Below are 144,179 nucleotides of genomic sequence, written 5' to 3' on the forward strand. Positions count from 1 at the left end.
AAGAGTAGATGTGGAAGGCCCAACCACATCAGCAGTCAAAATTGCTGAAGGACCTGTGTGTGGTTCTTCTCCTTGATGTGTATCTTTTGGCAACAACCTGTCTCATTTCAGAGAAGGTGTTGGATGAGAACCTGACCCAACTCCATGTATATGCATTGTTCCCCAGCTTCCATATAGTGCAGTAGACCTCTACTTATTGGGTTTCATCAATGACTATGACAATGTAACAATGTGTTTAGTGCCGACAAAGAAAGACTAACAAACACATGTAATGTGTTGTAATGTAATACATGAAAATTAAAGCCAAACAATGTAAGAGTCCTTACTGTATTAAAATGATAGATTTTAAACCTGAGGCCACAATTGGAACGGGGTTGAAGTACCCCATCCTTGTTATCATGCCATCTGTCCAATGGATGGAGTGTAGGTTTGTGTGCATTTGAAACAGACCCTGAGGGTTCTGGGCCTGGCATTCCATGGCAGCCTGTCCATGGAGGCTGACACGTAGTTGCATGATTCACTGTGCTGATACAACTTCTGGACTATGAGGGCCATTGCATCCCATATATGATCTCCCACTGCTGTTCTGTTTTGTGCATTTGGATTGGTGACACCAGCACCTGCTAGCCCCAGTCTGGGGCTAGCAGGTGCTGGTCTTCAGTAATCCTCTGAATGCCAACGGACTAAGTGTTTCTTCCTCAATCAGCTGCAAGGCTGTCACAGTGACGTGCTCACTGGCACGTGCTCCCACACTCCCTAAGCCTAATGTCTCTACCAAGATGTGAGCTGATTGGGCATTTAAGAAGCAGGCAGGATGCTTCCTGTGAGGCCTTGGTACTCTTGTCCTTCGGGCTTGAGGGTTGGCTTTTAGTGGAGCTGGGCATTTTTCCCCAGAGGATATGGGGAGGCTACCTTATTTGCAAGGTACAAGAGGGAGACTCCATTTTAGCCAATAGTTAGAAACGGTTGTGCAATGAATGAGACTGACAACACAGTCACTGGGAAAGTGCTGAAAAGGCATGCAGAGTGGCATTCACTCATTTGACTGGACATGGATATCCCTGCATCCCTGTCGGAGTGGTCCCAGACTTCTCCTGCAAGGGCAAAGGTTCTCTCTTCCTACTGGGTAATGATATTTATATTGATCTATATGTCCAATAGCGGGAGAAGAAGGAATAAGAATTTGTGACTAGAACCTAACTCACTTTCTCTGCCTGATCGCTCATCACCTTTGAAAACACTGGCCAGTGAAAAACCAATTTGAGAAAATAACCATTCACCAAGACTCAAAGATATCTATAGACCTTGATACTGCTGTGGCTGCACATCCACAAATTAGCCAATTGTGGCCTCAGGTTTAAAATCTATCATTTTAATACAGTAAGGACTCTTACATTGTTTGGCTTTAATTTTCATGTATCGCTTTTTTTGTTACAAAATGTATTACTTGTGTTTGATATCACAGTTTTGTTTTCTTGGTGGATTAGTAAGTAATAAAATTACCTTTCAATAAAACCTGGGTAATTGGCTCTTCCATTTTCTAGCTCATTACATTTTAATTGAAACATGATAGCTGTGTGCTAGGAAGTAAATAAAATGAAGAGTTACGACCAGATCCTCCTCCTCACCTGTTGGATCTACTTTGGGGCTCAGAGTATGGAATATTCACAGAAGTACAATACAGCACTGGAATTGGGGGAAACAAATGATTCATTTGAAAACAGTTTTTTTTAAAAAAACTGCAAAATGGTTTCTTGAATCTGTAAGATTAAAGGTGCTAAGATGTACATGTATGATATTAATCCTTTTGTAGAGCATAACAAAGTTACATACAGAAACTAAAAACCTTGTCCATTTAAGATTTTAAAGGTGTAGCTAGGCACTTAGAAGTGATGTTCTGTCCAAAAACCACAAAAACAGAAATTACAAAATAGTGATGAAATATCTAGAGGTAGAAACTGAAGATAATGAAACATATAAATTAAAACTGGAGCAGCAAATTAGAATTCCAGCAACAAAAAAAAGAGGAAAGAGAATTCTGGAGATGGAATTCCAATTGAAACAGCTCAAGTCAAGAAGGGAGAATGAATGCAGCTCTGGAGAGGGAACTACACCGAATTTCAATCTAAAACTTGCATCCTGGATTGTTGGAAGCAGAGACAACAGAGATAATTGATGCAATGGTAATAATTTCTCTAACTTCCATTGGTTGTTGAATTATTCCTGCAGATTGGAAGCTTGCAATGTCACCCCAGTAGTTAAAAATGTAGCAAAGGTAAAAAACAGGAAACTACAGACCCATCAGGCCTACATTAGTAATAAGCAAAATACATAGGATGTGGCTGTTGCTGGCTGGCCACCACTTATTGCCTGTCCCTAGTAGCACACGAGAAGATGGTGTGCTGCCTTTTTGAACCACTGCAGTCCACATGCTGTAGGTTGACCCATAGTGTCTTCATGGAGGGAATGCCAGGATTTTGACTCAGTTACAGTGAAGGAATGCAATATATTTTCAAGTCAGGATAATGAATAGGCTTGGAGAGGAATTTGAAGGTGGTTGTGTTCCCAGGTATCTGCTGCACCTACCCTTCTGGATGGAAGTGGTTGTGGGTACAGAAGATGCTTTCAAAAAGAGCCTTGGTGAATTTCTATCTCGTAGACAGTACACACTACTGCTCCTGACTGTCAGTGGTGAAAGGAGTGCATGCTTGTGAATGTGATGCCAATCAAGCAGGCTGCTTTGTTCTTGTCTATCTTAAAGGACGTAATAAGTGGCCACTTGAATAAAAATGATGTGATTGGGCATTGTCAGCATGGATTTGGAATAGAAAAATGGGTTTGAAAAACTTTTTGGAGTTTTTTAGGATGTTACTAACAAAATTGATAAAGAAAAGTCAATGGATATGGTATACTTGGATTTCCAGAAAGAATTTGTAATGATGCCACAAGAAGTTGCTTAGAAAAATTAAAACTCATGGGATAGGAGGTAGTGTACTGGCATGGATTAGTTATAGACTGACAGAGAACAGACTGCAGGAATAAATGAGCATATGTCAGGTATAGACAGGATAGATCAAGTGAATCCTTAGATGAGTATAAAGGAAGTAGGAGTATACTTAAGAGGGAAACCAGGAGGGCAAAAAGGGGACACGAGATAGCTTTGGCAAATAGAATTAAGGAGAATCCAAAGGATTTTTACAAATATATTAAGGACAAAAGGGTAACTAGGGAGAGAATAGGGTGTTTTTTAGATTAGATTAGATTATTTACAGTGTGGAAACAGGCCCTTCGGCCCAACAAGTCCACACCGACCTGCCGAAGTGTAACCCACCCAGACCCATTCCCCTACATTTACCCCTTCACCTAACACTACGGGCAATTTAGCATGGCCAATTTGCCTAACCTGCATATTTTTTGGATTGTGGGAGGAAACCGGAGCACCTGGAGGAAACCCACTCAGACACGGGGAGAATGTGCAAACTCCAAACAGTCAGTCGCCTGAGGCGGGAATTGAACCCGGGTCTCTGGCGCTGTGAGGCAACAGTGCTAACCACTGTTAGGAAGGTAAATCACACGTTCGCCTTTATTGCAATAAGATTTGAGTACAGGAGTAGTGAGGTTTTGCCTCAATTACATAGCAGCTTGAGAAGACAGCATCTGGAGTAGTGTGTGTAGTTTATCTTAGGATAGGTCTTTTAGCCATAAAGTGCAATGAACTTGCTTCTGGGGTGGCATGACTGTCCTTTGAAAGGAGAATGGACAAACTGGTCTGTGTTCCTAGAGTTTTGAAGAATGAGATATAATCTCATTGAAACCTATAAAATACTTAAAAGGTGTAGGCAGATTAGATGCAAGTAAGATGTTTCCCCTGGTTAGGGAGTCTAGTTCAAAGTGGCACAATTTAAAATTAAGAGGGATGCCATTTAGGATTGAAATAAGGAGATTTCTTTTCCCTTGGAGGGTGTTGAATCTTTGGAATTCTTTACTCAAAAGGCTATGGAAGGTCAGTCTTTGAGTATATTTAAACTAGAGCGTGATAAATTTTTGATTATCAATGGTGTAAATGATTATGGGAATTGTGTGGGTAAAAGACTTTGGCTTGTTCATTTGGCTATGACCCTATTAAATGGAGAAGCAGGCTGAAGGCCTACTCCTATTCCTATGTTTCAAAGAGCTGAAACGTTATCACAGTGGCCAGTAGAGCAATGGACATTGCAATTACAAAGCAGATTGACAGGGGAAGCTTATGAAGCTTATTCACTCTTACCTGAGGAAAGTATCTTCGACTATGAGACAGCAAATTTTTGAGTCATACTTTCACATGATCCTGCTGACAATGATGTGGTTGGACAGGTGACTAAAAATCAGATGTGAACATTGACAATTTAGGCTTAGCCAGTCTTATCATGCTGCCAATAGTTTGGCCTAATATCAAACCTAGTTGGCAAGGTTTGTGGAAAGCAAAACGTTTATAAAACAATACGTTGAGGTCTTTTGAAACTTGACCGATGTGGATGAGATTATACTCTCATGATAAGTTCTTATTTCAAATTGAACTTCTACACTTCCTTTATCAATGTGACTTAAGGCAGACCCAGCTTTTGTTTTTAATCTGGTTGACAGAGATAACAAATAACATAAATGTTTTTGGCAGTGCTCTAATGCAGTCATTCTCAACGGACCCCCTAGGGGCCCTGGTACAGTTGAAGGGGCCACAGACTGTTCAATAGTAAATGATTTTCTGTCTATCTGTTCATGTTGTATCCCTGATTGAAACAGTGGGGGCTCAGGAACCTGAAAAGAGCTCCTGGGGGAGGGGGGCGGGGAGGTGCTGTTGTGGCCAAAAAAAGGTTGAGAATCACTGCTCTAAAGGAACTGTATGGAGATTATCTAGCTCTGGTAATAATACAATAAATAAGTATTCTGACAAAGTGAGGATTGTTTTATGACCATTTATTAAGCGCATTAAAATAACGTGGTCAAAAAATTGGGAGATGAGTGACAGCATAGAAAACGGGAAAGCTGAGGGGGAGGAAATTATCCTTTGAAGGGGGATAATCTGATCTTTTATCGTTTGAAGCTGGGTCTGCCTTAAGTCTCATTGATAAAGGAAGTGTAGAAGTTCAATTTGAAATAAGAACTTATCATGAGAGTATAATTGTGTCCCCGAGGATAATAGAATAGAGAGCAATTGCAATAATAGTGTAAAAGTTCATTACCTGAGCATTTTAAATTTTAATCCACAACTAGTTGCCTCTCCACTACTAACTATTGGAACTTTACACTTTTCATGATGACATGCAATTGCATGATAGCGACCTTCCTTCCCGAACTCTTACATATAGCTATAATTTTCCTGATAAGAACATGTTAGGATAAACACTTTGGCACTAGCTGGTATGCACTGAAAGTGTTTAGGAAATATTCCAGAAATGGCCTGACCAGACTTACTTAGCTCGCTTTTGACCGGTCGATATGGACATGAAAACCTTCAGGAGGTAATTTTCCTCCAGATAATTTTCTTTCAGATGTTTAGAACTTCAATACTCTTTTCAATCCAGACACATAACAGAACAGAGGGTAGCAGGGTCCAGACAAACAGCAATTCTGGCTATCGGTTAATGCAAAGACCTATAAAGTCAGGGAATGTAGGCTCTGGGAACTATCACAAACTAGAGAGATAAGGATGAGGTGATAACTCCCGAGATAAGCTGGAGAAAAGAAAAGCCAGGCAGAGAAAACAGAATTGTCTTTGACTATGAACTGGGGAAATATAGATGAGAGGCTGGTGGGAAACCATCCCAAGCGTGCCTATTGTAGGAACCCAGTACATGTGAAGAAAAATTGTTGGCTCTAGATTCTTCAGAAAATCAAACTGCAAGACCAATGTCTGAAGCATAAAAGGTGGATATTATATGGTTAGGCTTGACTGTTGACCAGGCAAGATGTCTGGAGTTTGTGTCCAAATGAATGGTGACCATTGACTGTTTTCAAGAGCCAGAGAGAGAAATTAGTATTATTCAAAACAAGTGCTCACAGACTTTGCCAGCGTGTGAAATAACAGATTTTTCATTTGAGAAAAAAAACTAAATTGCAGTTTGTTGATCAAAGGTCAAGTGGAAAAGAGTATACAGAGGAACGGAGCAGCTCTCAGTCAGGACAGGAGAAAGTTAAGGTGAAGCTTCACCTATTGGAAGAGGGTAGCAAAAGCTGAACCTCCAAGTGATAGCAGTAGCACTCCAGGGAAAGTGGAACAGGTTAAGGGAAGACCCCTTCCCAAACCAAAGGGAAAAGGGAAGGGAGCATATCCTGCACCAGACACCACTGGCACTCAGAGATTAAAAAAAGGTACTTTCTGTGGTTCAAAGGAAAGAACCAAGGTTTGGTTGTCAACAAGTTCAATCGAGCTGATATAAAGTTAAGTGAGAGTAAGCTGCAATATGCATGTACAGACATCCTACAGCAGGCAAATATCAGATTGCCCATTGACAACCTTCTTTGGAATTCCCTGTCTCAGAAGACATTGGAGACAGGGACAGAAAATGATAGATTCTTTTTGGGCAGGGGAATTAAACAGATCAGACATGATCTCATCTAACGTGGAGCAGGCTCAAGGATCCAAAAAGTCCGCTTCTGCTTCTGTTCCATACGGTTGTAATAGAACATAGAATATTTATGTATTCTCATCTTTTAGGTATTTCATTCAACTATTTAACATTGACACATCAAAATTACCATCTGATCTAGTATGAATGCTCAAATAGTTCAACTAACCAATCAAGCTTCACACTTGCACTGATTCTTCTTCAATGCAACATAATATTTTTCTGAAGGCCCAGTTTACTTACTAGTGATGGGACTATCACTCTCCAAATGGGATTATTAATTAACAATAAATAGAAACTTTTAAGAAATAATAAACCTACACCTTGAAGATGTTTGTATACCTTTCTTTAGATGACCTGTATAATATTGCACAATCAATTTTCAGTAAACCTGATCTCACAAAAAAAACTTCACCCTGGAGAATCACTCAGATCATAAGTGCATTTGTTTAATTTCCACAGTTTTCCATTTCCATTTGTTGCCTGCAGAAATGAGGCTTTTTATGATGTAGTATCTATATTTCGCTGAATTTGTGGCTGGAAGAGCTGAAAAGATTTTAACATTTAGTTTTAAAGTTGTGGGAGAGTCACAGTAACATCTATATCACCCAGTCATTCTTCAAAGCCCTTAGCAATTAGCTGTGCTTTAGCATTATAAGTTCCACCTATAAGCACTTCCATACAAATCCACGAGTAACAGACAATGTTTCTTCTAAGCTACATGATTGTGAGCACTGAGAGGTTCTGCACATGCCAGCTGACCATTTTTTAGAACTGAAAATAACTGAAAAAGGGTAGTATTTGTACTACGATTTGGGGTTAGGGTGGGGAGGTGAATGGAATACATGACATAGTTCTCAGGGAGAGAATAAGAAAGGGATAGGCAGCCTTCTGGACTCAACATTGAGTTTAACATTTTCATAAAGTGTAAATTATCCTTCCTGTTGTTATCCTTCCTCCAGACCCCTAGGTCCTGTTTGGTATGGGTTGCTCCCAGAATAGCCATTTCTTGGAGCTCCCAGAACAGAACATTTTCAACCATTTACACTCCCCATTCACATCATGCTGAGCATATCTTTCTCTATCTTGCCTTATCATAAGCTATTTCTTTGCCTTTTTTTTTCTTCTCTCCCTGGGCATATCTCCATGTATTCTATTCACTCTCCACCACTGTCCCACCCTTTCCCAGCTATTTTCAGTTCTGATAAAAGGTCACTGGATTCAAAACATTAACTCTGTTTTTCTCTCTATAGATACAGCCAGACCTGCTGAATTTCTCTAGCACTTTCTAATTTTGCTTCTGCAGAATAGGTTCTCCAACAAGTCCAGGTAAATGCATCTTTGGTATTAGTTTCTACACCGAGGGTAAAACCTCCATAGCCTTCTTATTCTTTGTTTCTCTCACCTCTCCTCATATGCTCTACCTCTGCTGCTAAAGGTGTTACCTTTAATCATTATGAAAGCTAATATCTGAGAATTATTCTTCCACTACCAACAACTGACTGCTCTGCATTAAGCTGGATTCCCAATGTCTGGAAACCTAACCCCTTCTGTCCATGTGATGCCAAGTAAGTTACAATGCCAGTCTCAGACCCTACCCTACTCCATCTCGCTTGGCTAATCAGGAATTAGGTATTGTCCTATTGGATTTGCTGTAGTACTGACAGGAATAGCTGTGATTTTGATACAACTCAAGGGTCCTATCATCTGGATTTGATTCACTGGATTTCACTGTTGGGGTAGAGAATTGGAGGACATTGCAATAGTTACATTTTATTTAATTTTAAATTGTCCACATTAAATATAGCAATTTCAGAAAAATTGTTCCAATTTTTCATCATCTTCAGCTTCTCCAGATCCAAACTTTGCTTTGTATTCAATGATTAAATCTCTTTGCCTCAGACTATATTCCCTTTTGTCTTTAGTGGCACTTGCCCTCTACCCCATCGCAGATTTTCACCATTCTTCACTTCTAGACTTAAAACCTGTTACATATTTGTTTTTTTTTCCAGTTCAGATGAAGTGTTAACAATATTTCTATGCAGATACTTCATGTCTTGCTGACTATTTACAGCATTTTCAGTTTTAATACAAAATCACCAAATCCAAAGTCATTTCCTCTTGTAATTTGTTGTACTAGTGATGTTTGGGAAAGCCTTTTGCCTTTCTTCTAGTAGTGCCAGGGGATCTCCACATCCACTGAAAATGGTCCATGGATCATTAAATTAAAGTTTCACCCAAAATATTGTATCTTCAATGGGATGCCGTCATTCAGATAGAACATTTAAGATTCAAGCTCACAATCTTGATGAGTGCTTGTAAGCCCTAATACTTTAACAATTATGGATTAATCACTATATGTTTCATTATTCAAAATATACACCAAATAATTAGTAGAAAGCCATTCTATCTAATACTCCAAATATCCACTTATAACATCTTCGCTGCCAATACCAATGATTACTCAAATTCTCTTGATTTGGATTTACTTTTATTCAGAAAATTTCAATATATAAAGTGTATTTCCTATGTAAAGGGCATTTATGAAAATTTGCAAATCATGGAATTCAGTATGAGCAACAATGAGCATCCACTGTGATTTGAACACCTCCATACAGAGTTTTTTTCTCTGCAAACTTGCCTGAAAGAGTATGTCAAAAGTATTATAATTTAAATCAACAGGTTGTGCTAAAATCAGTTGAAATTGAATTTTCCCTAATTTATGTTCTCTTAATTATCTAGGTCTAATTGCCACAAGATCTGAATTTACTATACTTGTGCAATGTAATATTGTTTGACTTAAAAAAATAATTATTGTCACATTAATTTATTCTCTTCACACATTATGGTCCCTTGTATCTTCTGTAATGCACAAGGCTGGTGTTCTTTCAGGCCAATACAACTTAACTATGCTAATACGGTATTTTCCCAGAGAACTACTCCTGATACCTGGGGATATTTCTTTCCTCAAGGAGTGTGGGATACAGGTTATGAATTGTTTGAGGTAGTTCACTGACACCAATCCTTCAGTCTCTACTTTGTCTGGGCCTATCCAGTGATGAGTGCTGAAGGATACACCTCGGTAGTTTATTGACAGAAGAAGCATTTTCCTTAGATGACATTATCGCTTATTTTCTGCAAATGCAACTACATTTGGCCAGGCAAAATTACTAGGATCTTAGACAGTTAGTAAACACTGTAAACCTGCTTCCTTTGATTGCTCCACAATGTGCAGTTTATCCTATCTGTGACATCATTTGGATGGACGAGGCAATATAACATTAACCCTTCTTACTATAACATTATGCAACCATTAAAATTACAGAATGCATTCCTTTGAATGGTTTAAATAGTATTTATTGGCAGCTAAAATATTCGTTATTTGGATTTGGAGGTGGAACGAAGGCAGAGTGTCCCATCTTTCCTGAACGTATTTGCTTGTCGTCCACAAACAATGGATTTCCAACATGTTATTTTCTAATAAACTAGAGTTTAATATTAAAGGTAACCATTGCAATTAGAAACATACACGATGTTCCCAAGTGACGAACGTCATATAGCGTCTGTTATGACGAAACAGAGGGTTACCTTGGGAACACAGACCAGGGGCTGGAAAGCGGAACGTGAGAATGACAGGTGAGGAGTCAGCGACGCAGACGCCATGGAGGAGTTGGAGACTGCGGCAGTTCTGCGGAACTGAGCCGAACACAGGCTGTCTAGGTACACGGTGCATGGTGAAACCTCATTTAACTACGATGGAGTTCAGTGCAAATTACAAGCCCACTGTTTGTCTTTCGTGACGATGCGTCGAATTGATTACACTGTTGCCATATATATGTATGTATAGAAATTGTGCACCGTCAGTTTCTTTTTGTTCTTCTCTGCAACTGGAAGGAAAAGTATAAAACGGGATCCATCCTCTTCTGGTGGTTTCATCTTGCAATTGCCGGTCATCAGGGATGTTGGAATCAATCCGAGTAACCGGTACGTGTCACTTCCTGTTCTGCGGGGACATTGAGCAAAATATCCAGTTATTACTGTAGTGAGAGCGCGGGGAGGTTTGGTCCGCCTATTCACTGCTTGGAAAATTTAAGGCGAAAGTCTGACTTAACACCTGCCGCATTGCAGTTTTCGATGGTGTCAACTTTTTGTCATTGATCTCAATCATGTCCATTTTTGAGAACGTTTCTTTTTGCTTTTTTTTCAAGCAGAACACCTAGGAGTATTGTTTAATCAATGATTTATTTTCGTACAGCTTGAACATTGGAAGATATATTTTAAAAGAAGATTTAATGAGCCGTTTGTCTTTAAAACATTTCCGGTCATCACGTTTCCACTTGATTGACTAGGCTGTTCTGTTATTAGCCAAATAATAGTGCAGAGATTGGCATTTTAAAATGAATAGTTCTGATGATATTTATTTATATTATTTGCTATTTACTACGTGCTGCCATATTTAATCCCCAAACGAGTTTACCTCTAATCTATCGTCATAATATAGAATTCGTCGTGAAGATTGACGTAGTTGATTCTGAGACTAGGGCCTTTAACTTAAATAGAGGAAACTATCATGATATAAGAAGCTGATTGGCTGTGAAAAATTGGGAAACGTTATTTGAAGGGGTGCTGGTCGTTCGGCAACGACAAATGTTTAAAGAGTTTGGAGGCAGCATAATGATTATTCTCTCCATGATTGACACAAAACTAAAATGAGAAAGGTGGGCCGATCGAACATGGGAAATTCATGGTAATATTGGATCCAAAGAAAGGGGTTACAAGTTGGCCACAAAAAGCATCAGACCTGAGGATTGGGATCAGTTTAGATTTCAGCAAAGGAGGAAACAGGGATTGATTGAGAGGGAAAGTAGAGCATGAGAGTAAACTTGTGGGTTGTACAAACAGATTGTAAAACCATCCACAGGTATAAAGAGAGAAAAAGGTTAGGGAAGACAAATGTATATATCTTACAGTCAGAAACTGTTGAAGTTATAATGGGGAACAAAGAAATGACACACTAATTAAATATATACTTAGGTTCTGCCTTCACAAAGAAATGTACAAACAACGATGTCCCAAAAATGTTGGAGAACACAGGGTCTAGTGAGAGGGAGGAACTGAAGGAAATTAATATTAGTGGGGAAATGGTGTTGAGGAAATTAAAGGGCAATAAATCCCATAGCCTGATAATCTACATCCCAGAGTACTCAAAGAAGTGGCCCTTGAAATAATGGTTGGCTTCCAAGATTCTGTAGACTCTGGAGCAGTTCATGTGGATTTGAGAGTAGCTATTTAACCTCAACTGTTTTTTAAAAAAAGGAGGTAGAGAGAAACAGAAAATTATAGACCAGTCAGCCTGACATTGGTGGTGAGAAAATGCGAGAGTTCAATATAAAGTGTTTTCATAGCAGTTGGAAAATAGTGATAGGATCAGAAAGAGTCAGGAAGGATATACAAAAGAGAAATCATGTTTGACAAACCTACTGGAATCTTTGAAGGATGTAACTGATGGATTAATAAGGGGGTTCCATGCATATTATTTTGTCAGACTGTCAGAAGATTTTCAATAAAGTTGAAAACACAAAATTAAAGCACATGGAATTAGGATAAGTCCACTGACATAAATAGGGAACCTGCTGTGCTTTCCCAGTTTCCCATCTATGGATAGGGAACTGTTGGCAAATGGAAAATGAGGAGTAGGAATAAAAAAGTTCTTTTCCAAGTGGCTACCCACCAGGATCAGTGCTTGGATCAACCTGTTGATATTAATGATTTAGATGAGGGAACTAAATGTAATATCTCAAACTTTACAAACTTTAAAAAACTGGATAAGAAGTTGAACTGTGAGGAGGATACAGAGATGCTTCAGTGTAATTTGGACAGGTTGAGCAAACGGGCAAATGGATGGTGGGGGGAGGTGGATAAATGCGAGCTCATCCAGTTTGGTGGAAAAAACAGGAAGACAGATTAATTTAGGAATGATGATAGATTGTGAAAGGGGGAGATGTAATGAAATCTGGGTGACTTTGTATGCCAATCACTGAAACTAAGCGTGCAAGTGCAGCAGGTGGTGAAGAAACAATAGGTATGTTTGCCTTTATAATAACAGGATTTGAGTACAGGAACAGGGATGACGTGCTGGGCCTTGGCAAGACTGCAACTGGAATGTTCTTAATAGTTTTGGTCTCCTCATCTGAGGAAGGATGTTCTGGCTTTGGAGAGAGTGTATTCAATGTCTACTGTACTGATTCCTGGGATGGTAGGGCTGATATATGAAGGGAAACTGATTTGGTTAGGACTGTGTTCACTGGAGATTTGAAGAATGAGGGGGTAATCATATAGAAACCATCTTCTGAAAGGACAGTACAAAGTAAATGCAGGAAGGATATTCCTGATGAGTGAGGAGTCCAGAATCAGTGGCCATAGTCTAAGAATACAGGCTAGGCCATCAAGGACTGAGAAAAAGAGTTTTTTTTTCACCCAGAGAATGTTGAGCCTGTGGACATTTCTGCCACAGAAAGCGTACAAGGTCAAAGCGTTGAATGTTTTCAAGGAGTTACAGCTCTGAGACTGAAGGTATCAAGGGGTATGGAGTGAAAGCAGAAATGGGGTACCCAGTTGGATGATCAGCATGATCACAGTGAGTGGAAGAGCAGGCTCAAAGCGCCAAATGGTCTACTCTTATTCCTGTTTTCTATGTTTCTACCTCTAGGGCCGCCTATTTTTACCCCTATGACTGGCCATGCCATCAGTAATCTGTTATAGAATCAGATAACACAGAAACAGACCCTTTAGTCTAACCAGACCACGCCAGCCATAACTCCAAATTATACTAGTCCCACCTGCCTGCGCGCAGCCCATACCCTTCCAAACATTTTTTTATTCATGTACTTCTGTAAATGTCTTTTAAGTGTTATAGCTGTACCTGCATCCACCACTTCCTCCGAAAATTCATTCCACACATGAACCACACTGTGTAAGGAAAACAATGCACCTTATGTCTTTTTTGTCTGAATCTTTCTCCTCTCACCTCAAAAATATGCCCCCTTGTCTTGAAATCCACCACCCTAGGGAAAAAGACACCTGCCGCTTGCCTTTTTTATACCCCTCAAAATTTTATAAACCTATGTTAGGTGACCTCTCAACCTCCTACACGCCACTGAAAAAAGTCTCAGCATATCCAGTCTCTCCTTAACCATGTCTTTGTTATCTCTGGGTTTTCACTCAGAAATATTCACCCATATAGTCCTTTTAGTCCAAGTAGCATAATTGTAACTGTTTCATTTGTGTTCGTCATTATAATATTGGAATTAACTGTACTGCAGTCCTAACAAAATCATCTTTACGATATAAAAGACAGGTAAAAAAATCCTTCATTTAATTGATCATATATCCTTTAGTAAGTAGTACAAAGTACTGCTCCCTCTAATAGAGTACTTGCTTCTCTCGGGGTTTTTGGTAAGTCACGATAAAGCATTGTCCTTCTCTAAAATCTAGTTGGAGTTTATATTTTGCACATAACTTTAACCTTAACTTGATTACATCACGGTGCTACAAATTAGTAAATAAACTGTGTCGTGGCAGCGGCTATTCAGTTCATTTATAATCTGGTTAAACTTTTTATTTGATCAGCAAGGGCTGCTCCATGTCTTTTAAATCTTTGCAAGTATAAAACCAGAAGACTTGCACTAAAGAGCTAAGCACTATGAAGACTAACTTGACAGGATACAATTTCAGTAGGGTGTTTCACTTTGAAATTTAGTGGAAGAGAACATTTGGTGCAGAGATTTTCTGATTTTTTTTTACAACTTGCGGATTGGTCAAAGTGGAACAACAATCAGCAAAACCTGTGAATTGGGATATTAATTATGTAAGAAGCTGGTGATAGGTTGGTGAATTTTATAGTTTCTTTGAATTAGGACAGTAGCTTGCATAAAGTCTAGGAAGACATAAGCCCTTTGTTAAAGTTATAGTTTAATTAGTTAATCTAAATATAACTACAAATAATCTTTAAGTCATAGTTCAAAATATGAAACCCTGATCAGTTAAACAAAATATTACTGAGTTGGCAGAGTATGTAATGTATTTCAACTGTAGCACTACTGTGGGAGCTGCTGGACACATTGTGATGTACAGCAAATACGGTTATAGTGAGCATCTACAGCTTGAGAAACATTAGCTCAGAGTTGAAGAACTCTGTCCATTTATCAGACACTGCAAAGAATCAGGACGGGAAAAAAGTTCCCTGAACACATTGACCCCAGAAATTGTCAACCTTTCAGGATAAGTGCTTCAGTTTTTGTTCAGAAGATAGCACTGGAACGGACTCACTCATAGTACTTATCCATCTGATATCAAGTTTTTAAATCCTCTGTGAGCAGGGAGATTGAGCAAACTGACCACAGCACCATAGATTGGAAGTCATCCAAATTGGGAAAGAAGAAAGAATGTAGTCATTGTGGAGGATAGTACAGTTAGTGAGTAAATATTTTTCTCTGTAGCAAAAGTGAGTCTTGAAGCCTATAATGCTTGCTTGATGCTAGTGTTAAGAATGTCTTCTCATGGCTGGAAATGAACATGAAATGGAAGGGGAGGAATCCAGTTGTCTTGATTCACATGGGTACCAGTGACATAGTTCGAACTAAGATCAAGGTTCCAGTAAGGGAGTGTCAGCAGCTCGGGAGTGTCAGCAGCTCGGGACTAAATTAAAATGCTTAACCACAAAAGTAGTAATCTCTAGATTACTACTTGAGCCACGAACAAAATTAGCATAAGGTAATTAAGAAGAGAGAGTTAAACACATGCTTCAAATATTAATATGGGAGAAATTGGTTTCAATTCATTGGCAGTGGATGCATATCGTGAAAGAGCAAACTCTTCTGTTGAACCCTGCTCTGACCAGTGTCCTGACTGAAGGGAGGGCTTTAAATTAAATAACTAGGGACAGGTGGGTAGTTGGTGCTGCAAAAGATAGGGCAGATTTTAAGAAAGCAATAATGAAATCTCATGATATGGATGATGACAACCAAAGCATGACAGAAATGGAAACAGTGTACCACCAAATGAGAGTAGAGTTGGGAAATTATTAAAAATCTTTTATCTGAATACTTGCAGCATTTTAAATAAGATAAGAGCTATAGTCAGCACAACTAGAAATAAATGGGAAGGTGTAATTGTGATTACAGAGAGATAGTTGAAAACTGATCGAGGCTGGAAACTGAATGTTCAAGGGAATTTGACATCTTAGAAATGGTAGGAGGGAGTAGGAGCTTGGGTAGCTTTGTTAGTAAGGAGTGAGATCAGTACAGTAGGGGGGAATGATACTGGAAGATCAAATGCAGCTAAGACCTAGCAGAGAAAAGACTGCCTTAGTGGGATTAGTTTACAGGACGCTTACCAAGAGCTACACTGTAACACAGAGTATCCTGAAAAGCAGGAATCATAATTTGTAAAACAAAAAACAGAATAATTGTGGGTGATTCTAAAATTCATATAAATTATACAGATCAAATTGGCAATAGTGGCCTTGGGAATGAGCTGGAGAATTGACCACGCACCTTCCCCATCCCAATTATGTCCTGAACCCTTGGAATTATGCCCACACTCTCCCACCTGTCTCTTGTGCTTACCCACCCTTCCGTTAAGTTTCTCCATGCCCATCCTACCTACCATACCATGCTACCCTTTCACTAACATTGAAGTGCTTACTTATTCAGTAACACTAATTATCGTTTAAACTTGTACAACAGCTAATGAGATAAAGGGAAGGTCCTGGTTCCTTTCCCACCCCAACTCTACTCTATTGCAATGTTGGTCTCCAAGGAATGCTATGTACCATGATTCTGGAACAGCTGGGCTCAACTGAACCAACCTCTGCACTGAAGACAATTGTACATGGGGAGATAGTCAATATGTGTGCTTTTAGCTTGTTTTAAACAATTTATTATTCTGTGCAATTGTAGTTAAAGAGAAACTTGGCATTATCCTGCTTGCCTATTCCCTGTTGCATTCCTGTCAGTTTATCACTGAGATGTTTACTCTTGCTAATTACAGGGAACATATATGGAAATAGTCCACAAATGAGGGCCGATTCATGCAAAGTTACATTGACCCTTTCTGTTTTCCAATCTCTGCAGAAAAACTTCGTTGGCCAGAATTGGAATTAGCCAAAAAATCAGTTCTTTTGAATCCCTCTGAAAAATGTGACACAAGCCAAGCAGATCTCCAGCAAGTCTCTGTCAGCATTTTGAAGGAAATATTTACAGGAAACAATGGTTACAATGTCTTGTTGCCAGCAAAGGGAGAGAAGAAACGGTTATCATCCAGCCATCACAAAAAGCACCGAAAATCTGCCAAGCCTTCAGCTGTATTGCGGTACAAGGAACGCCGGACCCCTAGCTCCTCTGTGCCAATGGTTGACAAGGACTGGTGTCTTGGAAGTGGGCATACTGCATTACTCATGGGTAACTTGGTTGCAAGTGATTCAAAATTTCCACTTGGCATATCAGTAGTGGGAAGTGGAATCGGTCTGTCCCAAAGGCCAAAGGGTAAGATAAAAAGACTTTACTTTTCAAGCCTGCAGAGGTCCAGTTTATCGGTTGGACAAGGGAGAGACGGTGAAAGCAACACTCGTAGACTCTGCATCCTGACTGCTGTTAAACCATCAAATGTAGAAAAGGAGAAGATCAAGTTCTTCAAATCTGAGTTCACCTACAATCCACAGTTTGAATATGCTAATCCTGCTTTGCCCAATGTGTTAGCAAGACATAGTATCGCTTCAGATAAATTTCTTCCACAGGTACAGTCACGTTGAGTTCATCTGGTGATAAAGCTGTATTTGAAAAGCAGTATCCTTTGCTTTTGCCTTTATTAAATCTGATTTGTACACGGTTTTAGCATCAAGGACATTTTGCTGTTTGTGTTCTGATGAATGATTGCAGTCTCTGTAAGCTTTTGAACTACTACAATGAGTCAGAGCATTTGGTAGCAGTGGTTAAAAATTAGGAACAATATCTCATGAAATTCTATCTCTTACAAAGAAGAGATTTCCTCTTTGAAGTATAATGAGCTTATTTTTATTGTTCCTTCTATATTGACCTAAAAGGGCTTTACAAGCAATGAAGTACTTCTGAAATTTGATCACCGTTGTAATGAAATGAGCATAGTAGCTAATCTGTACACATCCGGAGGTTCAGTTCAGCATTTCATCTGAAGAACTGCACTTCCAATGATGCAGCACACCTTCAGTACTGTGCTGGAGTGTCAGCTTAGATGATATACTCAAATTTTTAGAATGGAACCTGGACTTGTATTATATGAAAGTGAAAAATTGTTTCTATCTTCAGAATAGAAAGTATGAAAGCATCTCAATAATAGTAAAAAAAAATACAAGAGGGACAACAAGGAAATATGAATTTAAAACAATTATGATTACTAGTGGAAAAAAAACCTGATAGCATATAACCTGGAAAGTGACGAAAGAAATCGTGGATGTAGTGGTGGTAATCTTTCAAAATTCTCCAGATTCAGATAGGCCCCAGTGAATTGGAAAGTTGCAAATGTAGCATCTCTAGAAAGAATTAGAAAGCTGGAAAGTATAAGTCAGTTAGTCTAATATCAATCATTGGGAAAATGCTACAATTATTAAGGAGGTAGTAGCAGCAGGAAATTTAGAAAATCATAATACAATCAAGTATTGTCAACATGGTTTTGTCAAAGACAAATTGTGTTTGACAAATTAACTAGTATATTTTTGAGTATATAGCAAGTAGAGTAGTTAAAAGGGAACTAGTAGATGTATTGTATATGAATCTTTCAAAGACATTCAGTAATGTGCCAAATAAGATTCGTGCAGAAAATAAGAGTTCATGATGTTGGAGGTAGTATATAAATAGTGCAAGATGACAGGAATCAATACTGGGGCTTCAACTATTTACAATCCATATTAATGATGGTGATGAAGTGACCAATTGTATTGTAGCAAATTTTGCTCATGATACTATAGTGATTATAATGAGGTCAGCCAGGTGGATGCCATTTGAAGATGAGTTCCTTGATTGGACCAGATTAATAGCCCCAATCAAGGAGCCCTGGCTGACAGAGAAGAATAGGAGTATTAGACATCCTGCTTACTCTAAGAGCTGGATCAGTGTCAAGGATTCTCCATGTCTAAGTAACAGGTGATGTGGTGACAGGCCTGTCTGGAGTTATTTTAGTGGCAACGAGAGAAAAGCAAACTCCTGAAGAAATTTACTCAACAGTCGTCTTTGATTGGGGGTAAGCATTTCTGGCTTCATGCATTGATATTTGGGAAGCTTGACTCATTTGATTCTGCTGTTGAAGACTGTGCCCAAGTGTGTGGAAAGAATGCATTATTTTTTCTGGGACAATGCGTTTCGTCTGCCCCAAAGTCAATGAGTAATTCTCCTGACGGCTTATGGAACTGCAGCTTTTTTGGTTATTAGGAGCCTAGTTTTCCCCGAAGTACTAGATTCTAAAACCTTTGAAGAGATGAAGGATTTAGTTAAGGAATATTACAACCACAAACCACCTCTAATTCTCAGGTACTATCAGTTTTACTCGGCAGTTTGAGAACCACGGAGTCTGTATCCGGATCTTTGACAAGGTTAAGGTGACTGACAGAGATATGTGATTTTGGTTTAACCCTTAATGAGATTCTGAGAGACCATTGTATGTGGGATTAATGATGTAACCATGCAAAAGCATTGACTAGCTGAAGCCCATCAAACAGGCACTCCAGCTGGCTTTATAAATTGAGAAGTGCGGCAAGCGGAGCATATGAGTTGCAGAGGGTAAAAACATTGACTGCAGGTGCTGGAAACCAGAGTATAGATTAGAACAGTACTGGAAAAGCACAGCAGTTCAGGCAGCATCCGAGAAGCAGTAAAATCGACGTTTCAGGCAAAAGCCTTTCATCAGGAATACAGGCAGAGAGGCTGAAGGGTGGAGAGATAAATGAGAGAAGGGTGGGGGGGGGGAGAAAGTAGCATAGAGTACAGTAGGTGAGTGGGGGAGGGGATGAAGGTGATAGGTCGGGGGGGTGGAGTGGATAGGTGGAAAAGAAGATAGGCAGGTAAGACAAGTCATGGGGACTGTGCTGAGCTGGAAGTTTGGAACTGGGATGAGGTGGGTGTAGGGGAAATAAGGAAACTGTTGAAGTCCACATTGATGCCCTGGGGTTGAAGTGTTCCGAGGCAGAAGATGAGGCGTTCTTTCTCCAGGCATCTGGTGGTGAGGGAGCGGTGGTGAAGGAGGCCCAGGACCTCCAAGTCCTCGGCAGAGTGGGAGGGGGAGTTGAAATGTTGGGCCACAGGGCGGTGTGGTTGATTGGTGCGGGTGTCCCGGAGATGTTCCCTAAAGCGCTCTGCTAGGAGGCGTCCAGTCTCCCCAATGTAGAGGAGTCTGCATCGGGAGAAACGGATACAATAAATGATATTGGTGGGTGTGCAGGTAAAACTTTGATGAATGTGGAAGGCTCCTTTAGGGCCTTGGATGGAGGTAAGGGAGGAGGTGTGGGCGCAGGTTTTGCAATGCCTGCGGTGGCAGGGGAAGGTGCCAGGATGGGAGGGTGGGTTGTAGGGAGGCGTGGACCTGACCAAGTAGTCACGGAGGGAATGGTCTTTGCGGAAAGGGGTGGGGAGGGAAATATATCCCTGGTGGTGGGGTCCGTTTGGAGGTGGCGGAAATGTCGGCGGATGATTTGGTTTATGCGAAGGTTGGTAGGGTGGAAGGTGAGCACCAGGGGCGTTCTGTCCTTGTTACGGTTGGAGGGGTGGGGTCTGAGGGCGGAGGTGTGGGATGTGGACGAGATGCGTTGGAGGGCATCTTTAACCACGTGGGAAGGGAAATTGCGGTCTCTAAAGAAGGAGGCCATCTGGTGTGTTCTGTGGTGGAACTGGTCCTCCTGGGAGCAGATACGGCGGAGGCGGAGGAATTGGGAATATGGGATGGCATTTTTGCAGGAGGTAGGGTGGGAAGAGGTGTAATCCAGGTAGCTGTGGGAGTCGGTGGTTTGTGAAAAAAATGTTGGTGTCAAGTCGGTCGTCATTAATGGAGATGGAGAGGTCCAGGAAAGGGAGGTAGGTGTCAGAGATGGTCCAGATAAATTTAAGGTCAGGGTGGAATGTGTTGGTGTAGTTGATGAATTGCTCAACCTCCTCTCGAGAGCATGAGGTGGCACCAATGCAGTCATCAATGTAGCGGAGAAAGAGGTGGGGAGTGGTGCCAGTGTGATTATGGAAGATGGACTGTTCTACGTAGCCAACAAAGAGTTGCAGAGTGTTCCGATGGAAGTGGACACCCTTGACACTCTGACTGTGTTTGGGATACACAACTTGGGTGAAGGCAATTGCATAGCCTCACTGCCATTGGGATATCATCAGCCTGTGCAGTTTTTCAGTGGACGATGGAGATTTTGCAAGGTCTACCCGAGGTCACCACTTATCTAGATGACATGCTAATAACAAGAAAGACCAAAAAGGAGAATTTAGGGAACTTAGACATTGCCCATAGACATTTCCAGGCTACTGTATGCCTTAGAAAGGAAAAGAAAATAGGCTTTCCAGGCACGCCAAATGATCTACTTCTGCTATTGCGTCAACAAGACCAGGGTACACTCAGAAGATAAAGTGAGGGCCTCGGCTTCTTTGTTCATACCAGAGTTTCAGTCTTTGTTTGGGCTGGTGAATTATTACAGAAGGTTCATACATAACCTGGCCTCCATCCTGGCACCTTTACATCAACTCTTTAAAAAGGGTCAGCCTTGGAAATGGTTGCCTAGCCAAGCCACAGCTTTCAGGGAAGATGAAACAGATGTCCTCCTCTGAGGTGTTGGCACACTATGATCCCAAGCGAGATTTGGTATTGACATGGAATGCCTTCCATACGGCTTCGGGTAGCATTAGCTCATGGGCAGTCCAGTGGAGAGAAATATCTAATAGCATGTGCATCTTGGACTTTGGCTAATGCAGACCAAAAATACACTCAGATAGAGAAGGAAGGTTTGGCAGTCATATCTGGAGTTGGGATGTTGCACCAATGGACATAAATTTGTAATAATAATGGACCATAAACCCCAGCTACAGCCACTCAGAGGACAAAACTATGCTGCCCATAGCTTCAGGCCAAACTTGGCAGTGTGCTATAACTCTAAGTTTGTATAATTATAAGTTGGAACATTGTCAGGGAGGCCAAGTAGTGAATGCAGATGCATTCAGCCACCACTCACTGGCAAATACATCAAAGGTGGTACCACCACTGGGAGAGTTCATACTTTGTTAAGTTTTCTGGACACATTTCCAGTCACAGCTGACAATGTCAGACTTTCGATGCAGGAAGATCCGATCTTGGAAAAACTGAAATACCTGGTGGTGATGAGGGAAACCAAAGGACTGTCACAACCAGAATCAAAACATTTTTGCACCCGAGAGACCAGATCACAGTAGAGGCTGGCATTTTATTATGGGGAATGAGTGATTGTCCCAAGCAAAGCTCGCTGCCAAATATTGGCTGAACTTCACCAGGGTCATCCAGGCATTTCCAAAATGAACATGTTGACAAGAAATTATATCGTGGCCAGGATTGGATGCAGACATAGCTGCGCTCAGGGGCAATGCCCAGACTGCCAATAAGGACAAATATAATTGCCAGTAGCTCCCCCATTTGTGGGAATAGCTGGGCAAACCTGCACTTGGTTACTTGTCGACTACACAGCTCCTTTCATGAGCTCAATGTTCCTCGTCATCGTGAATGCCTAGTCAAAATGGCTGGAAGTGTGCAGATTTCATTCATGTAACACTGGGATAATGATAGAAAAATTGCATGCATTTTTTTTGGTTGACATTGTCTCTGTGGACTTCAACAATGCATTCAACAAGATTTTGATTGTAGACTGGTTAGCAAGATTAAATCACATGGAATCCAGGGAGAGCTAGCCGTTTGGATATAAAATTGGCTTGAAGATGGGAGACAGAGTGGTGGCGGAAGGTTGTTTTTTGGACTGGAGTCCTGTGACTAGCAAGGTGCCACAAGAATTGGTGCTGGGTCCACACCTTTTTGTTATTTATGTAAATGATTTGGATATGAATATAAGAAGTGTGGTTAATAATTTTGTAGATGACACTAAAATAGGTGCTATTATGGACAATGAAGAAGATTATCTCTCAGTACAATGGGACCTTGATCAGATGGGCAAGAAGTGGCAGATGGTGTTTAATTTAGATAAATGTGAGGTGCTGTATTTTGGAAAAGCAAATTAGAGCAGGACTTGTACACTAACGGTAAGGTCCTGTGGAGTGTTGCTGAATAAAGAGTCCTTGGAGTGCAGGTTCATAGTTCTTGAAAATGGAGTTGCAGGTGAAGGAGCATTTGGTATAGAACATAGAACAATATAGCACAGAACAGGCCCTTCGGCCCTCGATGTTGCGCCAAACTGGTATGTTTTCCTTTATTGGTCAGTGCATTGAATATGAGTTGGGAGGTAAAGGATATTGGTTAGGCCACTTTTGGAATACTGTGTTCAATTCTGGTCTCGCTGCTATATGTAAGATGTTGTGAAACCTGAAAGGATCCAGAAAAAGTTTACAAGCATATTGCCATAGTTGGAGGGTTTGGGAGAGGCTGAATATACTGGGGCTATTTTAATTGGAGCATCAGAGGCTGAGCGGTGATCTTCTAGAGGTTTATGGACAGTGTGAGTAGCCAAGGTCTTTTTTCCAGGGTAAAGAGTCCAAAACTATAGGGTATAGGTTTAAAGTAAGAGAGAAAATTTAAGAGACCCTAACGGGTAGCATTTTCCCCACAGGATGGTACGTATGTGGAATGAACTACCAGAGGAAGTGATAGATGCAGGTACAGTTACAACATTTAAAAGATACTTGGACAGGTAACGAATAAACAAAAGGTTTGGAGGAATATGGGCTAAATCCAGGAAATTGGAACCAGTCTAGTTTAGTAAACCTGGTCGGCATGGATGAGTTGGACGAAAGGGTCTGTTTCAGTGTTGTACAACACTATGACTGTAAGTCAGTGGCTAAAAAGTTAATGGATGCTGTATAGTGTAGGAACCTATAATGTAAGGTTGCCCATTTTAGTGGTGAGAATAGAAAAGCAAAATATTTAAATGGTAAGAGAATGATGTAGTACAACGGGAGCTGGATATCTTGCACTTAAATTAGAAAGTTAGCAAGCAACTACAGTAAATAATTAGGAATGCATATGCATGTCCTTTTTATTATGGTATAAATTATGGAAGGCTTGCAATACACTTTAGATCACAACGCAAGTACTGTGTACAGTTCTGGTCTCCTTCCTTAAGAATTCCAAGGTTTAAAGGGAACTTTGATTTTAATTTTAACCTGGGAACATGGAATTGATAAATGCCTGAAGAAGGAACGTTTTCATGGCTACAGTAAAAGGGAACTAGCTGAACTGCTCTTGCAAGGAGCCAACACACGCACAGAGTGATGCACTTTTTTGGTGCTGTAACCATTCCATGATGGATGTAGCTTTTAAGGGGCATCTTAAGAATAGAGATTAGTGAAGAGAATGAGCAAAGGAAATCACATAGAAATGAAACGTGAGAATGAATACATATTAACGACATTGCAGTGAAACCAGTGTTATCCAAATTCTTTTTCCTTCTGATTCTGCATTAGACTTGACACAAAACAAGCATTCCATGAGGTGTTAACTCATTGCACAGATCTTTTTAAAGGAATATTTTCATACATATTGGCAAGAAAAATACTGTTTATTGCTACACAAAACATAGAAGGCTTAAACGGAGAGACATGCATAATGGAAATGTCACTGTATGGTACTGCAGTGCACTCAGCAATGCTCTGGGGATATGGATTTGAAGCCCACCATGATAGATGGTGAAATTTTAATTCAATAAAACCTGGATTTCTTTTTTTCAAAAAAAGGTCTATCTTAATAGTGACCATTAAACAATTGTCAATTGTCAAAAAAAACTACCTGGTTCATTTAAGTCCTTTTAGGGAAGACAATCTGTTGTCCTTACCTGGTCTGGCCTATATGTGAATCTCGATCCACTGAAAAATGGTTGATTTTTAACTATCCTTTGAAATGGCCTTTGCAAGTCACTCAGTTCAAGGGAATTAAGAATTAAGAATTAACAAACAAAGCTGTAAGTTTTTTAAAAAATCAGAGATTTAGTTTTATTTTTCTTTAGAGGTCTAAGGAATAGTTTTGTCTTTAAATGCAAATTAGATTCAGAAAACAACTTATTAGAATACAACATTAAATATAGTATTTTCTTAAATTAAACTGGAACAGGTGACTAGACCTATAGTTGCCAAAGCTGTGATTTTCCTTTGTGAACTACCTGATAGAGATGGATTAATTGCTTCATGATTGTATATTGACTACCTAGCACATTGCAATCAAGATTGAGCTTTATTGCTATCTAGCAATTCATATTTTTTTCTATTGCAGTAATTGTACTGAAACCTGTAATTAGATATGATCAAGTTCAAAATGACTACTGTTTTCCTGCTCACTAATCATCACTAGATGGGGCTGTTCTGACAAATGCTGTTCAGTTTCACCTCACTATGTTTGGAAAAGCTCCCATATAAATTCTAATTCGCAGAACCTCCTCTTGAGTGAGCCTGTGACTCTAAACAGTTATTCTTGGGTATGGACAGAGCCAGCAGGATTTACTAATTACTTAATTAAAATGTAATGTTACTTTCACAACTGAATTTTTTAAAGTTTAAATACATAGTCACATAGCATGAAAATAGACCCTTTGGTCTAACTTGTCTGCACTAGCCAGACATCCCCAATCTTATCTAGTCCCATTTGCCAGCATTTAGCCTATATCTCTCAAAAAATCTTGTTATCCATGTACCCAACCAGAAGCCTTTTAAATGTTCTAACAATATTTGCTTCCCCCGCTTCTGGCAGCTCGTTCCACACATGCACTACCCTTGCATGAAAAAGATGCCCCTCAGGTCCTTTTTAAATCTTCTCTTAGCTTAAACCTACACCCTCGAGTATTGGACTCCTCCGCCCTAGAATAAAGACCTTTGCCATTCACCCAATCTAAGCCTCCTATAATTCTCTAAAACTTTCTAACGTCGCCCTTCAACATCTAATGCTCCAGAGAAAATAACCCCAGCCTATCTAGCCTCTTAAGCCTCTCCCTACAGATCAAACCCTCCAGTCCTGGCAACATCCTTGTCAATCTTTTCTGAACCCTCTCAAGTTTAACAACATCTTTCCTATAAAAGGATGACAGGAATTGTATTCAGTATTCTGGAAGTGGCCTCACCAATGTCTCAACTCTTGACTAATGAAGCCAAGTGTGCCAAACACCACCTTCACAACCCTGTCTACCTGTGACTCCACTTTCAAGGAGTTAAGCACCTGCACCCCTAGGTCTCTTTGTTCAGCAACACTTCCCAGGGCCCAATAACTGTATACGTATTACCCTGGTTTGCCTTACCAAAATGCCTCCCATTTATCTCACAATGAAACTCCACCTGCCATCCATTGGCCCATCTTATCAAGGTTCTGTTGTACACTGAGATAATTGTCTTCACTGTCCACCAACCACCTATTTTGGGAGGTAACTGGAATCCTGTATAGTCTAAACCAAATTTGTCTGGCAGGCTCCCTTCCATTAAAGAACACTATGTTTGTACAATTTTATGGTAACTTGATTTCTCTGGTGCCAGTCTACAAAATGCCAGTGTTCAGTTTTATAGTTGGGATTTGACCTAATGACTGTTGCCATGTTGATAGCAGTGATTGAATGACATTACTATACTTTAGAGTCAAAGAGTCCTACAGGCCTTTTGGCATAAACTGTATGTGTACCTACTAGAGAAGTACAAAACTTGACCTACTCTTGGGAAATAAGGCAGGGCACTGAGGTGTCAGTGGGGGAGCATTTTGGGGCCAGCAACCATAATTCTATTAATTTTAATATAATGATAGAAAAGGATAGACTGGATCTAAAGGTTGAAGTTCTAAATTGGAGGAAGCCAATTTTGACATTATTAGGCAAGAATTTTCAAAAGTTGGCTGGGGGGGTGGGGGGGGAGAAAGATGTTCGCAGGTAAGGGAACAGCTGGAAAATGGGAAGCCTTCAAAAATGAGATAAAAAGAGTCCAGAGACAGTATATTCCTGTTAGGGTGAAAGGCTGGTAGGTGTAGGGAATGCTGGATGATGAGAGAAATTTAGGTTTTGGTTAAGAAAAAGAAGGAAGCATATGTCAGATATGGACAGCAAAGATCAAGTGAATCCTTAGAGTATAAAGGCAGTAGGAATATACTGAAGAGTAGGGCAGAAAGGGGACATGAGATAACTTTGGCAAGTAGGGTTAAGGAGCATTCAAAGGGATTTTATAAATACATTAATGACAAAGGGTAACTAGGGATAGAATAGGGCCTCTCAAAGTTCAGCAAGGTATTTGGAAAAGCAAATCAGGGCAGGACTTATACTCTTAATGGTAGGGTCCTGGGGAATGTGCTGAACAAAGACACCTTGGAGTGCAGGTTCATAGGTCCTTGAAAGTGGAGTAGCAGGTAGATAGAATAGTGAAGAAGGCATTTGGTATGCTTTCCTTTATTGGTCAGAGTATTGAGTACAGGAGTTGGGAGGTCATGTTGCAGCCATACAGGACATTGGTTAGGCAACTGTATATTGCGTGCATTACTGGTCTCCTTCCTATCGGAAAGATGTTGTGAAACTTGAAAGGGTTCAGAAAAGTATTACAAGGATGATGCCAGGGTTGGAGGATGTGAGCTATAGGGAGAGGCTGAACAGGCTGGGGCTGTTTTCCCTGGAGCATTGGAGGCTGAGGGGTGACCTTATAGAGGTTTACAAAATCATGAGGGGCATGGATAGGGTAAATAAGCAAAGTCTTTTCCCTGGTGTCGGGGAGTCTAGAACTAGAGAGCATCGGTTTAGAGTGAAAGAGGAAAGATTTTAACACAGAGTTGTGCGTGTGTGGAATGAGCTGCCAGAGGAAGTGTTGCTGGCTGGTATGGTTGGAGGGAAAAACTAATAAGGTAGTTAATGGTCTCTGTCTGAATTCACTGAAATTGCCAGGACTTGTTGCATCTCAATCACTTTTCTTCAGGTACTTTCACTTGCTTGCACAAAGTACAGACTGACTGGTTCACAACTTGTAAAGTCTCTGACTTTTTGGTTAAACCAACAGCTTTCAGCAATTGGTGATGGAAATGGGTATTCTTCAGGCTTTAGATATATTATATTGCAGAGAAAAGGACAACACCTCTGTTCCCAGAGGTCAGAAAGGTTCTACCCATTTTATTCACATCTATAACTGTTCACCTACCTGAGAACAAATCATATGGTGATTGGCCAGCAGAAAGCCTTTGTTGTCAAAACCTTGTTATTATTCCACAGACCAATTAGCTACTTGTTGCCAGACAAATCTCCTTTTAGTGCAAACCTCCTGGCACCAATCCCACCCAAAGTAACCTCCCCTGCTGCTTTAGCAAGCAGCAGTGTAAAAAGCACTTGCAGTGAGCATTGGTAGGTAGCTTGCTTCAAAAAACATAATATTTCATTTCACAATCCTTAATTTTTGAAATAGCACTTTTCCTATTAGAATCTACAGTGAAAAAGATGGAAAAATAAGATATGGTTTTCCCATTATAAATATCCTCTTTTGGCTGCAAGCAATCCATTAGGGCCCCTTAGAAATTATTATGTAGTGACTTAAAGTGCATAAAATATGAAAAATTTGAAATCTCTCTAATGAAATAGCTTTTATTTATATCACACTTTGCATCTCCTTGGGTTGCTCATTAATCAATGTTGCCAAAGGGCTGCCAACTGGTTATTTATCTCATTCCTGTTTGTAGGATCTTGATGAAAACAAGTTGATTGTGTTTCCCGATATTCAAACAATAATTGCAATTCAAAACTGAAACATTTTTGAATGTCGTGCAGAAATGAAAGAGGGTGGTTAATGTATCAACTTTGTTTTTACAGCCTTCAGTCTACATTGTTATTGCCTAGCTTGGGCATAAAGTGGTAATTGTTGAGTTAAAAAATTGAAACTCCGTGAAATGCTTTCTTGTCGGTATGCATGCTTCATTTACCAGGTAACTGTAAGATTTTGACATTTTGTCTCTGAGGGAGAAGAAACCATTTTCTTGCATATTCTGTTCCATTTTTGACAAATCTATGTCAAAGAATCTTCTTTCTTCAATAGGCAATAAAAATTATGAAAATGGCGCTGAAGAAATATGGCAGCTATGAGAAGTTTGAACAAGCAACAGGGGGAAACCTGCTCACCAAGAGCCGCATCTGGTTTTATGTGAAGAAATACATGGAAAGGGAAGACTGCCTTGGTGATGTAAGCAACAAGATCAAGGGCTGACATTTATAGATATAGTTATGCAATGCTAATTTGTGTGAATGTTGTTTTTCTGTACGGACCAAAAACTGTAAACTGAAAATAGTGTTGTCGAGGAATGGATTAAGTAAGCAGTAATGGGTATTGTATCTGAAGTGCAATGTCATTGATACAGGACTATTATAAACATAGAAAATAGATGTAGGAACAGGGCATTCATTGTCATTCATTTTGATCATGGCTAATTCTCTATCTTAATACCATACTTCTGCTCGCTCACTCATACTCCTTGACACCCCTAACCTCTAGAAATGTATTTATCTATTAAATATTTTTAGTATTTTGGCCTCCAATTCCTTTGGTGGCAGAAAGTTCTGCATGTTCGCCACCAGGTGAATGAAGAAATTTCTCCTTCCAGTCCAAAATGGCTCAAACGTATCATGAAATTGTAACTGTTGTTTTGGATTTCCTGGCCAGGGGAAATATCATCCAGCTCTAAAGAAAGTTTGAGACCCTTCTCATTTCTTCTAAACTCCTAATCTGTTTTCAGAAACAAACCATCTATCACAGGAATCAATCTGGTGAACCTTTGCTGCACTCCTTCTATGAAAAACTGCACACCATACTCCAGATGTGGTCTCACCAAGGTTCTGCTTGGCTGCAGTAAGACTTTCTCATGCCCTACTCAAGTCCTCTTGCAATGAACACTGACATACCATTTGTTTTCCTAACTGCTTCCTGCACCTCCATTTTTAAATTTGATTTGATTCATTATTGTCACATGTACAAGATACAGTGAAGAATATTGTTTTGTGTGCTAACCAGCCAAATCTTACATATGTAAACAGGGTGTTTTAAAAAATTCTCAAGGTCAGGTTCGTAGGAGAGTAGTCTGACACAGAACAAACGACCAAGAGGCGAGTCTGCTAGAATATGAGCATTTTATTCCCCGCAGCGTCGCCACAACCAGGTCTCACACTTACAACGGGTCTGGCTTATACTCACTCTACATGTTACCAGAACTGGGAGCCGTCAGTTCTCGTAGAGCGGTTGCCAACAACCCACGCTCGGCGGTTAAACGTAACCCCGGAGCAGACTCACCGAACTGGAGACTTTTCCAGCTGATATACTCTTTTCCAGATATAAACATTCATGTGAACAGCAGAGCAAGGCTAAAAAACACATTCCATTCTGGTTACATACAGATAAGAAGATTCACACGGGGAGGTGTGTAATAAGATTCACACGGGACTAAGCAACACCTCCATTCCGGTTAGATTCACACATGTATTGGGACATAATTTTTAACTGTTTCACCACATTCCACTGCTTGGCCCAATACATGTGTTACATTATGATTCACACATGTATTGGGACATAATTTTACACCACACAGGGTAATAGAGTAGATTGCAGAATATGGTGTTGCAGCTACAGAGAAGGTGTAGAGAAAGATGAATGCGAATGTATGAAGGGTCTGTTCATAAATCTGATGATAGTGGGGAAGAAGCTGTTCTTGAATCTGTTGGTACATGTTTTCAAACTTTTGTATTTTTTGCCAAATGGAAGAGAGACTAACCGGGGTTAGAGTGGTCTTTGATTATATTGGCTACTTTCCTGAGGAAGTGGGAAGTGTAGCAGAAGACGATGGAAGGCTCATTTTCATGACGTACTGGGCTGTGTTCACAAGTCTCTCTAATTTCTTGTATTCATGGGCAGAGCAGTTGCCATTACCAAGCTGTGATGCATCCAGATAGGATGCTTTCAATGATGCATCTATAAAAATTGTAAGAATCATTATGGACATGCTGAATTTTCTTAGCCTTCTGAGAAAGTGTACAGGAATACCCAGATCCCTTTGTACATCAACACTTCCCAGTCTACTACTATTTAAATAATATGCAGCCATTGAAATAGACAACATCACTCTTATCCACATCATTCTGTTTCTGCTGTTCATTTGCCCACTCACTCAACTTGTCTAAATTGCTGTAGGCTTTTTAAATCCCCACCACCACTCTCAATCCTACCTAGTTTTGTGTCATCAGCATATCCGGAAATATTACATTTGATTTCCTCATCCAATTCTCAGCTACTCACAACATGTTTATATCAAAGAGCCAAGCACTGATCCCTGCAGTATCACACTTGTACTAAGGAAAAAACTCTTCATTCCTTGACTTTGGTTGACTTTATCTCAAAATTCGGCTAAGCATTAATTTCACAGTGGGTGTCTCTCGATGAGCTCTAGTGAGTTTTCTAGTGCAGTTTTATGTTGCTCACCCCTTATGTATGGACCACACCTCCAAGGGGCTTTTCCCTCTACCTTGCATTCACCAGCAGCAGAAGTGCTCACTGTTGCTGGAACCTTCTGTGTTTGCTGCTGCTGGCAACTATTTAAATTCCAGCTGTGCACCAGTTCAAACATTTGGTTTTCAGGAGGAGCCAGTCAGAGTTGCATTATGTGAAGAATTTCCCCACAGATAGCCAATAGCACCTTGCTTTGCCAACAGGGATCTGGATGTCCTGGTAGATGGTTATTTCACAAGAAGATGGTCCTCTTTTGTCAGAACTGCCGGAGGTGACTAGAGCAACAGCCTTTATCATTGCCACATGTGTCAGTGTGGTGTCCATGGCCCCAAGAAATGTGCAGCAATGCTGCAGACAGCTCAGTGACCTTCTGCACTTCACAAAAACTTCACCACCACCACCATCTCTCTGGGACCTTACACTCACTCTAATTCTGCTCTTGCAATACCTCCTTTCATGCAACATCTTCTCGCAAATGCTCTTAACCACCTCATTACAAACCTTGTATGCCTCTGCACTTCCTTCTCACTCACTTGGGACACCTTTCCCGCATCAATGTTAATAGCTGTGCCAGCTACTCCAATCTCACTCACTCCCTCTTTTTGTTTCAATCCGGGACAGAATGGTCCACAATAAGTCAGAAAGGGCCAAGCCTAGTGATGAGGTGTCCACGTTCACCCCTCCAAGAGGATAAATACCTTGCCTTAATGGGAGAGAACCATGGCCACACATGCAGGGATGCTGAGACCTCCATGTTCCAGCCATCAAATAAGATTCATTGCTATATAATACGCTACTCTCCCATTGCAACCGCGGCAAATACATTCTCAACTTGCCTAATCTCCAGTCCTATTTTGTGACTCCCTTCCTTTCTGGATTATTTATGCATGGTGGCATTTATATAGTCTCCAGTATGGAGAGACCAGTCCCTCTGTCTTCCACCTCTGAGGAAGAGGTCACAGACCTCTCAGAGCAAGCACTGGCAAGAATGTTTCCTGCAGCCTCCACCAGCTCAGATACTGACACCTCGATTGGTACTTTATCTAGATTAGTGTCAGGAATACATTTGGTGAGCATTTCACTGGCACGTCTTCACAGGTGGCTGGCAATGATTGATTGCTCAGTCCCAAGCAGAGAGGACCCTATGGTGTTAGCTATTAACAACGTCATTAAAATTCACAAAAAGCTACAGGATCAACAAGAAGCTTAGTTGGAGAAGCTTACAAAACTGGATAAATGTTTAGAGTAGCAATGCAAACCATCCTGGCTCCAGCATGCGTATGTCAGCTATCTCTATGGCCAGGTTGGAGTTTTCATGCACAGCCAGGTCCAGCAGAATGCTCATTGGCTGGTGGAGATGCATGCAGACTCCATCACTTTAACCATTGGTAGTCCATATCAATGGTGAGACAGCAAGAGACATGGGACTACGACCTTCCTCGAGGTGTCCCTTCCTCATAAGGGTGATGCCAATAGTCACCCAGCTGGAGGAGGAACCACACACATGCTATCCAGAAACATCCTCTCAGGATGCTCCAGAGATCTGCAGTCCTTCAACCTCCATCCTGCCTGTGACCCTCAGCCCGATGGAGTTCAAGCTGAGGAGGGTGAGGCTACATCTGGCCAGTGCACAATCAGCATGTCTGGTACTTCTGGATGTGAATGGCACCTTGGAGTGGTCTGCCCACACCTTTCAATGCTGACAGGCTCCAAAGTGAGGCAGTCTACATCCACCCCAGCTGCAGACTCCTAGACAACTCATAAACACAGAAGAAAGGCAGGGAAAATGAAAGTCTTCTGAGGATACATTAGTGGCACATTTGCAAAGATAGTGGTATTTATGTTATTACTTGTCTGATTAACTGTCATTTTAGCTGCACGTACAAGAATGAAGCTACAGAAGATCCGCATCCTTAACATCATATAATGTTAGAAACCTGTGAAAGAATGCTACTCTTATCTTACATCTTATCATTGTTGAATGTGGGAGCATCAGAAGTAGTAAAGCCTTCAATCAGATGTTAATATTAACTTATATAAAACAGCAGGAAAAGTTGAAGTAAGAAGGAAAACACTTTTCATTGCTTTTGATACTAAATGGGCTACTTGCCTTTTGAACAGTCATAAATTTACAGTATATGAATACTGATTTCACTGAAATCAGATCTATTGGTTAAGAACCAGTTAAGTTCTTTTTGGCTTGTTGCACTGCTCTATGATAGTGAGAATGATGTTTCTCCTGGTTAGTGGTGTTGTCATTTTCATAAGATTACCATTCTCCCAGCTCTTCAGTGTTCATCACTTCCCTTCTTTGCCTGTTATAGTTGTGTGGAGCACTCATGCTAGGATTATGTGGCACACTGTCCAGCGTGGATACCAATTCCACTCCCAGATGATTCCACAGTTTGGAATCTTATCTCATGTATGCCTGTCATCTGCTCCCCAATGCCCCTGGTGAAAGAATGGGCTGCAATGTGTCTATGCTTGCAGGTTACCTCATGGTCTCAGAGCAGTCTTGTCTGCCACCAACATTCATGTAAGGCATCCAGCCCTTGAAATGAAGCAGGAACATGAGAGTTATCCTTGATTGTGGCATCTTCTAGGGTATCTAATGCAAACTTGTAAGATGTGGTTGCGAAGATTGCAGCTGATTTGGACATTGACCTAATGGAAAATCTTTCTATGATTAAAGTTAGTCTAAAATGGACTGTACTTGGGAGAAACTAGCTATGTTGATGAAATCTACTGCCTTGGCTGTAACACTGACCTTGTTACAGGAAAAAGGAGATGAAGTGGCTTGATGTTAAATTGCATTGATAATAACCTTTCATGTGTTTGTGTGTTGAGAGAGCTATACAGGTTCCAAATGGAGAGTTGGAAGTAGCCAGTCACAGACACAGTAAGTGTAGCTATCACCTTGACAACCACTGGGAAAGGATGGTCATTGAGACCCTTTCAGATCACATGTCCTGCTAAAGCAGATATTCCTAATCTCTGACAGTTCCTGGGATCTCCTCACTTAGTGACAGCACTGCACCACCCTTATTTGGAGAAATTGACATTGAGGACATAAGACTCTGGGCCTTTTGTACTCCCTCTACATCCTGAGGAGAGATCTCAATGTGGAGGCTGTTTGGCGGCTGCTGGCATGTTTGTTCCTCCTCAACTTCTCTGGGCCTTTGTGCATTGCCCACAGTGACAATAACACCTGCTGTGGCTGTATCCTTTGGTAACAGCTCCAGAAAGGAAATGTCAGAAACAAAACGTTTAATAACATGAGTAGTCATCACTCACAGCAGACATAAATTAGATCACCAAAGTCCTTGACACACTGGGACATGAAAGGCTCTGACAAGTAGTGCCATGGGATGCCTCTATGTGGACTTTTTAACTTAGGCCTTATTTTGATGTATACATCACAAGCCATTTCATGGAAGTATAGTTGGAGATTGTAAATGCACTAGCTTAAATGAAACCTTAACACCACCTCAACCCCATATCAACCAAGAAGGCAGCATTGAGTAAAAGAGCATATTGATTTAGTTCCAGTTCAAGCTGATAGGAAATCAGCTCTGCTACATTTTATGCAGTTAATGATAAATTTAGGAATGTCTTTGGAAACTGTGGACCTCGGGTGACTCTTTAAGGTTACCTGGGTAACTTGGATCCTCTAGGAGAAAGTGAGGACTGCAGATGCTGGAGATCAGAGCTTAAAAATGTATTGCTGGAAAAGCGCAGCAGGTCAGGCAGCATCAAAGGCTTAGGAGAATCGACGTTTCGGGCATAAGCCTTCTTCCAGCAACATATTTTTAAGCTCTAACTTGGATCCTCACAGATATTACTATGATTAGCATGTGACTAATGACATGATCAAGGTTGGTTGAGGCTGTGATTTTTATTCATCAAAGCCAGCGACTGCACAAGGACCAGGTGAAGAATTGTGTGATTACTGACAAAAATCACACAACACCAGGTTATAGTCCAACAGGTTTATTTGGAGGCAGCGGCTTTCGAAGCGTTGCTTCTTCGTCAGATGGTGGTGGAACAGAATCATAAGATACAGGATTTATAGCAACAGGATTGCAGTGTCATGGAATTTAATATTAAACAAATTTAGATTAAGTCTTTCATTTTTTAGAATGACCATGTTAGTTTTGGTTCTTTGTATGTAAATCCCAGAACTTTTTTAAAATTACTTTCTCAAGATATTTTTAACAATAGGTGCCATCTCAGCTCAGAAAATGCATTGATGGGGTAAGGTCTGCCTGTGTCCCAGTGTACAGAATCTTATATGGATTTATGCAGTTTTTTGAGCAAAATAAAATGTAATTCTGCAAGTACAAATTCACCCCACAAACTTTTATGTATGTGCATGCAGAGCAGACAGAGTGTGTGTGTGAATGTGGGGGTGTGAATGTTTGTGAGAGAGTGTGCAGATGTATTTGTGTGAGTGTAATGTGGTATATGTCTGAGAGAGGGTGAGTGTGGATTGTCTCTGTCTGAGCATATGAGAGAGGGTCTGCGTGAGTGTGTGTGTGTTTATGTGAAAGAGAGTATATAGTGCAGTAGGGTCACCTGCAGTGTCTCAAGAACCCAAGGTCCCGGTTGAGGCCATTCCCATGGATACTGAACTTGGCTATCAGCCTCTGCTCGGCTACTTTGCGTTGTTGCCTGTCCCAAAGTCCACCTTGAGGGATGGTCAGCTGAAGGTCCGAGGCTGAATGTCCTGGACTGCTGAAGTGTTCCCTGTCTGGGAACCTGTTGGACTATAACCTGATGTTGTCATTTTTAACTTTGTCCACCCCAGTCTAACACTGGCACCTCCGAATTGTGATTACTGATGTGTTTAACCAAAGTGCCTGGTTAGTGCAATTGTCCCCAGAAAAACATCACATCAATCATAGGTACAACCCCTTCCCTCAAAGAAGAAAAGTACACTTACTCTGCATAAAGGAGGTGGCAGTTATTATTTAAATACCTGAAATCCCTTGTGCAAGTAAGATGCTGATTAGTGTAGCTCCAAAGTGACTCCCAACAGTTCCATATAAGAAAAAGATTTTATGCATTGACAGTCAGTAAGGAGCATGATCATTGAGAGTACAGATTTCAACTGAGTGAGATAAGGGCAGAGTGAGCACATCTGGGAATTTGGGGTACTGAGCTTTCAGTAAAGCTCACTGTAAGTAGTCTCTCCAAATCAAGAGGTGAGTGAGAGAGGGTAAAAGGCATGAATCGTGAATCCTACATGCACTGAGTCAATCGATGTGGTGACATTAGAACCATGATGTAATGTCAGTGCAGGGTAAATATCTGTTTGGTGAGAGGAATTAGACAATATTTATTCTGGCATTTAAAGGGTAAGTAAGGTCTTTTCACTTAGTGTTTAGGTCTCTGATCTTTTTTTCTCTTTTCAAAATAGTTTGTTCAATATTGGATTAGTATTTACAGTATAAAGAGCAAGGATTTTACAATAATTAATAAATTAAATAAAATACAATGGTGATGGCAGGAAATGCTGCAGCATGTGGAAGCTGCTGGATACTAAGGTAATCGAGAGTGAACACCTCTGCAGAAAGTATTTACAGCTTCAGGAACTGGAGTTTGAGCTGTGGACATTGCACACATCAGAGATAGGGAAGACCGGGACAGTTGGTCGCACACAGAGAACATTACAGCGCAGTACAGGACTGTCGGCCCTTGATGTTGTGCCGACCTGTGGAACCAATCTGAAGCCCATCTATCCTACACAATTCCATTTTCATCCAATGACCATTTAAATGCCCTTCAAATTGGTGACACCACTACTATTGCAGGCAGTGCGTTCCACACCCCTACTACTCTCTGAATAAAGAAACTACCTCTGACATTGGTGGCATGGTGGCTCAGTGGTTAGCACAGCTGCTTCACAGCGCCAGGGACCCGGGTTCAATTCCCGCCTCGGGCAACTGTCTGTGTGGAGTTTGCACATTCTCCCATTGTCTGCATGGGTACCTTTGGGTGCTCCGGTTTCCTCCCACAGTCCAAAGATGTGCAGGTTAGGTGAATTGGCCATGCTAAGTTGCCTGTAGTGTTAGGTGCATTAGTCAGGGGCGAATGTAGGGGAATGGGTCTGGGTGGATTGCTTTTCGGAGGGTCGGTGTGGACTTGTTTGGCAGAAGGGCCTGTTTCCACACTGTAGGGAATCTAATCTTAAATCTAATCTAATCTGTTCTATATCTATTACGCCTCAATTTAAATCTATGTCCCCTCATGCTAGCCATCACCATCCGAGGAAAAAAGCTCTCACTGTCTACCCTATCGAACCTTCTGATTATCTTATATGTCTCAATTAAGTTACCTCTCAATCTTCTTCTCTCTAACGAAAACAACCTCAAGTCCCTCAACCTTTCCTCATAAGATCTTCTCTCCTGACCTGGCAACATCCGAGCAAAATTCCTCTGAATCCTTTCCAAAGCTTCCGATAATGCGGTGACCAGAACTGCACAGTACTCCCAAGTGTGGCCATGCCAGAGTTTTGTACACCTGCAGCATGACCTCGTGGCTCCAAATTCAATCCCTCTACCAATAAAAGTGAATATACCATATGCCTTCTTGACAACCTTGTCAACCTGGGTGGCAACTTTCAGGGATCGATGTGCATGGACACCGAGATCTCTCTGCTCATCTACACCACCAAGAATCTTATCATTAGCCCAGTAGCCTTTTTATTCCTGTTACTCCTTCCAAAGTGATTCACCTCACATTTTTCTGCATTAAACTTCATTTGCCACCTCTCAGCTCTGCTGTGCAGCTTATCAATGTCCTTCTAACCTGCAACATCCTTCAGCACTATCCACAACTCCACTGACCTTCGTGTCATCTGCAAATTTACTAACCCATCCTTCTATGCCTTCATCTCGGTCATTTATAAAAATGACAAACGGTAGTGGCCCCAAAACAGATCCTTGTGGTACACCACTAATAACTGAACTTCAGGATGAACATTTCACATCAACCACCATCCTCTGCCTTCTTTCAGCTAGCCAACTTCTGGTCCAAATCTCTAAATCCCCCTCAATCCCATGCCTCCATATTTTGTGCAGTAGCTTACCATGGGGAACCTTATGAAATACCTTACTGAAATCCATATACACCACATCAACCACTTTACCCTCATCCATCTGTTTGGTCACCATCTCAAAGAACTCAGTAAGGTTTGTGAGGCACAACCTACCCTTCTCAAAACCGTGCTGACTATCTCGAATCAACTTATTCCTCTCTCGATGATCATCAATCCTATCTCTTACAACCTTTTCCAACACTTTACCCACAACTGAAGTAAGGCTCACTGGTCTATAATTACCAGGGTCATCTCTACTCCCCTTGAACAAACAGACAACATTTACGATCCTCCAGTCTCCTGTCAATATTCCTGTAGACTAGATAATTTAAATTTGTTGTGTGATGTGGGACAGGTTGGTATGACTGCAGGGGAGGCTGCTATGAGGACAGAGGTAGTTTTTTTTTAAGGAGCTTTGGCCCCTGCAATTGTCCAACAGTTATGAGGTTCTTGCAAGCTATGAGAATGGGAACTACAGAGTGGATGTGCAATCTTGTCATGTGACAAGGTGCCATTCAATAATAATGTAGAAGTGGTAAGCACCAATATAGTTAGGGGAATAATTACTGATTTCTGCAGCCATGAAGGCTAGCCTTGAAGGCTGTATTCCTAATGAAGGGCTTTTGCCTGAAACGTTGATTTTCCTGCTTCTCAGATGATGCCTGACCTGTTTTGCTTTTCCAGCACTACTCTAATCTTGAAGACTGTATTGCCTACTCAGTACCAGAATTTGGACCTGGTGGAATGGAAGTTGAGAGATGCAGATGTCATCATCCAACATTAGTAATAATGTTGAAAATTTGAGAAAGGAGGTTCTGCTGAAAGAATTTGAATAGTTAGGAGCTAAGTTACAAAGCAGAACCTCCAAGATGATAATGCCTGGCTAATTTCCTGAGCGATGGGAAAACTGGAACAGAGTAAATAAAGTCAAGGAATTATATATGTGGCTCAATGATTATGTAGGTGGAATCAGTTTTAGTTGTTGTACCAGTACTGATGTGGAAGGGAGCTGTTCCAGTGTGGTGGGTTTCACTTAAGTTGTGCTGGGACCAGTGAGCTGGCAAATCAAATACGTAGGACTCTAGAGAAGCCTTTAAGTTAATAGGGTGGAGGGGAGGTTTGGGAGATGGGAAATTTAGGTTTACAAAAGGATTTGGAAATATTACAGGACAGCTATTTCGAAAATGATCCCCATTGTGGAATGGGAATGGACAGAATGTATGAACATAGAAAAGCATCAGCACAGAGGCTCAAAGAGGGGAAATATAGTAAACAAGTAAAATTAGTGACTCTTAAATGCAGTAGTATCTGGAACAAAGTTAATGACTCAGAATTTAAAGGGCATAATCTTATAGCCATTACAGAGATATGTCACAAAGAGCTCAAAGCTGGAAGCTAAATATTCAGGGATATGTGACTTTTCGAAAGGTTCGGGAAGAAGGAAAGGTTGGAATGGTAGCTTTGTTAGTATAAGATGGAATAGGTACGATATCAAGAAATGATCTTGATTGGAAAATGCAAAATCCATATTGGTGGAGGCAAGAAATAAGAAGGGTAAAATCACACTGTTGAAAGTAATCTAGCGGCCTCTAATAGTGACTATATTGTTGGACAGCAAATAAATTAGAAAATGGTGAGGGCATGTAAAAAGGCACGATACTTCATGGGTGACTTTAATCTTCATGTAAATTGGAAAAATCAAACTGGCAGAGGTAGCAATGAGGAAGAATTCAGAGAGTATATTCGGAGCAGTTTTCCAGAACAATATATTTTTTATTCAACCAGAGATCTGGGCAGGTTTAATAAATGACCCCAGTGTAAAAGGTCACCTGGAAAACAGTGACCATAACCTCTTTGACTGATAACTGAAGGATTTATCTAGACTAAACAGCAAGGCAAACATGTTTTGTGAGTCTGTAATTTCTGAATGAGGCAGCAATGTTCAAAAAAGTAATTCAAGGTAGAGATGCTGTCAGCAACAAAGTAGGCACAGACTGAGTGAGTGCTCAGAAAGCAATCTAATATGTCTGAAATGCACCCTGTTCCAACATATGAGATGGGTGTGCATTCCTACAAACAGGGCAGCCTGACAACAGCATTACAATAAACTTTGTTGGTGAGGTCCGATGTCCACTATTGAAGTACAGAACTGTAATATGTATGAGATGTGCGATGATGATATGAGGCTGGTACTTGACAAATACCAGCCTCCATGAATGGAAAGTGCAGATGGTCAATACTCAACGAGCTTGGCTTGGGATGTTTGTGAATGCTGGCCAAGATAGATGCCTTAAGAAGATGCAGAATAGTTGCAGCCACCAGGTAACTGCCCTGGTTTTTGAGCTGGGAATTGTCACCACCTAGTTTCTCTCTGCTGCCTTGAAAAATAGCAACCTGCATATCAATTATACAAGATTAATTCTATGTTACTGCATGCAAACAGACCCATCAACCACACACTAGCAAGATTCTCCTGTAGCCGTTAAAAACGTGTGTGCAAAATTTGGCCTTTTTTGACATTGGTAATCTCATTATTTATGTCTTCCTAAATTTACCAACTGCCTTGCTGTTGCTCATGTTATTTAGTGTTTGGGAAAATTTAGTCTCCTGTCTGCTAACTTCTGCCAGTATATTATTACCAATCCCATGTGTTTTGATTTTGCACACAAACATCTTCAATCAGACTTTTTCAAAAGTTTTCTGAAAATCCAAATATATCACATTCACTGATTGTCATTATTAATTCCAGTAATTACTCAAAAAAAAAAACTCAAGTCAGTTTGGCAAACGCTATTTCTCTTTCATAAATCCATGTTGACTTAGAAAACACCAATGGAATTACACTAAGTGTCCTGTTATTCCAGATCCTTTATAATAGACTCCAGCATGTTGGGCGAATCAATCCACAATTCCCAGTTTTCTCCTTCCCTCTATTTAAAAGGTGGCCTTGCATTTGCCACTCTCCAATCTGCAAGGATGGTTCCAGAAATTACATACCTCTGGAAGGTCACCACCAACACATCTGCTATTTTAATGACAACCTCCTTTTGCACTCTGGAATAGTGATTTATAAAGCCCTGGGGATTTAACAACTTCCAGTCTCATTAATTTCTCCAACTCTTTTAACCTAATCTCTTTTAATTCCTCGTGACCAATTGACCCTTGCTTCTCTTGCATTTTTGGGACGTTATGTGTGTTTTCTGTGAAGACAGCTGAAGTAGTTGTTTAATTGTTCTGCCATTTCCTTGATCTCCATTATCAGTCTCCTGTTTCAGATTGAAAGAGGTCTGCATTTGTCTTCAGTAATCTTTCTCTTTTTATACAGCCACAGAAGCTCTTGTAGTCTTCTTTTAAGTTCACTCTCATGCTCTACTTTTTCCCTCTTCAGCAACCATGTGGTTCACCTTTGTTGACCTTTTAAACTGATCCCAGTTCTCAGGCTTGTGACTTTTTCTAGTAGCTTTATATGATTCCCCTTTGGTTATAATATTATTGTTAACTATTTTGTCTGCCATGATAGGATTACTTTTCCTCTTGTGTTCTTTCACCTATATATACACACACACATATATGTTACGCTGTTCTTGGAACTATTAATTATTGTCTATCCACTGCCTTTTAATTTAGCTATGTAGTCTATTGCAGTAAATTCACACCTTCATAGATCTGTTTGGGATCCTTATTTTAAATTGGACCCCTTCACTTTCTATCCCAATGAAAATGTCTATCATGTAGTGGTCACTGTATTCCTAATGAACCTCTCAAAAAAAAATTAATTAATGCCTGCTTATCTCACAAAACCAAATCTAGAATACTCTGTTCCCCAGTTGGTCCCCAAGACTTCACAACAATCTAGGAATTCATCTGCCACAATATTATTGCTAAAATGGCTTGCCCTGTTCGTTTGTAAATTAAAATCATCAATTTTTACAGTTGCACCCTTGTGTGCATCTCTGATTTCCTATTTAATGCAAACCCCTTCCTTACTGGCGCCACTTTCCTTACTGGAAAGCCTTAGACTGCTTCCATCAATACGTTCCATCCCTTGTTGGGAGTTCTGACTCAACTGATTTTATGTTTAGATTTTCTGCACCTAATATTCTTTCTCACTATTGCACTGAATTTACTGTATTCAGTTCCCAGCCTTAGTCACCTGCTGTCATGACTTTGTATTCACAATCATATTGTACTGATTTACAACTTTGTGTGCTGTTAACTCTCTTGCCTTATATTGAATGATTGTGCATTTAGATGTAGTACGTTTCGATTATTTGACATTTTACACTTGTATTTATATTCCAGCCCTGTTTGCTCTAGCTCTTGTTTCTGTTTTGTTTTCTACCTTTCATTCCCCTCACTCTTGTCTCCCCACTCAGGTTCGTGATCCCTGCCATTCTAACACCCTCTTCCCCCACAGTACTAGTGAATGTCCCTGAAAACGTGTCAGTTCCAGGAACCCTACCTGATGTTTCTTTTTGTCTCACTGTTCTTGAGATCTGATATCAGTTCATTTACCAGTTCCAAAGATAGATCTCTTGTGGCAGGCGTTGAACCTGGGCACTCTTAGCTGTGCATGAATCATTTCCCTACAAGAAGAAATCTATTGTACTAGATTCCTCTGAAAATGCTTATATGAAACTCAAGAGTTAATGCTGAGTAAATGAAGTCCATGAGTTCAAGGGTACTTTTCATTTCATAGTTTTGTTTCATTAGATTTCATTGGAAGATTTCTGTATATTTTTCACATTATTCACTTTTCCTTAGTTACTGCAAGTTGTTGATGTTCCATATACATTCTAAGTACAATTTAGTTTTTGAACTCTACAGATTGCAGTCCATTTAACAGATGATCTGCTTTCTCGTGCCTCCATGACGATAGTGAATGGACGCCCAACTCTGACCATCAATGTTTCCACTGCTCGAGAGCACTGGCTGGAAGGGATGCTGAGACATGAGATAGGTGTGAGAATCTTCATTGATGTTTCAGAACTGAGACTCAAAATAGGGGAGTCAATGCTGAAATCAATAGGGGAGTCAATGTTGCCTTGAGGTGATAAACCAGAGCATTTGTTCCAACTTTAAAATTCAAGACTATTTTAGTAAGTTGAGAGTTTGTGCACTAACTTTCCAATACTAAACAAAATCTTGAAATATATTCCCATCTTCGATCCACCACAGTGTATATCTGTGAACATATATTAGAAAACAGGGCTGACATAAAGGTATTTATGGTGAACCTGCAGACTGCTATCACAGATTTGCATGCATTTTGTGAAAGTTATGTCTGGGTGGTTGTAATCCCAGTTCATTGCTCTTCAGAATCATGACCCCTGAGCTGCTCACAGGAATTACGGCACCACTCTTGAGACCTGAACACAAGCATCATCATCATCATCAGCTTTCTGATTGATTTCTTACAAAGAGGATCAAAGTTTCTCCAACTTAGACACCAATTTTTATCATTTGGATTCCATTTTACTTTTCTGTCTTCCAACTCATGATGTATCCACACACTGGGCTGTCATTCTTGGGTGATATCTCCATCTCAGTTGAAAGCAGCCTAAAATGTCACTAATCTTGTCCTCTTTGTGCTGACAGATACAATGTGGTATCTGTCTCCTTGTGTTAATGTAAGAAAACTTTGGTAGATGTAAATATCTATGGAGCATTCACTTTCACTAATTCAGTGGACAGCAGGGTGCTGATATTCCTGACAGAGCAATGCAGACAAACCAAGTAGATTTTCTGTGCTGCAATGTTCCTTAAAAGACTGGTTCAAATATTAAGCTTTCAAATAGTTTTTCTCTGTTGTGGCTTTAATTTAAAAAAAAAATCAATATGCTTCTTCTGTTATTCTGAGAATATGATTTGAACACTGTTTAACACAATTATGTTTGAATTGGTTCATCAGAATTGAGTGGAGAAATGATAATATCTATAAAGGATGGCACATCAATTTATTTCCAAGAATTTCTCCAGTCATTTCAAAATTTCAGCAATAGACCTTCGAATACAGTAGTGCACAAGTTTTCTCTGAAGATATATCTTGAGAGTAATATTTCCTTGATAGGTACACATTTGTAACAAACCTATCACTTCAAAATTATTTTTAATAATTGAGGTAGACTGAGCATGTGATATTAGTGAATGATTTGGGGAAAAAATGTTTAACTACAGGCGCCACCACACTCACTGACAGCAACAAATGGAAACTTGGGCAAACTTCTGCTTAACAGCATAAAAAGTTTTGATCCAGTGATGAGAGAAAAGAAACAGTTTTTTTCTCTTTAAATTAAACCAATCTGCAGTAGCATTTATGGGAATGCAAAAACAGTGTATTGTGTCGACAACTTTATTTGGGTCTAAGGATTGGTTAATATATCGACTATGTTCCTTTTACAGTCAGTTTTGTGAAATTAACATTGAATTCCTTGTGCAGGGACCCATTATCTTCGAGGTTTAAACAACAATCTACAGCCCTGGTGTAACTGGAATGGTCGTAAAAAATATGGACTTAAACCAATTAACCCAACTGAAGAGGGATTGGCCAGTATCCACAGTGTGCTGTTCCACAAAGACCCTTTTCTCTGGAGAGCAGCTTTGCTATACTACACAGTCTACCAAGCCAGCCACATGTCCTTTCGGGAACTCTTCCTCGACATTGGCAAATTTGTGGAAAACCCAAATACTCGGTGGGATTATTGTGTACGAGCCAAACGTGGTCAAACTGACACATCCCAACCAGGTAGAGAAACTTATTCTGGTGAAACATGGTTAGCAATCATACTCATGGAGTAAAAGCTTGAGATTTTTGTTTCTACAACTTTGACTGTTTGCAATCATGTAACCAGTCTTCAGCCTTCCTTTTGCAGGAAATTCAAAGGTGATCCTTATCTAATGCAAATAATTTTATGTGAATTATAGCACAGAAACAGGTCATTGGTCACAACTGGTTGATGTTGGTATTTATGCTTCATCTGAGCCGAGTTCTCATTCTACCATCATATTCTTCTATTGTTTTTCTCCCTTATGCACCTACTTAGCGTACGCTTAGCCTTCAGTATTTAATGATACGTTTATCTCCAAGAGATAAATGGGTATCTGAACAATGTAGACCAGGAAGGCCCCAAATTTGATCCTGATCTGTGCTGACATTTGCAGATCTCAGCTGTGAAACCCTGATGTCAAATAGGATTTGCCATTGTTCTTGTTCTACTGTCCAGGGACCTTTTGCAGACACATATGGACATTAAAGAGGATAGCATTGGACTTAGCCTTGATGTTATCAGAGATAGAATTCCACATCATTGTTTATTGGCTTGTGTTGAGACAAGCAATCAGCAAGTTGACAGTGTATATGGAACTGGATCCCAGAAAATTATTCATTCCTTCACAAAAAAGAGAAGGGAGAAAAATAACCAGAATTATCTAGCATTATATAGATGATTTCTAATTCCCTGCAGGTAGTAAGGCAGTGATGTTTCAGCATCCACTGGCTTGATATCCATCACATACAATTTGTAGGTTGATTCACAGTCCATCTTCACTGTACATGTGCTTGTTGGTAATGAGTAGAAATCTAGACAAAAACCGAAGCTGAATTCCTAGCAAGAACTCAACAGTGCTGAAGAGTACTCTCCTGGCTAAGACCAGCCTTACACTAAGTTCCGACAAATCTACCTACTTCCAATTTTAATGGATGTGCAACAGGAAGTGTTTGATTATACACTGTCAGGATGTGGATATCAGCTACTGATTTTATTGAGGTGATGTGCCTCCATTTTTACTTTATTTTTAGAAACCTTCTTGGAGATATGATGGGCAGTATCCATATGTTAAGTTCCTTAATAGCATTACTTGTGAGCCTTGAGTGAGAATGTTCCTCCCATATCCAAGCCACCAAGTGTAGCTACTTCTAGCTTCATGATTTCTGACTCTCTTATGACCTCCCGTATCTTCATGGTTTTTCCTCCATTCTATCCCTTTGACTTCTCAAAGTATCTATTCCCCTACCCATCAGTCTGATCAGGATCTGCCTTTGCACATAATCTTTTATTTTCTCTGCTATATTACCTGCTCTTTGGTCCTTGGATGTATCCATTTGCTGCATTTCCTACCTCATGGGCAGCCAGCTTGTCAATCAGGTGGGAAACTGTAGAAAAATACAAAAAATGTCCAGCTGTTATAATCTGTAAAGCATCCAGGAAAACAGTACTAGCAGATTTTCCAAGTCAGAAGATGAATGGTTTGGAGGGGAACTTGTAGGTGGCCATATTTCCATGTAACTGCTGCCCTTGTCATTCTGGATGGAAGTGGTCTTGGGTTTTGAAGGTGCTTTCTAAGGATATTTTGTGAATTTCTACAGTGCGTTTTGTAGATAGCACAAACTGCTAAGCATCTGTGGTGGAGGGAATGGATGCTTGTGGATGTGGTACCAGTCAATTGGGTTGCTTTGTCCTGGATGGTGACAAACTTCTTGAGTGTTTTTGGAGCTGCACACATTCAGACAAGTGGGGAGTATTCCATCTCATTCCTGACCTGTGACGAGTAGGTGGTAGACAAGCTTTGGCTAATCAGGATTTGAGTTACTTGCTGCAGTATGCTTTGTCTCTAACATGCAATTAAGTTTCTGGTCAATGGTAACCCCAAGTATGTTGCTTCTGGGGGATTCAGTCATGGTAACACCAATAAATGTCAAAGGGCTGTGGATTGTTTCTTGTTGGAGGTGGTCATTGGCATTTATTTGGAGCATGTTACTGCCCAATATTTAATTACAGCAAATTTTGATGAGTGCAAGATGAAAACCTTCAATAATATGCACCTCTTTCCCCCACACACTGTTTCTTTGTTTCTTTATTCTCCTTCCTCCCAACCCTAATGACAGATATAACAAAGAAGTTATTCTTGATCATTGAAAAATGATTAAGGAGAAATATTCACTTTTGTCTTATAGGTTGTTTCAGCAAAGACCAAGTCTATTTGGATGGCATTCTTAAAATTCTGAGACACAGAGGTAACATTGACTTTCAGCTTTTAACAGCATTGGGAAAGGTCAGTTGAATTGATGGACTAATTTACTGCTGTTGATACTATCTTTTCTGTTCTTGATACAACCATTCATAGTACTTTCAGCCCATTCTCAATTGATACAAATATAAACAACTGAAATGGTTAACTAACTAAAACTGATAAGGTAGCCCTGGACCTTTCCTAGGAGTCCATCGAGCTATCATCTCTTTAGCTCATTCTTTGCCAAGCTCAGACTCTCAAAATAGCAGCAAACTCTGGAATATAAAGCAGGACTATAAAAAGCTTCCAAATCCATATTTTCATGATTGATTTTAAGTTGCCTTGTTTAATTTTATGACTTGATTTTAAAAAAACCTAGAGATATTAAACTACTAAAGACCAGTGTCATGGATATAACAACAACTTTACATTATATTCAGACACTTGATATTCAAACATCTGTAGTGATTTTGTTCATTCTGATATCAGTGGTCCATAAGTATGCGATGGAAAACTGACAGAAGTTGCACCATTCCAAATTCAAACCAGTTATCAGTCAAATTCCTAAGTATCAATTTTAGCAGTTAGCATTTTGATTGAATGCTAAATTAGAACATGGTGTCCAAATTGAAAATCTCTTGAACATGCCACATGTACAGTTCACTGTGTAAATGACTGAATGCCCACCATGAAGCCAGTCTGAGCAAATACATATGTGATATTATAAATCATACAGCCACAGTGTAAAATGGTGCATAACTGCCATTCTTGTTTGGAAAGGTATCAAAAAAACTGAATGACTAGACAAAGTTTCACCCTGGTTAGTCAAACGTAGCGATTTGGTCTGTGCGCTAAACCCAGAGTAAGAAAGTTCTTGTTGAGGAAAATCTTATTGATAGAAAGGACAATCATTAATTACAATGTCAAATATTAACGTTTATTGAACAATAAAAATTGACATTTGACAAGTTAAAGCATGGTATAATACTTTTTTTTTGATGTACACTCCCTTCACCCCCTATTCCCATAAGCCTCCCAGCAACTGTCATATCACAAATACTACCCCTTGCAGTATCAATATTTTTAGACATTTTTTGCAGGCATCCTTTGCAATATTTAGCCTAAACACGTATGTCTATTTACATATTTGCAAATTTTTGACAATGAGAAGAGTTCTCCAAGGTTTCCTACAACAATCTTGCCTTGTATTCCATTTGACCAGAGGTTGTAATCAACTTGAATCCTCAGGTCATTCTACTACTCAGTATTGCAGTCTAGGCATCTACTAAGTAAGCTAATACCAGACTCATTGCAGCCCAAATGTGCAAATGCACCCTAGCTATAAATGCAGGTCTTCTTTCTCAAAGTTACATATGGAGGTACACATTTGGAGGTATGCCAAATTAAAATCTTCTGAACAACATCCCAATAACGCATACAAATTATTTTTTAAACTTTTGAATCGCTAAGTTTATATACAGTACAACTTGACATTATTAATTACATAAATGTGCCAACAAGAAAATACAAAGTAGTCTCAAGTTTCCTTGAGGTACATTGTTAATAGAGTAAATACATCCAGGGAAGTTATTTGGGTGGAACTGAGAAATAAGAAAGGGATGATCACCTTATTGGGATTGTATTATAGACCCCCTAAATAGTCAGAGGGAAATTGAGAAACAAACTTGTCAGGATAATAGAGTAGTTATGGTGGGGGATTTTAACTTTCCAAACATCGACTGGGACTGCCATAGTATTAAAGGTTTAGATGGAGAGGAATTTCTTAAGCATTACAAGACAATTTTCTGATTCAGTATGTGGATGTATCTACAAGAGAAGGTGCAAAACTTGACCTACTCTTGGGAAATAAGGCAGGGCAGGTGACTGAGGTGTCAATGGGGGAGCACTTTCGGGCCAGCGACCATAATTCTATTCGTTTTAAAATCATGATGGAAAAGGATAGACCAGATCTAAAAGTTGAAGTTCTAAATTGGAGAAAGGCCAATTTTGACGGTATTAGGCAAGAACTTTTGAAAGCTGATTGGAGGTGGATGTTCGCAGGTAAAGGGACGGCTGGAAAATGGGAAGCCTTCAGAAATGAGATAACAAGAATCCTGAGAAAGTATAGTCCTGTCAGGGTGAAAGGGAAGGCTGGTAGGTATAGGGAATGCTGGATGACTAAAGAAATTGAGGGTTTAGTTAAGAAAAAGAAGGAAGCATAGATCGAGTGAATCCTTAGAAGAGTTTAACGGAAGTAGGAGTATACTTAAGAGGGAAATCGGGACGGAAAAAAGGGGACATGAGATAGTGTTGGCAAATAGAATTAAGGAGAATCCAAAGGGTTTTTACAAATATATTAAGGACAAAAGGGTAACTAGGGAGGGAATAGGGCCTCAAAGATCAGCAAAGCAGCCTTTGTGTGGAGCCACAGAAAATGGGGGAGATACTAAATGAATATTTTGCAGCAGTATTTATTTTGGAAAAGAATATGGAAGATATAGACTGTAGGGAAATAGATGGTGACATTTTGAAAAATGTCCAGATTACAGAGGAGGAAGTGCTGGATGTCTTGAAATGGTTAAAGGCGGATAAATCCCCAGGACCTGATTAGTTGTACCTGAGAACTCTGTGGGAAGCTAGGGAAGTGGATTGCTGGGCCTCTTGCTGAGATATTTGTATCATCGATAGTCACAGGTGAGGTGCCAGAAGACTGGAGGTTGGCTAACCTGGTGCCACTGTTTAAGAAGGGCGGTAAAGTCAAACCAGTGAACTATAGATTGGTGAGCCTGACATCAGTGGTGGGCAAGTTGTTGGAGGGAATCCTGAGGGACAGGATGTACATGTATTTGGAAAGGCAAGGATTGATTAGGGATAGTCAACATGGCTTTGTGCATGGGAAATCATATCTCACAAACTTGATTTGAGTTTTTTGAAGAAGTAACAAAGAAGATTGATGAGGGCAGAGCAGTAGATTAGATTACTTACATGTGGAAACAGGCCCTTCGGCCCAACAAGTCCACACAAACCCACCGAAGCGAAACCCACCCACACCCATTCCCCTACATTTACCCCTTCGCCTAACACTACGGGCAATTTAGCTTGGCCAATTCACCTAACCTGCAAATCTTTGGACTGTGGGAGGAAACCGGAGCACCCGGAGGAAACCCAAGCAGACACTGGGAGAATGTGCAAACTCCACACAGTCAGTCGCCTGAGGCAGGATGTAGATGTGATCTATATGGACTTCAGTAAGGTGTTCGACAAGGTTCCCCCTGGGAGACTGATTAGCAAGGTTAGATCTCATGGAATACAGGGAGAACTAGCGAACAGGCTGGGGCTGTTTTCCCTGGAGCGTTGGAGGCTGAGGGGTGACCTTATAGACCTTATAAATTATGAGGGGCATGGATAGGATAAATAGGCAAAGTTTCTTCCCTGGGGTTGGGGAGTCCAGAACTAGAGGGCATAGGTTTAGGGTGAGAGAGGAACGATATAAAAGAGACCGAAGGGGCAACTTTTTCACGCAGAGGGTGGTACATGTATGGAATCAGCTGCCAGAGAATGTGGTGGAGGCTGGTACAATTGCAACATCAAGAGGCATTTGGATGGGTATATGAATAGGAAGGGTTTGGAGGGATATGGGCTGGGTGCTGGCAGGTTGGACTAGATTGGGTTGGGATATCTGGTTGGCGTGGACGAGTTGGACCAAAGGGTCTGATTCCAATCTGTACATCTCTGTGACTCTAGAGGTCTGTACTTAATTCTGTGCACGTCACCTGGAAGCACCTGATTTCGGTACTTGGTGCCCAATTTCTTTATTCCTTAAAATTCACCAGAGAACAAAGGTTGGTTATATTGTGAACTTTAACAACAACAGGATACATATTGTTTCCACTTTAATTCTGCAAATTGGGCATTTGAGCCTGAATAAAATTCAGTTTCATCTTAATAAAATGTGAGAATATATTCAATGAAAAAGGGCCATGAGGTCTTTAGTCTCAGTCCTTCTGTCTCAACAGGAGTATAACCAGTACACAACCAGAAACTATTCCATCCATCAGGTTGATCCAATAAACAGTCCCTTGTCCTTTAATCATTCACTTTTAAAAGCAATTCATATATGTGATATGGGTAACACTGGCTCAGCCAGCATTTATTGCTCATCTAGAATTGCCCAGAGGGTTATAATCACTATTCAATCACTTTTTTTTAATTCAAGATTTTTCATTAAATTAAGTTTCACCATTTCATCATTTGCCACAGTGAGATTTGAACTCATGTTGTCAGAATTCTGAACTTCCCCAAATATCTATTCAATTTTTCTTTAAAGTTTCCCACTCAGTCCTGCTTCCAGCATGTTTCCAGGCAAAATAAAAATATTTTATAAATAGAACATTGTGTTTCTGTTTCCAGACAAGTCCTGTCCACAAGTGTACCACCCACTTAGCAAGACTATTAAATATAAGCAACTTTGACATTATCCATTTTTAAAGTTTTGAGCTTGCATATACAGATTCTGAACTTTGTGCCAATCTCCCAGGAAAAGTTCTACAAAATTCTTATCTACTCCTCCAAAAGTTTAACATAGGTATAAAATTTTAAGGAAAGATTTTTTTTGATTGAGAGAGAATTATAGTAGGGAGGACATTGCTGCAGAAGAATTTGAAAACAAATGAGAATTTTGGAATCAAGTGAATGTAGCTCAGCAAGTATATGGGTGTTGTGAAAGGGCTGGACATATATTAGGATGCAGACATGAGTTTTGAATTACTTCAATTAATGGAAGGTAGACTTCTAGAAGTAACAAAGGGCATGGATGATGAAGCAGGGAGCAAGATACTGGTAATGAAAATTTATTGTTTTTGAAGATGTCTTGCTAATATCAGCAGGAGCATGGGTGTTCATTGCTATAGAAAAATAATCAATTATCAATACGCTATGTTAAAGTGCAGCATTCAATCTGCAAAGTGCAGACAGATCAGGTTGGTGTGGAGCTCTTTATGGGCTAGAAGTTGCTCTGATTGTGCAAGATTCTGCATAAGAGTGGGAGTCCTGCCTGGGATGCTTATGACAACACTCTGGACTATGGGATGGCAGTAGCTACTTGTGCTATTTTTTGCAAGAAAACTGACAGTGTTTCTCCTTATGCTTGGCGAAGAAACATGAACATAGTGGGAGGCAAAGAGCCAAGATCAGTGTAAAGGTTCCAGACCTTCATTTCTTGATCTTGATAGTAAAGGAGGCGGCCAATGGAACGAGTCACAACTTCATGTGATGATTCAGTTGCTGATGGTGAAAAACAGGTTTCATCAAGAAGCTTCAGATAATCAGCACTACACTGTGAGCCACTTGTGATTTTCCTTTCTTTCCATTGTTGCTGCAGGCTTCTCTTTAAGCTCCTTGGGTGTCTGCTGCAGTGAAAATGCAAAAGGGCCTGGAGGTTGATTGGGTTTGCAGGAATGATCAGCTTATGCCTCATTGTTATGTTGCTTTTTGTGGCTTTGCTCTTTAGTTAGACCAGCTCTGCTCCTCATAGTTGACTGGCTACAGCATGATGACTTTCAGCAGGTCACAAGGTACCATAGAGTCATAGAGAAGGAAGCAAGAGGAAGTATACACTCCACGTCTATTTTATCCAGACCTTTCATCATCTTGAATACCTCAATTTGATCTCCCCTCATTCTCGTAAATTCCAGAGAGTACGAGCCTAAACTGTTCAATCTCTCTTCATACAAAAAAACCCCTCATTTCTGGGATTAAATTAGTGAACCTCCTCTGAACCACCTCCAATGCCACGACATCTTTCTTAAATAAGGTGACCAAAACTGTGCACAGTAATCCAGGTGTGGTCTCACCAATGTTTGGTATAGTTGCAACAATACTTCCTTACCTTTTCATTCTATTCTATTCTGAAGTATTTATTTGAAACAGCCCCCTAACCACATACAAGAAAAAGTGAATGCCAGCAACTAATACAAAAGTTGAACTATGTTTCTATTTTCTCTTTCTTTCAGGTGTCTTATGAAGACGTAGACCGGCTAAAGGTTATTGCCTTATTGCAGAATGCCCAAATACCTTATTTCATGCAAGATCAGAGTCGGTATCTGGAGCAATTGGACAAGATCATGGAAGTGAATGGGTTGACTGACTGTGAACTCCAGATTTTGGTCTGACAGGAATTGACCCAGTTTGACACTTGAGATATTGCCATATTTATAAGAATGATGTACTAATCCTGGAACTGGAAACATGTTTAGCAGGCAATTTGTATTTGGTTATGTCTAATGTTTGTAGTTAATAAATCACTTTTAAGGCAGAAATAATTTCTCATTGAGGGTTAAAATATGAAGTACAGCAGATTGCATGAATGTATTTTATTATGTTTATGGTATTGAAATGAAATCTAATATTTTGTTTTTTAAAGCAAAATAAAAAAAAGGAACAAGCTGCCAGAGGAAGAGGTAAAGATTACAACTTTAAAAGACATTGGGACGTACATTGATAGGAAAGGTTTAGAGGGATATGGGCCAAACACAGGCAAATGGGACTAGTTCAGTTTAGGAAATTTGGTTATCATGGTTGAGTTGGGTTGAAGGGCCTGTTTCCGTGCTGTATGTCTTGATGACTTTTTATAATTGCCTGGTAAACATTTATTTGTGCAGCTCAGAATGAAAGAGGTGCTATGTGTAACTGGAATATTCTATCTGGAGTAATAGACCAAAACGATAAGCAGAACTGTGATCATCAGCATGATATTAAATTTGCCTGAATGTTTACACCCTGTAAAGCATTACTTAACATGTATAGCATTTCACTCTAGCTATGATGTGAGATGGATGCATTAGCTTACCTCTACAAGGAAGTTGTGTTCTAAGGAATGAACTATTGTGTGGCCTGCATTAAGAATAAACATCAGTGTTAAACAGAATTTCTGCTAAAGAAATTAATGACTAGTAATGCAAAATTTTTTTTTTAAATTGTGTTAAAATTGTCATGTTTATAATCTTTGAATATTATATCATTTAACATTGCCTACTCATGTAAGCTCTGGAACTGAAAAAACACAGTTGTCAAGTTCCATCAGTTGTTCTCTAAATTGATCTCTTTTACCTTCAAGATGACTGCTATCTGGGACCTCAGAACAAGAGATCACTAAAGATGCCTTCAGTTTACCACTGTATAGAGTGTACAGCGCAACTGCAGGTCATTTGGCCCTACTTATCCATGATCATGTTGATGCTCAACGTTAAACATCTTTCACCATTCTTCACCCAGGCCTACAACATTGTTCTATTATCTTTAAGTATGCATCATCTGGTTGCCCTTCAATACATTTACGCTATTTATTGCAACCACTCAAAGGAGTTCTACATTCCAATTGCTCTGTGGGTAAATATGTTTGTCCTGAATCGGATCTATTAGTGACCCTTAGTTTTGGTGTCCTTCTGTTTCTCCATGTCATAATGTGTGCAAAATATACCCTTAAAGAAGCTGAAGCACACTGGAATGCAACTTTTCAGAAGCAGCGTTTTGGCCCAATTAATTATTTTTATTCGAGGAGGGATGGGAAGTAGAGAATATTTTCTTTAGAGTAGAGAGTAAATTGAGGAGAGAATATTTGACCTCCAAGGGTTCTTGCATTGTCTGCTACTGCTAACAATTGATTGATTTTTCACATGCCATTCTTAGTGTTTACATCTTAGCAGAAATAAATACATGTAAGGAATATGCACTTGCTGTGCATTACTGAAGGAAAATGAGTGCTATTATTAAATTGTTGTAATGAGGAACATTGCGTACTACTGTGTTCCTTTGGTACTTTACCTTGTCAGGCCAGCAAGATAAGATTGTGGATCCCATCCTCTATGAATAAACCAAACACAGCTGATATGGTGAAAATCCAGTCCTGCTACTCTGACCAAAGAATGATTTCATATTTCATCCCTTTTTTCACGTTTGACAGATGAAGGCTAGCCCATGGAATGTTGCCATTCCTTGTGATGCAAGTTATTTATCAACCAACCAAAGAGGCCTGGACCTTTGTGTGACCATGATTCTAATTTATATTAACCTCTAACCAGGGTTGTTTATGTGATTTTTAATTCATAATCTGAACTACAAGTCAAGCATTTGCCATTAATAGAGCTCTGAAGATTCAAAACTTAAAAGAACTGCTGATGCTGGAAATCAGAAATAATAAAAACAGAAATTGCTGGAATAGGTCAGCAGGGGTGGCTGCATTTGTGGAGAGAAATCGGAATTAATGTTTTGGGACAGGTGACCCTTCAGAATAGGTTTTCTGTTTTGGCTTCTCTGATTTATCCTTTCAACACACAGCAAGGACTCTTTATTTTCCTATCAGTTAAACGCAGGTGGGAGGTTCATGGTTTTGTTTTGAGAATGACTTCCATTAAAAAAAAGCATTGCTATTTATAACTGGTACAGAGAGGTGTGTGTAAAACTAGATTGATTCATTTTAGCCAAGATGCAATAAATTCAGTTATAGAGTTTTTAAGTACATGTTTCTTAAACCGCCTCAGACTACTGCAGCTTTAGGAGAATCAATGGATAGCTCCATGTTTTGTTTTAATTTCAGATTTTCCTTAATCACTTCCATCCTTTGGAATACTTATTCCTCTTGCACTGAGCTCCCCCACCACTTCCATTTGTGACTCCTGTAAACCTGAGGAGAAAAAAGGAATCCTTACATTTTGGAAGAATTATTTCTAAAAATAAGGCAACCTCAATCTAGTTGATGTCCTCTTTCAACTTCACCCACATGTGCTCAGTATTTACTTAATTGTTTGGTTTAGTTGTGACTAATTTAATGGACAAAAATTACCTTGGCTCTGGGGAGCTTACCTGGATGTCCATATGTTTTGCTTCCCCTTCTGTTTTTTGTTTTGATTCATTGAAAACTCAATTCAAGCCAAGATAATTTGAATTGAATTTTCAGATCTTTCGTTTTCCTAACATTGTTGCTTTATGAACATTTAATTTGTTCGTTGTTACAAGTTTTTTTCTTATTGAATATTCAATGCTGTAAAATATTGTATTAAATATTACTTTTTGTATCACTTGCATTATTTGAATACTACTTTTTAAAATTCCTCAGAATAAATCTTTCAAATGCTCACCTTCCTCTGATAATCACCCTTGAGAATGGGCAGGACTGGTTTTTTAAAAATCACATTCTGGTGCTCAAGGCATTTAATTTGTGTATTTAAACTATAGGTTTATGAAAGCTCCTATTAAATGTACATTCCACACAGGACAGTCTGTAGGAATGAACTCCTGTGGTATTCACAAATTTATTGGTGCATGTTTCTTTGGGGGTATTTTAGTTTTCATCCATACTGCTACAACATTGCAATTCCACAACTATTGGTGTAAGTGTGGACATGTGTGCTAAATTCGATGTTCTCTAACTAGCAGAACCAAATGAATGGGAAGTGGGGGACTCCAAGTGCAGCAATATGTTCCTTACTGGGATTGATATCACATATTATTGTGGTAGTAAATTTACAAATGATGGTGCATGTGATTGTTTATTAAATACAGATGAATTCTTTCAGCTTGTTCTCTTTAACCAGCCACCTCTTTGTGCTTGCAGTTTTGTACATGTGCATTTGGAGTATTTGCATTCTGATTGTTCCATCAGTTCTAAGTACTTTTAGTCACTGTTTTAGTCATCAAGTGTATCATTGGAAAAAAATAAACAATTATTTAAATAAGAAGTCCTGGAAAGTGATCTTGTTTTAGTGAATGATAAACTTAGTTCATAATGTAATTCATAGTTTTAGATCTAAATCTACAAGTATAATAAATTGAATAAAACTTACCTTTGTTACAGTAACACAATGTTAAAGTCAATTAGACTGAAGCACAGAACAAATATGCTGCTCACAGCACAAGATGACAGTTTAGTTTTTCATACCAGAGCGTCTACAATAGCTGATCTGCCAATCTGGTGACGAGAAGGAAAACCTCAACCCACCTTTTCACTTCACCAGCATCTGCAGTCTGCACTTTCTCCAAGTTACAAATAAATGTCAATAAAAAGTAAAACACTTTAGCTAAACAGAACAAGATATTTGGCAGAATCCTATAATTGTTATGTCGCCAGTTACAGAAGTCGTTTTTGATGTAACATGCATTAGATATGTGCACCTTCTTCTAAATGCATTTACAAGACATTGGTAAGGCTACATCTGGTGTGCTACATACAATTCTGGTCGCCCTGCTATAGGAAGGACATTATTAAACTGGAAAGGGTGCAGAAAAGATTTACAAGGATGTTACTGAGACTGGAAGGTTTGAGTTATAAGGAAAGGCTTGATATTGTGGGACTTTTATACTGAAGCAGAGGAAGCTGAGGGATGACCTTAAAAAGTCACGAGGGGAAGAGATGAGGTACATAGCTAAGGTCTTTTCCTTAGGGCAGAGGAGTCCAATACTAGAGGGCATAAGTTTAAGGTGAGAGGGGAAAGATTTAAAAGGGACGTGAAGGGCAACGTTTTTACACAGAGTGGTGCAAATATGGAAAAAGATCAACAGGAAGTGGTAGGGGCAGGTACAATTACAACATTTAAAAGACATTTGGACAGGTACATGTCTGTGGAAGATTTAGATATGGGCCAAAGCAAGCATGCAGGACTTGTTCAGTTTAGGAAACCTGGTTGGTATGGACAAGTTGAGACAAAGGGCTTGTTTCCGTGCTGTATATCTCTAAGAATATAACTACTAAGTTCTTGGAAATTTTTCAAAGCAGGAGTGAATGTTTTTGAAAAGTCATTCCAAGCTCCTTCGCTTGCTTACAGCTTTGCAGATGAGCATTTGTGCAGTGGTGATTGTTATGTCTCTTGATCAGTATGTGTTAGAAGAAACATGCTTATGACATCATCACTGCATCATAGCTTGTGAGCTAAGGGTATAAAGATCTTAAAAATCCATCTTCCTTGGATCATTTAAAACATAACAACTCCTGTTGGAAGGGAGTTTATATATAATTACATTTCACTGTTTAGTTTCTGAATTGAATGTAATCTATTTTGATTAGCTTCCCTACAGTGTGGAAACAGGTCCTTCAGCTCAACGAGTCGACTCCGAACCTCTGAAGAGTTATCCACCCAGACCCACTCCCCACTAAGTAATGCACCTAACCCTACGGGCAATTTAGCATGACCAATTCACCTAACCTGCACATCTTTTAGTGAGGCTTCACTTCATTACAGATAGTAATATTAATACCCAATGCCAATTTTGATTCTTCTACGTCGACTAGGACAATACATCCATCCTAGGACTGGCAAAACAAAGACACACACAGTAATTCCTCAAGGCCTGGCATTCAAACTGGAAATCCATCAATTAACACAAGGATTTGGACCTCATTTATCAACCTCGAAGAAAAAGAAATGGAAATGACCAAGACACATCAATAGAAAACCGGACAGAACACTAGTGTTTCACTGGAAGCTCACTGATGATGTTACCAAGCATGGTGAAGAAATATCTGAGACCAAACCTACCAGCTCAGAGAGCAAATTTACAACCTAAACTAGGAACCTCCAAAGCAAATTCCATCTTTCATTCACACATACGTGCCAACTCTTGTAAAATGTCTTCACTGCATTACACGAAATACACACAGGCAGAAACAAGATTTTAAAAAATTATTATGAAGGTGCTATTGGATCTCATTCATGGGAGATGCTAATCATGATCATAGTTACATGTGTACAGATTTATGGGCTAATTAATGATGTAGATATTTTTGTAATCAACCTGTTCAGAGTTGTTATTACACACCTCTGGAACAAGTGGTACTTGAACCTGGACTTCCTGACTTAGAAGTAAGGCACAACCACTGCACCTCAAGAGCCAACAATGACATAGCTACAGTGTGAAATATGGTATGTGGTGTGACTAAATTAGGCAGGCTGTGAAATGTTTGATTAAACAATGACAGGTTGAGATACAAGTTACGTCAGTGGCATGTTTGCAGTGTCAGGCCTCATTCCAGTCTGTAGTGGTTGCATACTGTAATAGATTTTTATGTTATGGCTATTACTAGTTTGCAATTTTAGAGAAGATTTGTAGCTCCAATTGTAAATTTATTCACTGAGCTGATATTTTTGTTCTCAGACATTTCATCATCATGCTACGTAACAATCAGTGAGCCGCTGATTAAGTACTACTGTTCAGTCCCACTTGCTATTTGTGTGTCTTGATCTGTTGTGGGTTCTTTTTAAAAGACATTTTCTGAGAGGTTGGTAAATGGGGTCCAAATCGATATATTTGTTATTGGAGTCCCAGTTCGAATGCCAGGCCTCTCGGAATTCCCATTCATGTCATTGTTTAGCCTGTCCCAGGATGGATATATTATCGCAGGTGAAGTAGTGTGTACAGATAATAGTGATAGTTGGTCATGTCTTTTGGTAGCTAGCTGATGCTCATGTATCCTTGTGGCTAGTTTCCTGCCCATCTGTCCAATGTAATGTTTGTTGCATTCCTTGCAAGGTATTTTGAATATAATGTTCGTTCTGCTGGTTGTTGGTACGAGGTCCTTTAAATTCATTTGTGTGGTGTAGGTCTGCAGGCTACTATGAAGCCTAGCAGCCGCAGTAGTCTGGTCATCATCTCCGAGATGTCTTTACTATATGTCAGGGTGCCTAGAGTCTCTGGACATGTTGTGTCTTCTTGTTTACGTCTGTTGAGTAGGTGTTCTCATAATTCCTGGGTGCTGCAGTGTGTTGTGGCTTGTTTAACTAATATCCTGATGCAGCTCAGTTTGTGGGTGTTTGATGATTGCTCCTGTAGTTGAATATCTGGTCAATGTGTGTGGCTTTTCCGTAGATGCTGGTCTGCAGCTCTCCATTGGCTTTTCATTCTACTATGACATCTAGGAAGGGGAGTCTGTCATTCTTCTTGTCCTCTTTGGTGAACTTTATACCAGTAAGGATGCTGTTTTTGTGTTTCTTCTAATTTGTTGCGTTTCACGATGGAGAGCTGGTGCAGAGGTGCAAAGTGGGGAAGGAAGGGAACACAAAGGATGATGCTCTGCTTCAGAGAGGTGCATGGGAGAGAAAAGGTCACAGCACTTGGGCATGGTCGTTGTATGGCAACTTGAATGAAAAGCAATTCCAGTGGAAAGTAAAGCTGAATGAAGGACCTACATGGTGGGGTTGGTGCTGTCAATGTTGGGGTTCTGTGGTTCAACCCGAGAGTGCTGGTTCGCAGAATAAGCAGACAGTTACAACAATCAGATTATATAGTTGAGACAGTTACAGTGTCAGAGAGTCATATTTCTCACAGTTAAAAATCACACAACCAGGTTATGGTCCAGCAGGTTTATTTGGAAGTACTAGCTTTCAGAGAGCTGCTCCTTCGTCAGGTGGCTTGAGGAAGAAAATTTGACAAGATTTTATTCCCTAATAGAAATGTGTGTGGAAGCCATTTTGTCACAAAGCAATATTTGCAGTAAAATGTAGACTGCTAACAAAGTACTTTTAGAAACTCAGCTGAGGAATGTGTTTTGCCAAAATCACCTTGCAGCTGCAAGCTATCTCAGTTCCTCTGGCCCCTTAGACACAGTTCTGCTTCATAGATGATGCATTGTCCATTATGCTGCTTATTTGTTTATGTCTAGTTTAAACCGGCAGTATAACATTCAGTTGTGTAGACCTTGATAAATGTAGGTCTGTGCAATATATGTAGCAGCTGTATGAACTGACCATTTGCCTTACAACTGTCCCTAGCTTGTGTAATTAATGGTCAGTGGGCTTATGATATACTATATAACTTGTAACACTCTGTACTTCTTTGGACTACATTGGACTTCTCTGAAGGAAGATGTGCTTCCCCTGGTCATGAATAAAGTTTGTTAAGTACTCAAGGTCTTGACTCCCAGCGATTTTATTATGAATTATTCGGCATAAGATTTATTCTCTAACATTGATAGTGGGGCAGGATTATAAGACACAACTTAAAGCACAAGATCATAGTATCATGCAACTGATACGATAAATTGGACAAACTATGATTGCTGTAAAGTCTTTCATCTTTTAGAATGAGTTGCAGGTTTTGATTCATTAATATGTAAATCCCAGAGCTTCTTAAGGTTTTATAAAAATAAGGTGAATTAAAGATGTGAAGTTAGAGTCTGTCTATATTCCAATCTTGAGTCAGACTATTTTTATTTCCAAATGGAAATGTCACATGGATTGACTGCCTACATCATCTATCACCAAACACAAAATGGGGAGCAGAGCTTTCTCATACAAGCCTACTTATGTTTGCTAGTACCAAGGATGCCTTTGGGACATGTAAACATACATGTGGAACCTATCTTGCCCAATTATTATGATCCAGCACCATCTTTGCAATGAATGAAACTGCACCTGTTTCAGTTATACCTGTTTGCCAGTAGCAGCAGCGGGAGGAGCAACAGCGAGGCCAAGGGGCCAGCCGGGAAGGTAAATTTATATAAACTTACCTCGTGAATAGGCGGAGCACATGCTGAGCAGGAGCAGACTCGGGACTGCTGAGTAAGTGAAGTAATATATTTGGGTGGTTGCTTACCCGAAGCACTACTTAGGTAGTGTCTGCCAACCATCCTCCTGCTTTAACAAAAAAAAGGTTCGATGCACTGGATTGGTAAGGTAACTAGTTTATTTTAAATTCGTTTCTACAGACTCTTTGGGAATTTACAACAGTCGAGATGATGGTTAGGGTAGTTGGATGCTCCTCCTGCAGAATGTAGAAGGTAAGGGTCACCACTAGTTTCCCTGCTGACCTCATCTGTGTAAAGTGCACCCAACTCCACCTCCTCAAAAACTGCATTAGGGAACTGGAGCTGGATGAACTTCAGATCATTCAGGAGGCAGAGGGGGTTACTGAGAGGAGGTTATTACAGTCACACCTCAGGTACAAGAAAAAGGCAGATAGGTTACAGTCAGGAAGCGGAAAGGGAACTGGCAGACAGTTCAGGGAACCTTTGTGACCATTTCCCTTAGTAACAAGAATAACGTTTTGGATATTGCTGGCTTGGGGGGGTTGGGGTGACGACATGACTTACCAGGGGTAAGTCATGGGTGACAGGTCTTTGGCACAGAGTCTGTCAGTATTGCTCAGAAGGAAGGGGGGAGGTGAGCAGAGCATTAGTCATCGGGGATTCCATAGTTAGGGAAGAGGAAGGTGCTTCTGTGGGAACAAGGGAGACTTACAGTTGGCGTATTGCCTCCCAGGTGCCAGAGTTTGTGAGGTCTTGGATCATGTTTTCAGGATACTTGAGGGCGAGGGGGAGCAGGCCCAAGCCGTGGACCACATAGGTACTAACGACATAGATAGGAAAAGGGATGGGGATTTAAGGCAGAAATTCAGGGAGCTAGAACAAACAGTGTTATGAAACCTGCTTTGTTGCCTGTGCCACATGCTAGCGAGGCAAGGAATAGAGAGAGAGGAGTTGAACACGTGGCTACAGGGGTGGTTTCAGATACCCGGATAATTGGGGCTCATTCTGGGGAAGGTGGGACCTCTAGAATCAGAATGGTCTACATGTGCATCAGGGGCATACCAATATCTTGGGGAGGGTGTGGGTGGAGTTTGCTAATGCTCTTCAGGAGAGTTTAAATGAATTAGGCAGGGGGATGGGAACCCAAATTGTAGTTCCAGTGTCCAGGAGGTTGTGAGTAGTGAGGTCAGAAATATGGTTTCAAGGTTGCAAGAGTTCTCCAGCAAGCAGGAAGGTGATATGAAGTGTGTCTACTTCAATGCCAGGATCATCCAGAATAAGGTGGGCGAAATTGCAGCATGGGTTGGTATCTACGACTTAGATATTGTGGCCATTTTGGAAACATGGGTAGGACAGGGACAGGAATGGTTGTTGCAGGTTCACCCTGTTGGGAGTTTTCTAAGGCCTCTGAATAGTTCCAGAGAATTAGAGGAAAGAATAGCCCAAAATTAATTCTGGATAGGAGTGAGGGTAACATGGTAGTTGTTACGGGGTGCTTTAACTTTCCAAATACTGACTGGGAATACTATAGTTTGAGTATTTTAGATGGGTCAGGTTTTGTCCAATGTATACAGGATGGCTTTCTGACACAGCATGTAGACAAGCCAACAAGGGGCGATGACACATTGGATTTGGTACTGAGTAATGAACCTGGCTAGATGTTAGATTAGATTAGATTACTTAGTGTGGAAAAAGGCCCTTCGGCCCACTACAGACAATTTAGACAATAGGTGCAGGAGTAGGCCATTCTGCCCTTCGAGCCTGCACCACCATTCAATATTATCATTGCTGATCATCCTTAATTAGTATCCTGTTCCTGCCTTGTCTCCATAACCCTTGATTCCACAATCCTTGAGAGCTCTATCCAACTCTTTCTTAAGTGAATCCAGAGACTGGGCCTCCACTGTTCTCTGGGGCAGAGCATTCCACACAGCTACCACTCTCTGGGTGAAGAAGTTTCTCCTCGATTCTGTCCTAAATGGTCTACCCCGTATTTTTAAGCTGTGTCCTCTGTTCGGCACTCACCCATCAGTGGAAACATGTTTTCTGCCTCCAGAGTGTCCAATTCTTTAATAATCTTATATGTCTCAATCAGATCCCGTCTCAGTCTTCTAAACTCAAGGGTATACAAGCCCAGTCGCTCCAGTTTTTCAGCGTAAGGTAGTCCCGCCATTCCAGGAATTGACCTTTTACGCTACAATCCCTCAATAGCCAGAATGTCTTTCCTCAAATTTGGAGACCAGAACTGCACACAGTACTCCAGGTGTGGTCTCACCAGGGTCCTGTACAGCCACAGGAGAACCTCTTTGCTTCTATACTCAATGCCTCTTGTTATGAAGGCCAGCATGTTATTAGCCTTCTTCACTGCCTGCTGTACCTGCATGCTTACCTTCATTGACTGGTGTACAAGAACACCCAGATCTCTTTGTACTGCCCCTTTACCTAAATTGATTCCATTTAGGTAGTAATCTGCCTTCCTGTTCTTGCCACCAAAGTGGATAACCATACATTTATCCACATTAAACTGCATCTGCCATGCATCTGCCCACTCACCTAACTTGTCCAGGTCACCCTGTAATCTCCTAATATCCTTCTCACATTTCATCCTGCCACCCAGCTTAGTATCATCAGCAAATTTGTTAATGTTATTATTAATACCATCTTCTATATCATTAACATATATTGTAAAAAGCTGTGTTCCCAGCACTGATCCCTGTGGTACCCCACTGGTCACTGCCTGCCATTCCGAAATGGAGCCGTTTATCACTACTCTTTGTTTCCTGTCAGCCAACCAACCGTCAATCCAAGTTAGTACTTTGCCCCCAATACCATGCGCCCTAATTTTGCTCACTAACCTCCTATGTGGGACTTTATCAAAAGCTTTCTGAAAGTCCAGGTATACTACATCCACTGGATCTCCCTCGTCCATCTTCAGAGTTACATCCTCAAAAAACTCCAGAAGATTAGTCAAGCATGATTTCCCCTTCACAAATCCATGCTGACTCTGACCTATCCTGTTACTACTATCCAGATGTGTCGTAATTTAGCATGGCCAATTCACCTAACCTGCACATTTTTGGACTGTGGGAGGAAACCGGAGCACCCGGAAGAAACTCACGTAGACACGGGGAGAATGTGCAAACTCCACACAGTCAGTCGCCTGAGGCGGGAATTGTGAAGCAGCAGTGCTAACCACTGTGCCACCGTGCCACCCACGTTAGATTTGGAGGCAGGTGAGCACTTTGGTGATAGTGACCACAATTCAGTTATGTTTACTTTAGCAATGGAAAGGGATATGTATAAACCACAGGGCAAAAGTTATAGCTGGGGCAAAGTCAATTATGAGGCGATTAGGTAAGATTTAGGATGCATTGGATGGGGAAGGAAACTGCAGGGGATGGGCACAATTAAATTGTAGTACTTGTTCAAGTTACAGCTACTGCATGTTCTTGATAAGTGTGTGTACCTGTCACGCAGAGAGAAATGGTCGAGCGAGGGAGCCGTGGTTTACTAAGGAAGTTGAATCTCTTGTCAAGAGGAAGAAAAAGGCTTATATTTGGATGAGATGTGAAGGCTCAGTTAGGTGATTGAGAGTTACAAGACAGCAAAGAAAGCCCTAAAGAGAGAGCTCAGAAGTGCCAGGAGGGGACATGAAGAGATAGAATCAAAGAAAACCCTCAAGCTTTCTATAGGTATATCAGGAATAAATGAATGACGAGAGAAAGATTAGGGCCGATCAAGGATAGTAGTGGGCAGTTGTGCGTGGAGTCCAAGGAGATAGGAAAAGTGCTAAATGAATATTTTTCGTCAGTATTCACACTGGAAAAAGACAATATTGTCGGGAAGAATACTGAGATACAGGCTACTAGACTAGATGGAATTGACATTTGCAAGGAGAAGGTGTGAGCAATTCTGGAAAGTGTGAAAGTACGCAAGTCCCCTACGCTGGATGGGATTTATCTTAGGATTCTCTGGGAAGCCACAAGAAGATTGCAGAGTTTTGGCTTTGACCTTTGTGCCAGAAGACTGAAGGATAGCAAATGTTGTCCCCTTGTTCAAGAAGGGGAGTAGAGACAACCTTGGTAGTTACAGATCAGTGAGCCTTACTTTGGTTGTGGGTAAAGTGTTGGAAAAGGTTATAAGACATAGGTTTTATAATCATATAGAGAGGAATATGTTGATTAGGGATAGTCAACATGGTTTTATGAAGGGTAGTCATGATCCAAGTCAAGCTGGTGACTAAATAGTTGGAAAAGGGTAAAGCGATTGATGTGGTGTATATGGATTTCAGTAAGACGTTTGATAAGGTTCCCCATGGTATGCTTTTGCACTAAATATGGAGGCATGGGATTGAGGGTGATTTAGTGGTTTGGATCAGAAGACAGCTGAAAGAAGATAGAGGGTGGTGGAGTTCAGTTATTAGCAGAGTACGGCAAGGATCTATTTTGGATCCACTACTGTTTGGCATTTTTATAAATGACCTAGAAGGCCGTAGAAGGATGGGTTAGTACATTTATAGATGATACTAAGGTCAGTGGAGTTGTGGATAGTGCTGAAGGATGTTGTACGTTACAGAGAGACATAGATAACCTGCAGTGGTAGGCTGACAGGTAGCAAATCGAGTTTAGATCGGATTAGATTAGATTACTTACAGTGTAGAAACAGGCCCTTCGGCCCAACAAGTCCACACCGACCCGCCAAAGCGCAACTCACCCAGACCCATTCGCCAACATTTACCCCTTCACCTAACACTACGGGCAATTTAGCATGGCCAATTCACATAACCTGCACATTTTTGGACTGTGGGAGGAAACCGGAGCACCCGGATGGAACCCATGCAGACACAGGGAGAATGTGCAAACTCCACACAGTCAGTTGCCTGAGGCAGGAATTGAACCCGGGTCTCTGGCGCTGTGAGGCAGCAGTGCTAACCACTGTGCCACCATGCCGCCCACTGATGTGGAAAAGTGTGAGGTGATTCACTTTGGAAGGAGTAACAGGAATAAAAAGAGTACTGGGCTAATGGTAAGATTCTTGGTTGTGTGGATGAGCAGAGAGATGTCGGTGTCCATGTACATTGATCCCTGAAAGTTGCTCTCCAGGTTGACAGGGTTGTCAAGAAGGCATACGGTGTGTTAGCTTTTATTGGTAGAGATATTGAGTTTGGACCCACGAGGTCATGCTACAGATGTACAAAACTCTGGTGTGGCTGCACATGGAGTATTGCGTACAGTTCTGGAAGGCTGTGGAAGCTTTGGAAAGGGTTCGGAGGAGTTTTACTCGGATGTTGCCTGTTAAGGAGGGAAGGTCTTATGAAGAAAGGCTGAGGGACTTGAGGCTGTTTTCATCAGAGAGATGGGTGAGAGGTAACTTAATTGAGACATACAAGATAATCAGAGGGTTAGGTAGGGTCAACATTGAGAGCCTTTTTCCTCGGAAGGTGACGGCTAGCATGAGGGGACATAGCTTTAAATTGAGGGGTGATTAGATATAGAACACGTGTCAGAGGTAGGTTCTTTACTCAGAGAGTAGTGGGGCTTGAAATGCACTGTGTGCAACAATAGTAGACTCGCCAACGTTAAGGGCATTTAAATGGTCACTGGATAAACATATGGATGAAAGTGGAATAGTGTAGGATAGATGGGCTTCTATTTGGTTCCACAGGTCGATGCAACATTGAGGGCTGCAGGGTTTGTACTGCGCTGAAATGTTCTATGTTCTATACCCTGACAATAATGTAGAGTCAATAGATATTGGTTAGGGTGAAGGGGAAACACAGATAGTCATTCTGAGCTATATTCCACAGAAGAGAGATTGAATGTAAATATAACAAATCTCTTTCAGTAATACTGTAATATCCCTATTTCCACTATCAAGACGTATCAAACACGAGATTGCAAATGACTGCTACTTCCCATACTATGTCAGATTATCAAAAATTTTCAATAATGAAGTTTTAAATAATAATGCCTTATGGATATATTAACAAGTGCAAAACATGTCTCATCATCATACCATCCGTGTGCTTGTACCTTCTTAGTTGTAACAGCAAAATAAGAAAACCTAAGTGCAAGTCTGCCATCTCTAGCTAATGCAGAGTCAGTCTGCTTTTGACGCTGTCCCATTGCCATAGAAAATTATGGTTGTGTCCTCTGGAGTTGACAGTCCTTAAGGGATGCAGTCTATAGGAGTTATCCTGTCTTGGAATAGGTGCAGTGCTTTGGCCTTGAGTGCTATTAGGATCAACGCAGAGGGGAAGACAAGAGGCTGTTAATCTAAAGAGGGTTCTGAGGCAGCTGGCACACACTGCTTATCCATTTACATGTGAAAAGGCATCTCCCCATGTCCCGAAGAAGAAAGGCTTCTGATCTCTTTTTCACTGCTGCACTAAGCCCATGGTTAAAGCAATAGAATATATGTTTGAGACATTTAGACTGAATGCTCAAACAGGCTTCCCCACTACAGTCACTATTCTCATCACAGATGAAATCATGTGCTGAAATGCCTGAGACATGGGAGAACTCATGGACTCCAGTATATCTGTGATCATAATCCCTGGACTATCCAAATACTTCCCCTTAACACCTGCATGTCTGGTAGGTTTCTGATGGGTGGTGGGTGGCATGGTGGCTCAGTGGTTAGTAATGCTACTTCACAGCACCAGGGTCCCAGGTTCGATTCCAGCCTTGGGTGACTGTCCAAAGATGTGCAGGCCAGGTGAATTGGCCACACTAAATTGCCCATAGTATTAGGTGCATTAGTCAGAGGGAAATGAGTCTGGGTGGGTTACTCTTCGGAGGGTCGGTGTGGATTTGTTGGGCCAAAGGGCCTGATTCCACACCGTAGGGAATCTAATCTAATCTAATCTTTTCGCCACACCCAGAGATGTATCATCAGGATAAGACTCAACAGACACCTGGTTCCAGCAGTCCTCTAGGGCTGTATGCCCTCACCGGATTATGCTCCCAACATGAATTTCACAAGGACTTTGAGGGGAGAACTGTGCTGTTGGTGTTGGATGATGAGCAGATGATGGTGCATCCTCTGAGGCACTGGATTCTTTGTATCCAGAGCAGAGTTTTCAGAATCCTACTATATCTATTGTTTGATATTTGGATGCAAGTGACCTGTAGTGAAAATTAAAAGGAGTCACATTAAGAATCATCACAGGTTGACTGCTTCACATTTCATCACTTTCATCGTGTATGCCCAGTTGTCTGTCCAGCCTCCCTGTCTGCAATGGATCACCCCCACTATTTGCCAGCAATCTTTGATAGATGCAGGGTTTTCCTACTCCAGTGCATCTCCTCTCCTTGGTGTTGTCCTCTACCACATTATACCAAGCAGGTCCTGTAGTTTATGACACTAAAAGAGAATAATGGCAACATTTTTGATAAGCAGCAGATCATACAGTGTAGGGTAGGCATGGGGATGAATTTGATTTGACTACTCACACTACATGGCGACCAGCAATTCAAGACTTGCAGACTCAATCCTACGTCACCGGGTTATACCACACAGCAGCAGGGAAGACCTGAAGTTTTAAGGACCTCATAGAAGAAATCCTTGTGGCATTCTTTAACAAGTAAGAATACTCAAGCAGAGTGGAAAATTATTTCCGTTAAAAGATGAACTCCAACTGATGAGTTAGCAACTACCCGGAGAAAGAAAATTAGTAACTTCAAAGCAGATACAGGCTATACTGTGAGGTGATGATCTGTGGGAGTGGTCCTAAAATGGAATGAACAGCAATGAATGAACAGATATTGGCGACTCTGTGAATAAAGTTTAAAACCCTTGGTGGGTCAGAAGACAACTTGAAGCAGTGTCGTGAACCAGGCTGGTAAAATGAAAGTTTAAAACTTAATTACTTACAGATTAGATTAGATTACTTAGTGTGGAAACAGGCCCTTCGGCCCAACAAGTCCACACCGACCCGGCGAAGCGTAACCCACCCATTCCCCTACATTTACCTAAGATGTTTGACCACCTTTTCCAAAATTTGCTGAAAATGGAAGCTTAATATTTTTCATTCACAATTTTTGTGATAGAGCAGCCTCTCTTCCAAACATCTAAATATTACTTTTCTATTTTTTTTCATTAACCAGGCCACTAAGCTCCAATCAAGTATTGCTAGCTTAGCAATCAGCACTACAAGGCATGGCTACAGAATTTGAAGTAAAGTGCCATGAAAGAAAATATTAATCTGAGGTTGCAGATCTAGGGACATTACAAAGACAGTAATTAAAACAATAATGTTGGGCATATTAAAAAACTAAGCTAACCTGTTCTAACTAGGAAGCAAGTGGGAGAATTTAATCAGGCTGCAGTGAAGATGGGAGACCCTTTATAAGAGTTGCAATAAAAGTAAGAATAATTTATTTACAATGAGGAACATGAATTATTCCATAAAATAGTGATTAAAAAAGCTGTTTATTAAAGACATAGTCAGAAGGATTCATGGTGAAGTCATGAAAATGTTGCAATACTCCGTTTTATCAACAAAGGACAAGAATTCTCAATTGGAGCCATGAAAGGAAGGATTCCTCCATGGGAAACATGGTGAACCCCTCCAGAACAGCAATAAAGGACAACAGAACTGCTATTATAGCAAAATAAAAAAAATTAAGCAAGAAAAATGTATAACCACATTAGCAAGACACAGCATTAGAAAATAATATTTCCAGGAAAACAATTTCAGTGGTGAGCCAAATAGAACTGATAATTGGATATTTTAGAGAAACCATCCTGTACTGATCCCCTTTAGCTGAAATGGCAAATAGAGCCGTAGAGATAGACAGCACGGAAACAGACTCTTCGGTCCAACATGTCCATGCCAATCAGATATCCTAAATTAATCTAGTTCTATTTGCCAGCACTTGGCCCACATCCCTCCAAACCCTTCCTATTCATAAACCCATCCAGATACCTTTTAAATGCTGTAATTGTACCAGCCTCCACCACTTCCTCTGACAGCTCATTCCATGCAAGCACCATCCTCTATGTGAAAAAGTTGCCACTTAGGTCCCTTTTAAATCTTTCTCCTGTCACCTTACAGTCATGTCCTCCAGTTCTGGACTCGCCCACTCCAGGGAAAATACCTTGTCTGTTTACCCTACCTGTGCTCCTGAAGATTTTATTAACCTATGTAAGATCATCCACTCGGCTTCCAATGCTCCAGGGAATATGCTCAACAATCACAATCATCTTCCTTTGTGCTAAGTATTACTCAAAACAATGGAGTGTTTTCCTTGACTCCCACTGACTCTAGTTTTGCCAGGACTCTGTATGCCAGTCATGGTTAAATGCAGCAATAAAATGTCTCTGAAACAGAGTTGATCCCTGGCTAGATGGTGATAATAGAGTTGGGGATATGCCAGATTATGGGCTTGCAGATTGTGGTTGAGTACAATTTTGCTGTTGCTGATAGCCCACAACACCTGAGCTGGTGTTCAAAATCTATCCCATTTAGCCTGGTGGATATGTCACACAAATGATAGTAACCATCCTCAATATAAACTTGGGACTTTTACTCTGCAAGAAATGTGGTGTGGTCACTCTCACTAATGCTGGTGGAATCTGAATTCAACAAATTCAAAAAAGTGAAAAATCATGCAACCATGAAACTTTCCTCAAACACCATAACAACATACTTGGTTCACTAATCTCCTTTACAGAAGGATGTCTGGTGGGTAGCTTGGTGAATGTGAGATCCAGAATGCTTTTCATGTTGGCTCCTACACTATCTGCCACAGACCATTTTAATAGCTATGACCTTTAGCTCAATTAGTAGTGATGCTGCCAAGCAATTCTTCTCAATGGGCATTGAAGCATCCTGCAGTCTTATCACCTCAAAGTCTGTTCAAGATGGAAGAGTACCGAGTCATCAGCTGAGTTTAGAGTAACCCAGTTTCCTTGCCATGTTTCACCTGATTCTATGAGACTTCATGAGATCCAGAGTAAATGTTGAAGGCCAACTCCCTCCTGAATCTATACCACTGTACAACCCCCTTTGCTGGCTGTAGCCTGCTGATGGGACAGGATATACTAATGGAACATGACTGTGTTGTCTGGGAAATGTAAAATCCGAGTAGGATTATATCATGTTGTTGCTTGACTAGTGACAGAGTCAGCTCTCCCAATTTTGACACTATGCCCATAAAGGAGAAAGTGAGGGCTGCAGATGCTGGAGATCAGAGCTGAAAATGTGTTGCTGGAAAAGCGCAGCAGGTCAGGCAGCATCCAAGGAACAGGAGAATCGACGTTTCGGGCATAAGCCCATCTTCAGGAATGCCCATAAAGCCTGTTCTGCTATTTAATACAATCATGGTTGATAGAACACATCAATGCCTGTTAGTGAACATTCCTGAAGAAGGGATGGAAATGAGGAGACATTTCTTCAGCCAGAAAATGGTGGGCCAATGGAATTCGCCAATGAGCACAGTGGAGGCCAGGACGTTAAATGTCTTCAAGGCTGAGATTGATAAATTCTTGATCTTGCAAGGAATTAAGGGCTACATGACAGTGCGAGTAAGTGGAGTTGAAATGCCCATCGGCCATGATTGAATGGTGGAGAGGAGTCGATGGACCGAATTGCCTTACTTCCACTCTTATGTCTTATGGTCTTTAAATTAAACAATTACCGTCTGCTGCTGTTACAGGTTCAACTTCCACAACATATAAATAAACATTCAGTGTACTTTTTAATCAAATCTTACATCTACAAACACACTTTATAGAATACCATACCAATAAAACTGCTAATGTCTTTCACCTCTTAATCAGACACTGATGTAGTTCGCACAGAAATTGTGAATGCCAGAAAGTTTTTTTTCCCCGAGAGACATGCATTTGCTTGCCTAGCAGTTCCACAGACTCGGAGTGAGCACCATGAGAGCACAACCACCATTGCCACCTCAATCCTGCGGTTACTTATTGCCTCCCACCAGGACCAAGGCCCGCGCGCTCCAACCGCCTTCCCCGCAGCAACGGCTCAAACCTAGCACAGGCCCCGCCCCTTTCCCCAGGCACTGAACCGATGGTGACGGGAGCGCGCGGATTTGGGCGGGAAGGAGAGAAAACGGCTGTGATTTCCTTCCGAACGGGGGAAATAGAGCGTCGACGGCAAGACCATGTGGCTGGAAATGTTCATCGGTTTCGCCTGGATCAGTAAAGGTGAGTGAAGGGGAGGTGGGAGAGGACGGTAAAAAGAACGAGCCAGCTAGTGAAGACGTGGGGTGAGGAGAAAGGAAGTAGGACAGAGAAGGGAGAGAGGTAAACCTAAAAGTACAGAGGTGGGTTAAGAATGGGAAGGATGAGAAACAGAGTGTAGGAGAAGGGACAGAAGTTGATAAGAGTGATGAGATCATTGATGGTGAATACAAGCGCAACTTTGTCATTACTATTTGGAGGAAATTACTATTGTTTGCATCTTAGACCCTCCAGAAACTAATTAATTACTAGCTTTGCTCAATTTAGATTACTTTACATTGTGGAAACAGGCCCTTCAGCCCAACAAGTCCACACCGACCCGCCGAAGCGCAACCCACCCAGACCCATTCCCCTACATTTACTCCTTCACCTAATGCTATGGGCAATTTAGTATGGCCAATTCACCTAAGCTGCACATTTTTGGACTGTGGGAGGAAATCGGAGCACCCAGAGGAAAAAAAAGTCTACCATTAAGTCTCTGATGGTCAATCAGAGGGCCAGCAGTTTAGGCGTTCCAGCAACATCATTGGCCACATAGGCTGTTGGACTAGAGGGCTGTCATAGACCTTCATTGCTGATATGACGCCATGGCAGTGGGCTCCTCTCAGCCTGTTATAACGAGCTAATGTAGCTGAGTAGGAAGGTGCGAGTACAAGCAACTTGGATGAAAGAGACAGTGAGTGAATTTGGGAGAGGAGAAAAGAGATTGGAAGGATAGGGTGTGTGGGGGCTGAAGGGGAATTGAATTGAGAGTGAGGGGAAAAGAGTGTGAAAGAACCATGTGAGTGGAGAGAAGGGTAGATGGTTAGAGAGGGAGTGGAAGAGAGGAGCTGAAAATGTGTTGCTGGAAAAGCGCAGCAGGTCAGGCAGCATCCAGGGAACAGGAGAATCGACGTTTCAGGCATAAGCCCTTCTTCAGGAAGAGAGGAGTCTGGGAAAGAGGGAGGAGGGAGTGTGGAATCTTTACTAGACTCACAGAGGTGACTTTTGAAATGGAAACATGGGGGAAAGTAGGCAAGGCTAAACTGTGTTGGTGGACCAACACGTTTCTTCCTGCTGGTGGCCCAGCCGGATGTGGGCTAACAATGGAAGTGACTATCCATGCAGTCAAGTCTGGGAGTCATTAATTATCAATTAAGAAACTAATGAGATTTAAAGATGACTCTACCTCTAGGCATTGTCTCCCCATGGGTACAAAGCTGTGCAGTTCTTTGAGAGCTGGCCTACAGCTGGGTTAGTAGGTCAGGTGGCTATCAAAGCTGGAGGCCCATTCCCTCAGTCATGAGGCCATGGGTAGAAAAGGCTGCAGAAAGATCACGAAAAGATTAAGCGGAGGGGTTTCTCCTTTGTTTCAAGTGTGATACTGTCTTCAGCTCACAATACTTGTTTGATTTCATAGATGCTTCTAAGAGTGTCACCATTTTGTGTCTTCCAGATGTTCTCTCTACGTGAGCAGGGCTCACCTTATCTGAAGGGCTGTTGGCCTTCTAAAGGTCAGAGGGTCTGCATCCTCAGGAAATCCCCCTCCCCAGAGCAAACTTAATCACAGAAGTGTGGTGGTACATATGAAGGCAATTTTGGCTCATCATGCCTGCGCTGGCTCTTCAAACCAGCATCAGTGCCAATCACTTACTTTCTCCTCATATTCTTGTACACTACTTATATACAAATAATCATCCAATGCTCTGTGAATGTCTCAGTTAAACCTGCCTGTACACTTCAATGAGACACTATGATTTAGAAGCAGAAATAGGCCATTTGGCTCATTGAGTCTGCTCTACCACTCATATCTGAATTGATAATCCTCAGCTTCACTTACCTGCCTTTTCTTTATACCCTTGATTTCCTTCGTGATTTATTTATCTCAGCCTTGAATGTAAGAGTGCATTCCATAGCAGGTAATCCTGCCACAATGTGTTTTGTTAACACAAATTCGCTGTAATGCAATTGATGAATTGGGGGCACTGTTTCTAAAGCACAAACTTTTAAAATGTGTTGGGTGTAATATGATTACATCGCCAACACTTTAAGTGCTATTTCTAAAGCATGATTTTTCTATAATATGGGGTTGCACAAGAATGCAATAAATGCATTAGAGAAGAACTACCTGGACTTGCGTGTAAAAAAGTTTTACCTTTGCTCCTGAAAAGCACTTTGAATCTGTGCCCTTTTTGTCCCTTTTAATAGTTTCTCCCTTCGATTCTGTGTGCCGAGCTCATAATTTTGAAAAACTGTCAGATCATCTCTTAGCCTATTCCTTGATAAAGAGAACAGTCTCAAATTCTTCAATCTATCCTCTTAACTGAAGTTCCTCACCCCTGCTCCATTTATGTAAACCACTTTGAAACAGCATCTAATGTGTCCTTATCCTTCTTATATTGTGGCACCCAGAATTAAACACAATACCCATCCTACATCTAACAAATTCAGCATCATTTCCTTGCTTTTATACCGTAGTGATTGTAAGATGATCAGTCAGCTGGAATATAACTTTCTGGTTAGGGCTGTTAATCTGGTCCAATTAAGGAGCACTGGCTGACATAAAAAAGGTTGAGTTTCAGGGATACTGACATTCTGATGCCTGATTCTGTATGAGGCAGTACTATAGTTAAGGACTTTTCATGTGAAAATGAAGGGTGACTTGGTGATGGGATAGAGGCCAGTGTAGAGTTATTTCTGTGGCGAGGAGAGGAAGTACAATTCCAAAGAAACTTGCTCACAATAGTCTTTGAATTGGAGTAAACGTTTTCTTACATCATACCTTCCTGTAATTCTGAGATGCTACCTCTTTTATTTGACAATTCAAGAAGTAGAGAGATTTGTATTGGGGTTTTTGAATAGGTTAAGACTGGCAAAAGCCTGTGAATTTGATTTAACCCTTACTAAAATGCTTAGAGACCATCTTGTATGCAGGATAAATGATGTAGCTATGCAAAAATATCTGCTAGCTGAAGATCACCCGAAACAAGTGGCTTTATCATTGGAAAATGTGGTAACTGGAGCATTTGAGTTGCAAGATATTCTGACGGAGGTGGACATCCTTGCAAATTCAGCTGAGCTTGAGGATTACCACTTGAGTGCAGGCAATTGAGAGCCTCACTCAGGACCTATCCTTATCAGGTGACTCCGTGTCAGCCCACAGCCATTCATCAAAACAAAGCTAAGTCTCCGTCAAATGATTAAAATTTATTCTGGATCTTGGCCAGCAAGTCGTTGCAGTTATTGCTGGTAAGCGGTCTCAAGATAACAAAAGACTCCCATTAAATTGAGTAAGACAATTCATTGGCCAGCATCAGGAGGGTGTCCAGGAGAGTACATTGAAAGTCCACTTACATTTGGAACAGGTAAGTTGGTTAACAATATCTACATGAGAACCAATCAAGATAAACATTAGGTTAAACGGTCATCCAGTTGTAATGGATGTCAGTTTTGGTGTGGCCATATCAGTGATCATAGAATCAATTTTCAATAAAATTAACTTTTGACTCTGGCCCTTACATTTGCACAAGCCCTCAGTTAGATGAAACCTATACCAGGGAGCCTTTACAGATTAAGGGTACAACTTTGATTCTGGTCTCTTATGAAAGGCAGCTGGTTCGTTTACCAGTGATTGCAATAAAGGGTTTGGGACCAAGCTTGATGGGATGAAATAGGTTGCAAAAGATTCACCTACATTGGCTCAACATTTTCAGTTAGAAAATGGCTGCCTGAGTGACGTACTAATTAAATATCTGGACATCTTCCAGAAAGGTCTAAATACTGTCAGGGAGACAAAGCCACTTTGCATGATTTCCTTGTGGGAACAACTAGAAGCAGAAATTGGAAGGCTGGAAAACGAAGGAATCATCAAACCAGTCCAGTTCAAGGAATGGGCAGCACTAGTTGAACCAATTTTGAAGTCCGATGCATCAATTTGCCTTTGTAGGGATGTTAAACAAATGGTAAAGTCTTTTTCGCAACTGGATGAATACCCAATCTCTCATATAGAGGACTTGTATGCAAAGCTGGCAGGGCTATCCTTCATGAAGGTGGACATAAGCCACGTTTACTTGCAATTGTGTTTAGACCAGGAGTCCTAGAATTAATATCCATTAGGGCTTGTACTGATTACAGAATTGCCATTTAAAATATTATTAGCCTGTTCAGTTTATCAGTGGACATTTTACAAGGTCTATCTCATGTTGCTATTTACTTCAATAATGTCCTGATAACAGGAAAAACTAATAAGAAACACTAAGACAACTTGGATATAGTCCTAAGGCATTTTTCCAAGGCAGGTGTAGGCCTAAGAAAGGAAAAATGCCTTTCCATGTTGCCCTAAGTGACCTACTTGGGGTACAGAGTTGTCAAGACCGGGTTACACCTGTTGGAAAATAAACTGAGGGCAATCAAAGGTGTTCCCAGTTCCTGTGTCTATCCAGGAGTTTAGGTGATTTCTTGGTCTGTTAAATTATTATGGAAAGTTCATACAAAACTTAGCATCAATCTTGGTACCTTTGCATCAACTCTTAAAAAGAGTCAGCTTTGGAAATGGTCTCATTGACAAGCCTAGCTTTCAATAAAGTAAAGACACAGCTATCATCCTCTAAGGTGTTGGCACACTATGATCCCAAGAAAGATCTGGTATTGACATGCGATGTCAATACCATCAGGGTGGTATTACTTCATAGGTGATCCACCGGAGATGAACATCCAATGGCTTATTCTTTCCAGGACTTTGGCTAATGCAGAGCATAAATTTGCCCAAATAGAAAAAGGATTGATGGTCATATTTTGCATCAAAAAGTTCCATCAGTACCTTAATGGATGAAAATTTGTGATGTTGATGAACCACAAACCCCTTCTTGGTCTGTTGAAAGAGAAGTCAGTGCTGTCGTAGCTTTGGGCCAGCAGTGAGCACTAATACTAAGTGCTTATAATTATAAACTAGATCACTAGAAATAGTAAATGTGGTTGCATTGAGCAGCCTCCCATTAGCAGATACACCACCAGCAGTAACCCCAATGGAAAAATTTCTGGATGTGCTCTCAGTCACAGCTAACAATATCAGATATTGGATGCAGAAAGATCCTGTCCTTTCCAAACTAAAATATTTGGTAGTATTGGGGGAAACCAAAGGGCAGTCATGACTGGAATTACAACCTGTTTGGTCATGGAGAGACGAGCTCATGGTATATTATTTGGGAAGCGAGAATGATTATCTCAAGGAAAGGTCGCCTTCAAATGCTGGCTGAACTCCACCAAGGTCATCCAAAGATCTTGAAAATGAAGATTTTTGGCAAGAAGTTATGTCCGGTGACCAGTCTTGGAAACAGACATAGCCACGTTGGTGGGCAGTGCCCAGAATCATCAAGTCATATAGTGTAGAATGACGCCCTTTGGCCCGATTCATTCGAGCTGACCAGGCTCCCTAAACTGAATTAGTGCCAGTGGCAACAAGGGTAAAAATTACTACTAGCAGCTCCACACATCTGTGGGAATGGCCTGGTTCTTTCATAGGATCAGTGTTTTTAATCATTGTAGACTCCCGCTCAAAGTAGTTTGATATGCATTGGGCCCGTTCGCCAAATACTGGGATGGCAATAGAAAAACTGCACGCATCTTTTGCTACACAGTTTCAGAAGTGTTGGTCACAGATCCACAGATTCAATCTCCTCATCAAGTCCTCTGTCAAGTCCTCTGAATCTGAGGTGGATATGATAGATGTAACTGCCTTTGCTGCCAGAATGAAGTGAAAGTTTACCAAGGCGCGTCTTGTGCAAGAGGTGAGCTCACATGCATTTGATGCTGCCTGTGTCAGACAATCAATGGGAGGAACCTGACCCAGTGCTAAAATGCCCCAGGAAGCTTTCAAAGAAAAGGGGTTGGCCAAAGCCCATGGGCTTAGAAGGGGAGGAATCATAATGAGGCCAGCCAGCTGTACCTCATAGAATACAAGTTCCCTGGATGGGGCTGTTAATCTGGTCCAATCAGGGAGTCCTGGTTGACATACAAAGATTGAGTGTCAGAGATATTGACACTGTGGTGCCTGACTCTGGATGAGGCAGGACTATCGTCAAGGTCTATTCATGTATGAATAAAGGGTGACTTGGTGATGGAATACTGGCTTCTGTGGAGCTATTTCAGCTCCTTTTAATAAAGCTGACAATTCTATATGCTCTTTTAACAAATGTCTTCACCTGTTTTGCCACCTTCAGTGATCTGTGCACATATATATTCAGGTCCTTTTGCTCCTGCGCCCCTTTAGACTTGTATTTTAGGTTGTTTTTCATTAATTTTCCTCCCAAAATACGTCACCTCTCACTCCTCATATAGTTATAGAGCATGAAAAGAGGCCTTTCAGCTCATCATGTCTGTGCTGGTCATCCAGCACTTGTCGACTCTGATACCATATTTTCAGCACTTGGCTCAAAGCTGAATTTCCTCTGCATTGTCTCCTGGTGTTCTCTGCATCAAAGCTCATCTGTAACCTCTCCGCCCACTCTACTTCTTTTCTGTATTCCACTGAAATTCTGCCCTGTTATCACAATTTACAATTCTTCCATGTTTCTTGTAATAGACTCATAGCACAGAGGTCCTCCAGCGTATTGAATCTGCATTGGTCAAAAACAACCACCTAATTTATCTAATTCCATTTTCCAGCACTTGGCCCATAGCCTTGTGTGCCTTAATATCACAGAATGCCCATCCAAACATTTCTTAAATATCATGGGATGGCACAGTAGCTCAGTGGTTAGCACTTCTGCCTCACAGCACTAGGGACCTGTATTCGATTCCCGCCTCAGGCAACTGTCGCATGTTCTCCCTGTGTCTGCGTGGGTTTCCTCCAGGTGCTCTGGTTTCCTCCCACAATCACGAAGATGTGCAGGTCAGGTGAATTGACCATGCTAAAATGCCCATTAGTCAGGGGTATGTATAGGGTCGGGGAATGGGTCTGGGTGGGCTACTCTTCAGAGGGGCAGTGTGGACTTGTTGGGCTGAAGGACCTGTTTCCATGCTGTAGAGAATCTAATCATGTTGGGGCGGCACGGTAGCTCAATGGTAACACTGTTACCTCACAGCAGGTTCAGTTCCTGCCTTAGGTATCTGACTGTGTGGAATTTGCACATTCTCCTCGTGTCTGTCCCACAATCCAAAGATCTGCAGGTTAGATGAATTGGTCATGCTAAATTGCCCACAGTCAGGGATAAATATGGGGAACGGGTCTGGGTGGGTTACTCTTTGGAGGGTCGATATGGACTTGTTGGGCCGAAGGGCCTGTTTCCATACTGTCGGGAATCTAATCTAATCATGAGGGGCTCTGCTTCTACTACCATTAAAATCAGAGATATCTATAGCATAGAATAAATCTCTTAGGCCAAGCATGACTGCACCATTAAGAAACTACTTAAGTATTCTAATTTTATTTGCCAACACCTTGTGTCCTTTGGCATTACAAGTGCCAATCTAAATACGAATGAAATGTTCTTTACTCTAACTCCATGTCCCCTGGTCATTAATCCCATTTGTCAAGGGTAAAACTTTCTTCCTGGCCACCCCACCTATGCCTCTCATGACTTTATATCCTCTCATAATTTTATATTTCTCAACCATGAACTCTTTCAATCACCTCTTACAGGCAATGAGTTTCCACTGCCCTCTGTGAAATAAAATCATCACATTCCTCTAAAACATCTTCTCTTACCTTGAATCCTGGTAATTGATCCTTCCACCAAGAAGTGTTTTTTTCTGCCTATCCTAACTATGCTTCTCATTACTTTGTACATTATCATCTGCAAGTGTGAAGTTTTCCTCTCCATATCATTAGCAGATCACTACTGTATATCTGGAAAAGCAAGTGTATGTGCAGGTCAGGTGAATTGACCATGCTAAAATGCCCATAGTGTTAGGTGCATTAGTCAGGGGTATGTATGGGCTCGGGGAATGGGTCTGGGTGGGCTACTCCAGAGGGGCAGTGTGGACTTGTTGGGCCGAAGGACCTGTTTCAATGCTGTAGAGAGCTACTTTTTATTGAGGGAATATGCTGTGACTGAACTTGCATCGTTTCAGCTTTGAAAGTCGCCCACTATTCAATTAAAGTATTTCCCACTGACCCCTCATTCTAATCTATCCTACCCAGTTCTGTTCTTGCCCCATTGAAGTTGGCCCTCTGCCAACTGATTTTTATTATTGTGCGCTGACAAATGTTATTACCCCCCATAGCCCTGAATTGGATGTAGCTCCAGGAGATGGCCAATGTAGAGGTTGATTTGGGAATATTTCACAGATGGATAGAATAAACAGACCAACAGAGATTTCTAATGGAAGAGTTTTTTCAAGAGTTGAGATTCTTTTTGGTGTTTGAGAGAAAAATGTTACAGCAGGCAGAGGTAGCTTGATAGAAGTTAGAGAGTGTGATGAAGGAGAGTGGAAGTTTGACAGTGGAGCGGGAGGAGTGTGAGAGAGGTGATGTGTAATCTCAGTTTTAAAATTTATAATGGAGCAACAACTGCAATTTGTGGAAAAAACTTCAAACTTCTGACATTTTTTTTGTCGAAGTGTACCCAGAAATGTCGAGCTTTAACAATTTTAGACAATTCCTCCAAGTACTCATCTCCCAAGCAGCAGAAATACTTTGTTTCCTTTAATATCTTGATAACCTCAGTCAAATCACCTCTATTTTTAATTTCAGGCAATAGAACCACACTTTGCTATAATATTTTCTTGTAATTTAACCCTTGAAGTCAGATAGCATTCTGGTTCATGTATGCTGCACTACCTTCAAAATCTTTGCTGTTCATAGTACTCTGGTGTTGTGTAGTTGAAGCTTGACTGCTACCCTCTTGTATTCTAATCCTCCAGATGTAAAGATTAGCATTGCATTAGACCTTTAATTAATTTCCTCAATCATTTATTACATCTTTATGATCTGTGTATCGGGCACAAAGTCTCTTTGAATCTCGATTGTTTCTACCTATTCACCTTTTAGAAAGTATACTATTCCATTCTTATTTGATCCAAAATAGAGGAGCTCGCATGTGCCTATGTTGAAGTCAACCTGCCTGTTTAACCCATTAATTATATAATGGGAGATTTTAACAAGCAAGATGGCCTAAAGATCATGAGCAAGGATTTTTTTACTCTACTAACATCAGGTCTTTACAAACATGAAGAGGAATTAAGGTTAAACTATGAAGGAGAGAATTTGCATAGAATTAAGCCTGTAGTTTACAAGTGGTTGGGGAAATCCTTTGTCTGTCTCTCCATTTCTTTGAGGTCTCTTTCTGAAAAAGACACTCTTTCCACTATAGAAAGCCCACTCAACTGCATGTCGTTATCAACTGCTGCTGGAAGTTCCATTACATCCTTTACTGCTTGAGACTTGCCATCCTGCCAACTACACAGAACACAATGACTGTTTATGAAACAGTTGTGTATTTGGAGATTCTGTTGCAGCATGGAGGCTAGAATGTTCAAATTAACGGGAGCTTCCTCTGGCATACCAATTTGGGAAAACGTGTTTTAATCAACCTGTTCAGAGATGCTGTGACATCTCCTGAGCTGGTGGAATTTGAACCCAAGTCTCCTAGCTGCGAGGTAGGAACACTACCACAGCACCACAAGAGCCCCCTACCAATCTGGGAAAATAGTTAGTGTTAGGTTATATCCAGTTGCTTGAGAGGACCTTCTCAATCTTTAGCTGTGCTGTTACTTTTATAGAATGACAGAATAGTCATGCTGCAGAAGGAGTTTGGTCTATCATGTTCCATATCCGCCACAGATTCACCTGCACCTCCACACATATCATCTATTGCATCCTCTGCACCCGATGTGGCCTCCTCTATATTGGGGAGACAGGCCGGCTACTTGCGGAGCGTTTCAGAGAACATCTCTGGGACACCCGGACCAACCAACCCAACCACCCTGTAGCTCACCATTTCAATTCCCCCTCCCACTCCACCAAGGATATGCAGGTCTTTGGACTCCTCCATTGTCAGACCACAACAAAACGACGGTTGGAGGAAGAACGCCTCATCTTCCGCCTAGGAACCCTCAAACCACAAGGGATGAACTCGGATTTCACCAGTTTCCTCATTTCCCCTCCCCCTACCCTGTCTCAGTCAAATCCATCAAATTCAGCACCGCCTTCCTAACCTGAGATCTTCTTCCCGACCTCTCCGCCCCCACCCCAGTCTGACCTATCACCCTCACCTTGACCTCTTTCCACCTATCACATTTCCGACGCCCCTCCCCCAAGTCCCTCCTCCCTAACTTTTATCTTAGCCTGCTGGACAAACTTTCCTCATTCCTGAAGAAGGGCTTATGCCCGAAACGTCGATTCTCCTGTTCCCTGGATGCTGCCTGACCTGCTGCGCTTTTCCAGCAACACATTTCCAGCTCTATCATGCTGGCACCTGCTTTCTAAATAAGCACTATGACTTAGGCAATCCTCATGTCTTTTCCCCATATTTTGCTATATGAATATTGTTTCTGTTGCCCTCTTTAACCTGTAGACTTATTATATTTAGACTTCGAGAAGGAATTTTATAAGATGCCATATTAAAGATTATGAAAAATGAAAGCTCATGATGTAGGAAGTAATGTGTTAACGCAGATAGAAAATTGGCTGGGTGGTAGAAAACAAAATATACATAGATGTGTCATTGTCTGATCAGCGGGATATGATCAATGAAGTCCTGCAGCCTGAGCTTTTTTTACAACTTACACCAATTACTTAAATGATATGAACAAAGGCATGGTAGCTAAGTTCTCAGTTGACACCAAACTAAGAGGAAAGTATATTGTGAAAATAACATAAGGAAGTTATAGACAGATATAGATAACTTGAGTGAGTGGGAAAAAAATCCTGGCAGATGGAGTATAATGTGGGAAAATGTGAAGTTGTTCACTGCAGGAAAAATGAAAAAGCAGAGTATTACATAAATGATGAAGAACCGATTGCAGAATTTGAAGTGCAGAGAGATTTGTGTGTTCTGGTACATGAGTCAAAAAAAGTTTGTATGCCGATGCAGCACATAATCAAGAAGGCCAATCTTTTATTACATGAGGAATTGAAAATAAAAGGATTTTATGATTTGGTTATACAGGGCATTGGTAAGACCACACCTTGAATATTGTATGCAATTTTGGTCTTCTTTTAAGAAACGATGTAAATTCATTAGATGGTTCAGAGGACATTAGGGTTAGGGCTAGATTAATATCTAGAATGAGCCGGTTATCTTATGAGGTTAAGTTGTACAGGTTGAGCTTGTTTCCATTGGAGTTTACAAGAGTGAAGGGTCTCTTGATTGAAGCGTGTAAGATCCTGAATGTTTTTGACATGGGGGACATTTGGTATTACTGGATAAGTCAGATCCCAGAATGAAATCTGGCTTTAAAGATCATCTTTTAATAAAGTGGTCTCTCACTGAAACATAAGAATGCAGTTTTGTAGATTTGAATTTTAAAACAAAACTGAAGTTTATTAAGCAAGAGAAATAAAAGGTATTTCACATGCTTGCCTTCATCACTCAGACCTTTTGATTATTGGAGTTGGAATGTCCGATTGAGATCTCCTCTGGAGTACTCTGCAGTTCTGATTACTCTGTTATATGAATGATATTATTAAACTGGAAAAGGTTCAGAAAAGATATACAAGGATATTGCTTGGAATGGAGAATTCAGGTTATAATGAGAAGCTGGATAGACTGGGACTTCTTTCACAGGAGTATAGGAGGTTGAGGGGTGACTTTAAAGAAGTTTATAAAATCATGAGGGGAATAGATAAGGTTTTCTCCCTAGGGTGGTGGAGTTCAAAACTGTGGGGCATGTTTTTCAAGTGAGAGGAAAAAGATTTAAAAAAGACGAGAGGCAACTTTTTCACACAAAGAGTGGTTAGTGTGTGGAATGAACTGCCAGAGAAGATGGTGGATGTAGGTATAGTCACAATGTTCAAAAGACCATTTGGATAAAACATTAATCGGAAAGGTTTGAAGGGATGTGGGCCAGACATAAGCAGGTGGGACTAGTTTAGTTTGGGAACATGATTGGTGTGGACAAATTGGATCAAAGCTTACTGTTTGCATGCTGTATGACTCTATTTATGACTCTAAGATAAAATTGAATAGATTAAGCTGTTTATACATAATAAGCCTTTAAAGATTTTGAAACACATGATAGAAATATAATCCTATTTAATACCAAATCATTCCTTTACAAATCCCAAATTTATCCCTTGACAGAACACAAAACCAACTTTTGTATTGTACTAACACCAAAGAAAAATTACTCTTCCTAACCCCTCAATGAGCTTAAATTAATTGGAAAATCTGATACCTATTACCTGGAACTTTCATACAGCTGAGTTTAAATGCTCTTGGCTTCAAAAACCTCTTTGATGCTTTATCCAAAACTATTGGTCTGGAACTGTCATTCAATCCTTTACCCTAAGGTAATCTCATTGTACTGTATTCTTTCCTTCTCAGGAGCACTGATGTGTACATCCATCTTAATATAAGGATTTGTGCAGAATTATTGCAAAACGGAAAAAAGTTTTAATCTATGGATATTTTCCTTAAGCCAAAAAATCTTGAATTATATAACCGAAACCTTGATGTGCAATTGTTTAACCTGCTTGGTTGTAAACTCTGCCAAAGTAAATAAAATCCCATTAGTTCTGAAAGCTACTCCTTCACAATGTTTTAAAAGACATTACTGTGGCAATAGAAATGCATTCAAGTTAATCATCACTCTTCAGACACAAAGTTTAATAAATCATATGTTTCAAAATTCAAATGTCCAATTTTTAAATACATGATATGAAAATATATAAATCACACAATATGCATCAAAGATAGAAAGAATATTTCCTTTTGCAGTGTAGTCCAGACTAGGGCGTAGAGTTTTAAATTTAGACCTCACCCTTTCAGAATAGAGATAAGAAATAATTTCTCTAAGGTTTATGCAACTTTGGAACTCTGCATCAGAAGGAAGTGGAGATAGGATTGTTTAATATTTTTAAGACAGAGGTAGACAGATTCTCGTCAGGCAGAACCTTCGCTTCCACTGTTCATATGATTCTCCATATCTATTAAGGCTCCAGACACTGCTGTGCTTGCGGAATAACTCATTGGCCATTAACAAGGAACAACAAACACATATATTGGAGCAGGAGTAGCAATGTGTTTGTTTGGCAAGGGCTCACTCTGATACCATAACCTTTCCCTTGCCTTCAACATTGCTTATTGTTCGGCTTGCTGTGTGCTCAGGGATGTACATCTGAAGAAGGTACCTGATGGTGACATGGAGGTACAAAACAAAAAGACTGTCAATTCTGAAGTTTGACCAGGGAATAGGGACCTTGTTTTGCCAATATATCAACTCTTGGAGGCTTTAGTTCTTAACCTGTGAATGATTTCAGGCCCCTCTCTCACAGGTTGGTTCACTTACCTTGCCATTATGAGTATCTTTGCAATTCATCTCCTCAAAATTGCATGCTATCCACTTGCTTCATGTTTGGCACAATAATGAATGGTCCTCTGCCAGTGGCTTTCAGATGCTGCAGAGATCCTGAACATCACCCTGTTCTTTCTAGGTATCCATTCTGTCAACCTCTCGGACTTTGCACTTCCTTAGACCATCACCCACTGGTTTTATGCATCTATAGCTGCCTATCTGTTGCCCCTTTCCCCAATCCCCATTCTCCTTAATGTCTGCAAATAGAGGACAATCGTGGCCCAACCCCTCAAATGACCTGACTTGCTAGTAATAGCTGTAATTTCCACAGGTCCTTGGTTGGTGGCAAAACATTTTCCAGATGGTGCCACATCAACCATCCCACAGACCGGACCATGTGGAGATGAAGAACTGACCATAACCTGCTCTGTGGAGCAAAGAAGCATATTAAGTCTGTGCTATCCTGACCAGAGGCCTGACTGTGTCCAAAGCCAGAGAATGGAATGGGAGGTTACCCTGATTAACAATGTGAGGACCCCTGACTGATGGCTGCCTCATTGACATCGCTGCAGACATGACATGGCAAACTGACTTACTACAAGATGCATGCATGGTTACCAGCCAAGTTGTGCAGGTGTACCAATTGCCAATGGAAGGCACAGAAAGGCAAAGCAGATATAATGCGGGAATGCTGGTAGGCACCATATGAATCATTTTGAGGACAAAGATGCAACCTGGTAGATAGTGGGTTCCATGCTATTGAATAGGTTCCCGTCTGTTTGAAATACCTGTACCCATACACTGCCAGCTAGAATCCAACCTGTGCGGCATAGTACCAGTGCATTGGATGCCAGGATAGAGGTGATGGCTCTCTGAAAGTGGATTCCCAATGTCCCCATTGTGAAAGGATATTTGTAGCTAGAACTGATGGATAATATCCTGCTCTGCAGTTTGGTCACAAGCAAGATGGAGATCGCTCTGAGAAGGCAGCAAGTTGAACCTTCCATGAACCTGCTTTGGATTCCATGTCAGGTTTTTCCTTTCACTAGTTAAAGTCCAGAGTTCAGTAAGATTGCAATCCATGTCAAGTTGGGCTGTTCACAAGACATTTAACAAGTTTTGAGCATCAGTTGGAAATTCACTACTCCCCACCAAGAATCTCCCTGCTGCTTGAGAAATGTGCACAAGATGTAACTATGTGATCTTGAAATTGAGATAGACTTTGCCAAACTTCTCACCCAATTCTCTCAATTCCCCACAGCCCACATTGCTTACAGCCTGGTAAGATTCTGCGTAAAATTATAGGCTGAAAAATTACTGATACCAAAATTAAGACAAGTACATATAAGGCAAGAGAATATTCATAACAGGTAAAAATAAATCTCCGTGGAACGCTGTTGGGCCCATTTCTTCAGTTCCTTTTGCTTTAACTGTTCAATGTTTGCTCAGAATTCATTGTTGATCCCCACTGGAAAAGGTGGTAGGAAGCTGCCTTTGGGAACTGTTGCAGTCCTTGAGGGGTAGGGCCATCAACAGTACTTTTTGGAAGACAGTTTCAGGATTTTGACCCAGTGATTGTGAATGATCAGTTCCAAGTCAGGATAGTATGTGGCTTGGAGAGGAACTTGAAAGGGTTGGTGTTCTTTTAAGTCTGCTGCCCTTGTTCTTCTAGATGTTAGAAGTCACAAGTTTGGAAGATGCTTTCAAAGGAAGGTGTGGTACATCTTGTAGATTGTACATACTGCTGCCATTGTGCACTGGAGGCGAAGGATGTGAATGTTGAAGGTGGAGGCTACATCTGCTGTATTGTCTTAATGCTCAACCTCTTGAGTTTTGTTGAAACTGCACTGATCCAGGCAAGTGGAGAGTATTCCAGTATACACCTGAGTTGTAGATGAGAGACAAATAGGGGAAAACAGGAGTTGAGTTACCTGCCACAGAATTTGGTCAAGTGCAGTATCTGGTCAATGGTAATATCTGGGAATGGAAAGTTTAACACATGGAGTCTTAGAGATTTACAGCATGGAAACAGACCCTTTGGTCCAACTTGTCCATGCTGATGAGATATCCTAACCTAATCTAGTCCCATTTGCCAGCACTTGGCCCATATCCCTCTCAACCCTTCCTATTAATATACCCATCCAGATACCTTTAAAATGTTGTAATTGTACCAGCCTCCACCTCTTACTCTGGCAACCCATTCCATAATTCTTTCTGTATTCCATGAGACCTAACCTTACTAACCAGTCTACCATGAGGAATCTTGTTGAACGCCTTACTAAAGTCTATACATATCATGTCCACTGCTCTGCCCTCATCAATCCTCTTTGTTACTTCTTCAAAAATTTCATGCACCACTCTCTGTGTGAAAACGTTGCCCCTTAGGTCCCTTTTAGATGTTTCCCCTCTCACCCTAAACCTATGCCCTCTAGTTCTGCACTCTCCCACTCCAAAGAAAAGATCTTGTCTATTTACCCTATCCATGCTCTTTGTGATTTTATAGGCCTCTATAAGGTCACCTCTCAGCCTCAGACACTCCAGGGAAAACAGCCCCAGTCTATTCAGCCTCTCTCTGAACCTCAAACTCTCCAACCTGGCAACATCCTTGTAAATTTTTTCTGAACTCTTCCAAGTTTCACAACATCCTTGGAGACCAGAATTACATACAATACAGTAGAACCGCGATTATCTAAACATCAATTATCCGAATTTTAGATTATCCGAAAAAGATCTCAAGTTCCTGTAAAAATGGCATTAGGCAACTCAGCATTCAGTTATTAGTTAAATGGCATTATGGCATGCATTGCCAGATAACCGAGAAATGTTTGATAACTGACACTCAAATTACCGCATGTTTACAATAGATCAGTTATTGGTTAAATGGCATTATGGCGTGCATTGCAGGATAACTGCGAAATGTTCGGATGACCAGCATTCATAAATTACCGCTTGTTTACAGTTATCTGAATGATCAAATGTACGAACAACATACTCCCTGCCCGCCTCGTTTGGATAATCGAGGTTCTACTGTATTTTAAAAGTGGCCTAACCAGTGTCCTGTACAGCCACAACATGACCTCCCAACTTCTATACTCAATGCTGTATCCAATAACGGAAAGAGCAAATGCCTTCTTCACTCTCCTATCCACCTGAGACTCCACTTTCAAGAAACTATGAATCTGCACTCCAAGGTCCCTTTGTTTAGCAACACACCCTAGAACCTTACCATTAAGTGTATAAGTCTTGCTCTGATTTGCCTTTCCAAAATACAGAACCTCATATTTATCTAAATTAAACTCTATCTGCCCATTGGCCCATTTGATCAAGATCCCATTGTACTTTGAGGTAACCTTCTTTACTGTTCACTACAGCTCCAATTTTGGGGTTATCTGCAAACTTACTAATTATACCTCTCATTTTAGATTAGATTAGATTTCCTACAGTGTGGAAACGGGCCCTTCGGCCCAACAAGTCCACACCGACCCTCCGAAAAGCAACCCACCCATTCCCCTACATTTACCCATGACTAATCCACTATGGACAATTTAGCAAGGCCAATTCACCTGACCTGCACATCTTTGGACTATGGGAGGAAGCTGGAGCACCCAGAGGAAACCCACGCAGACACGGGGAGAATGTGCAAATTCCACACAGACAGTTGCCCGAGCTAGGAATTGAACCCGTGTCCCTAGTGCTGTGAGGCAGCAGTGCTAACCACTGAGCCACTGTGCCGCCCCTTATGTTCACATCCAAATTATTGATACAAATGAAAAAAGCAGTGGACCCAGCACCGATCTTTGAGGCACAACACTGGTCAGGGGCCTCCAGTCTGAAAAGCAACCTTCCACCACCACCCTCTGTCTTCTACTTTTAAGCTTGTTGGCACGTAGCCCAAGGGGGCTGAGAGATAAATGGGAGAGGGGTGGTGCTGGGGGGAAGTAGCTGGGAATGCGATAGGTAGATGAAGTTGGGGGTGAAGGTGATAGGTCAGACAGGAGGGTAGAGTGGATAGGTAGGAAGGAAGATGGACAGGTCAAGAGTGCGGTGCGGAGTTGGAAGGTTGGATCTGGGCTAAGGTGGGGGGAGGGGAATTAAGAAAACTGATGAAATCCACATTGATCTCATGTGACTGGAAGATGAAGTGTTCTTCCTCCAGGCGTCGGGTGATTAGGTTTTGACGGTGTAGGAGGCCCAGGATTTACATGTCCTTGGTGGAGTGGGAGGGGGAGTTAAAGTGTTTGGCCACAGGGCAGTGGGATTGTTTGGTGCGTGTGTGCCAGAGATATTCTCTGAAATGTTCCCCATGTTGGCGTCCTGTCTCCCGAATGTAGAGGAGACCACATCAGGAGCAACGGACACAGTAGATGATGTGTGTGGAAGTTCAGGTAAATCTCTGTCGAATGTGATTGGATCCTTTGCTGCTTTGGACGGAGGTAAGGGGGAAGGTGGGGGTGCAGATTTTGCACTTCTGGGGTGGCAGAGGAAGGTGACAGTGGGTTGGTAGGGGTCATGGACATAACGGCACGGTGGCACAGTGGTTAGCACTGCTGCCTCACAGCGCCAGAGACCCGGGTTCAATTCCCGCCTCAGGCGACTGACTGTGTGGAGTTTGCATATTCTCCCTGTGTCTGCGTGGGTTTCCTCAGGGTGCTCCAGTTTCCTCCCACAGTCCAAAAATGTGCAGGTTATGTGAATTGGCCATGCTAAATTGCCTGTAGTGTTAGGTGAAGGGGTAAATGCAGGGGAATGGGTCTAGGTGGGTTGAGCTTCGGTGGGTCGGTGTGGACTTGTTGGGCCGAAGGGCCTGTTTCCACACTGTAAGCAATCTAAAAAAAAACAAGGGAGTCGTGGGGGGAATAGTCTCTTTGCCACAGAGAGAGGGATGGGGAGGGAAATATATCCCTGGTGGTGGGGTCTGTTTGTTGGTGGCGGAAGTGGCGGAGGATGATGCAATGTATTCGAAGGTTGGTGGTGGGGTGGAAGGTGAGGACCGGCAGGGTTCTGTCCTTGTTGTGATTGGAAGGGTGTAGTTCAATGGCAGAGGTGTGGGAAGTGGATGTGATGCACTGGAGGGCATCGACTATGTGGGAGGGGAAATTGCGGTCTTTGAAGAAGGAGGCCATCTGAGATGTTCCATGGTAGAATTGGTCCTCCTGGGAACAGATGCGGCAGAGCTGGAGGAATTGGGAATAAGGGACAGTGTACTCACAGGAGGCAGGGTGGGAGGAGGTGTAGTCCAGGTAGCTGTGGGAGTTGGTGTAGTAGATGTCCCTAATCAGTCCTTGCCTTTCCAAATGGAATGTAAATCCTCTCCCTCAGGATTACCTCCGAACACTTGCCCACCACCAATGTCAGGCTTACCGGTCTATCGATCCCTGGCTCTTCCTTACCATCTTTCTTAAACATTGGCACGACATTAGTCAATTTTCAGTCTTCCGGCACCTCATCTGTGACTATTGATGACACAAATATCTCAGCAAGGGACCCAGCAATCACTTCCCTAGTTTTCCATAGAGGTCTAGGGTACACCTGATCAGGTCCTGGAGATTTATCCACCTTTGTGCATTTTTAAACATCCAGCACCACCACCTTTGTAATGTGGACATTTTTAAAGATGTTCCATGGTGATGCAAAATACTCGTTAATATCTCCCCATCTCCTGTGGTTCCACACATAGGCTGCCTTGCTGATCTTTAAGGGGTTCTATTTTCTCCCTAGTTACCCTTTTGTCCTTAATACATTTATAAAATCCCTTTGAATTCTCCTTAACCCTATTTGCCAAAGCTATCTCATGTCCCTTTTCTGCCCTCCTGATTTCCCTTTTAAGTATACTCCTACTGCCTTTATACTCTTCTAAGACTTCACTCAATCTATCCTGTCTATACCTGACATATGCTTCCTTCTTTTTCTTAACCAAAACCTCAACTTCTCTAGCTATCCAGCATTTCTTACATCTATAAACCTTTCTTTCACCATAACAGAAATATACTGTCTCTGGAACTCTTGTTATCTCATTTCTGAAGGCTTCCCGTTTTCCAGCTGTCCCTTTACCTGCGAACATCGGTCCCCAATCAACTTTTGAAAGTTCTTGTCTAATACTGTCAAAATTGGCCTTTCTCCAATTTAGAACTTCAATTTTTAGATCCGGTTGATCCTTTACTATTTTGAAACTTATAGAATTATGCTCACTGGCCCCAAAGTGCTCCCCCATTGATACCTCAGTCACCTGCCCTGCCTTATTCCTCAAGTTTTGCTGCTTCTCTAGTAGGTATATCCACACACTGAATCAGAAAATTTTCTTGTACACACTTAATATATTCCTCTCCATCTAAACCCTTAACACTATGCAGTCCCAGTCTATGTTTGGAAAATTAACATCACCTACCATAACCAGCTTTTTATTCTCACAGATAATTGAAATCTCCTTACAAATTTGTTTGTCAATTTCCCGCTGACTATTGGGGGGTCTATAATACAATCTCAATAAAGGGATCATCCCTTTCTTATTTCTCAGTTTCACCCAAATAACTTTCCTGGATGTAATCACAAGAATATCCTCTCTAAGTACAGTAATGCTATCCCTTATCAAAAATACTACTTCCCCCTCCTCTCTTGACCCCCTTTCTAACCTCCCTATAGCATTTGTATCCTGGAACATTTAAGCTGCCAGTCCTTTGGTTTAGATTAGAGTGGTGCTGGAAAAGCACAGCAGGTCAGGCAGCATCCGAGGAGCAGGAAAATCGACATTTCAGGCGAAAGCCCTTCATCAGGAATGGAGGCAGGGAGCCTCCAGGATGGAGAGGTAATTGAGGGTGGGGAGAAGGTAGCAAAGAGTACAATGAGTGGATGGAGGTGGGGATGAAGGTGATAGATCAGAGGGGAGGATTGAGCAGCTATGTTATAAAGGGAGATTGGCAGGTCATGAGGACGGTGCTGAGCTGGAAATTTGGAACTGGGGTTAAGTGGGGGAGGGGAAATGAGGAAACTGGTGAAGTCCACATTGAAGCCTTGGTGGAAGTATTCCGAGGTGAAAGATGAGGCATTCTTCCTCCAGGCATCGGGCGGTGAGGGAGCGGCGATGGAGGAGGCCCACGACCTGTATGTCCTCGGCAGAGTGGGAGGGGGAGACCTTTTCCAAGCTGCCAGTCCTATCCATCACTGAGTCACATGTCTGTAATTGTTATGGAATCCCAGTCCCATATTTCTAACCATGCCTGAGTTCATCTGCCTTCCCTGATAGGCCTCTTCTATTGAAAGAAATGCAGTTTAATTTATCAGTCCTACCTTGTTCTATGCTTTGTTCCTCCTGCCATGACTGTTTGACTCACTCCTTTTCCCCACTGTACCAGTCTAAGATTGATCTCTTTCCTCACTATTTACCTACAACTTTAAATCCTCCCGAGCAGCTCTAGCAAATCTCCCTGCCAGTATATTAGTCCCCTTCCATTTCAGGTGCAATCCATCCTCCTTGTAGAGGTTACTTTTAGCCCAGAAGAGTTTCCAATGATCCAAAAATGTGAACCTTTCTCCCCTGCACCAGCTCCTCAGCCACACATTCATTTGCTCTATCCTCCTATTTCTACTGTCACTGGCACATAGCACTGGGAGTAATCCAGATAATGCTAACCTGGAGGACCTACTTTTTAAATTCCTGCCTAACTTTCTATCTTCTCCCTTCAAAAACTCATCCTTTTCCCTTCCTGTGTCATTAGTTCCAATGTGTACAACGACCTCCTGCTGGTCCCTCTCCCCTTTGAGAATACTCTGCACCCCCTCTGAGATATCCTTGATCGTAGCATCAGGGAGGCAAAACACCATTCTGATTTTTCGCTGCTGGCTGCAGAAATGTCTGTCTGCCTCTGACCAGAGAGTTCCCTATCACAATCAGTCGCTTGGAACCTGAGATACCCTGTATTACATTAGAGCTATTCTCAGTACCAGAAACTTGGCTGTTTGTGCTAATTCTCCTCACAGTCCATCATCCCCTTCTTTTTCTAATGATTTGGAGATGCTGGTGTTGGACTGGGGTGTACAAAGTTTAAAATCACACAACACCAGGTTATAGTCCAACAGGTTTAATTGGAAGCACATTAGCTTTCGGAGCGATGCTCCTTCGCTTGATGAAGGAGCGATGCTCCGAAAGCGAATGTGCTTCCAATTAAACCTGTTGGACTAGAACTTGGTGTTGTGTGATTTTTAACTTCATTTTCTAAAACAGCATATTTGTTTGAGATGGGGATAGCCACAGGAGACTCCTGCACTACTTGCCTACTTCTACCTTTCCTGGAGTAAACCCATCTACTTGACTGTATCTGTGGCTCTTCTGTCATCCTATAACTGAAATCAGATTCAGCACATGTGATAGCTTCTGTAGTTAATATTTCTTGTTAGGTATATTCAGCAGGAAAGTAGATTTTGGGAGATGAAGATTCCTGACTTCTGGTTCTAATGCATGGCAACTTTAGCTGCTCACTTGCTTCATAACAGACCACTAGCTGTTTCAAAATGCATCTCTTTATCTCTCACACTGCCATGAGAGCAGTTTTCTCCAGATTGTTCAACAGTTCAAGATGGAATCTCAGTTGGCAGCTTGCTTGATGTTTTGTATCTTTCTTAGCTGACAAGTAGCAGCAATTACCAGGTGACCTAAGCAAAATGATGTCAGATTCCATAGAGGCATTAACATTCCAGAAATAGCACTTCTCTCACTTGTGCATACTTTGTAGCTTTACATTTTAGTCAGTACCTATTCCACAATGAATTATTAATGAAACTTCATGATTTCCGAGGTGAGACTGTCTTTATGTCTGGGCTTGTTGCCACTTGGAACTTACAGATATGTCATTAAGTGACTTGTAAGTGGCATTGCTTTTAGCTTTTGTGTCTTGTTACAATCAGATTAATGTTTTTTACAGGAAATGTTTAGTGCTGACTACCTTGCAATCATATCTCATAATGACAGTCTCACAATTAAATCTGCATTGAAATTAATTCAGTTTAGTCTTATCGTCCAAGAATTTGTATAATGAATACAGGTAGTTCTTATATAATGCAATGGTTTCATTCTTGTGCAACCCCATGAAAATTGCACTTTAGAGACAGCACTTAAAGTATTGGTGATGTAAAAGTATTACAGCCAATACACGTTCACCGTTTAGAAACAGTGATCCCAATTTGTCAATTGCGTTACAGCGAATCAATGTTAGTGAAACGCACATCATTGCAGAACACCTTGTACGTGTTTCGACAACACGCAAAACTATTTTTTTTGCTTAATGTTTAACTAGATTTGGATTCAGATTTATTATCACGTATATAAATATACAGTGGAAAGTGTCTGTTTGCGTATTGTACACAAACTGTTGCCATGCTCCAGCACCATCTTGAAACACTGAACACGATGCAAGATTTTAGTGCAGTGTAGTTCATCTTTTGTTCTTGTTCCTCCTCCGCTGCTCCTCCAGTTGGTGCTTGACATCAGCCAGGGTCTTTGAATCAGCTTCTGGATTTCTGTAATGGGCTCTGGAGTCTTGGTTAGGGGCCTCCGTTGCTATCGCAGTTGCAACTGCCACATCCGAGGTGGAGCCATGGACCTGGGGTGCATAGTGTCTGTACCTCCTGATCTCCATCCAACAGCCCTCCAGGTACTGCTGTTGGTCATTGGGGTCCTCCGCTGTCCCTTTCGCTGATGCTTCTGTGCCTTCAGGTGACTGGGCCTAGCTGCAGACCTGGAGCCTCAGTCTGGCCTATGAGTCTGGACTGGGGGACTCAGCCTGTGACCTGCTCACTGGGAGACCCTGTGTTGGAGGGGACCATGCTGTTCATCCCAGCATTATTGCCTCTGCCGTTGCAAGAAAGCCCTGCAACTCCGCTGCCATATTATTAGTGAGGCTATGAAGTCTAAGTGCGAGATGAGAGGGATTGTGTTTAGGGAAAGGGGGAGAAAGCAGGAGACAGGCTTGAGGGGGAAGAGGTGGAAGAATGAACGTATAAATTGAATAAAAAGAAGTAAGAGGGATTGTGAGGAATGGGGAAAGAGTAAAAGCATAGAGTGAGCGTAAAATTGTAGAGAGGGTAAGGAATCTTAATCATTAAATGTATTCAAGACAGAGATTGATATAGTTTTGAATAGAAGGGGAATCTGAAGTGGAAGATCAGCCAGGGTCGTGTTCAAAAATTGAGAAAGCTTGAAGAGTTGGATGGCCTAGTCTTGTTCCTAGGAGAAAGTGCCCAGCGCCCCTCCCCCAAATTCCCTCCCCCCTACCCATTATCTCAGCCCGCTTGGCACACCAGCCTCATTCCTGAAGAAGGGCTTATGCCCGAAACATTGATTCTCCTACTCCTCGGATGCTGCCTGGCCTGCTGTGTTTATCCAGCACCACATTTTTCAACTCTAGTCTTGTTCCTACTCATTATGTTCTTATGAGGTGATGGGGAAAAGAGAGAGAGAGAGAGCAGTGAAAAAGAGGAGTATGACTGTTCAAGCTTTAATGGTCATGCTATTGCCCACTCTTTGGTGCATTACTTTTATGGCCTTTCACTCTCTGGTGCATGTTTATATGGCGTCCCATTCTCAGGTGCATGATTTATATGGTCTCCCAGTCTCAGAAATGTGCATTATGAGGCCTCCCTCGACTGGGTGGATACATTACATGGTCTTCCAGTTGTGGGTGAGTGCATTATGTGGCCTTCCTCTCTCAAGTGCCTATATTATGTGGCCTCTTCTTTTTCTTGAGTGCATGTGCCATATAGCCTCACATTTTTCTGTGAGTGAATTCTATGACCTCCCATTCTAAGTGTATGCATTAAATGGTTTTCCATTCTCAGTTGCATGAGTTATAATGGCCTCCCCTTCTTGGGTGCCTATGTAGCCTTTCATTCCTAGGTGCATACATTATGTTACCTCCCATTTGCCAGTGATATCTTACGTGATTACCCATACTGAAGTGTGTATGTTATAAGATTGCCCATACCCAGGTGGAGAAAGCCACCTATTCTCAAGTGAATCCAAGGTATGTGTATCCATATTTGGTCTAAACCTAATGAGATTTTCTGCAAGAGTTTTGTCTGATTGGCTTCCATCTTACACTCAATGTAACTGAATCCTGCCCCATATTTCACCATCACCTTCCTGGATTAGAGTATTTATAGCATTTTAAATTACAGATTCAATGTAATTATTTTTCTGTTTCCTTTGCCCAGGAATCGCATATTTTATTTTTTCTTCTTAATGCATTACTGGTATCCCCTGCATTTCGAAAGTTCTCTTTTACAAGAGACCTACATTAGTATCTGTTTTCGCAAACTGAAAGAAATCTGAAGAGGATTTTCGCTTTTACAAAGAAAGGCAAAATTTTTCCTGTACAAATTAATGCTTGTTTGCTTTACGCCATTTTGGCTTATGATAGATTTCAGCTTTTGGATAGTGGGGGGATACCTGTAATATAAAGTCATTTCACTAAAATGTGCTGAAGTAATTCATTATTTTCTACAGTTCATTTGCAGGCACAAGCAAACCTTTCCAGAACATATTACCATGTTGCCACCAGATATTCTTCTGTTTCTCTAAGTGGATGGAACATTGAATTACTTTCAGAGCCAAAACTTGTTTATTGGCTCAGTTTATCCCGGTCCTATTTCACTACAGTGCTGTCTCATGAATTATCATCATCAAAAATTAAAATATATGAATTTTTTGGACACCGACTGAAATACAGTGAATTGAATGGATCTCTGGAGATTTTCAATTTAGATTTGAATGACCATGGTACTTATGAGTTGCATATTATACGTCAATTTGAATTTGTACCAGGTTTAATATTACGTCATTTCCTAGAAGTTCAGGGTAAGGACAACTAGTTTCTGTTCATATGTGTAGTACAATTTTCCGAGCTTTACGTTTGTTATAAACTTTGATATTGAATTTCCATGTGTTTTCTGCAATTTGTGTGGCCTTTTAATTTAAATTACTTGCTGTGCATTTCCCAGATGCATTTTTAAAATTCATTCATTGGATGTGGGCATCGTTGGTTGGATCAGGATTTATTGCCTAGAGGGCAGGTAAGAGTCAACCACATTGCTGTGAGTCTGGAGTCAGATGTAGGTCAGACCAGGTAAGGATGGCAATTTCCTTACTTAAAGGACATTAGTAAACCAGGTGTATGTTTTCCTGACAATCAGCAATGGCTTCATGGTCATCATTAAATATTATTTCTAGATTATTATTGAATTCAAGTTCAACTATCTGCTAGGATGGCAGTATTCAAACCCAAATCCACAGAACATTTCCTGGGTCTCTGGATTAATAGGTTAGTGATGATACCGCTAGGCTATCTCATCGCCCTATGAATTTTCTATGAGATGTGTGCGTTCAATCAATATTTCAAAAGCTGATGCAAGTTTTTCCCTTAGTTCTGACTGTCATGCCAAGTTTAGAGTTATGAGAACTTTACCTTCGCAGAATTAAGCCAAGAGGTACAGCTCTATGTCTACAGCAAAATATCCACTTATGATCTAACTAGGCAAATGTTTCCAACAAATGATGCAGATATAATATTCAGGAGGTGGCTAAACAAGTAAATGCAATTTCTCATTCCATTATTTGTAGCAATAAAGGACTAAATGATCCTTGGAATGAGGAAAGGTTTCTTAATGAGGCCAGTTTAAAGAGTGTCCGATCCAAGAATGTGAGTAATTGTTCTGTTCATGGGCCAGTCACGTCAGTAATCTAGCTGGAAAAGCACTAGTTTTAACCCCAAATGAATATGTCTGTAATTCTCTTGCTTCTGTAAGAAAGCATGAGTCTTTTTGGGTGTGAGGGAAACTTTGTCAGCATCTTGGAGTTCTAGAACCCTTGGAAGGGTGCCCCAGTAGATCCTGGAATGGCATCCCTATAGCTTCACAGACTCACTCCTCAAATATTGCACTCTCCTATGGAATGCTTCATTTTACCAGCTGGTATAAGTCAGGAAACTTGTCCAAAACTTATGAGTCACTGATAGGGGTAAGAGAATAACACAACTTCCAATATTCAGTCGTAGACTACACAATTATGCATTTATATCGCTGGAAAGCCTCATGAAATATTCAGTACTTACTGCTTCATGCTTCAATGAAAGATTGCAAAAGTTGAGAGGGGGAAAATTCCATGTAATCCCAAACTTTTGGACCCTTGATGTGCAGGCAAAGGTGATTATGGCAGCAGTGGGCTGCAATAACATAGGCCCATTTAAAAATGTGAAAATAAATATGTGATCAATCACTATTTTGATCTTCTCAATCAGGACTGTGTTATTGTTGTACAGTAGAGTTCAGGTATTCTTCCCAAACAGCAAACCCAACAAGAAAGCCTTGGCACAAACATAATGTAAGAAATAAAATGCTGGCTAAGAGATACAAATGTGTTTTGATGATAAAGCTATTTGAGTGAGAGTCATAATGATTTACAGCACGGAAACAGACCCTTCGGTCCAACTCATCCATGCCAACCAGGTATCCTAACCTAATCTAGTCCCATTTGGCAGTACTTGGCCCATATTCCTCGAAACCTTTCCTATTGATATGCCCGTCCAGATGCCTTTTAAATGCAGAAATTGTACCAGCCTTTACCACTTCCTCTGGCAGCTCATTCCATACACGTACCACCCTCTGTGTGAAAATGTTGCCCTTTAGGTTCCTTTTGTATCTTTCCCCTCTCACCCTAAACCTATGCCCTCCAATTCTGGACTCCCCACCCCAGGGAAAACACTTTGTCTATTTATCCTATCCATGCCCCTCATGATTTTATAAATCTCTATAAGGTCACCCCTCAGCCTCAGACACTCCAGGGAAAACAGCTCCAGACTATTCAGCCTCTCCCTATAACTCAAATCCTCCAACCCTGAAAATCTTTTCTGAACTCTTTCAAGTTTCACAACATCCTTCCGATAAGAAGGAGACCAGAATTGCACGCAATATTCCAAAAGTAGCTTAACCAATGTCCTGTACAGTTGCAACATGACCTCCCAACTCCTATACTCAATACTCTGATCAATAAAGGTAAGCGTACCAAACACCTTCTTCACTATCCTATCTACCTGCAACTCTACTTTCAAGGCACCATGAACCTGCACTCTAAGGTCTCTTTGTTCAGCAACACTCCCCAGGACCTTACCATAATGTGTACACTTATACATTAAGTGTATAAGGCGAAAGTGAGGACTGCAGATGCTGGAGATCAGAGTTGAGAGTGTGGTGCAAACAATCCTAACCTACTCAACCTCTCTTCATGGCTAGCACCTTCCATACCAGGCAACATCCTCATAAATCTTCTCTGCACCCTCTCCAAAGCGTCCACATCATTTTGGTGATGTGGCAACCAGAACTGTATGCAGTATTCTATATGCAGCCAATATTTAAAATGGCAATAAATTAAGATGTGAAAGGGAAAAATAAGTCCTCTAGACTGAGAGCAAATTAACAACATACAATCAAGACAAGTTGAGTGGGGTGAACTTAGAGGGAAAGAATGTAAGAAAAATGGAAGACAGACATCATGCAGTTAGTTTTGTCATTGTGGAATTCAACATTTAAGGCTGTAAAGTGTTTAAATGTAAAATGAGGTGTTGTCCCTTGAGGTTATGCACTATTCATTGAAACATTGCAGCAGGCCGGGACAGGTGGATTATTGAAATAGCAATAACTGGAAGGTTGGGTTCCTATGGATTGAGGAGAAAGTGAGGACTGCAGATGCTGGAGATCAGAGCTGAAAATGGAATTCCTGAAGAAGGGCTTATGCCCGAAACGTCGATTCTCCTGCTCCTTGGATGCTGCCTGACCTGCTGCACTTTTCCAGCAACACATTTTCAGTTCCTATGGATTGAGTCTAGATGTTCTGTACTGCAGTCACCAACTTTACCTTTTGTCTCGCCAATGTAATACAAATTACAAGCACTTAGTAAAGAGTCATTGTTTTCTCCACACTAAAGTTTGTTGCTCAGCTAATTCTGAGAACCTATCTCATTTTAGCAATTTTCTATGCTTTCATTGAATGCTGTTGTCTCCAGTTAATTAGACCCCGAAAACAAATTACTAGATCAACTCATTTATTATAGCACAAAAACTGACCCTTCGGTCCAACAAGTCCATATCGACCATGTTCCCAAATTAAACTAGTCCCACCTGCCAGTGCTTGGTCCATGTCCCTTTAATCCTTTCCTGTTTATGTACTTATCCAAATGTCTTTTAAATGTTGTAACTGTACTTGCATCTATCACCTCCTCTGGCAATTCATTCCAAATATGAACCACTGTCTGTGTAAAAATGTTGCCCGTCATGTCCATTTTAAGTCTTTCCCCTCTCACCTTAAAAATATCCCTCCTAGTTTTGAACTCCCCCTTCCTTGGGAAAAGACCGTTGCTATTCACCTTATCTATGTCCCTCATGACTTTATAAATCTTGATAAGGTCACCTCTCAACTTCCAATGTTACAGTGAAAGAAATCCCAGATTATCCAGTCTCTCCTTATAAGTCAGACCCTCTATTCCTGGCCACATCCTGATAACTCTTTTCTGAATCCTCTCCAATTTAATGATATCCTTTTGATAGCAGGGCAACCAGAATGAGACATGGTAGTCCAGAAGAGACCTCACAAGCTGAATGTGACACCTCAACTCCTGTACTCAAAGGTCTGAGCAGTTCCAAACCTCGTCTCCATAAGCCCTTTATGTTATCTACCTCTCTGACACCTCCACAACCTGCCTCTGAAGTTTTCTTTTCATTGGCTTTTGAGCAATTCAAGGCATAACCCCAGCCTGGATCTCTAAGAGATTTCTAATAACATCACCTCTGCTGTTCAGGATCTCATTTCTCTGACCCGTTTTTGGCCTCTCTGAGCTGTAAAATTCAAGTCAGCAAAGACTTTAACAATTATAATGCCAGTTGGCTTGCTGGTCATTTAGCTGAAATGACATGAATTTGTATAAATGCTGTTTGAACTTAATGTTGATCAGAAAATATCTAACCTGAGAAACCCTTATCGTGGTATCCTGTGGCTAAGATGATTTACCTCCATCAACTGCAGCCATCTTTCTTTATGCTGGGTATGACTCCAACCTGCTGAAAGTTTTGCCCCTCATTCCTATTGTTCTCTGTTTTGCTTGGGCTTCGTGATTCCACACTAATATGAAGGGCAGCCACATTCTCTTCCTTTCGTAATTTTTAGCTATTCTGTCCATGTTTGTAACAAGGCTGCAATGAGGTCAGGAGCTGATGGCCCTGGTAGAACCCAAATTCAATGACAATTTAAAGCACTGTTGTCAAATTTTTCCATCACTTTGACAATAGACTGATGGAGTGTTAATTGACTAATGTTGAATTTGTGCTGTTTTCTGTGAACAGGAAATACCGAGGAATTTTTGATTTTGAAACTGCAGTAGTGTGCCTTGGCCAGCAATGTAAATAGTTCTGAAACACAAGACTTCAGTTCTATATCTAAAATGTTGTCAGTACCTATTACCTTTGCAGAAGCAGTGCCTTCAGCTGTTTCTGGATCTCATGAGGAACAAATCAAATTGGTTGAATTGGCATCTGTGATACTGGAGACTTCTCAAGGTGGCTGAGATGGATTATCTTCATGGTACTTCCGGCTGAAGATGCTTGCAAATGGTTTAGCTTTGTCCTTATATTGACGTAATGTGTTCCTCTCCCATTGAGTATCATGTTGTCACTTCCATCACCATTTATAACTGGATTTGGCAGGACTGAAAAACTTAAATTTGATATGTTATTTGTAGGATTGTTTAGTTCTGCCTATCTCATACTGTTGATATTGCTTTGCATGCAGGTAGTCCTGTAAAGTAGCTTGACCAGATTCACTTTTTAGGAATGCCTGGTGCTTCACTTGGCATGTTTGCATGAACTCTTCATTGAAGCAAGTTTATCCTTTCCCATTGTGGTAATGGTAGAGTGAGGAAATGCTGAGCCTTAAGATTATAGATTGTGATTGTATACAATTTTGCTGATTCTGGTGGCCCACAAAGTCTGATTGATGCCCGATCTTGAATTGCAAGATCTGTTTGAGATTTATCCATTCTGTGTGATACGGTAGAGTGGATTGTATTCTTAGTGTGGAAACTGAACTTAGTTTCCAAAGGAATTCTGCAGTCTTTCTTCCTGTTAATGCTATCATCAGTAGATGTAATTGCAATAGTGAAAGTGAGGACTGCAGCTATAAACCTGTAGGATTCAGCCACCTTGCTCAGTCATAGTTTTACCAAAACAAGCTTAGCAATCAATGTTGGAATCCTCCATCCAGAGTATACTCAATGTTTTGTCACGTTCAGTGCATCCTCCAAATGGCATTCGCCATAGAAAAGAATTAACCCATCAGCTGAGAATGGGGTATTATAGTTGGTTATCAACAAGAGGATTCCTTGCCTTGTTTGTCTTGATGCCTTGAAATTTTTCATGGAGTCCAGTGTCAAAGTTGAGAACACTCAGAGCCTCCTAACTGTATACCATTGTGCTTTCATCTCATGGACATTGATGATAGTGTCAGCAATACTTAATGTAATGTATGATTCCATTAGAACAACTGAGTTAGACTGTTGCTTGACTCGTCTGTGGGACAGCTCTCCTAGTATTGGTACATGCCCCAGATGTTAGCAGAACTTTGCATTGTAGATTTGTTCGCTGAGCTGGTAGATTGTTTTCTTAGACATTTCGTCACCATGCTAGGTAACATCATCAGTGAGTCTCCATTGAAGCACTGGTGTTTTGCCATGCTTTCAATTTGTGTGTCTTGTCTGTTAAGGTGGGTGATATCATTTCTGGTTCTTTTTCTCAGAGGTTGGTAAATTGGGTCCAAATCAATGTATGTATTGATCAAGTTCTGGTTTGAATGCCAGGTCTCCAGAAATTCCCATGCGTGTCTTGTTTAGCCTGTCCTAGGGATGGATGTATTGTCCCAGTTGAAGTGGTGTCCTTCTTTGTCTGTGTGTAAGGATACTAGTGATAGTTGGTCATGTCTTTTGGTGGCTAGGTGGTGTTCGTGTATTCTGCTGGCTAGTTTCCTGCCTATCTGTCCGATGTACTGTTTGTTATAGTCCTTGCAGGGAATTTTGTACATGACATTTGTTTTGCTGCTTTTTGGTACTGGGTCCTTTAGGCTCATCAGTAGCTGTTTTACTGTGTTGATAGGTTTGTGGGCTACCATGATACTAACAGGTCGGAGTAGTTTTGTCATCTCTGAGATGTCTTTGATTTATGGTAGTGTGGCTAGTCTCTGGGTGTGTTGTGTCTTGTTTAGGTTTGTTGTTTAAGAATCAGTGGACTGTGCTTGTCGGGTATCAGTTGCTCTTGAATATGTTGTATAGATAATTTGTCTTCTGCTGCTCCTAATCCCTGGGTGCTGCAGTGTGTTGTGGCTTGTTTCTATAATATCCTGATGCAGCTCCATTTGTGGGTGTTGGAATGATTGCTCTTGTAGTTGAGTATCTGGTCTCTGTGTGTTGCTTTTCTGTTGACGCTGGTCTGCAATTCTCCATTAACTGTCGTTCCAGTATGACGTCTCGGAAGTGGAGTCTGTTGTTGTTCTTTTCCTCTTTGGTGAAATTTATGCCAGTAAGGATGTTGTTAATGATATTGTAGGTTTCTTTTTCTTGTTCTATTTCGTGATGTCAAAGGTTTCATCCACATCGCAGACCAAAGCTTAGGGGTTGGATCATGGGGACGGCTGTTCATTCTAATCTCTGCATAACTGCTTCTGCTAAGAATCCTGATATTAGTGATCCCATGGGTGTCCCATTGATTTGTTTGTCGGTTTTGTTGAAAGTGATGTGGGTAGTTAGGCACAGGTCTGGCACAAGTAGTGAGGCACACTAGCTTGAGGATGCTCTCCTTGCTGATGGAGTTGGTGCTATCTGGTGTTTGTGTTCTTGGTTTGTCTAGTAGTGAGGCCGGTGTTTCTTTGCCCAGGCTTATGTTAATTGATGTGTATAAGGCTATTACATCGAATGAGACCATGACTTTATCCTTTTCTGTCTTGGTGTTTTTGATGATGTTCAAGAATTCTTGGATGGAGTGGATGGAGTGGCGTGAATCTTCTACTAGGTATTTCAGTTTAGGATGACGTTCCTTTGCTCATCTGTCTGTCGGTCTGCTGGGAAGTGAGACTATGGGTCGGGGGGGGGGGGGAGGGAGGAGCGCTGGGGGGGCTGGTTTATGGACCATAGGTAATCTGTAGAAATGAGGTATGTTGGATCCATCTTTGGAGATCTGTCTTGTTAATTTTGCCTGTTTTGTGGAGTTTCTTTAGTGTGGAAGTGATATGGTTTTCTAGCTGTGGAGTCGGGTCCATTGCCACCTGTTGGTGGGTGTCTGTATCTGTGATTAGTGAGTTCGCTATTTCAATGTACTGTGTCCTGTTCAGAATGATGGTCATATGCTCTTTGTCTGCTGGTAGGATTACAATATTTCTGTCTTTTCTGAGTCCTTCTAGGATTTTTCTTTTCCATGTGTTGAAGGTATTCCCTTTTTTCTTCCTGCGTAGTGTTGGTGTTACTATTTGTCTGATGGCCTGCTGGGTTTCTTCTGTAAGTCCATTGTCTTTCAGGGTTGATTCCACTTCTGCTAGGAAATCCTCTTTGTTCGTGTCCCTGAGTTGTAGTTCATTCCTTGTACTAGGATGGCTTTTTCCATGTCTGTGAGAGGTCAGTCTGACAGGTTCTTTATCCAAGCTTCTGAATTATCTGTGTTATTCTTTTGTGCGAGATTGTAACCAACGTGACTGACCAGGAAGGGACAAGTAGAAGAGTTAGACCAAGCAGTTTGCATTAAACAACAGCAGACCAAGACAAAGAGAAAACTAACTCTAAAAGATAAACTGGACAAGCTTGCACAAAAGAATAACACAGACAATTCAGAAGCTTGGATAAAGAACCTATTGGACTGACCACTCACAGACATGGAAAAGCCATCCTAGTACGAAGGATGTACCACAACTACAGGTATGTGTACAAAAAGGACTTCCTAGCAGGACTGGAATCAATCCTGAAAGACAACAGACTTATAGAAGAAACCCAACAGGCCATCAGACAGACAATAGCACCAACATTTAGCAGGAGGAAACCAGGGAACATCCTCAACACACAGAAAAGGAAAGCCCTGGAAGAACTTAGAAAAGACAGAAATATTGTGGTCCTACCGGCAGACAAAGGGTACATGACTGTCATCGGAAACAGGACACAGTATGTTGAAAAGGCGAACTCACTACTCACAGATACTGACACCCACCAACAGTTGGCGACGGACCCAACTCCACAGCTAGAAAACCATATCACAGCCGCACTGAAGAAACTCCACAAAACAGGGAAAATGAAAAAGACAGATCTCCAAAGAATGAAACCTGATGGATCCAACACACCCCATTTCTTCGGATTACCCAAGGTACACAAACCAGCTACCCCCCCCCACCACAACTCCGACACATAGTCTCACTTTCCAGCACACCGACATACAGACTAGCAAAGGAACTGCATCCTAAACTGAAATACCTAGTAGAAGCTCACACCACCCCATCCACTCCACCCAAGAACTATTGAACATCATCAAAGACACCAAGGTAGAAGTGGACAAACACATGGTCTCCTTCGATGTAATAGCACTATTCACATCAATTAACATAAGCCTGGCCAAAGAAACACTGACCTCATTACTAGGCGTATCAAGGACTCAAATACCAGATGGCACAAACTCCATCAGCAAGGAGAGCATCCTCAAGCTAGTGTGCCTCACTACCTGTGCCAGACCTGTGCCTCCCTATTCACATCACCTTCAACGTTAAGATCGACAAACAAATCAACGGGACACCCATGGGATCACTAATATCAGGATTCTTAGCAGAAGCGGTTATACAGAAATTAGAATGAACAGCCGTCCTCACGATCCAACCCCCAAGCTTTGGGTCTGCAATGTGGATGACATCTTTGTTATCACAAAATAGAACAAATTAGAAGAAACCTACAATATCATTACCAACATCCTTACTGGCATACATTTCGCCCAAGAGGAAGAGAACAACAACAGTCTCCCCTTCCTAGATGTCATACTGGAATGAACAGTTAATGGAGAACTGCAGATCATCATCTATAGGAAAGCAACACACAGAGACCAGATACTCAACTACAAGAACAACCATCCCAACACCCACAAACGGAGCTGCATCAGGATATTATTGAAACAAGCCACAACACATGGCAGCATCCAGGAATTATGAGCAGCAGAAGACAAATACCTATACAACATATTCAAGAACAACTGATACCCGAGAAGAACAGTCCACTGATTCTTAAACAACAAACCTAAACAAGAAGACACAACACACTCTGAGACTAGCCACACTAACATACAGCAAAGACATCTCAGAGATGATGATCGGACTACTTAGACCCTTAGCACCACGGTAGCCCACAAAGCTACCAAAACACTAAAACAGCTGCTGATGAACTTAAAGGACCCTGGACCAACAAGCAGCAAAACAAATGTCATGTACAAAATACCCTGAAAGGACTGCAACAAACATTACATTGGACAGACAGACAGGAAACTACCCAGCAGGGTACATGCGCGCCAAGTAGCCATCAAAAGACATGACCAACTATCAGTAGTATCCTTACATACAGGCAAAGAAGGACACCACTTCGACTGGGACAATGCATCCATCCTAGGACAGGCTAAACAAAGACACGCACTGGTATTCCTAGAGGCTTGGCATTTAAACTGGAACTCCATCAATACATACATTGATTTGGACCCCATTTACCAACCTCTTGAGGAAAAAGAACCAGAAATGATACCACCCACCTTAACAGACCAAAACACACAAATTGAAAGCATAGCAGAACACTAGTGCTTCAATGGAGGCTCACTGATGATGTCACCTAGCATGACGATGAAATGTCTGAGAACAAATATATTATTAAATATATATTATTGAGAAAATCTACAATCTGAACTACAACCTGAACTACAAATCTCAAAAATCGCAGAACTTTGTATGATTAGAAGGACTGTATGTACAATTGTTATTTTCATCTATTACCACACATACCCTTCAGCTGAGAGATTTAGGGTTCTAATGCATGAATCACAAAAAGCTAGCTAAGTTCAATGGATAATAAGGAATTCAACTGGAATATTGGCCTTTATTTAAAAGGAATGGCCAGAATGAAAAATTGGTGGGTCTTACTTTCACTACACATTGGTCAGAACACATATGGAATCTGAACATTTTGGTCCCCTCATCTAAGAAAGGATGTACTGGAGGCAGTCCAGAAAAGTTTCAGTATTTTGATCCTGAATGTGGAAGGAGAGGTTGAATAGGATGGGCTTGTGCTCACTGAAGTTTCGAATATGAGAAGCGACCTTATGGAAACATGATTCTTAGGGGGCTTGGCAGGGTAAATTAATTTGAGGTTGTTTCCCCTTGTGGGTAAGTCTAGGACCAGAGGATATAATCTCAGAGTCAGGAGTCACCAGTTTAGACAGAAGATGAGAAATTCTTTCTTTTAGAAGCTATGAATCTGGGGAATTCTTTGTCGCAGTGGCCTGTTGAAGCTTGACCGATAAGTATGTTCAGGGCTGGGAGAGACAGATTACTAATTATTAAGGGAATTGAGGTTATTGGGAAAAGGCAATAAAATAGAGTTGAAGATTATCAGATTTGTCATGATTTTATTGAATGGTAGATTGCATGGCCTACTTCTGTTCCTACATCATATGGTCTGGGCAACCACATTGTTGCAGATATGGGGTCGTGTGCAGGCTTGACCAAGTGAGGATGGCATTTAAGACATTATGAACCAGATTTTTTTTCCCTAACAGTAATTTCACAGTTACTGTTATACTGGCTTTTAATTAGAGATTTATTGAGTTCTGTTTTGCCATTTGCTGTGGTGAAAATGTATCCCTGTTGCTGTAGCATTACACTGGTGTCTGGATTACAAATTCAATGACAATCCATTATGCCACTGTGTTGTATGTGCTGCCTTCAGAGCTTATTGTGCAACGAGACCCATGCATCCATTTTCCAGGATTATTAAAATTCTTGGGCTGTATTCTAATAGAATGTTTCCAGATTCAATTTATGTCACCTATCAATGTATTCTTGTAACTTCCCTTTGTCACCTATGTCAACGTTGTCAATTTTAGGTGTACTTTCAATAACCTTCTTGTTTATTAATTGAATTCTGCTTCTCATATTTGTCATAATACAGTTTAAAATCAAACAAAACAAGTTCATGGATCACCCTGATGTGATTTTTCTATTTCAACAGAAATTTTGCCACAGCCATTGATCATTTTCGATATAATTCATGAATTGAGAGTTGTTCATCTTAATTGCTTTGTGAAGTATGGAGAAGTAAATGCAATCTGGTGGCTTCAAGAAGGTGGCGCACTTCAAAATGATGAAATTTACGAAATGTCGAATCATAACAGGACACTGATAATTAACATCCAACACTTAATGAATTGTAAGCTCTATACTTGTGTGATTAGAAACAAGGTCAGCCAGAAAGACAACTCCCATTTGCTCGTTATTGATGGTATGTTTTATAACGGTCTTAATTCACATTTACTGTTCAATTTTTGTTATGTGTCCTTTTTTTTAAACATGTGGTACAGTATTTTTGTTTTAATTATGCACATGTGTAATATCTCTAAAGAGACAGTTTTGAACTCTTTGTGCGATTGATAACTTGTCAATTTTTGCGTGGCTGCGCACACACAGAGCTTCAAGGGAATATTGATTACATGATGGAGATTTCAAGGCCAGTGCAGTCACATGTCATGATATCCTTGTTTGTTTAAGTGGATCTTACAGCGATGGATTAATGACTTTTTAAGCCATGTTGCAAGAATGAGTGAAAGCCAAGTAATTGGAAATGTTATTGGCTTTCTTACAACCAGACTCTGAGCAAGGCTGCCCAATTCATTATGGTCCAGGTGGGATACAGTTAAACTGTCAAGAACCCAGGGAGGAGAGATAAACTGGCTCCCCTTCTTTATTGAGATTAGATATCCAAAAAGATCATCCATGTGAATACAAAACATAAAATGAAAATTATGTTATACCGATCAATCTCTGAGGACTCGTTAAGTTTGGATGTTGAATGTATACAGTCATTGCTGTAGAGGTTACTGGTCTTGTAGAATCAGTCTGGGTACTATTCATTTTAGGGGATTACGATCACAGGTACCTAATGTGTGCATTTAACAATTTGTAAGTAATTTCCTGCTGGGTTAATGCTTTTGTTAAGAGGCAGCAGTTTCGGTACATCCTTTATTTAGATGAAGGAAGTCCACAAGCATATGTGATGATGCTAACATCGTGTTTTGAGATGATTTGTAGCTCAGATTGAAGTTCTGGATGTTGGTTTGCTCACTGAGCTGGAAGGTTCATTTTCAGACATTTCGTCACCATACTGGATAACATCTTCAGGTGAATTGAATTGAATTTATTGTCACGTGTACGAGGCACAGTGAAAAACTTTGTCTTACAAGCAATACAGACAGATCACATAGTCAAGTATCATAGATAGTAAATAATAGGTAAACAGCGGCAAAAACAAAAACACAGCTATAGTCAAATGTTAAGAGTTTGTGAGTCCATTCAGTATTCTAACAACAGTAGGATAGAAACTGTTATGAAACCGGCTGGTGCGTGTCTTCAGGCTTCTCTACCTTTTCCCTGATAGTAGAGGTTGTAGAAAAATATTGCTGTGGTGGGGTGGATCTTTGAGAATGCTGGCAGCCTTTCCTTGACAGTGGGCCTGATAGATGGATTCTTTAGATGGCAGGTTGGGCTTTGTGACTGTCCAGGCTGAGTTCACCATTCTCTGTAACTGTCTCTGATCTTGAATGGTACAGTTGCCAGACCAGGCAGTTATACAGCCAGACAGAATGCTCTTGATGGCGCGCCAATAAAAGTTGGCAAGGGTATTTGCCATCAAGCCTAATTTCCTCAGCTGCCTGAGGAAGAAGAGCCATTGTTGGGCCTTTGTAACCATTGCGTCCACATGAAGAATCCAAGAAAGCTTTTTGTAGATGACCACTCCCAGGAGCTTGACACTCTCCACTTATTCCACCTCTGTGCTGTTAACGTGTGGGGGGTCATGAATAACATCCCACCAAAAGTCAATAATCGTTTTGCCGGCATTGAGAATTAGGTTGTTCTCAGTGCACCATTTTTCCACGTATTCCACTTCCCATCTGTGATCTTTTTAATCACCATCTGAGATTCAACCAACTATGGTGGTGTCAACAGCGAACCTGTAAATGGCATTAGTCTGGTATTTGGCGATGCAGTCATGGGTATACAGTGAGTACAGTAGAGGGCTGAGTATGCACCCTTAGGAGGCTCCAGTATTAGTGAGGAATGAAATATTGTCTCCAATCTTCACTGATAGTAGCCTGTGGGTCAGGAAATGGAAGATCTATTTGCAGAGAATGGGGCTTAGTCAGAGATCACTAAGTTTCATAATCAGTCTTGAGGGGATAATAGTGTTGAAGGCTGATCTGTAGTCAATGAGCAGGATTCTTATGTAGCTGTTCTTGGTGTCAAGATGTTCTAGGAAGGAGTGGAGGGCAAGTGATATGGCATCTGATGTGGATCTGTTGGTCCAATAGGCAAATTGGAGTGGGTCAAGAGTAGTGGGGATGCTGGAGTTGAGTAATGCCATGACCAGCCTTTCAAAGCACATCATGGACACCAAAGTTAGGGCCACTGAACAGTAGTCAATGAGATATGCCGCATGAGCTGCCTTAGACACAGGGATAATGTTGGCCTTCTTGAAAAAGGCAGGGACAGTGGCCTGCTGCAGGGAAAGGTTGAAGATGTCCAAGAAGACCTCTGCCAGTTGATCTGTGCATGCTCAGTGCATGGCCTGGTACTCCATCTGGACCCATTGCTTTCCTTGGATTCACATGAAAGAAAACTGATCTGACCTCTGATGCAGTCGCTGTTGATATAAGTTGGTCAGGATTTGTTGGAATAGGTGTTACCTCTCCGCTGAAATTCTGCTCAATGCGAGCATAGAAGACAATGAGAGGGATATGTCATTGCCTGCTATCTTGCACTGTCTCTTTTTAGAACCTGTGATGGTCATTCAGTCCTTGCCATTGTCGTCGACTGTCTAGCTGGGTCTCGAGTTTGGATCGGTATTAGTCCTTGGCTGTCTTAATGGCTCTGCAAAGGTCATACTTGGATTCCTTATATTTAAATGGGTCTCGTGATCTTAGGCCTCATGCCTGGTTTTTGTATGTCCTGATTCATCCAGAGTTTCCTGTTGGGGAGCACCCGGATTGACTTCCTCGGTATGAAGTCCTCCACACACTTGCTGATAAAGTCTGTGATGATGATGGTATACTCGTCCAAGGTACCTGTGGACTGTTTGAACATGGCCCAATCAGCCGATTCCAGACAGCAACGGAGTTGATCCTCTGCCTCCTCCGCATAGCACTGGACCTGTATCAGCAAGGGTGTCTCCTACTTGAACTTTTGCCTGTAAGCTGGGAGAAGAAGCATAGCATTGTGGTTGGCATTCCTGAAATGAGGGTGGGGAATGGAGCTATAGGCATCCTTCACAGTGGTGTAACAGTGGTCTAAAATGTTCAGGCCCATGGTGGGACAGGTAATGTTCTGATGGTACTTGGGCAACACCTTTCTTAGATTGGCTTGATTGAAGACACCAGTCACAATAAACAGGGCCGTGGGGTGTTCTGTCTCCATGGTGTTAGTGGTGGAGTACAGCACATCCAGAGCTTCCTCAACCTTTGCTTGTGGCAGTATGTACACAACAGTTAGGATAGCAGTGGTAAGCTTCCGGATGGTGGTGTAGCCCGGTTTCTATTTTTATGTTTGGGTTTCCTGGGGTTGGTGATGTCATTTAAAAATGATTTGAAGGTGCCGGTGTTGGACTGGGGTGTACAAAGTTAAAAATCACACAATACCATGTGATAGTCCAATGGGTTTATTTGGAAGTACTAGCTTTCGGAGCTTCAGGGGGTTGATGAAGGAGCAGCGCTCCAAAAGCTTGAGCTTCCAAATAAATCTGTGTTTAAATAAATTGTGTTCTGCTAACATTGAGTAGTTTGAACAGTCCATCACATCTGAAGCATGTACTTCACATCTACCTTTAAAATAAAAAAGATTAGTGTCGAGGCTACCTTAAAATATTTTGAGAGGGTCTCGTCATAACACACGACGATTAGGGATGGATCAGTGATGGCAGAGGATAAACAGATTGGTGTGGAATGTTCAGTCTTGTTGTTAGGCAGTTTTTCCTTTGGTCTTCCTCCTCTCATTCTGGTCCATCTTCCATCTGCCTAGTCAGCTCTGCTCGATGAATACTGCTCTTTGGGGACTGCCTGATAAGAACCACTGACGACAAAATCTGCTCGATGAGAACTACCCGAAAACAGAACTCCTCTCCACACTGAAACTTATTGTTGTTATTATATTTCTGGGATGGGTAACATATGCTCTGTCAACCAATTATCTTAACCTGTGTGCCTCTGGTACAGCCACTAATAATGTTGGATGACCTTTGTTCCCTTGACACCTTTATCTAAGAGCTAGTTTTCCATTCTTTCCTAAGAATAAATACTTCTTATTCTAAAGCAACACACTGATATTAGGATGGGTTTGCTAACATGAAATATTTAATGTTGTTCGTCGGGTAGCATGGCGTCCATGTTTTGTAATTCTTTTGTTTTCGTATGCTAGAATTTTGGAAAGTTGAATACTGCTATGATAGATGTTAAATGAAGTCTCATCCTATACAGTAAATACGAGGAAAATTTAATTTTATTGGGGACCCCAGTATTCATCTGCAGAAATATGAAATAGCAAAGGAAAGAAGTTCCTCATGGGTGTAACCTATAGGTCCCTGAACTGTAGTTCTACAGTAAGACACACTATAAAACAGAAAATACTGGAGGCTTGTAAGAAAGGTATGACAATAATTGTGGATGATTTTAAAATGCATATAGATTGATTAATTAAATTGAAGTGAGGGAGAGTTCATAGAAAATATTAGAGATTATTTCATGAAGCAACTTGTTGGTGAACCAATCTGGGTGTGAACTATTTTGGATTAATATTGCAAAATGGGATGTGAAAAATCAGTTATCTCATTATAAAGGAAGAGTGATCACAGCATGCTGGGATTTCAAATTAAGTTTGAAGATGAGAACGTAGAGTGTCAGATCATATTCTGGTGTTTAACAAAGGTAATTACATCGGCATGAAGACAGATTTGACCCTCGTGGACTGAACAAAGAAGAATACAAGAACAGGCTGTTTGGCCATCCAAACCTATGCCACCACATTTTGCAGGATGGAAAGTCTAGAAGGTAGGACAGTTGATGAACAATGGCAGATATGAAAGGAGATATTCAATTCCTCCCAACTAAAATATATTCCAGAGAGGGAGAAGGATTGTGAGAGGGAGAAAACAACCGTGGCTGAGCAAGGAAGTTGAAGATAACACAAGGACAAAAATGAAGGTCAATGGCAGGCTGGAGGATTGGGAGACTATTAAAGACAAAAAAGGTGAATTAAAAGATAATAAAAAGAACAAAGGTTAATTATAAAGGAAGATGAGCACAAAATGTAATAAGATAGCAAAAGATGGTATAAGTATGTAGAAGGAAGACAGTGGCTAAAGTAAATGTTGGTCCGTTCGAAAATGAGATTGGGAGTTGATATTGGGGATTATGGAAATAGCAGGAAAAATGAAATCAACATTTTGCCTTCGTTCTCACAGAGGAGGACATTGAACCTATCCCAATAGTTTTAGATATTGCAGAGCTATAGAAAAGAAGCAACTTAACAATTGCTATCACTGGGGAAAAAGTACTGTACAAACTATTGTGAATAATGACACACAAGTCCCCAGGACCTACATCTTCGGGTCTTAGGGTCCTTGAGGCAGCAGAGATAGTAGATGCATTAGTTGTAATATTTCAAAATTCCCTGGATTTTTGAAGGGTTTCAGTAGATTGTAAAAATGCAAATGAAGTGCTCTTATTCAAAAAAGGAGAGAGGCAGAAGGTAAGAAGCTGTAGACCAGTTAGTTCAACATATGTGTTTTGAAAATTGTTGAAATCCGTTATGAAGGAAATAATAACACAACATCTGTAAAGTCAAAAAGCAGTCTATTCGGGTCAGCATGGTTTTATGAATAGTAGATCACCTAATTTGCCAAAATTCTTCAAAGATGTCACAAGCGAAGTAAATAATGGGGCTCCTGTAGATGTAGTATATCTGGACTTCTGAGGGTATTTGATAAGATGTCACGTGAAAGGTTAATACACAAAGTAAGATCTCACTGGGTGTTACATATTAGCAGGATAGAGGATTAGCTAACCAAGAGAAAGCAGAGAGTCAGGATAATTTTTCTTTCTGGTTAGCAAGCTATAACTAGTGGGATGCCTCAGGATTCAGTGTTCAGGCCCCAAATAGTTCCAAACTACGTTAATGACTTGGATGCAGGGATGGAATATAATGAAGCAAAATTTTCAGATGACACTAACATAGGTGGGAAAGTAAGTTACAATGAAGAAATAAGAAATTTACAAATGGATATGGATAGGTTAGATGAATGGGTTGAAATTTGAACTTTAACATGGATAATTGGGACGTTCATTTTGGATAGAAGAATAAAAATGCAACATATCTAAATGGAGAGAAACTTCAGAGTCTTTCACTATAAAAGGATCTGAGTGTCTTCGTACATGAATTACAGAAAGCTAGTATGCAGATACAGCATGTAATAAGGAAGGAAAATGGAATTATGACATTTATTGCAAAGGGAATGGAGTATGAAAGTAGGGAAGTGGTGTCACAATTGTACAAGTTATTGAGACAGCATCTGGAGTACTGTCCACAGTTTTGGACCCTTTATTTGAAGAAGGATGTAATTGCACTGGAGGAAGTTCAGGGAAGATTCATTAGATTAATTTGGGAGATAAAAAGTTTGTCTAATAAGGAGAGATTGAGCAGTTTACGCCTCTACCTGATGAGAAGAGGTCTAATTGAGATATATAAAGTGCTAAGTGGGATTGATAAAATAGACTTAGAGTGGATGTTTCCTCTTGTGGGGTCATCCTCAACAAGAGGTCATAGACTTAGGCTAAGGAGTGGCAGATTTAAAACACTGATGAGGGATTACTTCTCTCAAAGGATTTTGCATTTGTGGCATTCACGACTCTAGAGTGCAGTAGATGCCAGGACACTGAATAAATTTTAGGAGGATTTAGATTATTAGTTAGCCGTGTGTTAAAGGGTTAGGAGGAGCAAGCAGGGAAGTGGAGTTGATGCTGAGATGAGATCAACAATGATTGCATAAAATGGTGGAGCAGGAATTGGGGATGCTGAATTGCCCCCCCTGCTTCCAGTTCTTATTACAAATAAAATCATAAATTGCTGGGAAAAAAATCAGTAGATCAGGCAGCATCTGTGGAGAGAAAGCAGTTAACATTTTGGGTCCAGTGACCCTTCTTCAGAACTCATTCTGAACCCAAAAGATTAACTCTGCTTTCTCTCCACAGATATTGCCTCGATTGCTGAGTTTTTCCAGCATTTTCTGATTTTGTTTCTGATTTCCATCATCCACACTTCTTTGGGTTTTTTATTCCTTGTTCTTACTGTTGACTTTGAGTTAATAGAACAGTTAAATTTTGAGATTCTCTGTTTTGTGGGCTGATGGAAGTTGTTTTGTCCTGAATCCTTCAATACACCGGTTTGCAGCACTCAGCATGGAATTTCTAATGGGACCCTTCTTCAGAACTCATTCTGAACCCAAAAGATTAACTCTGCTTTCTCTCCACAGATGCTGCCTGATCTAATTAGATTGCTAACGAGCTAATTTCTAGCATATAGAGTGAGAGAGAGTCTTTATTTGTAACATTGGGGGAGTAAGGGATAGTCTTTGACTGTGACCTTCAGGGCATTCTAATGTTCAAACACAGACTGATGCACAAGGGAGCATATAAATTTGCTAATACAGTCCAGTGGAGTTGAAGCTGGCACTTGAAACTTGTCCTTATGTTTGCTTTAAAGGGAAAATCACAAAATATGTCTGCAGTTTGGTTCAAAATCCATAGGGGATGGTTTGCTGTTGAGGAATGATTTGTCATCCCCTCTATTTTTGTAATCACAAGAGACTGCTTTCCAATTTGATATAACTTGCATTTTCCCCTTTGAAATGCTGTTCTTTAAAATTCCATTCACATCCGTAAGTGTGAAATTCCATCAGACTCCCTTTCCACATAGGCTTTAATTCACATTTGCAGCAATTTTTGGCTGTGTCATTCCTCTTTACATTAAACAAACACAGTTCGGAATCTCCAGTTAAAAATGTCTACTGTACTTCAGTGTTCTAACCCTGAAGTTCATGATACCCTCTCCTGAATTATGAAACTGAATATATCAGCTGTTAGCCTCTTGTATGTAAATTAGATTTTAAGCAATAGAGAGTCTTTATTTTGGAAATTATATTCTGGTCATTTATATAAAATAATAGTGTTTGGTGGTTTACAATTTTCCTTCATGTAGCTGCACTTTTCATCTTTTTAGCCTGATATTTGTAAAGGAAAACACAGATGGAAAAAAAATCACAGCAGCCAATAGATAACAAGAGGTTTTTCTTACATCCTCAAGTCTTGCCATTATTCAAGTAGATACTAATAGAATAATGGATAATCAGAGGCTGTTTGATCATCATGCTTCCATTGGCTGTCGTAAAGAATTTAATGTTCTTGCTTTTTGTCCAGAATCCTATGAGTTTCTTGATGTCAAGTACATGTCCAACTTGCTTGTAAATTAATAATGCAATCAATTTCCAGTACTGTCTTAAATAGTTTGTTCCAGATCTTGACGATTTTGAATCTGAGAACTCAGCTTATTGAGTAATTTGCAAATTTTTCATTTTTTCTACTTCCTCCATCAGAATCTCAGTGTGGTAGTTAGTAAAGATCATTTCCAAACTCAAGGTGAGTTTGAGAGAATATCGAGTGCAAACCAATGTAACATAACAGGCCTGTGGCCAGATGGTACTTAGACTAAGATGCTCGAATATTTCTTTGCATTCACATTAACACCTTGTAGGACAATCCATTTGCCCCAGTCCAACATACTGCAGACATTCCCTTGTAACTAGACCAGCACATTGTAGAATATTCTCACGTACACAGATTAATGCACTGCAGAATATTTCCTTTTACTCAGTAGATACTCAGATCAATGGACTGGAATATTCTTTTCTGCCAACACATGGTGGAATATTACCATGTGTATAGATTACACAGTGAAAAATAATAATACCTTGCTTTAGTCTTTCTGAAGTTTTGATTGGTCATCTTAAGGAATAAGTCTGTTGGTGGATTTATTTGACAGATGTGTGGTGTGTAGAGGGTTGAAGCATTTGACAGATATGTGACCATCAATAATTATGGGGGAGTTGGTGGAAAGAGAAAACAGAGAAAGGAGAGAAGTGAATAACAATTTTCTCTTTCTGGAGATAGTGATACCATGAAGGCTGGAAAGGAATTGATGGGAGGAATAGGATTGTGTGGAACAATTGGAAGGAAATATGATGTGGTGTATCAGATATGATAATAAGCAATTAAATAAAAGGGCAAGGAAAATATTTTAAACAGCAAAATGAAATGAAGTGTCTTAGAGCTGCGTCTTTTGGCTTATATTACATTAGGCTCTGGCAAATTATTCAATGATTTATGTCCAAATAGATTAATATCAGTTTTCTATTTTAGGATGGATGTTTATTCACAAGTTATCCCTCGTTACATCTGTCATGGCTTTGGTTAGCACATTTACATCATTTGCTGCATGCTGTCCTATAATCTTCTGTGCCCTGAGGCTTTACAGAGGTAATAAGTGAATTTTTTGTGCATTCTATTACTTCACATGCTTCTGAATGTAAAAGCATTCCTAAAGCTCATCAACTTATTAATGTTATATGAAATCAATCTCACATTCATTTGTTTTTATTTGTAGTTCGCAAGCGACACGTGGAGCTCACTGCTGTTTTTATGTTGTTCCAAATGCTGTCCTTTTTCTTTATGTTCATTGCAGCCATATTCTGTATGATTGATTCAGGTAAGTGTTTAATTTGCATTAAAGTTAATACACAAACCACATTTCTATTTCATTCAGCATATATAAAATTGGAAGTCTGAAGACTGAAAGAGACCACTTACCCTGCAGCCTACATTCTTGTCTAATGGGGAAACACAATAATTTGCACTTATGTAGCTGTTTTCTAGGTACTGAGGCCATCCTCAAGTACATAGTGCACTCTCTGCATACATAGGCAAACCTCAACCAAACCACCCATTTTCTTCCTTTCTTATCTTGAACTACATGTAGCCAGGAATATTTAACACCTAGTCCTGCCCTTCCTTCAGCCAAGTGTCTGTTATTAGCACAATACCATAATTCCACATGGTAATCTGTGCCTGTGACTTACTAATCTTAACAACTATACTTCATGCATTCGCAAATGTCTGATTTAAAATGTTTAAACTTCTCCTTCAGTATGACCCCACCTATTGATTTATGCTATTCTCTATTTTTGTACTGTCTGTGTCTCTCAGATACTTTTTGCACTCTGGTATTACCTCAAATATTCTTTCCTTTCCTATAGCCATTTGGCATTAGTTTAAAACCTGCCCAGTGGTACTAGCAAAATACCTATAAAAAACTCTGTCCCAACTCTGTCCATGTGCAAAGTGTCTGGCTTGTACAGGTACCATCAACCCCAGAGACAGTTACAAGATCATCAGACACGAAAGCAAAAGTAGGCCATTCAGGCCATCAAGTCTGCTCTGCCATACATTGGGATCATGGCAGATCTCATATTCTTCATCTCTGGCTTTTTACACATAATCCTTATTTCCTTACTGATTGAAAATTGGTCTTCTCTCAGGCTTGTATATGCTCCATTTTGCAGCAGCAGTGGGATCAGTGAGAGCGAGGACTGGGGTCTGCCAGAAAGGTAAGTTTCCCTCAAAGAGGACTTAGCTTGAGTGTCAGCGGCCTCCATTTTGGAGCAGCAGCGGGAACAATGAGAGCGAGGACCAGGGGGCTGCCAGGAAAGTAAGTTTCCGTCTAACAGGACTAACCTTGAGAATCAGCAGCCTCCATTTTCAGCAGCAGCAGGAGCGGTGAAAGCGAGGAGCTGAGTGGGAGCGGTTGAATTGCGTGCTGGGAAGGTGAGTGAACTGATATATTTGGGCAGCAGCTTAAACCGAGACACGACATGTGTAGTGTCTCCCACCCACCCTCCTCCTCGAACCAAAAGAAAAGTTTGTTGATAAGGTAAGGATTTTCTATTTCTTTTTTATCGCGTGGTTGGTAAAAAAAATCTATTTTTTTCATTTATCTATTATTTGATATTATAGTTGGACTAAGTTAAGCTTGAGAGTAAAAATGGCAGATCTCAAACCCGTGTTATGCTCCTCTTGCTCAATGTGGGAGCTCAGGGACGTGGCCGAAGTCCCTGATTCCTTCACATGTAGCAAGTGTGTCCAGCTGCAGCTCTTGTTAGATTACATGACACCTCTGGAGCTGCTGATGATTCACCTTGGAGCATCCCCGATGCTGAAGAAGTCGTGGATAGCACGTTCGGTGAATTGGTCACACCGTAGATTTGAATTGCTGAGGGAAGAAGGGAATGGCTAACTAAAAGGCAAACAAGGAGCAGGAAGGCAGTGGTGTCCCCTGTGGTAACCTTCCTCCAAAACAGGTATACTGTTTTGGATAACTGTTGGAGGAGAGGGCTCACCAGAGGAAGACAGTAGTAACCAGGTTCACAGCCCTGCTGTACAGAAGGGCGGGTAAAAGAGTGGAAAGGATATAGTCATGGCGGATTCAATTGTAAGGGGAATAGATTGGTGGTTCTGTGGTCAAAAATATGACTCTCGAATGGTATATTGCCTCCCAGATGCATGGGTCAGGGATGTCTCAGATCGGCTGCAGAACATTCTGAAGGGGGAGGGTGAACAGCCAGTTGTCGTGGTGCATATAAGCACCAGTGCTATACATAAAAATGGGATGAGGTCCTTCTGGAGGCATTTAGGGAGTTAGGAGTCAAGTTAAAAAGTAGGGCCTCAATGTCCTAGAGGGCGCTTTTGCTAACGCTGTTGGGGAGAGTTTAAACTAATGTGGCAGAGAATGAGAACCAAATGAGGAGGTTAGTAGATAATAAGGAGGTAGTAACTAAAGCGTGTAAGGAACTAGATAATGAAGTTAGCGTGACTAACGAGAAAATTAGGCAGCGAGCAGATGATGAACGCAAAGGGACAGGTGGTCTGAGGCGCATTTGTTTTGATGCGAGAAGTATAGTAGGTAAGGCAAATGAACTTGGGGCTTGGATTAGTACCTGGGAGTATGATGTTATTGCTATTACTGAGAAGGAGCATGACTGGCACTAAATATCCCAGGATATAGATGCTGTAGGCAGGAAAGAGGAGGGATAAAAGGGGTGGAGGAGTTGCATTACTGATCAGAAAAGACATAACAGCTATGCCAAAGGAAGGCTCTATGGAGGACTCAAGCGATGAGGCAATATGGGCAGAGCTCAGAAATAGGAAGGTTGCGGTAACAATGTTGGCCTCCCAACAGCAAGCGTGAGATAGTAGTACAAATATGTAAACATATTATGGAAATGTGTAGGAGCAACAGGGTGGTGGTGATAGGAGATTTTAACTTTTCCAGCATTGACTGGGATTCACTTAGTGTTAGAGGTTTGGATGGAGCAGAATTTGTAAGGAGCATCCTGGACGATTTTATACAGCTGTATGTACTTCCTACTTGGGAAGGGGCCATACTGTACCTGGTGTTGGGAAGTGAGCCCGGCCAGGTAGTTGAAGTTTCAGTAGGGGATTACTTTGAGAATACTGATTGCAATTCCGTAAGTTTTAGAATACTCATGGACAAAGACGAGTCGTCTTAAATGAGGGGTGCTAAATTGGGGGAAGACCAACTGTAGCAAAATTTGACAGGAGCTGGGGAATGTGGATTGGGAGCAGCTTTGAGGGTAAATCCACATTTGATATATGGGAAGCTTTTAAAGGGAGGTTGATGAGAGTGCAAGACAGACAAGTCCCTGTGAAAATGAGGGACAGAGATGACAAGATTAGGGAACCATGGATGACAGGTGAAATTGTGAGGCTAGTTAAGAGGAAAAAGAAAGAATACATAAGGTGTAGGCGACTGAAAACAGACTAAGCTTTGAAAGCATATCAGGAAAGTAGGACCAATCTGAAATGAGGAATTAGAGGGCTGGGGCCATGAAATATCTTTAGCAAACAGGGTTAAGGAAAATCCCAAAGCCTTTTATTCATATATAAGGAGCAAGAGAGAAACTGGAGAAAGGGTTGGCCCACTCAAGGACATTTGAGTCAGAGAAAATGGGTGAGATTCTTAATGAGTACTTTGAATCAGTGTTCACCGAGGAGACGGACATGATGGATTTTGAGGTTAGGGACAGATGTTTCATTACTCTAGGTCAAGCCAGAATAAAGAGATAGAAAGTGTTGAGTATTCTGAAAGGCATTAAAGTAGACAAGTCCCCAGGTCCAGATGGGATCTACCCCTGGTTACTGAGGGAAGCGAGAGAGGAAATAGCTGGGAGCTTAACAGATATCTTTGCAGCATCTTTGAACACGGGTGAGGTCCCAGAGGACTGGAGAATTGCTAATGTTGTCCCCCTGTTTAAGAAGGGATAATCCAGGTAATTGTCGATCAGTAAGCCTAACATCAGAGGTAGGGAAGCTGTTGGAGAAGATACTGAGGGATAGGACCTATTTACATTTAGAAGAAAATTGGCTTATCAGTGATAGGCAACACGGTTTTGAGCAGGGAAGGTCATGTCTTACCAACTGAATAGAATTCTTTGAGGAAGTGACAAAGTTGATCAATGAGGGAAGGGCTGCAGATGCCATACACATGGACTTTAACAAGGTGTTTGATAAGGTTCCCCATGGTAGGCTGATGGAGAAAATGAAGTTACATGGGGTCCAGGGTATAGCAGCTAGAATAATAGAGAGCTGGCTGGAAAAGCAGGAGACAGAGATTAGCAGTGGAAGGGAGTTTCTCAAAATGGAGAACTATGACCAGTGGTGTTCCACAGGGATCTGTGTTGGGACCACTGGAGGAAGGTATAGCAAATTTACAGATGACACTAAAATTTGTGGAGTAGCAGATAGTGAAGGGGATGGTCAGAATGCAGCAGAACATAGATAGATTGGAGAGTTGGGTGGAGAAATGGAAGTTCAATCCAGGCAAATGTGAGGTGATGCCATTTTGGAAAATCCAATTCAAGAGTAAACTCTGTGGTAAATGGATAAGCCCTGGGGAAAATTGATATACAGAGAGATCTGGGTGTTCAGGTCCACCGAACCCTGAAGGTGGCAATTCAGGTCGATAGAGCGGTCAAGAAGGCATGTGGCATGCTTTCCTTCATCGGGGTATTGAGCACAAGAGTCATGTTACAGTTGTATAGGATTTTGGTTCCGCCACATTTGGAATACTGTGTACAGTTCTGGTTGCCGCATTACCAGAATGATGGGGATGCTTTGGAGTGGGTGCCGAGGAGATTCACGAGAATGTGGCCTGGTACGGAGGGTGATAGCTGTGAAGAGAGGTTGAGTAGATTAGGAGTATTTTCATTAGAAAAACTGAGGTTGGGGGGGGATCTGATTTGAGGTCTACAATATCATGAGAGGTATAGATAGGGTGGACAGCAAGAAGCTTTATCCCAGAGTGGGGGACTTAATTATTAGGGGTCATGAGTTCAAGGTTAGAGGAGAAAGGTTTAAGGGAGAAATGCGTGGAAATTTCTTTACGCAGAGGGTGGTGGGTGCCTGGAATGCATTGCCAGCCAAGGTTGTAGAGGCAGGCATGGTAGCATCATTTAAGATGTATCTAGACAGATACATGAATGGGTAGGGAGCAGAGTGACACAGATCCTTCACAAATGGGTGATAGGTTTAGATGGAGAATCTGGATCGGTGTAGACTTGGAGGGCTGAAAGCCTTGTTCTTGTGTCACATCCCAGCTTTTACAGCCCTCTGTGGTAAAGAATTTCATGGATTGACTACTATGACTGCCTTCTCATGTCTATCCTAGCTAGGCAACCCCCTACTTTTGAGATTATGCCCTGATCCTAGCCTCTTACACAAGGGAGTCTCCACATTTACCTTGTCAAGCTTCTGAAGAATTTTCTATGTTTCGATCAGGTTGCCTCATGTTTCTAAACTCAAGTGAGTTTAAACTCAATCTACTCAATCTGTCATCACAAGACAATCCCTTCATACTTGGGATCAACCTAGTGAACTGTTACCCTCGTGGGTGAATTACCACAAGCGACCTTTATTTTGGCCACTAATTAAGAAATCTCACAGACAATCAAATACTGAAACAATTATTTAAACTGTTGCAAATATCAACCAAAATAAGACCCGTGTTAAGCCTCATGCCTCAACTTTTCTTCTATCGATTAAAGTTCCATCCTTGTGCGGTGATATTCTCTGGAATTTTGCTTCTGAGGAATCCTGAAGTTGAATTCTTAGACAATTTTCCAACCTTCAAGTTTTGTGGTTTGGCATTATTGATCATCCTTTAGAATCCCTATAGTGTGGAAGCAGGTCATTCAGCCCATCGAGTCCACACTGACTCTCCAAAGACACTCACCCCACTATCTAACCCTACATTTCCCATTATTAATCTATTTAGTCTGCACATCCCTGGACATCATGGGCAATTTAACATGGCCAGTCCACCTAACTTGCACATCTTTGGATTGTGGGAGGAAACCAGAACACCCAGAGAAAAGCCACGCAGACACATGGGAACGTGCAGACTCCACAGAGACGGTCGCCCAAGGGTGGAATCAAACCCGAGTCCTTGGCGCTGTGAAGCGGCAGTGCTAACCACTGATCCATCATGCTGCGCTAGCTTCTTTAGATTCTTTCATCCACTGTAATGACAATTCCTCTCACACTATCAAGTCTGCAGCTTGCCTTCTTATCAGAAGAAGTTCCTTACACTCTGTTCCATTTAGTATTGGCTTGTCTATTTGAAGACACAGCTTTCCTGTGAAATTCTTCGACAGGGCAATCATTTGTCCTTATGGCATATGGCAGTCATTTAATAAGTAATTGTTAAAATAGTTTTGTTGATGTAGCTTTGAATCCTCCTTCTCCCAGACATAACTAATTGTTTTCAAATCCTGGATAACACTTTGTCCTCGTCCCTTAACTGTTTCTTCCAGACAAGAGTTATTGCTGCTTTTTTCAATCTATGAACAGTATTAAAATCGCCTCAGGCGACTGACTGTGTGGAGTTTGCACGTTCTCCCCGTGTCTGCGTGGGTTTCCTCCGGGTGCTCCGGTTTCCTCCCACAGTCCAAAAGATGTGCAGGTCAGGTGAATTGGCCGTGCTAAATTGCCCGTAGTGTTAGGTAAGGGGTAAATGTTGGGGTGTGGGTGGGTTACGCTTCGGCGGGTCGGTGTGGACTTGTTGGGCCGAAGGGTCTGTTTCCACACTGTAAGTAATCTAATCTAATCTAAAGTTGTGAAGGTTAATTTCCCACAGAACCTTGTCTGGACTGCCTCCAATGCCAATTTATTTTCTCTTAGATATGGGCCCTAAAACTGTTCAGTGTTCCAGGTGCGATCTAACTAATGCCATGTATAGTTTTAACAAAAATTCTCTATTTTTATATTTCATTCCCCTTGAAGTAAAGATCAATATACCATTTGCTTTCCCTATTACTTGCTGAACTTGTTTATTAGCTTTTTGTGATTTATGCAAAATAACTTCCAATCTCTCTGCTGCAGCTTTCTGCAGTCTTTCTCCAATTAAAATACAGCAAACATTTTATTAACCTACACCTATGAGACTAGGAATGTGCCGGTTGATGAAATATTCCAGTTGATCAAGAGGTCCACACAATCAAATAGAAACACACAGTAAATATTAGAAACATAACACAGAGGGTGTACACATCACTGTTATACTTTATTTACAACATAAATCATTTAAATGATAATGCAGCTTTGCTTAAATAAACTTAGCAGCAGAGAGCCTTCTCATTGATTACTTGACATCATGGTAGATCGTGATAATACAGTAAACTTCCGGTATTTGTGATATATACTTTTTGCCAGTTTATTGGGAGTGCCTGTTCATAAGATGCCAGTAAAAACAAACTTTATTGTACAATAGTTCCCCTTTACCCACAGTGGATACGTTCCAAGACCTACATCCCGAAACCGCGGATAGGAGTGAACCCATTCATTTAAATGTGAAACATACCTTTCCAGCAGTCCCTGGTTCCTGAATATTCCCGAGAATATGTTCGGACCATGGTAAACCGCGGGTAACTAAAACCGTGGAAACTGGACCTGCAGATACGGAGGTTGCCTTGTATATTTAACTCCTGTATTATTGTTGCCAATGTGTATAACTTCACTTTTTTCCATATTATATTTCATTTGTCAAGTTTTTAGCCACTCGTTTAAAGTGTCTACTCCCTTTGTGGAATCCTTGTGCCATCCCACATTCCCAACTATTTTTGTCATCTGCAAACCTGGCTACAGTCCATTCGGTTTTAACATCCAAGTTATTAATGAGTATTGTAAATAACTGTACTTCCAGTACTGTTCTCTGAGACACACCACAAGTTACAGGTTGCCACGCTTATCTTAACTCTCTGTTTTGTATCAGTTAAGCAATCTTCTCTCCATGTGAATATGGGTTGTTATCTGATTCGTAGCCTAACATGAAATGCCTTCTGGAAATCTAAGTATATTACTTGTAATGCTCCCCCTTTATCTATTATGCTTGTTACCTTCCCAGAGAATTGTAATAAATTTGTCAGGCATGATTTCCCCTTCTGTGAAGCCATGTTGACTCTGCCTGATTATACTAAGTATTTTTGATTGATCTGCCATTAATCCTTTTCATAGACTCTAATATTATCTAATTAACATATGTTAAGCTATATAATTTGCAGTTAGCTGTTTTTTGTTTCCTTCCCTTTTTGAATAAAGGCATTACATTGACTTTTTTCCAGTCCTCTGGCATTTTTCCAGAATCTAAGGAGTCTTGGAAGACTACCAACAGTGTATCCACCATCTCTATCGCTATTTTTCTTTAAAATCCTAGGATGCTTCCCATCAGGTCCAAGGACTTAATCAGTCATTAAGTCATTAAATTCATTAGTTTCCCTCATTCTTTTTCTGTATTATTTCCATGCCCCTTGAATATGTAATATTTTTATAATCCTGTTAGTGAAGACTGCATAATATTTATTCAACTCCTCTAATTCCTCATTATTGTTTCCCAAGCCTCACTCTGTAAATGGCCTATGTTCACCTTGGCTTCGTTCTTTTTATATATTTAAAGAAACTCTTTCTGTCCATCTTGATATTATTGCAACCTAACCCTCAAAGTTTTTCTCCTTTATTTTTGAGGTGTCTTTTGTTGGATGTTAAATCTTTACCACTGTCGTACCACTAATTTTGCCCGTATTGTATGGCTTTCTTTCAATTTGATGCTATCTTCAACTTATTTGGTTCGGCATGGTTGGTTTATCCCCTTCCTAGAATCCTTCTTTCCCACGAGGATATATCTTTGTTATTAGCCATGAGTTATTTTCTTAAACGTCTGTTGTTACTAGTACCTAGTATCCAAAGAATTTGAAGCCATCCCTCTTGAAACAACTTTCTAGCCAGGTATTAATTTGTCTTAATTACTTAATTCTGTACTCACTAGTGCTTTGAGTAATCTAGAGATTACTACTTTTGAACTCTTGCTTGCCAATGTTTTACCTAGCTGCTTAATTCTAACTGCAAGTCTGCATCTCCTTTCCTGCCTGTATCATCAGGACCACAAATTCCTGCTGATCACCTTCCCCCAGATGAATGTCCTACAGCTGCTATTTGACATCCTTGCACCTGGCACCCTGGGAAGGCAACATAACTTTCTGGAGTCATGTTTCCAGCTACAGAAATGGCTACCTGATCCTATAACGAATAAACCCCTGTCACTATTGCTCTTCTCCTGTTCATATTTTCCTCCTTTATATCTGGCCCATCATTGGTACCACAGTGCTTGCTGCACTCTTCTGAGGAGCCATAATTCTCACCATTACCCAGAACAGAAAATTTATTATTCAGCAGTAGCTCAGGGGTCTCCTGTACTACCTGTCTGGTTCCCTTGAACTGACTGGTGTTCGCTCATTGCGTATTTGATGATCAATTCAATTAGATTTGAAATAGTGTTCGAAAAGGAGAGACCAGATCTAAAATTTGAAGTTCTAAATTGGAAAAAGGCCAATTTTAACGGTATGAGGGGCAGATTGGGGGCAGATGTTCACGGGTAAAGTGATGGTTAGAAAATGGGAAGCCTTCAGAAATGAAATAACGAGAAGCCAGAGAAAGTATATTCCTGTTAGAGTGAAAGGAAAGGCTGGTAGGTATAGGGAATGCTGGATGACTAAAGAAATTGACGGTTTGATTAAGAAAAAGAAGGGAGCATATGTCAGGTATAGACAGGATCGATTGAGTGAATCCTTAGAAGAGTATAAAGGAAGTAGGAGCATACTTAAGAAGGAAATCAGGAGGGCATAAAGGGGACATGAGATAGCTTTGGCAAATAGAATTAAGGAGGATCCAAAGGGCTTTTACAAATATATTAAGGACAAAAGGGTAACTAGAGAGAGATTAGGGCCCCTCAAAGATCAGCAAGGTGGCCTTTGTGTGGAGCTGCAGAAAATGAGGGAGATATTAAAAGATTATTTTGCAACAGTATTTACTATGGAAAAGGCTATGGAAGATATAGAATGTAAGGAAATAGATGGTGACACCTTGAAAAATGTCTATAATACAGAGGAGGAAGTGTTGGATGTCTTGAAAGGCATAAAGGTAGATAAATCCCCAGGACCTGATCAGGTGTACCCTAGAACTCTGTGCGAAGCTAGGGAAGTGATTGCTGAGCCTCTTGCTGAGATATTTGTATCCTCAACAGGTGAGATGCTGGAAGACTGGAGGTTAGCTAATGTGGTGCCACTTTAAGAAGGGTGGTAAGGATAAGCCAGGGAACTATCGACCAGTGAGCCTGAAGTCAGTGGTGGGCAAGTTGTTAGAGGGAATCCTGTGGGACAGGATGTACATGTATTTGGAAAGACAAGGACTGATTAGGGATAGTCAACATGGCTTTGTGCATGGGAAATCATGTCTCCCAAACTTGATTGCGATTTTTGAAGAATTAACAAAGAGGATTGATGAGGGCAGAGCGGTAGATGTGATCAATATGAACTTCAGTAAGGCATTCAACAAGGCTCCCATGGGAGACTGATTAGCAAGGTTAGATCTCACGGAATACAGGAAGCAGTAACCATTTAGTAATACAGAACTGGATCAAAGGTAGAAGACAGAGGGTGGTGATGGAGGATTGCTTTCAGATTGGAGGCCTGTGACCAGTGGAGTGCCACAAGGATCGGTGCTGGGTCCTCTACTTTTATAAATGATTTGGATGCGAGCATATGAGATATAGTTAGTAAGTTTGTAGATGACACCATAATTGGAGATGTAGTGGACAGCGAAGAAGGTTACCTCAGATTACAACAGGATCTTGAACAGATGGGCCAATGGGCTGAAAAGTGGCATATGGAGTTTAATTCAGATAAATGTGAGGTGCTGCATTTTGGGAAAGCAAATCTTAGCAGGACTTATACACTTAATGGTAAGGTCTTAGGGAGAGTTGCTGAACAAAGAGACCTTGGAGTGCAGGTTCATAGCTCCTTGAAAGTGGAGTCGCAGGTAGATAGGATAGTGAAGAAGGCATTTGGTATACTTTCTTGTATTGGTCAGAGTACTGAGTACAGGAGTTGGGAGGTCATGTTGCAGCTGTACAGGACATTGGTTGGGCCACTGTTGGAATATTGCGTGCAATTCTGGTCTCCTTCCTATCGGGAAGATGGTGTGAAACCTGAAAGGATTCAGAAAAGATTTACAAGGATGTTTCCAGGGTTGGAGGATTTGAGCTATAGGGAGAGGCTGAACAGGCTGGGGCTGTTTTACCTGGAGCGTCGGCGGCTGAGGGGTGACCTTATAGAGGTTTACAAAATTATGAGGGGCGTGGATAGTATAAAAAGACAAGGTATTTTCCCTCGGATGGGGGAGTCCAGAACTAGAGGGCATAGGTTTAGGGTGAGAGGGGAAAGATATAAAAGAGACCTAAGGGGCAACTTTTTCACACAGAGGAATGAGCTGCCCAAAGGGTGGAGGCTGGTACAATTGCAACATTTAAAAGGCATCTGGATGGGTATATGAGGTATAGGAAGGATTGGGAGTGATATGAGTTGGGTGCTGGCAGGTGGGACTAGATTGGGTTGGGATATCTGGTCGGCATGGAAGGGTTGGACCAAAGGGTCTGTTTCCATGCTGGACATCTCTATGACTGCATGCATCTAATCTGTAGTGTAACCAGTTTTTGAATTGACTATCTATGTGGTTCTCAACCTCACAAATGCATTGTAGTGACTCCAACTGCTGCTTGAGTTCCAAATCCAGAGCTCAAGCTGGATTTGCAGCTGATGACACTTCCTTCATGTGTTTAGTTAAGTCATATGAAGTGTCCATTGTTTCCTGCATGCCACAAGATGTACACTACATAAGGCCAAGCTAATCAACCATAAATTAAGCTTACTTTTTACTCTTTGCTGTAACAGAAGATTAGTGATTAATGAGATTGCAGTTTTGTGATGTCACTCTCTAATACCTTGTATTTTGTATAGCTTTTCAATTCCTGGACTCCTGGAGGGTAACAAAGGCAGATAAAAATTAGGAAAATAAAACGAAAGCACCTCCCTCCATCTTCAATGCTCACTAAATTCTCAGTAATGCACTCTGTCCCATGCTATTTGTGAAGTACAGTTAACCTCTCTTATTTACACCACTGAGATTCAAATTATTGAAATTGCTTGGCAGCTACAGAACTGGTTTAGGTGAGAAATTTAATTAGCTGATTTCACTTTTCTCCAGCAGTGAGTTGTATTCGAGAAGAACAGATACTCAAAAAATATAGTCCGCAGATTCCCCATGAACAAACCACGAAAAGCAGACCTAACACAGCCAGAAACCCTAACCACCTTACCATACATGAAAGAAGTCTCAGAAATGACAGCCAGACTACTAAGACCCCTTGGAATCCTAGTAGCACAAAAACCCACCAACACTCTCAAACAAAAACTAACAAACTTAAAAGACCCAGTACAACCCATGCACAAAACCAACGGCATCTACAAAATTCCATGCAAGGACTGCCACAAACATTACGTAGGGCAAACAGGAAGAAAGTTAGCCACCAGGATACACGAACACCAGCTAGCCACAAAAAGACACGACCCTCTCTCCCTCATAGCCCTACACACAGATGAAAAAAACTTACCATTTCAACTGGGACAACACATCTATCCTGGACAGGCTAAGCAAAGACATGCCAGAGAATTCCTCGAGGCCTGGCACTCCAACCTCAATGCCATGAACAAATACACATAGATCTAGATACCATCTATCAACCCCTCAGAAAACGAACAGGAAATGACATCACCACAAACCCCAGGAACCCCATCCAGGACAACATATAAATAGAAAGCAGGAGACAACAGCTTCGTTTCACTTGGAGGTCGCCACTGATGATGTTACCTAGCCAGGTAATGAAACGTCTGGATATCAAACCTACAGCTCAGCGAGCAAACCTACACCCTAAGTGATAGAGATATACAGCACAGAAACAGACCCTTCAGTCCAACCCGTCCAAGCCAACCAGATATCCAAGCCAACCATAATCTAGTCCTATTTGCAAGCCCAGAATCTGAACATATAACTGAGGATGACCTTCAATGTGATACTCCATAAACATTACACTGATTCTCTGGGAAATTATTAAATTGTCACCTCTGCTTTCAATTAAATTTAATTATCCAATACGTCTAATGATGCAATTTATGAATATGTGTCTTCAAACAAAAACATATTACAGAAAAATATTTGCAACTTTTGATTGTTACCATTTTAAAATGCCAATCAATATCAAATTCCACAATTAATGGATAAATATGTTATGATGCGATACTTAGTACAAACATTCGTGTTTTCTGTGACTTTGAGATGAAATGGAGGTCAACAGTATTGCAAGGATTAGCATTAGTCGAAATCATTAACCTCAAATATGGAAGAAATGGGTAAGGGCCCTGTTAGCATTAATTTGGTTGCTGGGGAAGCGAAGGTGGTTATGGGTAGAGTTATATTGCTTGAGTCTGCAAAAGAAAGTCTCTAAGTGTTAACTGCAGTGCAAAGAGTGCAGTGGGACAAAGTGATTACTGAGAGTTTGATGATAAAGGGAGTGCATTTTTCAGTTTATAATTTTTTCCTTACAGATTGGGGTAGGACTCCTCCAACTCACTGCTGGAGTAAAGTGAAATCAGCTAATTAAATTTCTCACCTAAACCAGTTCTGTAGCTGCCAAGCAATTTCAATAATTTGAATCTCAGTGGTGTAAATAAGAGAGGTTAACTGTATTTCACAAATAGCAGTGGGACAGAGTGCATTACTCTATTTATATGTTTTCCGAAGTTTGTCTGTGCTGCAGTGTGTGGTGGCTCGTTGGAATAGTGTTCTGATACAGCTTCGTTTGTGTGTTTTGGGATAGTTGCTGGTGTAGTTAAGTATTTGGTCAGTGTTTGCCGTTTTTATGTATACGCAGGTTTGTAGTATCTGACGCTGAAACAAGTTGAAACTTGAAGTTAATCAAGAAGATAGGATTTTCTCAAATAATAATTAATATTCAGTTGTAAGTCTACTTGATATACTCGTAATTTCACGCATTCTTGTTTTCTTTTCCAGTTTATCCCGAACCGTACAGAATTATCGAAGGTGTTGGATTTTTTCTCATCTTAGTAACAATTGTTTATATTGTCTACTTGTATCTACGACCTGAAAACCGATTGAAATATTCCTTTTTGATAAAAAAGAGTGAGTTTGAATGACAATATTTCATTTGTAATTAGTTTTTTCTTTATATTCTCTCTCTCTCTCTCACTCTCTCTCTCTCTCTCTCTCATCAACTGAGATGAAAGGCCTGAGTATCCTGTTCATGAAATTCTGGTGAGATCAGAAATGGGATTGACCATTCCTAAATATACTGACACAGATGAAGGACTGGCTTACAGACAGAAACAGTGAATAGAAATAAATAGGTTATTTCACATTAGTAGACTGTGGCTAATTGGGTACTGCAAGAATAAGTCCTTGCACCACAGTTGTTCACAGTCTATCACAAGCTTTTGGATACGGTGACCAGATGCAATGTTTCTCAGTTCACAGATGTTGCAAAGCTAGGTGAGAATGTGTGCTTTAAGGAAGCTATCATGTGAGATAACAAGAATCTAGAGAAAGTATATTCCTGTCAGGGTGAAAGGAAAGGCTGGTGGGTATAGGAAATGCTGGATGACTAAAGAAATTGAGGGTTTGGTTAAGAAAACGAAGGAAGCATATGTCGGGTATGGACAGGATACATCGAGTGAATCCTTAGAAGAGTATAAAGGAAGTAGGAGTATACGCAAGAGGGAAATCAGGAGGGCAAAAAGGGGACATGAGATAGTGTTGGCAAATAGAATTAAGGAGAATCCAAAGGGTTTTTACAAATATATTAAGGACAAAAGGGTAACTAGGGAGAGAATAGGGCCCCTCAAAGATCAGCAAGGCGGCCTTTGTGTGGAGCCACAGAAAATGGGGGAGATACTAAATGAATATTTTGCATCAGTATTTACTATGGAAAAGGATATGGAAGATATAGACTGTAGGGAAATATATGGTGACATCTTGCAAAATGTCCAGAGGAGGAAGTGTTGGATGTCTTGAAACGATTAAAGGTGGATAAATCCCCAGGACCTGATCAGGTGTACCCGAGAACTCTGTGGGAAGCTAGAGAAGTGATTGCTGGGCCTCTTGCGGAGATATTTGTATCATCGATAGTCTCAGGTGAGGTGCCGGAAGACTGGAGGTTGGCAAACGTGGTGCCACTGTTTAAGAAGGGCGGTAAAGACAAGCCAGGGAACTGTAGACCGGTGAGCCTGACCTCAGTGGTGGGCAAGTTGTTCGAGGGAATTCTGAGGGACAGGATGAACATGTATTTGGAAAGGCAAGGACTGATTAGGGATAGTCAACATGGCTTTGTGTGTGGGAAATCATGTCTCACAAACTTGATTGAGTTTTTTGAAGAAGGAACAAAGAAGATTGATGAGGGCGGAGCAGTACATGTGATCTATATGGACTTCAGTAAGGTGTTCGACCAGGCTCCCCATGGGAGACTGATTAGCAAGGTTAGATCTCATGGAATACAGGGAGAACTAGCCATTTGGATACAGAACTGGCTCAAAGGTAGAAGACAGAGGGTGGTGGTGGAGGGTTGTTTTTCAGACTAGAGGCCTGTGACCAGTGCAGTGCCACAAGGATCGGTGCTGGGTCCTCTACTTTTGTCATTTACATAAATGATTTGGATGCGAGCGTAAGAGGTACAGTTAGTAAGTTTGCAGATGAGAGGTGCTGCATAAATGAGAGGTGCTGCATTTTGGGAAAGCAAATCTTAGCAGGACTTATACACTTGAAGGGTTCAAAAAAGATTTACAAGGATGTTGCCAGGGTTGGAGGATTTGAGCTGTAGGGAGAGGCTGCGCAGGCTGGGGCTGTTTTCCCTGGAGCTTTGGAGGCTGAGGGGTGACCTTTATAGAGGTTTACAAAATTATGAGGGGCATGGATAGGATAAATCGACAAAGTCTTTTCCCTGGGGTCAGGGAGTCCAGAACTCGAGGGCATAGGTTTAGGGTGAGAGGGGAAAGATATAAAAGAGACCTAAGGGGCAACGTTGTCACACACAGGGTGGTATGTGTATGGAATGAGCTACCTGAGGAAGTGGTGGAGGCTGGTACAATTGCAACATTTAAGAGGCATTTGGATGGGTATATGAATAGGAATGGTTTGGAGGGATATGGGCCAGGTGCTGGCAGGTGGGACTAGATTGGGTTGGGCTATCTGGTCGGCAAGGACGGGTTGGACCGAAGGGTCTGTTTCCATGCTGTACATCTCTATGACTCTAATGTCAAGAAGATTTGTTCGGAATTAATAAGTGGGTAAGAATATGACAAATGGAATACGTCTTTCAAAAAATGTGGGGTTAACCATCTAGTGGGAGGAACAGACGTGTGAAATATTTTTTAAATGTTAAGAAATTAGAAGGTGTTTATACACAAAGGAACCCAAGTGCCCTTGTCAGTAGGTCACTGAAGACTGACACGTAGGTGCAACAAGTAATTAGGAAAGCTAAAGGTGCGTTTGTCATTATCGCATGAAGATTTGATTACATGGATGGTGAAGTCTTGTATCCACTGAATAGAACCTTGTTTATACCTGCACCGAGAGTAGTATGTTTAGATTTGCTCCTGTACCATGGAAAGAATATCATTGCCATAGAGAGAGTGCAATCAAGGTTTATCTAAGTTATTTTTGGATGATGAGACTGAACTATGAAAAGAGATTTGGGAAACTGAGTCTGCAATCTCTCGAGTTTTGAAGTATGCAAAGTGACCTCACGTGAAACCCATGAAGTACTGGAAGGGATTGAGTGGGTACAGATCAGATGTTTTCCCTGGTTAGGGAGTCTAGGGCCAGGGTACACAATTTCAAAATGAGAAATAAATATTAAGGACTGTAATTAGTGACTGGGGACCTGAGGTTGAATTCCACCAAGGCACATTGTGGAAAATTAATTCAATAAAAAATTGGAATTAAAATCTAGTGAAAGCAATATTTTTATTGCAAAACCTAAATGGGTTTACTAACATCTATTTCGTGCCATCCTCTACCTAATGCGTCTGATGTGTGACTCCAATTCAGTTCGTCCATTTGAATTATTAAAAGTTGGTATGAAATACTGTAATTGTACACATGAATTAAATGCCTTTTTTTTGGTACTGTTAACACACCTATCAAAAGGACATATATCTGAAAGATTCCATTACCAGGTTAGTTCGGTGCAACCGATGTATCCCTGAAAGCTTCTATGACCAGATTAATTCTGTGCTACTGATTTCATAACTATCCATTATCACAATTGGGCACTAGCCATTTCACCATTTGAATGAGCACTTCAGAGGCTAAAGACTACTTCAAACAGGATTATGAATTTCACTGCTTGCAGTTATATAGGATTATGCATGTGCAAGAAATGTTTACTGTTATCAGGTACTATATTACTGAAGGAATATTGATGTATAATATGGATTTCTGTGAATGAGTGTTTTTCATTATAGTGAGTTCTGATTACAAACTCCAACCTTTATTTCATCTCTACATACGCTCAAATCTTCCCATGGTGGACACTGGTGTGGCAGATGTAAGGGAAAAGGGTGATGTCTAAGAGCGTTGGTTGCAAGACTTGACATAAACTGGCAAAGGAAAATAGGAGCTGAATACAGAGGCATGAATTGACATGGAGGGTATGAGGTGTTATGGGGATAGATGGGAACATGATTAGATAATGTTTGAAATAGATGGCATAGGGAGTTGCGTGAGAGATGAAGGATGTGTTAAAATTCAATATATTAAATCTGCCCATATTGCCTCTGAACATTGCATCATCTGTCCTTGGTATCAGATTGACTGTTTTGACTCCCAGACAACCTACCACCCATGAATTAAAATCTGTTAGTCAGGCATACATGTTTAGAAGGAGGGTTTCCAGAGCCAGCTTTTCTCAATTCTGTGTACCAACACACGGAATAAAATCCAGGTCCCTGTTTAATTCAGATTGAAATAGGAAATGCTGAGTTAATTTCAATTTTCTAACTGATGTAAATCAGAGAAAAGAGAAGATTTGTTATCAGCCAGGTTAATCAGCCAGTTCCTGAGTCATTCCTGGCCTCATTGAGATACTTTAAGAGTATTGTGTACAGGCCAGATCATGTTGCTTCATTTCCAACCAGCTCTTTAAACTTAAGGTGCTGGATGTTCAGCCACACATACTCCTACTGGCCAAGCTTCAAACTACATCAAGAACAATTCTGTTGCATTCCTTTGATGTTTGCTGCGAGTCATTGCACACCCAGTCTGCTGCTTTTCCCAATTTTTAGATTTCCTCCCATACTTCACTTATTCCATTTTCTTCCATAATATCAACCATAATATCAATAGGAAAAGGCTACACAGTACTTCAGGGCAAAAGTGAGGACTGCAGTTGCTGGAGATCAGAGTCAAGATTAGAGTGGTGCTAGAAGCGCACAGCAGGTCAGGCAGCATCCGAGGAGCAGGAAAATCGATGTTTAGGCAAAAGCCCTTCATCAGGAACTGATTTTCTGCTCCTCAGATGCTGCCTTCCAGCACCACTCTAATCTCTACACAGCACTTCAGCCTCCCTCACTATTCATGGACTTTGGTTCTCCCCAGCTCCCAATCATTGTTCAGTTATTGATTTACCAGCTAAGCCTTTAGCCAACTACGCTTGGGCAAGAACATTTTTCACTTCACTGAAGGTAATCCTCCTCTAGTTAAATACTCATAGATTTGATAGTACCTTGTCATTCTGTATGGCTGTTGTAAATATTTTGATAATACGATCACATTCCTGTAAATGCTCTCTCACTGAAACATGCTCATTCCTTCCTGAGAATTAAATTAATCACTACTTCTTTCCCCAGTTTGACAACATATTGTCTGTACAAATTTTAGAAATTCCTGCTTCTCTTTTCCTTTTATCCGGTGGCTGTACTTTAATCGATATTTCGCAAATTTAGATCTCCTGTTATGAATGTATAGATCATGTTCTTTTCTATGGGGGTGGGGTGGGAGGGAGTAATAGTTCAGTTTACCTCAGTTGACTGGACAGCGAGTTTGAAGGAGAAAATGAGGACTGCAGATGCTGGACAGCTAGTTTGTAATGCAGAGTGACATCAGCAGTGTAGGTGCAGTTTCCACACCAACTGAGGTTACTATGAAGGATTCTGCCTCTCAATCTGTGTCCTTTTCTGAGGCATGGTGACACTCTGGTTAAACCACCACCAATTGTCTCTCTATAACAAGATAGCAGGCCTTTGCTCTGATAAAATTATGGTGATTTTACCTTTTTGGAATTTGACTAATGATTCTTCTCTTTCTGCTATTTTGTGACCTATACTGTACAACCTGCAGTGTAATAGTTCTAGTGCTATTCTTTAACTTTAGTCACATAGACTATATCTTTGATTACTCATGTATGCCATTCCTCTGATGTTTTAATAGTGTTTTGATCAATATTGCAATCCCCTCTTTTATTTTCTGTCCCTAACTTCAATTAATACTATGTAGCCATGAATATATAGTTCGCATTCCATCTATGTAAGCTAGATTTGGTTGTCACTGTATCAAAGTCACAAGTAGTAACCTATATGCTTTCAAGTCATCAACCTTAACACACTACAAGCATTTCCACATATGCATTTCAAACCTATCTTAAATTGCCTTGTATTTGCTTCTCATGCTATCTCTTCTATTTGTAAACTGCTTTTCACTTCAGTAATGTTTGTTTAACCTAATGCACTGAGCACCACGTTTGTCCTCTCTCATGATTCTTTATGATGCCCATTTTGCTGTTAGATTATTTAATACTGTATTCTTCCATGACAGTTTTTAGCTTTCCTGCAAAGACCTTAAAGCCAGTTCTGCGAAGATTCTACCTGTCTACTTTGAATGGGTCTGCCGTGCCTGAGAATTAGATCCTGTATTATTTCTCTCTATTAACTTCAGTACCATCTGTACTTATTAGTGCATGACACTGAGCATAATAAAAAAAAGTTATGATTTGAGGCTCCCAGTCAGATTTCCGACCTGGCTCCTGAAACTCTGCCTGCAGTATTTCAGCACTCTTTCTTCTTGCGTTATTGATTCACAAATTGACCATGATTGCAGACCTGTTTCTTTCTCTGTTTACTCCTCTCCCTGCAATAAAATATTCTGCACCATGTCAGTGATGGAGGATTCTCTTACAACCCCACCGAAAATAGGGTCAGAACAGAAGTAGGGTGGCTGCTGGACTGTGGGAAAGTAAGGCAGAAAATGGATTCAAACTGAGATCTCGAAAGGGCTACCCAGTATCCTCCAAATGTTTGGAATGCTGCTGTAGATAATCCTAATTCTCTAGTCATCCACCTTTTTCATTCAGCCTTCCAACTCTTCCAAGTGATGAATAAAGGTGTTAATAAAATTGTATAGCATGGAAACAGACCCTTCGGTCCAATCATCCATGCTGACCAGATATCCTAAATTAATCTAATCTCATTTGCCAGCATTTGGCCCATATCTCTCAAACCCTTACTATTCATATACCCATCCAGATGCCTTTTAAATAATTGTAATTATACCAGCCTCCAACACTTCCTCTGGTGGCTTATTCTATATAGGCAGCACCCTCTGCATGAAAATGTTGCGCTGATGATCCCTTTTAAATCCTTCCCCTCTCACCTTAAGCTTATGCCCTCTAGTTTTGGACTCCATTAGCCTGGGAGAAAGACCTTGTCTATTCACTCCATCTATGCCCCTCATGATTTTAAAAACCTCTATAAGGTCACCCCTCAGCCTCTGACGCTTCAGGGAAAATAGTCTCAGCGTATTCAGCCTTTTCCTATAGCTCAAACCCTCCAACCCTGGCAATAGCCTTTAAACCCTTTCTGAACCCTTTCAAGTTTCACAACATCTTTCCTATTGCAGGGAGATCAGAATTGAACGCGGTATTTCAAAACTGGCCGAAGCAACGTCCTGTACAGCCACAGCATGACCTCCCAACTCCTATAATCAATGTACTGACCAATAAAGACAAATGTATCAAACACCTTCTTTGCAACCCTATCTATCTGCCATGAAGGAGCTGTGAGCCTGCACTCCAAAGTTTCTTTGTTCGGCAACACTCCCAAGGACTTGCAATTAAATGTATGAGTCCTGCCCTAATTTGCCCTATCAAAATATAGAACCTCTCCTGGATGTCTCTCTGTTATGGGACTGTCTTCCTGTAGCTATGCTTATTCCTGCACATATTGCCTCAGTGCATACCTCTGTTTGATTATTTCAACATTGGGTGACTATTGTAGCAACCATTATCATTGAAACTATGTATTTCACTCTGTGTATCTCTGACCCAATGAGTGGTGATATGCTGACAGATCGAATGGAGAGTTTAGGGGATATTAGATTAGATTAGATTACTTACAGTGTGGAAACAGACCCTTCGGCCCAACAATTCTACAGTGACCCGCTGAAGCGCAACACATCCAGACCCATTCCCCTACATTTACCCCCTCACCTAAGACTACGGGCAATTTAGCATGGCCAATTTAGCATGGACTATGGGAGGAAACCAGAGCACCCGGAGGAAACCCACGCAGACATGGGGAGAATGTGCAAACTCCACACAGTCAGTCGCCTGAGGTGGGAATTGAACTCGGGTCTCTGGTGCTGTGAGGCAGCAGTGCTAACTACTGTGCCATCGTGCCACCCACTATGTTCCCAGTTATTGTATCTGCATCCCTTCTACTGAATCACAATTGGTGAACTTTACATTCCTGTTTCTGCGGCGGTAAATGTTCTGAGTGGCACAAATATTTTATTCATTTTCATTGATATCAGAACATAATAATGCTAGGATGGAGAAAGCGAGCAGTCAAAATCACTGGAATTCTGTTTTATGCCAGTGTCGAATTAAAATAGCAAGTGAATTGCCAAGATTAAGATGGGCATCAGGTTGTGTTTACACTCCCCACTGACCTACATTAATTTTCAAATTTAATTCACAGATCATCAATACATTTTTCTGGCATATGGAATCTTCTCTATGCTTATTTCAGCCCTCCCAATTCACAGAGGACAAGAAAACAGTAAGTATTGATGATAATATAAACTTTCGTCAGATGTGGATGCCAATAAGGATGTTCCCCCTTTAATGTTTTCTTTTGTGCTGCTGTCCTGTTCCCCTGAAGACTTCTGTATAATCTGACCCCCTGTTTCTATTGTTCTTTATAAATTTGTGGTATTCATTCATGGGTTGGGGGCTTTGTTGGATAGGCAGGCATCTATTGACCATCCCTATCTCCCCTTGAGTAAGTGATCTGAACTGCCTTTTGAACCATTGCAGTCCATTAAGTGTACGTACTACAAAAAAGTTAGTTTTTGGATTTTGACTAAGTGATACAAAAGGAACATTGGTATATTTCCAAGTTGGGATGGTGAATGGCTTTGAGAGGAACTTGCACGTGATGGTTTGCCATGTATCAGTCCCTTTGTTCTGTCTGATGAAAGTGGTCATGGTTTTGAAACGTGCTATCACAGAAGCTTTTGTGAATTTCTGCAATGTGTCATGTAGACAGTGCACACTGCTACTGCTGTGTGTTGGTGGTGGAGAGAGTGAATGTTTGTTGGTGCGCTGCTCATTAAGTGGATTGCAGGCATGATGGGGAAATTACCACATTACCGCAGATGATGGGGGGACGGTCATTGCTGAAGTAGATGAAGATGATTGGACTAAGATAATAGTCTGAGGAACTCCTGAAAACTTGTCCCAGAAACAACTGCAACCACTTCCTTGGTACCAGGTATGACTCAAATCACTGGAGAGTTTTCCACAGATTGCCATTGACTAGTTTTGCTTAGGGTCCTTGATGCCACACTTGATCAAATTCAGTCTTGATGTCAAGAGCAGTCACTCTCAGTTCACCTCTGGAATCAGCTCTTTTGTTCATTTTTGAACCAAGGCTGTAATGAGGTCAAGAGGTAAGTGGCCTTGACAGAACCCAACCTCAATTGACAATGAGCATATCATTGCGATGCAATTGCTGCTTGATTGTACTGTTGATGACATCTTCGATCGCTTTACTGACGATTCAGAGTAGACTGATGGCGCGGTGGTTCTTTTGTGTACAGGACGTATCTGCATAACTTCCAATTTTACGAGAAAGTCAGGACTGCAGATGGTAGAGATCAGAGTCAAAAAGTGCGGTGCTGGAAAAGCACAGCCTGTCCTTGGTGGAGTGGGAGGGGGAGTTGAAGTCTTTGGCCACACGGCAGTGGGGTTGATTAATGCGTATGTCCCAGAGATGTTATCTGAAATGTTCTGCAATTGGCATCCTGTCTCCCCAATGTATGGGAGACCAGAGAGAGAGAGCAACAGACACAGTAGATGAGATGTTTGGAGGAGCAGGAAAATCTCTGGGGGGTGTGGAAGGATCCTTTGGGGCGTTGGATGGAGACGTTGGGGAGGTGTAGGTGCAGGTTTTACACCTTTTGCGGTGGCAAGGGAAGGTGCCGGGAGTTAAGGGTGGTTGGTGGGGGGCATGGACCTATTGAGGGAGTCATGGCATGCTGAAAGGGTGGGGAGGGAAATATATCTCTGGTGTTGGGGTCTGAGTGTAGGTGGCGGAAATGGCGCTGGTTGATGTGTTGTATCTGGAGGTTGATAGGGTGGAAGGTGAAGACCAGGTGGGGTTTTGTCCTTGTTGCAATTGGAGGGATGGTGTTCAAGGGTGAAGGTGCAGGAAGTGGAGATGTGCTGGAGGGCATTGTTGACCAAATGGGAGGGGAAGTTGCAGTCCTTGAAGTAGAAGTGAGAGGTTCTGGAGTGGAATTGGTCCTCCTAGGAGCAGTTGCAGTGAAGGAATTGGTATTAAGGGATAGCATTTTAGGGCGAGGGGGAGTAGTCCAGGTAGCCATAGTAGTTGGTGGGTTTGAACTAAATGTCCATGTTGAGTTGGTCGCTGGAGATGGAGAATTCCAGGAAGGGCAGTGAGGTATCCAAGATGGTCCACCTGAACTTAAAGTCAGGATGGAAAGTGTTCGTGAAGTTGATGAACTGTTCACCCTCCTCATGGGAGCACAAGATGGCGCTATATACAGTCGATTTAGTGCAGGAAAAGGTGAAGAATGGTGCCAGTGTCACTATGGAAGATGGACTGTTCCATGTACCTGTTGAAGAGGCAGGTACAGATAGGGCCCATGCAGGTGCCCATGGCTACCTCTTTGGTCTGAAGGAAGTGGGAGGACCTTTCCATATTGTCAGGTAGGTGCCATTGTTGCTGCTGCACTAAAACAGCTTAGCCAGGGGTACGGAAAATTCTGGAGATAAAGTCTTCTGTACTGTTGTCAGAATGCTGTCAGGGCCTGTACATAAGCTTTGTGATGTGCTGAGTCTAACTAAGTGACTTGCTATTTCAGAGGGCAGATATGTGTTAACTACATTGCTGTGGGTTTTGAGTCACATGTAGGCCATTTTAGATAAGGACAGCAGTTTCTCTAAAGGACATTATTCAGTCAGATGGATTTTTATTTCAGTTGTGACCTTTTTCATGGTGATCATTAGATTTTTAACACCAGATTTTCATGTAAACTCCAATTCTACCTTCTGCTATGGTGGGATTTGAACCTGCCTCTCCAGAGTCTTTGAGTTATTAGTCCAATGACAGTAACATTATGTT

At 41.0% G+C, this 144,179-nt stretch overlaps 1 protein-coding gene across 2 annotated transcripts; it reads left to right on the forward strand.

Annotated features, from left to right (window-relative positions):
* Window positions 1–9,946: 9,946 nt before the first annotated feature.
* Window positions 9,947–56,461, forward strand: LOC122564397 (putative tyrosine carboxypeptidase MATCAP2). Of its 2 annotated transcripts, none has more exons than XM_043719196.2 (7): window positions 9,947–10,589; window positions 16,739–17,400; window positions 28,841–28,984; window positions 43,221–43,353; window positions 44,833–45,138; window positions 47,347–47,444; window positions 53,414–56,461. In XM_043719196.2, exons 1-7 carry the CDS (start codon window positions 10,565–10,567, stop codon window positions 53,570–53,572), a joined length of 1,527 nt encoding a protein of 508 aa, XP_043575131.1. In that variant the 5' UTR covers window positions 9,947–10,564; the 3' UTR covers window positions 53,573–56,461. The 2 variants fall into 2 exon arrangements, with proteins under 2 accessions (XP_043575131.1, XP_087834725.1); XM_087978599.1 differs by having other exon boundaries at window positions 47,347–47,406; window positions 53,414–53,556.
* Window positions 56,462–144,179: the final 87,718 nt, after the last annotated feature.

The sequence above is a fragment of the Chiloscyllium plagiosum genome, unplaced genomic scaffold, assembly GCF_037043375.1.
Source record: "Chiloscyllium plagiosum isolate Xiang-an unplaced genomic scaffold, Cpla_swu_hap1 HiC_scaffold_34, whole genome shotgun sequence".
Classification (NCBI taxonomy): domain Eukaryota; kingdom Metazoa; phylum Chordata; class Chondrichthyes; order Orectolobiformes; family Hemiscylliidae; genus Chiloscyllium; species Chiloscyllium plagiosum.

Bases quoted from the DNA above. Each gene is read 5' to 3' on its own strand.
- LOC122564397 (XM_043719196.2), top strand. From the start codon at position 10,565: ATGTTGGAATCAATCCGAGTAACCG. The intron at 28,985-43,220 runs GTAAGCAACAAG...TGAACTCTACAG, and splicing joins GGGAAGACTGCCTTGGTGAT to ATTGCAGTCCATTTAACAGA. The intron at 47,445-53,413 runs GTCAGTTGAATT...TCTTTCTTTCAG, and splicing joins TTTTAACAGCATTGGGAAAG to GTGTCTTATGAAGACGTAGA.